General features: G+C 43.2%; 1 protein-coding gene and 1 long non-coding RNA gene across 2 annotated transcripts; both read left to right on the top strand.

The window, feature by feature from the left end:
* Positions 1–23,115: 23,115 nt before the first annotated feature.
* LOC138693466 (uncharacterized) lies at positions 23,116–80,457 on the top strand. The gene is made up of 3 exons (XR_011330326.1): positions 23,116–25,249; positions 29,419–29,588; positions 80,046–80,457. It is a non-coding gene; the product is annotated as an uncharacterized lncRNA (long non-coding RNA).
* Positions 80,458–95,480: 15,023 nt separating this feature from the next.
* Positions 95,481–103,914, top strand: LOC138692731 (nascent polypeptide-associated complex subunit alpha, muscle-specific form-like). The gene has a single exon (XM_069815922.1). The coding sequence runs from the start codon at positions 95,523–95,525 to the stop codon at positions 103,359–103,361; it is 7,839 nt and encodes a 2,612-aa protein (XP_069672023.1). The 5' UTR covers positions 95,481–95,522; the 3' UTR covers positions 103,362–103,914.
* Positions 103,915–140,161: the final 36,247 nt, after the last annotated feature.

Raw genomic sequence — 140,161 nt, 5'->3', positions numbered from 1 at the left:
GAAGCAACTAAGCCAGGAGATAATGGGTAGGTGGCTAATTATATCTTTTAATTGTTGTATTTTTTGTTTTAGAAAATTGTTCATTAGCTGTTTCTTTCCAGAATTCATCAAATTGTTGGAGGATAAATTTTACATAATGGGATCTACACAAGTGGAATCTAATTTATGAGAATTATATCTTGAAATATTGTTCCTCTCCAATGAAGTGTTGCTATGAGACTGTATTGCATCGTACATTATTGGAAACATAACTTTTCGGCTTGGTATCACTGCCTTGTGTTGAATTCTTCTGATTTTTATTTCTATCAGAGCTAGATGAGATTTTGTTTTGAAGTATTTGAGAATATGTTGAGGAAATCGACATTTTCAGACCAATGCTTGACCTCATAAAATGGTATATTATGTTAAATCATTATATTTCAGGAAATCAGAATAGGCCTACATTTTGTCATCAGAATTATGGTTTTTCTTTCTGTTTGCAATTACTTGGTTTTGATTAGTAGACCTACAATAATCATATTCCCTGTCGGACAGCCTGTAAATTAATATTTTTTGCCAATCATTTTTTAACCTTTTACTGAATGTTCCTCAGGGAATAGAGTGTAAAGCAGCAAGACTTAATAAAACAATATACATCTCTCGCTAATATGTTTTCGCGGGATATCAGCCGAGTTAAGATTTTGGAATGCTCCAAGCTTTCGACTGCTATCTCTGCAGCCATCTTCAGGGAAGTGATGTCCGAACAGAAAGTCGAAAGGTTATATAGATGTGGCTGTCTCAGGTGAAACGGGATTGGTTGGCGGATCGGCCAATCCGGGGCCGGGAATTGTCATCGCTCGTAAGCTCCGCCCCTCCCGGGATTCCTGCGTGAAGTTTGGCGGGCGGCGAGCCCTGTTCCGCCGGTTGGAATCGGTTGCCGTCCTCGGTCCGTGATCTTCATGACCTTGATTGTAAGAGGGCCTGAGTTGGTCTAAGGCCGGTGTCCATGCCTGACTGAGCTGGAGTCCACTGTCTCTGTTAAAGTTGTTTTTCTCCAGCTTGATCTCTATGGCCTCCTTGATTGTACGATCCCAGTAGTGGCTTGATTTGTTAATGACCTTGGTGTGGTCAAACAGTATTTTATGCTCCTTTTCTATGCTGTGTTGCGCCACTGCAGATTTTTCCGGGTAATACAGCCTCAGGTTCCTCTTATGTTCTTTGATTCTGTCTTCTACTGTGCGGCCAGTCTGCCCTATGTATACTTCGCCACACTCGCATGGAATCTTGTAAATCCCTGGAGTCCTTAAGCCCTGACTGTCTTTAACCTGACGTAGATGACTCCGGATTTTGCTCTGTGGTTTATGGATGGTTTTGATATTAACCTTCCTACAAGAAACTGACACGTGATCCCACTAACAGGATCATAAGAAGAACCACCACGCTGCTGAAATCTTCCTCGCTGCCTGCCGAGGTTATAAAAGTTCTACTACCACACTCGGCCACACCACCTCGGATTTACGGGCTCCCCAAGATCCACAAACAAGGGCTACCATTACGACCCATTGTTAGCACCATCGGGTCGCCCACATACCACCTGGCCAAGCATCTAACCAACATGCTCCAACCCCTGATTGGAACGTGTGAACATCATGTGAAAAACTCTACAGAATTTGTTAGAATTCTGGAGAACATCACAGTGGTCCCATCAGATCTACTAGTGAGCTTCGATGTAATTTCACTCTTCACAAAGGTTCCGATAAAAGAGGCTCTTGAACTGGTAGCGGAACAATTCCTGGATGATATTCTACAACTCTTCCGACTGGCCTTGACTACTACTTACTTCACGTACAACAGTGAGTTCTATGAACAAACCGACGGCGTGGCAATGGGCTCCCCGCTGTCACCTGCTATTGCTAACTTTTACATGCAGCACTTCGAACACCAGGCCCTAGACTCAGCCACACACAAGCCGAGCCACTTCTTCCGCTACGTAGACGACACCTTTGTGGTCTGGCCGCACGGACAAGACAAGCTACAAGAGTTCCTACAACATCTCAATAGCATCCACGCGAATATCCAGTTCACCATGGAGGTGGAGTCAGAGGGCTCACTGCCGTTCCTGGATATCAACATACACAGGAAAGCAGATGGTACTCTCGGACATGGCGTGTATAGAAAGCCGACGCACACAGATCTGTACCTGAATGCACTCAGCCTCCACCACCCTTCGCAGAAGAAGTCCGTCCTGACTAGTCTACTACATCGCGCCATAGTCATTTCCGATATCAACAACTTGCCTGCATTTTTTTTAGTCACACAAAATAAGCAGAATCCTCCAGAAGGTTAATATCAAAACCATCCATAAACCACAGAGCAAAATCCGGAGTCATCTACGTCAGGTTAAAGACAGTCAGGGCTTAAGGACTCCAGGGATTTACAAGATTCCATGCGAGTGTGGCGAAGTATACATAGGGCAGACTGGCCGCACAGTAGAAGACAGAATCAAAGAACATAAGAGGAACCTGAGGCTGTATTACCCGGAAAAATCTGCAGTGGCGCAACACAGCATAGAAAAGGAGCATAAAATACTGTTTGACCACACCAAGGTCATTAACAAATCAAGCCACTACTGGGATCGTACAATCAAGGAGGCCATAGAGATCAAGCTGGAGAAAAACAACTTTAACAGAGACAGTGGACTCCAGCTCAGTCAGGCATGGACACCGGCCTTAGACCAACTCAGGCCCTCTTACAATCAAGGTCATGAAGATCACGGACCGAGGACGGCAACCGATTCCAACTGGCGGAACAGGGCTCGCCGCCCGCCAAACTTCACGCAGTAATCCCGGGAGGGGCGGAGCTTACGAGCGATGACAATTCCCGGCCCCGGATTGGCCGATCCGCCAACCAATCCCGTTTCACCTGAGACAGCCACATCTATATAACCTTTCGACTTTCTGTTCGGACATCACTTCCCTGAAGATGGCTGCAGAGATAGCAGTCGAAAGCTTGGAGCATTCCAAAATCTTAACTCGGCTGATATCCCGCGAAAACATATTAGCGAACCAACGCCGAGAAAGCCTCAAATCATACAAATATACATCTCTATTTTTCGGCTTTAGTGTTGCCCCCTTTTAGTGTCAAAAGATTCTATTAATACGAAAACTGTAACACCACTGCCACCTAGCGAGTGAAATTCTAACTATTTACTCAGGTGAAAGCTTTTGATAGGTTAGGCTCTACACGCAAGTTGTGCGACATAGTTGCCTAAGCAACAAACAAACATGGCATATGAAGCGTTAGACCTGAAGTCCATTCATAACATGAGGCGCACAGTTCCAAAACCCTCTAAATCCACTTTTTCACCAAAATTATTTTTTATCTCTTTATAGTAAGGATTAATGCACTCTATTGACCTATACTTCGATAATGTTCAAAAGAGCTGTGCATATAGTGAAAAAATTCATTTGAAAAATAGTTACTTTTCCAATATCCTCCAAATACCAAGCGACTTTTCCAATATTCTCTATAGCCAGTATTTATTTTTTACATATTCTAGTAGTGTAGGCCTACTGATTGTGAGATCTGGCATTTGGTATGCCTTATCATGTTTTCCCGCCAGGTAGGGTCTTTGGTAGATTAGAAAAAGAATAAGGAAAATAAATATGATCACTGATTCTTCTGAATACATCAGAATTTATGTAGAAGAAGGAACTGTTAAGAAGCTAGGATATGATGTTCCTGTCAGCAGCTGGAAGGAAAGGAGTGACACAGGTGCTGAAAGAATTTTCAACTTAGCCCCCTCTAAGAGAATTTTCTTCAAAAAAGGGAAATCAGGTGTATTAGTGAGAGGAAAATGCCACTATCGTAACGATTTTGGAGTTTACCGAAGTCTTTTGAAACGAGGAGAAGCAATCCATGACTTGCAGTTGCAAAGAAAACAGTTTAGGGTGACAGTAAAAAAGGAGAAAATTCAAGATATTGATAAACTTTTTTCAAAATATTTCGGTCCTTTGTAGAAAACAAACAACGATCTGGAGTTTTATGCCCATCTCATCAATGAAAATGGAGAGCAAGCAGAGGAAGCAGAAGAAGATGAAGGAAACATTTTGGCCACCTGAAGCTGTAGGAGTAGATGTCAATTTATAAAATGATTGTTCAAAGTAAACCCTGGACTGAGTTCTATTTTTTATTGCTGGAATTCCATTATGATATTTGTGGTTATTGCATACGTCTGGAGATATTTTTGGTCGATGAAAGTGACGATCTGAAGCTGTAGGAGCAAATGTGTATTTATAAGGAGATTGTTCAACGTAAATCCTGGACTGAATTCTATGTTCTTTATTGCTGAGATTCCATTGTGATATATGTGATTGTTGCATAAATTTGAAGATATTTTTCTCTTGGAATTCAGCTCAACAGTGTTCTATTAAGAGTTGAGTAATGATTACTTTCGTATGTATTCGAACACGTAGTCCACCATATCCAAATTTGTAGCATGATTATAGAGTGTTTCTTGAGTAATTCTTTATCCTCACATGTTTGAAGATAACAGTGATGCTGACAAAGATTATCAACCCAATTATGGTGATCTGACTTCATCAAGTAAGTAATTTTTGTAATAAGTATATTTTAATGGATGCTTTCTTATTTTTAATTGTATTTTTTGCAAAGTTTTTATAATGTGATGCTTAGGCAAATTTGTCTCTTACATTTTTTCAAAACCCATAAGAATGGTGGGTATTTTCAGTTAATGTTTTATAATGTAAGCAAGTTTAGCTCTATTTGCATGCATATGAAACATAATTAAAGGTAGTATTTTACGAAATCAAATCTATTAAAATCCCTTGATGAGGTTGGTTTGGCAAGCTTAGTGCTAAGTACGAATAATTGTTGTTGTTTGGCTAAAATTTACAGCTTATGTCACCACATGTACCATTTTATTTTGTCATTTTAGATGACTATGGAGTTCGAAATGGCATGCTTTCTCAATCATATCAACAATTTTCTCCCACAGACAACCAAAGTTCTTACACTCTATAGTGACAGCTGTGGAGGAGAGAATCGTAATATTAAAACAGCTCTCTTCTTATCTTACGTATTGCCAAAACCATCCAACCCTTCAAGTGATCAATCAAAAATTTTTCATTCCTGGCCACAGTTTTGATATCTGTGACATAGACTTTGGAGTCATCGAGAGGTCTAAACACTATCACGAAGAAGTATATGTTCCTGAAAAGTGGGAAAGAGTAATAGCTGATGCGAAGAAAAGAAATCCAAAATTTCAGGTCCATCGTATGACTAGCGAACTATTCTATAGTTCAGATACTTTAGAAAATGAAATAACAAACAGAAAGATATCAGAAAATAAACAAAAAGTGGAATGGCTCAATGATTACAGTTTCGGAAAGATGAACCCAAGAAACTTTTCTACAAAACATACAGTGTGTCTGACCGCATAGATTTTGATGTGGTTGATATAGCACGGAAAGGGCTCTGAGGGCGCCCATCACGAAACTTTTCTCAGAAATTGAACCTCCTCTATCCCAGAGGTCGGCCAATCACGAAAGAGAAGAAGAAAGATTTAATGTCACTACTCAAATATATCCCTCCAATTTACCACTATTATTACCGAAATCTGAAAGTAGAAGGAGAAGGTTTCAACAATCCAGACATGGAAGCAACTGATGGGGATAATGAATAAAGAGTTCCATATTTTTCTTTGTGTTCCAAAGATTTATAGTTCGTAACTTTGTTAATTAGTCCAATAAATCGGTCATCATACCACTGACCTGCAATGATTTTAATGTCTTATACTTTTGAACCTAACTTGCATATCCCACTTATTTGGGTTTCAAACTTTTTTTTATGAGGGCCAAACTTGTCTAACATTGCCTATGCCACATGTTTGGGCTTGAAATATAATTTCTTTTAGGGCTAAACTTGCCTATCATTCGTTTTACAGTTAACACATTCTGGGTTAATGATATTTTTCAACTTACTTTTTTACATGGACTAGATACATACTAGATTACGGTAAAAGAGAAATAATTTTCTTTTGACGTGTGATTATTTAAAAAAATGACGTCCAGATTTAGACTTAAATAACTCTTTTCAGTGTAATTGTGGTTTAGGCAAGTCTGGCACTAAGCCACTCAATTATTGTTAAATTTAACTTGTGTTAGGTGATTAGCATAAGTATTAAATGTTGTATATCTGTAAATATTGGTATCGTTATATCACAGAACAACTTTTTCAATTACTTATTAACATATTTATTACGAGGCTTATAATTTATTGTGTCATTTTCTCGGGAATTTTTGAGACAAACATAAATAACAAAAAGTGTGAAGACTCACCTAGTTAATACTGCTTCATCCATGATTTTAAACATGTGAGTGCATTCACATGCTCCTAATTAAGTGCCGCTCTATGTTTAGTAACAATGTTTCCTGCATCACCAATCACGAAAAAACTTTTTTTCTGTCAAGCACTTCTCCTCGATCGTTTAATTTAAATCCTAACATTTCACCAAGTTTGCCTCTCAAATTCTCATATGGCATAATGGAGTTTACATTTTTCACAAACCACAGAAAACTGATTTTTTTTTTCTTTATTAAACTAAACACACAACCTTCATATACCAACTCAGTACAGAAACTGCAACTGCAAAAGTACAGCGGTCGAAACAGAAGCCTGGCCCCTGTTGTAATTGAATTACCAGATTTTAAAAAGAGAAGAAGGTAGTTATGCTCTCACTTGCACACAGTATAGACATGGCTATTTTGAAATGGATGAGGGAGACGAGCCCAGAAAAGTATGTATTTCATATGCTAGGAAGATGAGCTGACAACAAGGTGGAATTTTTCTTGGAAAACCATAAAACTTAATAAGGGTTTCGCATTGTTTCAGCTTTCAATAGAGGTAGACTAGGTCACTGTCCTCATATTTCCATCTCTTTCTGAAGTGTCTTTCTGAAGTGTTTGTGCAAAGATTTTCCCTATGCTACCTGCTTTGCAATAAAGAAAATAACAGTATTATTGTGCTTTTTAAGTAAGCAATTTCCGAGAGAGGAATATCGATTAAATATTTTTGATCGATTAATCTTACAACAGAAATTGATCAATTAATCAATTAAATCCCACAACACTAGTTTTAAGCCCATATAGCGACCGAACAATGAACAAATGCATTTGCTGACTGAATTCGGAACATGTGGACGGTACAGCGAAGGTAAACCAGTCATTTGGTTTGCTTTGTATGTGATCCATTGCTTGTCAGTACATCAAAGGAAATTGGTATTCGCTGTGGATGGGATTTGTCACTTTTTCGTAGTTTGTTGTTGCAGCAGACCCCAGTGGTTAATGTACCTAATTTCACAAACCAGTACTAGCATATCAAAACTGGAATGGATTGAAGAAAATGTCATCAACAAAGGGCCATATTTACGCATGGACCAACATGAGCCATGGCACTGGATGGCAAATTTTTGGGATTAGTACCATACTCAAGCTGTGAAAATTTGAGAAATTTTATAAACATGTGCATTTATGACAAACATTTTACATTAATTTTTATACATCCGAACAATAGGTATTTTTATACTATATGCGAACAGGATGTAATTAATTAACTAATTAGTAAAAGGTAGTAAGGTTGTCTGATTATAATATACCAGTCAAGCTTTATTTCACATGTGCATCACATAATTAAAGCTTGTAAGTTACCGTACTTAATTTTACATGGCAGCTCATAACATCTCAAAGCAAAATAATACTTGTTCTATGCAAAACTTGGTAACTTATTGGTTAAATACCTGAAATTTTATTTTTATTATTATTATTATTATTATTATTATTATTATCATCATCATTATTATTATCAGTTGAAATGAACTAGTACACAAGTTACAGGTTTAAAATGACTGTCTGCAGTTGTTAAATTATGAAGTTTTAAGTTATTAGTATTATCAAGTTCGGATACGAAAAGAATTGAGGCTGAATATAGAAAACAGTGAAAACTTAAAATAATTAGAAAAGAAACAAAAAGTGCTTATGTAGTTAAGACACACAAAATCGAGTTGTTCAAAATGAAACTGAGGTATTCTTTCAAAAACTGATGTGAGTACATCGTCACTGTTATGTGATACATCTTCTGAACTAACAATAAGTACGATAATGAAAGTGAAATGAATGGCAGTATTGATCAGCACCCATGTAATTAAAATAATGACTGATGAGTATGGAAATGAAATAAGTAAAATTAGATCCAGCATTCTGAGCAATAAATGAAGTAACTAGAGACTATTTCACCAGTCAAAGAGTGAAACAATAGGCCCCTCTAGAAGATTTCAGATCCAACAAAAAGCAGGGCGGTGATCGCTGAATGTACTGTAATACAATACTGACATTTAAAGTTATATTTAATTTTATTTCTTTTGTATTATTTTCTCTTTTTTACTAATTAATTCCATTTGAATATTGATTATTCGATTCTCTGTCTTAATTTTGACTAATTTTCATAATAAGTTATTTATGTCGAGGGGGCAACATTTCTTTAGTTGCCTGAGGTGGCAAAAATTTTAAATACAGTCCCGCATCAACCTTATTGAATTATATCAGGACCAGGAAATTTTTGGAAAAATCATGGAACTTGGCTGTTTGGAAACTTCGAATAAATACATAAAACTTGTATACGAATCCTCTGTTGCCAGATATTGAAGTGTTAGTGCTAATCTTTCATGAACAGGTATTGCTTCTCACCAGTCTGTCTTTCTTGCAAAGTGTTAGCCTATTTTTGCATAGTAACATTTCAAAGTCTGTTGCTGAAATTCGACAGAAGTTTTAAAACTATCCCACTGAATTTAACGTAAGTAATTAAACAAGTCAATGCTTCTATTCTATAGCAATTGCGACTTTTGTATAGTGGAATCTGTCACAATCACCCATTATTTTTCAACTTTATTTTTGTTAGACAGCCCATAATAACTGCTGCACTTACTATAATAAATCGTCTACCATTATTGCGAATAACCAGCAAACACGAATGCTCCCTGACCATTTGCTGATTATTTGTATGTTGCTCCAAACAGTGAAAGTTCACTTCACTATGTTCCCTATTTGTGTACGCACCTTTATTGATGTCACTAATGAGGTCAGACCTGTCTTCGGACAGTTGATAAACAAACAAATGTAAAGTAAAATATTGATGTTTGCATTAAGGAACGCACTCGGGACAATTCTAAAGAGGCAGAAGGCTTCCGTGAACAGTTCAACACTCGCAGTGCAGAATATGTGGAAGAAATCTGGTCACCTCACTTTGGTGGCATATTGCAGTTTGTGAAGGAAGGTGAAGTGCTGGTTGACAAGGGACAAGCAGATGAACTGAAAAATCATGAAAGTGAGTATCTTTGTTGCATATCATTTAATTTGTTGCTGCCACTGTAGATATTAGATACTTCCAACATGTTGTTATGGCTGGTTCTACCGGTCATCAGTTTTGTTATGATCAGTTCTGACACCAAAATTATTGTGGCTCTACTTGTATAATCAGAAAGGTAATGGTCGAGCTATTATCTTAGATTGGTACTGTGTTTACAAGACAGGATCTTATAAAGTACCTGACAGTGGCGCTGTCGTCAACTCTTTTGAAACTCATTCTCGGAAGTCTTATTTAATAACATGCAAAATTATGATAAACAATCATGCGAGTCATACAAACGCTTCATAAGTTGATCTGGAGCTGTCGAGGTTTCCTAGCACGAATCTGTTGACCACTGATGATGGGTCCTTCAACAAATTCCAACTTTTCTTCCTCTAGATGGATAAAATTGCTAGATTACAAAGCCTTGTGCTTGACATGGCTGACCTGGAAGGATGTTGAAAAGGCAATTGAAATACTGTAAGTAAACATTATTTTAATCAACTACAGAAGATGCTCCAAATGGCTGCCACCAACTTCGATACATTTTGTGCTTCGCCTGGTTATGTCATGTCGAACTCTTGGAAATATTCTTGGCATATCTCGGATGACTCCAGCTGCTACCTGAATTCGTGCCACAAGAGCTTGTTGTGTCTCCATGGGAGTCTCGTACACCAGGGTTTCCATGTACAAAGAAATCCAATGGTGTCAGGTCAGGTGAGCGAGGGGGCCAGACTTTTGGGCATGGGTCTCTGGACTTGGGTGCAATTTTAATTTCAATTGTCTTTTTTACTGTACTTCTTTCCTAGTTTTTGTGATCCATACTGCCTATATTCTCCTCCACATTTCAGAGACGCTGGCATGTAAACAAAGTTTTTCCAGACATGAGTTTATTAAGAAAATATGATCACGTAGTATGCACCTACCTACCACCGAGGCTTGTAGCATGTATTTTTTTACATCCAGTATAGTGGAGGGGTATAAGTTCATATCGTCGCCTGAATGCAAGAACTAGGTAACTTGATTTTTCATATTTTGTGACATCGCATATTTATTATTTATTTCACTAAGGAATATGTCTCGTTTTCTTTTACCTATTTGTTATATTGGAAAATAGATGTCGCTGGTATCTTTCGATCAGTTACCTAGATCCTGGATTACATTTTGTGCGATTTTTGCTATGCTATAGAAGAGGTAACTAAAAACCGCAAATTTCGAGTTACCTAGTTCTTGCATTCAGGCGACGATATATCCTAGTCCGTAAGATTTTTAAATGAAGGAATAGCATGACTACTGAGCATGTACAGCTTATGAGTGAGAGGTGTTTTGTCTGAATCTGTGGCAGAAAGCCTGTGTGAAGTCGCCATTTCAAGATATATATGATGTAACAGACACTTATCTCTTTTCTTCTCTGTAACTTGTCTCAGATCGGTTGTACAACAATTGTCCTAATAAACTTTTTTGTTCCTAATAAGATAAAGAATAAAAAAGGGTAAGGGTATATTTTTTATACCTTTCATAATTTCTGCTATATTGCTGAATGTGTGGAAACTAATTTAATTATCATCATCATCCTCGTCGTCATCATAATTTTCAGCGATTAAGCCTTGCAAGGCCAGTTCCAAATTTCATGAATTAGAATTGTTGTACCACCTCTTCTTCATTCTGCCAACATATCTTCTATCCTTATAATTTAATGTTAATTTCATAATGCGGTGTTCCTGTATCTGACCTCCATATTCCTTCCGGCATTTCTGTATTGGTGTATATTTTTTTTTTTTTTTGTTGATTTGCAGATATTGAGTTCTCTCCTGATATCCTTGTTCCTGTTCTTGTCTAGTAGAGTATATCCAGCAACATTTCTTAAAAATCTAATTTCTTCGGCCTCAATTTTTCTTTCCTTATTCTTGCTTAATTCCATAATTCTGAACTTCACTTTAACTGCCATTAGTTCATACAGTTTTAGTCTAGTTTCCTTTCCATTATTCTTAAGTTATCTTTTTATTGTGCCGCACACATAATTAAATGTAATTTCTCGAATACCCCACGCACTTTTCTTTCCAAAATATACAAGTAAAAAATACGGGTACGTGGCTTATTCTAAGTAAAGTTCGCAACATTGCCCAATTTTCCTCCTGCTCAACTCCTAAGGTGATAGTACATACCACTAACTTTCCACGTGAGTATGTCAATATTGTTAACATTGTTAATTGGCATTTGAATTAGCAGTACAGGTGTCAGAATCAAGTTCAAGTGTGATAAATGTATAGTTTGTGTGTCTTATATTTTCAATTCTCAAAATCAGTACCACTTTAACCAAACTCTTCAACCAGATCATAGAGGGTGATACTATTCCACGAGAATGGACCTTATCATATATAAATGCAATATACAAAGAGGAACCCAATGAATTATCGAGGTGTCAATGTCTTGGCATCAGTGAGTAGGATACTCAGTAAAATAATCAAGATACGATTGGAGTCTTTAATACAAAATAAGATATCCAAACAGCAAGCTGGATTTACAACAGACAAATCCTGTGTAGACCATATATTTACAATTAGGCAGATGATGGAAAGAATGTTAACCAAAGGAAAAGAGATACATTTTATCTTCATTGATCTAGAAAAGGCATATGACACAGTACCAGTTAATCGACTTTGGACTGCCCTACAAAAAAACTGGAGTCCCAAATTCTCTCATAGACCTCATAAGGAGAATGTATAAGTGTATAGCATGTGTCAAAATGGGAGAAAATCTATCAGCAGAATTTTGTACTACAAAAGGTTGGAGGCAAGGGTGTGGAATGTTACCAACTTTATTTAAAATCTTCCTAGAGAATGCCTCGAAGAAATGGAATGACTCATGCAGAGGTATGGGCATCAATATTAATAGCCATATGTTGCACACATTGCTATTTGCCGACGACCAGGTAATAGTGGGACAAGACCAGTAAGATATTGAGTATATGTTCTGCAAGCTTGTGAGTATAGACTACACGGATTGAAAGTGAGTTTTATGAAGACAGAATATATGGTTGCGCATTGTATTCTTCACCTGACATAATTAGGAACTTAAAATCCAGACGTTTGAGATGGGCAGGGCATGTAGCACGTATGGGCGAATCCAGAAATGCATATAGAGTGTTGGTTGGGAGACCGGAGGGAAAAAGACCTTTAGGGAAGCCGAGACGTAGATGGGAGGATAATATTAAAATGGATTTGAGGGAGGTGGGGTATGATGATAGAGACTGGATTAATCTTGCACAGAATAGGGACCGATGGCGGGCTTATGTGAGGGCGGCAATGAACCTTTGGGTTCCTTAAAAGCCATTTGTATTTGTATGAATATATGGTTGTTGGGGGGAAAGGAGAGGACTTGGTTGTAAATGGTGTAACAATTAAGAATGTCAGCCAGTTTAAATATTCAGGATCAATTATAGATAGTTCTGGTACTTGTGAAAAGGACAATAACTAGAAAAGAGAAAAATAACTAGATCCTTGAATGGTATCCTTTGGAACAGAGAAATGACAAAAGCAACTAAAAAATGTATCTTGAAAACAGTGGTAGAGAGTGTCCTTATATATGGGTCAGAGTTTTGGACTTTGAATGACAGATGGAGGAAAAAGTTGGAGAGCACTGAGATGGATGGGTTACGTCGAAGTATGAGAGTGTCTCGGTTGCAGCATGTAAGAAATGATTTTATTAGAGCAGAGATGGAAGCAAGAGAAATTGTAGTAAACAGGACTGAAAAACGGATACTGCAGTGGTATGGACATGTACAAAAAATGGACGAGGACAGACGGCCCAGACGGATAATTCATTGGTCCCCCACAAGGACAGAAGGAAAAGAGGAAGGACTCCTTTAAGTTGGTGTGGTGGTGTGAAAAAAGTTATGATTAAATTCGTTCGACTTAGAAGATGGACAGTGGAATGGTAGACCTTATGGTGGACAGGAATTAGAAGTAACCATTGAAAAGTGGATAGCTGAATTAAGAAGAAAATCAGTACCACTAAAGTATGAGATTGTGATCCTTTACTTACAGCAAAAATCTTAAAATGATCAAAGATCCGGAGGAACATGGAAATCGTAATGCATGCTAATAATGTTTCAGGATATCATGTTAAGATTAAGACGACAGCTGACATGTGTGCAATGTGTGTATGCATAAGATCGGTTTGAAATGCGTCCTATTTCAGTACAAAATATACTTGTTTATTAACTGAACTGTATTTGTGTTTTAATTTGTCGTGAATACATTTTTTTGAAGTTCCATTTTTGTAATTTGTGTTTGTTTTATTTTTATTTTTTTGCCTTTCAAAAGTGGGGTGTGCAGCTTATGCGAGGACTTGAAGTATTCGAGAAAATATGATAAATGTATTTATAATGTCTTCCTTGTATGGCTCTTATCATTGTGAACAGGACACCTTTATCTTACAGTACGGTTATTTAGTCCTGGCAGTCGCCGGCAGTGTGTGCCTGGGTCAGGCGAGTCCATTTAGTTATGCCAAGGGATGTTTGGGTTAGTCGCTTGTCATGTGTGCGGTATAGCGGTATGTTTCTAGTACAGTTAAGCTTAACTGCATTCCTTTACTGACCGCTCACTCTTATCTCTACTCCTATTACTTCCCCTCTTTTGCCTCGTTGAGCTGTCAGGACCAAATAATCGGTCTGTACATCTTTTCTTCTTTCTCAATCTTTTTCAATCTGCCATCAATTAAATTTTTGCAAATATATTATTATTATTATTATTATTATTATTATTATTATTATTATTATTATTATTATCATCATCATCATCACTACTATTAAATGTTGCGTTATACCTTTTTGTTTCATTATAGTCCATAATGTGATTTTATTAAAATTATCAAAAGTTTCTTTAAAATCCACAAAAACCGTACATGTTATGTTAAACTCTGATTTTAATTATTTGATTTGATTCTGCATAAACTCTGCATTTTCAGAATCTGTCTTGAACTTCTGAAGTAGTATATTAATATCTATTATTATTTCGAACTAGTTTATTTTATTATTGTCGCATATGTTTTATAATACAACATATTATATACGAAATGCTGATTCCTCTGTAGTTGTTATATTTATTTCTGTGCCTTTTTTTTCAGTTAGGTATATGACCGAATTTTAAAATATGTTTAATAGATTTAATGTGTGGTAGGCCTACTTTAATTAGTTGCAGGCATATTTAATTAGATCATTATTAATATTATCGGCACCAGAGAAGTCTTATAAAGTATAAACTATTTGACGGATTTTGTTCATATTCAGTATTCACAAATCAGTTTATCTTAGAATGATGCACGTGAATTACAATCATTTTAGCAAAGAAATTAATAGATATTTATTTGAAATAAATAATGGAATAAAAAGGCAGTCAACACGAAATTGACTGCATTTTTTATTTTTCTTCTTGTATGAGATGAAATAAATAAAATAGCTGCCATGTTTGTCCCCAGACAATTTTTGGCTTTGAATAGACTAGTTTTACACACAACTGCACTCATGGGCATTCTCACTGACAGCAGTAGGAGATGACTTGCATTATCAAAGGAAAGGGATCTGTACCCCATTTCTAGTAGTCGACAAGTCACAGGTATTTTCAAAATTATGCACTTTTCAGAGGTTACAATCACGGTTCAGTGATGGTGGTGTCCACTTCAGTTACGGAGTCCATGTAGTTTCCTATAACATGGTCGAAATTCTCCTATCTGAGGGTGTTGCAGCCCTCCAAGTCTGATAATGAGCGGCACTTGTACAATTGTGGACATATCTCTTTACCAGTTCTTTTTATTTTTGTTGAAGTTATTGCACCCATGTTGGCTTTCACTTTCACGCCTTCTGTCGAAAATTGTTATTTTTAGGACCAGTAAAATATATTTAGTAACAATTTGTATCACCATGGTACAGTAGATGCCCTTGATTTGGGACAATGCTCAGCTATTATCTATGTGTGTGTATTTGTGTGTGCGAGTGTGCATGCATTTCAAAATTTTAACAGAGTGCTGCTGTTTCAACAAAACTAATATGCAGTACTTAAGGAGTTAGGTACAGCTTACAGGAGTAAAAATGTTTGGAAATATTAATTTTTTTCCTCCATTACTGTATCTTGTTTATTGCATAATAATAATAATAATAATAAAGTAGACCTGGGTAGCGCAGTCCGTATAGCGCTGGCCTTCTGTGCTCGAGGTTGCGGATTCGATCCCGGTCCAGGTCGATGGCATTTAAGTGTTCTTAAATGCGACACGCTCATGTCAGATTTACTGGCATGTAAAAGAAATCCGGCACACCAGTGACGCTGATATAACCTCGGCATTTGCGAGCGTCGTTAAATAAACCATAATTTAATAATAATAATAATAATAATAATAATAATAATAAAGTAGACCTGGGTAGCGCAGTCCGTATAGCGCTGGCCTTCTGTGCTCGAGGTTGCGGATTCGATCCCGGTCCAGGTCGATGGCATTTAAGTGTTCTTAAATGCGACACGCTCATGTCAGATTTACTGGCATGTAAAAGAAATCCGGCACACCAGCGACGCTGATATAACCTCGGCATTTGCGAGCGTCGTTAAATAAACCATAATTTAATAATAATAATAATAATAATAATAATAATAATAATAATAATAATATTAATAATAATAATAATAATAATAATAATAATAATAAAAAGCAAAATAAAAATGAACTAAATCTTCAGAATTCCAAGTTTGTAGAACTGCAATGGAAAATTTTGAGAAACACTAGCATAATGCATTACATTAGGTTTATAGTTATTATTAAGGCACTCCGGTCCACTACATAACGTCATTGCTCCGGACAGCTGAAAATGGTGAAATTTTTTATTTTTTATTTTATTTTATGGATTCATGTTCTTTAAACTTCTCTTTTGAATGATAAATGCTATATGTGTGTTTTCCCATTCTAAATAGTTTTAATAATCGTTTAAACAAAACGTTACATGGACATGCCTGTCTGGGTTTTGACATTTCACAGATTTGAACTATTACATATTTGAATAGCCCGCTTATGCAGGGATTTCTTTAGAATATTTATAGTAATAACGAGGAATGCGCACAAATGTGCAGATTGTATAGTTATTGTGCGGTTATTCTTTGCTGTAGTCTTTCAGAGACCTTGTACTGTTGGGACATACAGTGAAATGGTAGCGGCTACAATGTTTCTCGCACAGATTGCACACACACTGTTCTGTAGCTTGTGGTGGAATCCGTGAACAGCTAGTCTTATCAGGGCGCTGCGCAGCTCGCAGTTTTGTCCTGTCCAATTTCTATCTATCTTGGGATCCTTGCGAAGAACTCCTGCGAGATCTCTTCTCTTTTCTTTCTTCGTTCGAGTAAGAGCTCTTCCGCTTGTTCTGAAGATGGCAGCAGCAGTTGTGTTCGAACATCCTCGATGAAGACGGTTTCCCGGCAAGGTCATAAGCTAGTCGTGATTGTGTATATATTGATATTTCCAGAGCTGTCTTTATAAATCTGGCTTTAATTGCTTCCAAGTTTTGCAGGGCTTTTTTGGATGAATATGGCCAAATTAGATTTATGCTGTATTGAGAATCGGGGATATTTTTGCACTGAAAGGAGTTATTTCAGTATCCAGCGACAGTTTCTGTAGCTGTCTTACCTCGTAAAAAGCTTTCGTTGCTGTTGTTGCCCTTTCCTTTGCATGTATGTTGAAGCATGTTCCGCTTGTCTGGAAAGTTACCCCAAGGTATTTGAAGGTGTTCACGAACTGCAATTTTTTCCCATTGAGTATAATAGATTCACTTCGTGCTATTTGCCCCCCTTTTCTGCACGGTGACTTCCAGGCTGTTGATGTGTGCCCATCCAGTGCCGCTTGTAGTTCATTTTTATCATGTCGTCGGTGTAGGTACATGTACAGTGAGGCTGGCGTGTCTTGCAGTGCTTTGGCGATATCAGATGTGAGTATGTTGAACAGGAGAGGGCTGAGGGGGTCCCCTTGTAGAACACCGTTTATCTGAGTTATTTCTCTTGATGTTGTTAGAGAATCACTTATATGAACTTTGTTTTCTGTCAGAATATTTCTGATTAGGATCATACTGGGTTCGTCATTTCCTGTGAATTTTCCTGTCGACAAAATCGAATGCCTTCTTGTAAGCTACGAACACAGCGTATAGTTTTCGTTTTGGTCTCCTTATGGCACTTGTTATGTCGTCTATAAGGTTCCCGATTGCGTGTAAAGTCGACCTGCCTTTGTGGAAGCCGAGTTGCTGGTCTGGAATTTGATGGTCTATTTGTTCAGTCAGTCTTTCCGTTAGAATCTTTGTGAAGACCTTGAAGATGGTGTTCTCTAGGGCGATGCCTCGATATGAGTCGACACTATCGGTGGATCCTTTTCCCTTGTAAAACAACTTTATTTGCGAGATCTTCCATTGGTCGGGGATGTCTCCCATTTCTAGGTTGAAGATTTTTGACCATAGATTCGTCATTAACATGCTGGTGTCCTGTATGTGCTCATTGAATAATTTGTCAAGGCTGGCAGCCTTGCATTTCTTTAAGGCTGTTATCGTTTTTGTTACTTCCTCTTCCGAGATTCTATTATACTCTTTGCTCGACTTGTTTAAGGCTCTTGTTAAGGGTGGAATTCGTCCAGTTTTGTTGAGGATGCTTTCAAAGTGCTCTTCCCATTTCTCCATTGATATTGTATTCAGTATCTTTTCTTTTGTTTCAATGGGGTCCACCTTTGCCTCCTCGGCTTCTTTTCTTCCTTCTCTCTCTAAGTATTCATTTTTTCTCGGCTTGATCATATTCTTGTATTCCTTTCGAACCTTGGAATATTCCTTCATGTGTTCAGATGTTTGACTTGTCTTCATGGCATGGAGAAGTTCTAGTACTCTCTTGCGCTTCTGGTAGCAGTCGTGGTCGAAACACATATTCCCCTGTTTGATGTGTGCTGGCACAATTACTTCTTTGATGACGTTTATTAATATTTCTACTGCCTCGTTTATGTTACCATCTTGTATTAGAGTTTCTGCTGTTTCCATCCTTTCGGTAGTAAGCTTTTGCGGGTCTATTTTTCTCGAGTTGGTGGTCTTTTGCTCGTCTTTCCTGTTGTATCCCCTGTCTTCATTGAAGGGGAATTCCGTGGTAATGGGTAGGTGTTTTCTGAGTGGGGTTGTTCCAGATTTCCACTTCCCTGTCTGCTTTCCATGACTGATGTTTCCTTGGTAGAAAACGAGGTCGATTGTGCTACATCCACTTGGTGCAAAGTAGATTTTCGTTTTTGCCTCGTTTATAAGTATCAAATCTTCTTCTTCTAGGCATTTCAAGACTTCTTTAAATTGCCCACTATCAGCGCAGGCTTGTCATGGTTATATTGCGGTTAGTAATTTTTCTGTGATGTCTTCTTGGGGCCTGCAGTACATTCCTGCTATGTATAAACTCGTTGTCTCTAGGAAGATCAGGTTTTTTTGTGTATGTAACTTATGTGTGTATTTACTATTCTACCAATGATTGGTTTATAATAACATGATACACCACCTGAGGATCTTCCTGTTTTTTGTGTAGCCAAGGCATGTATACTATAGTAACCTGGTATTTCGGCAGGTTCTGTGGTGAGGGTTTCTGTGAGTATGTTTACGTCAGAGTGCTGCATTGGAGTTAAATCGCTCACTTGCACTCGGTCGAATGTCACACCCTCGAGTGAGATAAGATCAGTCGTGATAAGCTCGTAATAAATAGAAGCACAGTACAAGGTCATCTTACCGACATGTCTTATCTTGTATGGAAGGTGACATAAGATATGCATATGTTTTGCTCACACGGTAAAAATAAGGCTTTATTTTCTGCATTTATGACAAACGTTTAATGGAATGGTCTAATGGAACGTACCAAAACAGTAGCACAAAGTTATAAATAAACTAGTATGAAAAACTTTGATATACAGTTATTATTGCTAATTAAGAATTATTCACTATATGATTTACCACATATATAATATGATAGGTCCATACATAGTGTTCCGCCTATATACTGCGACAATGTAGAAACATTTTACAACATACTATTGATATAGCAGTAGATTAATAATATTATTACAGAGATAACGTCACAGAAAATATAATAAAACGAATAATCATGCTGCACATCTGTTACAGACGCAAAGATTGATATACTATTATTAGAGATTATTATTATTACTAGAAAACTTGATACGGTGCTTGCATTATCATGATTGTGTTCTCCGTTTATAATAATTACATTTACATCCAATAACATCTATCAGATGTGGCAAAAGTAAAATCACTCCTGTGTAGAGAAAAAAAAAACTGTTTACCTACAACATTTATATTACATTTTAAAGGAAGTTTTGTAGTTGTACTATGGAGAGGCTAGTTAAACACTGCAAAGTTTTGAAATGATAACATCATAACATCTATGATGTTACTACACAGTTTATTACTGTAACAAGAACGAATGTCTAATGCTCGGCTTATACCGTTCGAGGATTTATCGCTCGCGACAATTTTACCCATCATGCATGTGCACTACCTATCGGATTATGCTATCAAGTATGAACTACTTGGCGCTCGAGCAAAAACATTCGGTGCAGACTTCTGGTTTATGTCGTGTGTCTCCAGCAGGTTATCCAGTGCTAAGTTCAGTACCTACCTATGCTTTTTAACCCTTCCACATTTCATAAGAGCATAGTCCAGAAGTCCTTTCCTCTTGTTTCTGTGAGGGTCTGTCCGATCGTTTTCTTTCTACTTCTTCTTCTTCTTCTTCTTCTTCTTCCGGTTTCATGACTGCTGATGCCGTCTTCCAGAAACCAAATGCCATCCTCCCTATCCATCCACTGCTCTGGAAATCGCACTGCTCTACCGAAATCGAAATGGTTTCACCATGCAGAAGGATCGAATATAGTGTGTCTCTCTTCAAGGGGTATGCCTACTTTGAATGCTTTACTGGTGCCTCTTGTCTCAAATACAAAATTACTATGGTTTTGGCTATAAGGCAGAACACCCATAGTGTTGAGGCAATGAAAACTGCAGTGTGGTGTATTTTATTTCACATGTCTTCGAGTGACAAAAGTCCAAATCATGAACTATGCCCTAAAGATGGTGACTCTTGGTGCAAATACCAAAAAGCCAAAGAATCTGGCCAACCTTTCAGTCACAAAAACAGTTTACCTTGTACAATAGTAGAAGAAATCAAGTCAATATCCTGTGAAGTGCCGCCCCACCGAAAGGTATATTGCTTAAAGATAAATATATACATACATATACAAGTAACTACCAGATATTTTCACTTGGTAAAAAAGAAAGAGAATTCAATATCCAATACAATGGCCAACACCTTCCTAGGACTTATGAATCCAAATATCTTGGAGTTATTTTCGACAGTAAGTTAACATGGAGCAACCATTTGAAATAAATTTCTGAAAAAGCTCGTAAAAGATTCTCCCTTCTGAAAAGACTAAAATGTTTATACAACCAGTGCTGACATACTGCGAAGAAATTTTAATTACTTCACCTTTCATAAACGAAACAGAATATGTTCAAAACCAAGCACTCAGACTCATTACTGGTGGAATCAAAACAACTCCAGTAGATTCTATGAGATTCCTCACTAATATTAACAGCTTCAAAATGACAATGGAAGAAAAAGCACTGATTCAATATGAAAAACTTATCAGATTACCAGGAAACAATTGGCATTCATACAGTCCTCTATGTAGATTGAAAACTCAAAAAAGTTTCATATCCATTGTTCAAGAATTAAAACAGAAAATCAATATTCCGAATTTAAAAGAAAACTTACAAATTAAACCAAACCCTTTAACTCTATTAAATATAGAATATAATCTAAATTTAACAGAAGAAATACTGAAATCAGAAGTAAACACTGAAATACTGAAACAATTGTCTTTAGAGACAATTAATATTACGTACCCTCCACAAAACTGGCTTCATTTATACACCGACAGATCCTTGATCTTCAGAGAACAAGGTGCCGGTGCAGGTGTTACGTGCTATCTCTTCTCACTTTATAGATCTCTTGGATATGGAACAAGTTTTGATGGTGAAATCATTGCAATAAGTGAAAGTCTCAGGAATTTACTATGCCACATCAATAAATTTAGGAATGCAGTTATATTGTCAGACTCCAAAGCAGCTATTCTATCAATAGTCTCTAAACACACACCTTCATCTCAAACAGCAGAAATAACTAAAATGCTCTCTCAATTAATATCACTCAATAAACGAATTGTATTCCAATGGATACCATCCCATTGTGGAATCCTGTTAAACGAGAATGCGGAGGCTTTAGCAAAGAAGGGCAGCACTGCTACTTACAGACCTGTTACTAAATCTACGTTTTACTGTGTGAAAAGATTTATTAAATCTACATACTTAGACTTTAACAAACAAAATTTGATAACACAATCTCAAGGGAAAAAATGGAACTCTCTGCATCAAAGTCCACAGTTAATTCCTGATTTACCACGCAAATCGTCTGTAGCTGCATTTAGATTGGCAACAAGCCATGATTGTTTGGCCAAACACCTGCATAGAATTGGAATATATCAGTCCCCTAACTGCCCATTGTGCAACTCAAACCAAGAAATGGATTCGGAACACCTCAAAATCTGTGCTTCAGTGGCTGGCCATGATAATATCTTTGAAAAATATTGGAGTGCAAGAGGTCAAATGACTTTATTGTCAAACGCCTGGCATTAGAAAACAACATATACAAGTCAATATTCAAAGATCTTACAAATACTGAGCTTTTGAAAAAATGCCTCTACGATCAGATACAGAATCCAAATGAGTGCGTCAACACTATCATATGGGCACAACTACCAAAGAGACAGTGTTTGTTTCAATCAGTGCACTTCACTTTCGAGTGTATGATACTGTGATTACATTCAATGATGGCAACATGTGTAGATGTAAAGTATTACAGAGCTTGTTGAAAACCATTGGACTCTGCACAGTGAAAGCCATGTACAAGATGGACAAACAAAGACTTGGAGCTGGTGATTAGTATGCAAGGGACATTGAAATGAAGACTAGACAGCACAGAAGATCTGCATAAAGAAAACTAGTGGATGATCTGGAAGAGGAAGCTGACAATCCATCATATGGACCAGGAATGTATTGAGAAACTTCAGCAGCCATTTCTCGTAAGTTGTGTTTTTTTCTATAAATTGTACTTTTTTTCAGGTTGTACTGGTAAAAATTAGTTCAGATTTTGAGGGCTTATTAATCATGAACACGTCAGTAATTTAACACGAGCTTTTTGTGATTTTCAATTTTTTATATGAGTTATAGCTAAAAAATATGATGAAAAATGTTGTTGACAAGATGCCTGAAAAGAGAAAATAATTAATCAGTATACTACAGGGTGATTCGTTTGGGTGTGGTTAAAATAAAACAACCGTAAAACATTTAGTACTGAACTTTATTTGTTGAAACTTTGTGCACACAACACTGAAAGATGGGAGATTCTGCAGAGCTCAACATGACCCCCCATTGCGCACCCTGCACAACTCATAATGGTGATGTAATTCAGCCCATGTCCGTTGTAACATAAGAGGGTGATTTGTTGAAAAGCTTGAGTAATTTTTACTCTCAGATCATCAATGTTCCTGGGTTTCTGTGAATAGACAATGTCTTTAACAAAACCCAATATGAAGAAGTCAAGAGGGGTTAGATCTGGGGAGTTTGGAGACTAAGCCAAGAGATAGCTGGTTCTCTTATTGGGTTTCGCCTGCGATCTCTTGCATGTTTTTTTGTAACACAGAACCTCTTTTTACAAATATTCGATACAACAACATTATGGAATCAAATTTAGGTACATCATGCACACCATACTCACGTCAAAATTCCCTTTGACCTCTTTTAACACACTCAAATTTAGCATATCAAAGAACACATTGTGCCTCCTGTTGATTCTTAGTAGCCATTTTAATCATCTACGATTTTCATTTGTCCTTTCAGATTATGCCTTGTTGATTGTCATATATGGAAACTCCCATCTTTTAATCATAATATAACCAGCAAGAAATTTTTCCTACCATCATAATAGCTTTATAATGATAAATTAATATTATTCATATCCAAATGGATCAGACTGTATATGACATAATTTGAAAAGCCCATGTTAAATTGCTCACAAGTGTCCCAAGAACAAGTCCACAAAATTTCATAGTTCTGCTCCAAGCAAATCCTGAGAAAAAATACACTTCAAATCAGTAATTTAACATTGGTAGGTAAATAGGGCGTGTCAGAGTGCCTTAAATCTAATTCAAATTCAAGTAACTGTTACGAAAATCTTAATATATCTGTAATTTAACAGGAATATATTGTACCAATGAAAAATTGCTTCGAAATGTTTGTATTACGAATTCACAATATCAGAGGTCTTACAGGTAGCCACGAACTGATGACAGGTTCCTCGAATAACGGCCAAATTGACATGAACTCATCTTTCTTTTTTGCTGCTCCTATTATCGAAGCGGTCTCAGTGTTGACAGAAATTTAAATATATTGAATCCCATAATTGCTTGTATCTGACTTGATCTGATTACTTGTTTGGGTCCTGTAGCCCATCATCGATTAAATTTGCCTTAATATCATCACCATTTCACCATTTCATTTGATGCTGAGTGATCTCATTAAATAACAGACTTACAAGTTGCCAGAAAGGAAAAAAAAGTGCATACATTTTATCTTTCCACGTTCGAATGTGGAAAGCTGCATTGTGTGTACTGCATTGTCGACATTGCCTCCAAGAGCATCCAACTTGAAACATCCATGGATTAAACTAGACTCGCTACCAGGTTCAGAAGTACAAGAAAGCCTATTAAGTGACAAATTCCAGAATGTGTTTGGGAAAAAACAGTGGATATAAAAAAATGTGTGAAGTTACTCAAGTATTGGAGGGTGTGCCTGTAGGTGAAATTGATGGTGTACTGTATGTCTTTGTGACATTCCTCCCTATAAATATTCATGTCTGACATCCTGTGTTGTGGAAAGATCGTTTTCACAGTATAAGTCGTTGTTCAGAGATAATCGGCATGCATTTGTGATGGAGAATTTGGAGATGACCTTTGTTGTCCACTGCAATTCTCGGCCAGCTACTAGCAACTGATGCTCAAGTGTGATTGGTGAGTACCTAGTAACAATTTTTTCAAGCTAAGTAAGATATTTTTGTCATATTAAAAGAAATATATTTTTTTAGCAAATATTTTCGTATTTTTTTGCACATAAGAAATAAATATATTAAAAATGTTTAGCAGATAAAAATGTGCTCCCTACTTATCACTAGCTGTGTTAAGAAATTTTAGGCGGTTTTTACAAGTCTTTCAGAACTTTCAAAACAATTCCAGGAATCTACATGTAATTCACTGATTCGATTATCGAAGTTTCTTGCAGTATGGTAGGTTTATAGAGAAATCTACCTGCGACAGAGAAAATTTTCAAAAAAAGTGAATTCTAAATGTTTCATAGAATCCACTCATTCAGGAATAACACTAATTTAATTGCATCGATCTACATCATGGGACGCCCACTTTATTTTTGTTCTAAAGTGAGCTAATTTACGGCATTGTAGACCTTAAAACTTCACCATTGTTGATTAAAATTTTAACACCACATTTCTGAATTTTTTCTAAAAATAAAGGAGCCCATGCAGTGGGAAGGCATCAATGCCGAGAATGACATGCAGCCCATGGAGTGGGACCCTTTAACTAACCCTGTCGAACATCCGGCTACATCAGGATACCAGATAATGAAGTGGATACCCAATGGAATTAATGATGGTGGACTGAACGTTTCGCCAACAAGGTAAGACATTGCACCTTTCATCTTCTTTATTAGGTCAAATAATTATTGAATTAGCATGGACTAATAATCCAGCAATATTCCAGGTCTGCATTGCAGTAGCAGGAAACTAAGGGATTAAGATTATTTACCTCTAGAAATATAAGGCTTTTGCTTTGAGAAATATTCATGGTTAAATTATTATTGCATTTTCATAATATCTTGAATGGGCAATTCTCCTTAATTCTTGAAATTAGTTTGTAGAGATTTTTTGATAGCTTGCATGTTTGAATGTTTGGAAATATGTCGCTTTTAACGACGACAAAATAGTATGTTCTTCCATATAGAGTTTTGTGTCTTTTGGGGTTTAGGCAACACCAGCTGTTACAAACCACGTACAAAAGTATCAACTACAGATCTACGAGTATGTACAGATACGGAAAAAAATTTGGAGCTCCCTTATTGTATGTTTCGCTTACAACACATTGCGCATGAGCAGTAAACAAGAGCCCCTGTATATATGCTACTTGTGGACAGTCGTGTGAAATTTCTTTTTTTATTACGATTTTGTTGATATGAGCTGTTTGCTCTTTGTAGTGCATTTTTGTGTAACTTTAATGGATCAGTCCTGGAAATGAAAACTGCTGTAACTTTAACTACGCTTTTTCTTGTGTGTACAACAAATACAAAAAGGCGAGAGTAAGATTTTTCCAACATTCTGTTAAATAGTGTAAGATACACAAATTTACAATATTAATAATAATGAATACTAACACTGGGCAATTCTGCAAACCATAGTCTGTGGAAAATGTTGTGTGAGCAGTAGTTGTGTGCTGTGCTGTCCATCATACAGACTTGCAATATGTAGGCCTACCTGTCTTTAGTATCAGTCCAAGGATAAGTGCATAGCGCATAAAATCTTCACACGCAATTTTTCGTTCAAGTCAAATGTGAACTCTGGTAGACATATTTTCACTCAGAGACACCAAGACTCAAGGGGCTTTAGTAGCACAATCAAAATTACCTGTGTGCTCTTCACTCCACAAAAATATAAAGATTGAAGTTAAAACTTTTTTTTTTTTTTCAGAATTTTATCAATCATATAATTATTACTTTTATAAATTTTATTCAGTTCACGATTTTTCCTTTGTATTTGTTTTACAACTTCTCTTATCACTGCATAAATTAATAATATTGAAGTGTTAGTTTGTTTAATCTTCATAGAAGTTTAAATTCATCTTGTTCCTGTTTTGCATCTAGGGATTGCACAAACTAAAAATTAATGATTAGTACTTGTGAATTTAAAAATGGTGTCGTTCTAATAATCTTATTATTAATGTAGACAGAACTTCATGTTTATTTCTTAGTAATAATGTTAATTTTACATATCTATATTTCAATGACATAACTTTAATTTTAAATCATCCTGGAAGACCAACTTTCTCGGTGTCATGTTCGATAAGTATCTTAGTTATCTCTTCACATTGATAACCTTTGTAATGCTTTAGACTCCATAAGGGGGGCAAAGACTAATTGGGATTTCCCAGTCTCTGATTGGGTCAAAAACCCTGATGGAACTGATATTTAACTCTAGTGGTAAATTTCGGTGAAGTCCGGAGGGCCTAATTGGTCAAATCCACTCTCCTCACCTCCACGCTGGGGCCCCCTGGGATCTTTCAAGATGCGAAAGAGAGAGTGGTATGCGGATAGGAATGGGAACCTACCGCATTTATAAATCCTAATTTGCAATTTGATATCATGATGAGTTCGTCCCTGGTAAAAAATTCCGGACGTAAACTATCCCCCCAATCGGATGTCCGGGTGGGGGATACTGGGGAAGGAAACATCATGAGGCAATACAATGAAGAGAAGAAAAGATCGACGACTGCAACGAGGGATGAGAAGACACGAGTTCTACCAGGTGAGTTGGAAAACATGAAGGAAGCAATGAGAAGAAACAGAGTGGATGTGATGGGAATGTCAGAAGTGAGGTGGGAAAAAGTGATGAGTTGTTGAGTGATGAATAGGGCTCGGAAGTTGATGACATATCATATTTTTTCTTATACTTCAGAGACAATGCAGGATACAATATAAACTCTTTACACTTCAATAGAGACCAATATAGCCTACTTTTATTTTGCATTTATTTGCACTATTTGGTCTTTTATTGTTTCTAGGAAATCTTCTACTTTTTGTTGCATTATTGCCCTATTGTTTAGAAAGGACCTTTTTTACGGTGTAATCATAGCATAGTCTACATTCCAGAACCTACTGCATATTGCGTCATGCAGGAATTTGCCTTATGGTTGAAACAACCTTAACTTCTGATCACGTGTGTGATGTGAGTGTTCCCCATTCAATGCAACAGAGCAAATACTGCAGCCGCAGTGCTCGCAGTTAGCATATTGTATTGCACAAGTAAAGACAGTATTGATACAGAAAGTGCTGCTTCTATAGCAGTTTCTCAAGGCTTGCTGGCTGATCCTCAAATTAAGGGATGTCAATATTAAGGTTTTCTCCGCAGTTTTCCCTCAACCCATATAGAGCAAATGTTGTGTCCTTATCGCGCTTGTTCTTGCACTTATTTATTTTATTCAGATGCTAGATAATAATAGCATTTGATAAAGAGTCGTAAATTAACGCATGAGAAAAGATTACTAGCACACGGGTTCAAAAAAGTGAAAAATTACTTCATTATTATTGATTTACTGCATTTGTTAAAAGATTTCAGTATTCTATTAGCGTATAGAATGGCCAGTTTCTAATAACATTGTAGGATGAAGATGACTGTTTGTACAACAAAGATACACTTATAATACATCACATAAGTATTTTGGCATTATATTTAATGTATTTGAAATTTGTTCCAATAAACATAACAAGCATCTTTCGAATACTTCCTACAATAAAGCATTGTACTTAAGTAAACATACAAACGTGGCCAACATGCTGTCAGTGTTAACACTAAACATCATTACACCGTAATAATTATTATAATTTACGTACTTCAGAAGAATGCTCTTCAATTGAGACCACATTTCTAATTTCATGTGTGCACTTACCAACTCTGTGATGCAATGAATATCATTTTGATTATTTACACACAATTACACTGATAAATTTTCATATATTTTAATACATCAATATATTTGTGACACACCCTCAAAATTAACCAACAAAAAGTACAGAAACACTGGATTGAGATTAATGATCCACCTGCTAGCTTTTTAAAAGTATCTATGTTACATAGTTCATCAAACGAATTAATTTTGTCCATTTGCAACCACTTAATTTGTTGCTGCTCAAATCTCTGAATGCACTTGTTAGCAGGGTCCATTCTTGTTGAGGAATAAGATTATCTAATTGTTCCCGTAAACCTGGAAATAGTTATAAGAGATCTGCTTTAGGACTATTCTTGCACATTTCCTTCTCTGTCTCTAGAAACATGTACTAGATACAAATCGTTTACTTCAAAGTGTTTAATACACACAACTGAATGCTTTGTTGGCGTGAAAATAAATCATAGTATACGAGTAGCTTCCAGCCACATAACTTATTTTTTCAGTTGGAAATTTGAGAACTGTAATGTAACACACTCACTTAAAGCACTCTATTAATTTTTGGTACACACAGAAACATAACATTTAGGAGCAATCTGTAAATAAAAGAATATGGATGATTTAATTTCATTTTTAATAAAAGTCTAAACTTCTTCATTTCAGTTCTCTGAATTTATTTTTCTTAGAGGTTATGCCTATATTAGAAGTAGCCATTACTACGTGCTTCATCTTTTGATTCCTATTCAGATTTTACTTTTATGATTTACTTACTGTTAATAGTTTAATTTGGTGACGTACATGTTGTCATGCTACTGTCCATCCAAGTGGTTAAGTCACACAGTCGTCAAAACAGGGGAAATCATATGACAGTTACTTACTTAACGAGGCCCTTTTCTTTAAATTATTTTAAACAGTTGTATAATATTACGTAAACTTCCAATTCCGTACAGCAAATATTTGCAGAGAAGAACTTAACAGCTCAGCCACTAGCCCTTACAGAGAGGACAGGAGAAATGAGTGGGATGAACTGGGATGAGACATAACCATTCAGCTGGACAGTACCTATTTATTCTCTTCATAGTTAGCAATCAGTGTATTACGAAGATTTCAGTTCAGAATTACACTGCCTTTTAGCTCGACATGATACAACTGGCAAGCTGATGATGTCACCCAACCGTCGAGCAACGACCACTTCGAGGAATCCAGCAGCCGGTACGCCGAGTGGGAGGAGGAAGTCAGGCTGGAGGAGCTGCGGCATCTGCAGAGAGTGGCGATTCGTCTTTTCGACTTCTCTATGTACTCAGGTACAGTAACTGTTTACATCCTGAAGTAGATGCTCTTTCAGCTATGCACAAGCAGAATCCTAGAGTAGTGCAATCAACTAGTCGGCCACTATTGTTATTCCATTTCAACATGCTGGGGATAGGAACATTTAAAGTAAAAGTCAATTTAGGCCATGGCCCTTAAAATTAAAAATATTTGATTCTGATTTAGGCTACATTCATTCCCTTTACAAATGTGTACGGCAAATAGCAAGCACTGTAATAAAAATGGCTGATTTGTTGGCATTTCCAGCGCAAAGGATTGCGGTACTCTGGATATCCACATACTCTGTGAACAAGTTCAGGAGATTTGGATTCTTACTGGTAGGGAATAGGGCATTTATCCAGTGGATTCACTTGTTCAATTTGCCTTAGTTCATAGAACCTGTTCTTAAATGTTTGTAGTTAAAACAAATTAGGTTCTTGACATAAAAGGAAGAATATTAATTTAACATTTTAACACGAAATTATCTAGTTTTTTAATTTGACATTAAATATAATCATATCATATTATTAAATTATTGTTTCTTATCCAAGTGTGCAGGCAGTCAAAACAGAAATATAAAATCGACGGCCCAGCTTGAAAGGGAAACAACTCAAAATTTAAAGTTTAAAGAAACCTGCATTTTGAAGCTTTCTGTTGCCGTGAAGAATCAAAAGATCGTTTAACATAATCCAAATTCAATTAATCATGTTTTATGTATGGTTGAAGCTTTAAACTTCATTTTTCTCAAAACTTTAAATTTTGAGTTGTTTCTCTTTAGAACTGGCCTGTCGATATTACTATGTTTGCAGGCTTGAGACTGATCTGCAATTACTTTGGCAGTGGTCTACCAATATCCCTTTCTCTTTGAGTGCTAATATCGCATACACAATTACGAACCATAATTCATTATTCAAAAACATAATTTAAATAAATAAATAGATTTTGAACTACAAAATACATTATTAAGCACATTAATAAGATAGGGTAAAAGTTGGTAATATCGTGATATGAGTAATATCGTGATAGTTGGTATGAGAATTTATTACAATTTTACTTATCGAGACAAAAATCTGTTTTTTGTGACAATGTATTAAGGACAAGTTCGTGGACAAGTTGCTGCATAAAATTGGTCCTTCTCTCGCTCTATAAAATCATGATAAGCTATCAAACACAGTATCACGATATTACTCTTATCACAATATTAACAAGATTTACCCTACTTCGTTTTCCTCTCTCCTACAATTTGTCATTCCATTTGAATGAAATATATTATTTCCTTCTTTTAAAGTATTGACAATTCTTAGGGAATGGAATATTTCTCGAATTTTGGAAAAAAATATTTCTCGACATCTAATTACAGTAAATATACATTCTTCAATTCATTTATGCCTGATTTGAATTCGTGAAACATCGCGAAATCCGTATCAAGTCGGGAATGCGATTTTTTAAGCAATTAGCGAATTATGTGCGCGAATTTTCAATTTTTAATTTTTTTACTACAATCGATAATCGATAGCTGTCGCACAGATAAGGTCGATATTTATGGTCGCTAGTATTGCACATTCGATACTGAATCTGTGTTAGTCAACGGTCAACGAGCTAGAAAGTTTTAATTCAAATACCTGGTCTAAACACACTCCTGACATCATATCTGATATATGTAGCAATGTGCAAGAATCGTATTGTAAGCATGGTAAGCGTTGTGAGCCTGCTGAATGCATCCTTAGTTCATATTATTTTGGAGCGTGTTGAGTGTGTTTGTTTTATTTGTTTATAGTGTCACACATAGGCGAAATAACATTATTGTGTTCCCATGCAAGTGAGGCTACAAGAATGCTTAATAATAAAATAGCTCCAATAGAGCTTTCCAGTATATAAGGCATGGGTTTTATTGCACAGACAAAAGTAGTCATGTGTAAATTTTGTAATTGTGAGGTCTCGTGGGAAAGAAGAGATACTGTTGAGAAAGATTTGAAGTCGGTAAAACATGCATCAGCAATTAATTTTCGCAAGGAAGACGAACAATCTCTTGTGCTGACTTCTATTGCCATTTGTTTTTGCAGTGTGCAAAACAAAAAGAAAACTTGCTAATATCTGGGAAAAAGTGTTGTAAAGACTTTATAAAAACGAACATACCAATTTCCAAGCTCGAAAACGAACAATGTGAAAATACTGAAAAATTTAATTGAAAGCACCGATTTTCCCATTTGAAAATCCCACATTTTGCACTTTGAACTCAACAAAAAATTCCAGTCTCTAACGATTCAGAATGCTTTATGGTTGCTGGGTCGTTAGTAGTCAATATCATTTAAGCTGTGCTCATGTTTGAATCTAAATCCACACAGCAATCAAGTCTTCAAAAGGCTTGTTTTTTAAGATCCGATGCATGCGAGGTGAGAGACCACACTACACGAGCAATAGTGAGTGGTTTGTAAAGCTAAGAGATGCGCAGTCAGAAGTGCGTTCCACCTTGATTGTCTCAAATTCGGCAATCCTGAGTATGAGGCTTTTACATGAGGTGGGTCCTTCATCTTTCCATGCAAGAAATGTTTATCATCAGAAAGATTGTCAAGGGGTGACAGTACAAAAGTTCAGTCAGTTCACATCATGTTTCAACCAAGCTGTCACTGGTGAGAGAACAACAGGATGGAGTCTGCAATAGATCGCCTACCAAGAAAATTTTATCTTCTGAGAGAACACTAAGTCTGCCAGAGGTACGTACATGATACCGAATCTCTTACAGTCCAACTAGAAACAGTAAGATTAAACTTGCAAAATACATTCGATACCCTCAGTCAAGTACTTAGTTATGTCAATATTCTAGAATCTGACATAAGAGATCTAAAAGGGAGCTCTTCACTAAAAAATTACATGTGTTTGCTAGTAGCTAACAGAAATTCCTCCAGTGTCTGTGGTCCAAAAAACCGAACTTTCAAAAATTCAAATTCCCACAAGGCTAATATTATGCATTAATGTGTAAAACAAGCACAAAAAATTTCATTAAAATATTACCATTTACAAGTCGCTCCAGAGCTGAGAAGTTTATAATGTGTAACATAGTGAGAGAAAAAAGTCAGAGCAGCTTTTGAAGGAGTAGAAAACTCTTATTGGTGTTTGGATAAAAGTTATAGAAGAAACTGTTTCTATTCATCTTCGTCAATGTCTCATTGTACTTTTGGAACAGGTTGATAGTGCGTTCTGTTGTGTCATTTACTACTTTCGTCTAAGAGGAGCAATCACGAAGTTCCTTGAAAACCACTCTGTAGGAAGTCTGTGCAGGAAAGATTGAGATTTGTCTCTTCCTATTTCAATCTTCAAATAAATAACTGGTTCTTAATGTTACAGGATTCTCCAATTTCAGGTTTTCCAATTTAGCCATGGTCTGTAGTCATTGAGGAGTATCACATTTCTGTGGAGGCTGCAAGTTTGTTACTATATTTTCCTTTTTTGCTGGTTAAACGAATTGAGTCTGGAACAGACCACATTATCTAAAGCCTGTTTAGTAGATGATGATGATGATGATGTTGATTGTGATGATTTTTCTTTTTCTTTGTGGTCACTTGGTCATCAAAAAGCAACTAGATGCTCAGAGAGAAACCAAAGATGTTGGCAAAATGCCATAATAGCCTATAATTGTGCTTTCTTATCTACAGTTTGGTTGGGATATTTCTTGTGGAGAGTAAGAAGCTTGATATCATTATATGGACTTTGAATACCAACAAATACTCTCTAACATTAATACTGGAAAGCTTTCCTGTTTAGCATTGCAAGCGGCGGCGAAAAGTAACAGTGCTGCCATCTAGCAGCTTGAAACGTTCGCACACTCCATGCATCGTGCTAGATTACGTGAGGAAAAGAGGAGAGGTGTGCATTTGATTTCAATAAGAAGCTGCAAAGCAATAAATAGTATACTTTAGAGTCACTTTGTTCATAACATTTTTAATTAATAACAAATTACAAAGTTATTAGAATAGAAATGAATTGATAAGTTCTCATATTTTCAAATTTGATGAAATTTAGTTGTGCATGACTTTAGCAGCTTTCATACATCGCTTGTTTTGTTTTTTAGCTGTATGGTTGTCCATTTTATTTTTGATGTAACAATTTATTAACACACTGAAATATTTATCAATGTAGACATTGGCACAGTCACTGCAAATGGACATGTTAACAGGGAGCACTACCATTTTAACTAGTTCTTTTTTGACACCAATTCTAGTTTTATAAATAACATGATCAATTTCTTTGAAAACATCAGAACACAATTGGCTGAGCATTAGAGAAACATTATTAGGAAAAACAATTTTTGAATCTTTACATTATTTTTTATTTGCGATGTGCGTTGTTACATCATTGTTGGGGTTTTCTTTACAAGATAAATTTCTACGACAAATTTTGTGATTTATTCTGCTACACACCCAACCTGCAACATAAGCCCTTGCATTTTCTTGCAACACGGTTTCTTTATTTGTATGCTGTACATTTTTGTCATCAACAGTTACATCCAAATCGGAGACATCTGTAATGCCTGGACTGCAAAAATTCAATTTAGCTGCCTCGATATCTCCTTTCTTGAGTAAGAAAGAACAAATGTCAGCTTCTCAGTTGCTTGTTTCAGGAGGACTTAGGAATTGATTCGTCATGATTGCCCGAATTATAGCTCTAAACTTCGAGCAGTCTGGAGTTACGTTGTTTCCACCTTTAGATCGAAAAATAGAAAAGAGATTTTCTATGCAGTTTTGTATTAATGTTCTTGTTATTAAAAATTTAAATCCATAATTATAATGCAATTCTTTCCATAGCAGTTTTAAAGATTGTAAATTTTCTAGCCAGCCATTTATACATTTTGGGTTCATTTTCCTATTGTTTATTACCTGAATATTTCTAAATGTTTTTTTCTATTTCATTAAAAAAAATTCCAATGTGTGGAATTTTCACTTAGTGGCCTATTTAAGGCTTTACTACTTTGGAAACTAGGAGAGTTAAAACAATCAAAAGCTTTATCCATGAACAGGATGAAGTCTTTAGTAGGTTGAGCCTCCTCTGGTAACTGTTTGAATTTTATGAGTGTTGCCATAGCTTTTACTACAGAATGACTTAATAACTGTGTAGCAACTGTGGTAGATTCAAGTGATTAAGTTTTACTTTAGGACAAAGTCGGGGATTCATATCTTTATCTGTAAAATAAAGTTTTTCTAGGTATTCCCACTTAATTAATTTATCAAATAGCTTAAAATTATAATGTTTTAAATTATTCCTTATGCTCTTAATCAAATGTGGTGTATCATGAAACAAATAAATTTTTTCACCATCGTGTTCAAAATAAGGCTGTACTTCATTACATCCAAGCAGTCTTCTCAATTTAGTGTTGTTTGATCCTTGGTCTGAAACAATCGCTTTAGGGATAAATCCCGTATCTTTTATTTTATTTATTACATCAAGCAGATGTGATTATAAGATCTCTGCAGGCATGGCATCTTTCGATAGAAAATAACCAATGGTTTGCTTAAAATTTTTACACATTCCTTGAATCATAAAAACCATTGCTTGGTTTGCAAGTGGTACCTCTGAATCTTTTACATTAGTTGGAGATTGTTGGTTAGGGCTGTGTATACCCAATTCAATGAATCCCTCAAAAATGTCCACTTTAGCATTGTACGTTATGTTTTCCTTCAAATACATTTCATCTACAACAATTGTTACTACCTTTTCATTTAGTGGCAGCATTCCAGACTTTACTTTTAATAATTGTAAAATGGTGGGATTTATACCGGGGCTTATACCAAATCCATGAAGTCAATTTCGGAGAGATCTGACTGTTGACAAACACAATTTTCTCCTTAAAAATCTGTAGCCCTGAGGTGAGCAATAATGGAGTGCCAATGCAAAATTTTTATCGTAACTGAAATACCGCCTTCCCAATTTTTTCTTTCTTTTAAGCGCACTTGCGACATAATGAATTCATCATTAGAAACAATTTTGATTAAATCAGTATTTGAACTGGTTGTCTTCAGAGCTCTCACTTCCGCCCGAAGAGATGAAATAATTTGTTTGTGTTTAGATACCAACTTTTGAGCTGCAATCAATTTCTTAGAAAGTGTCTTTATCTGAAGATCTTGAGCCATCTTTGACCTTTTAGGATTTCTTGCATCTTAAAAAATAAACAGGGACTTAATTTAGTGAAATATTAATAACGTCTTGAAAGTCTAGGGCTAGGTAAATAATATTTTGCGAATAACTAACTGAATCAGTTTTTATGAGAAAACATGAGTTCACACACTTTCTTCACAAAATCAATAATTCGTATTTTTATGTTATATATCACAATATGCGTCTATTTAGTTTGAAAAAGTCATGACTTTCGGTATTTTATATGGAGAAACTATAAAGAAATTGTGTTTGGTATGATGGAAGTAAAGTAGTTTTATGCAGTTTAATAACTGATTCACTTAGCACAGAGAACATGTTATTGCTAATGTAATATCTGATTATGAGGTACCTGGTAGAGGACTATCGTCGTTTCTGTCTGGAATCGGAGAACCTGTCGCCTCCTTGATGGAAGGTCTAATGCGTTTCTTTGGGGACCTTCGCGGTTCTTTCATCGTACTTTGACCCATATTTTCGGAAGAAGGAGCTGTTAAATTCAGTGAAGGAATAGCTGTTCTCTTCAGTCTGTTATTAAAAAAATATATTAAAAATTAACAGGTCTATGACTCATTTGAAACTTCGGTACTTTTCCAATTACACCTTATTTTTACTTACTCCTGACTTTTCAAATTAGAGTTATTGAAGTCCGATAATCTAAAGTGATCTGAACATATTCTGTGATTTTTGTACAGATACTCTGTTCCTCTAGTTTTGAACATTTCATCTAGGTCCTGTCTTTTACATTTATTTACCTATATGGCACATCTATAAGACAAAACAAATAACAGTAATAATAATAATAATAATAATAATAATAATAATATGATGATGATGATGATGATGATGATGGTGAGGACACGAGACCTGTCATGTGAATCGTGCGAGTGGGGAAAGAATGAGCTAACAGAAAGAGAGTTTGTTTCATGATTAAAATTATACGAATCTACTGACACGAAAGTTCATCTCAGACTAATTATCTTCCTTCTCCATACCATTGGTGATAGCCACATCACATGATAAGGTCACAGAACAAGTTATCTACTGACTCTACTGTAATAATCATCATCATCCTGTGGCAGAAAAGTAATAGACTACTCGTATTTACATGACTACTCACTTCGGAAATCTGAAGAACGATCTAGCATCTTTTTGCCAAGCATAGTTTTTACAGAAGAACACAGAACAAACAATTCCACTTTTCCCTGACATTTTGTGAAACAGCCATGAGAATAATCCTTACGACTTACACCACGTGTTGAAGTACAAAATTCTTGTTAGATGCAGTTTACTGCACTATGTGTCACGTTATCCTCACTGTCAACATTCCCTGCCGCTAGATAGCACTGATGAGTCATTCGCCTCTCTTATCGTGAACTTTCCAGTATTCATGTTAGAGAGTATTTGATACCAATAGATGCTTTGTTCCACTCTCTAATATTATCTAGTGTCTCAGCAATGGCTCCAGCTACAAATACTGCTGCACAATCTGGAAGACTGACTGTATCCAAGGCACTGACTACTTTAGGTGACTGGAATATGTTTTTAGGGACGCTAGGTGGTGAGGAGGGAACATCTGAAGCAGATAATAATGTTGAAAATCAAGATAATGGTTCAGACAGTCGATATGCATTCTTGCTATCAGATGCACTAGGTGATTAACATGATGAAGAGGGTCGGTTCCTCTTCCTTTCATGGATATAAATTCACTTCTTCATGTCCACCGAGTTAGCGCTGTGGTAATGCGTCTGCCTTCAGACTAGCCGGCTCAGGTTCGATTCTCGGCATGGTCAGAAATTTTCATGTAGGATTTCTACTTCAGGACTAGGAGAGATGGTGGTGCACAACTTTTACTCACTAAATTGTGCACCAGTATGCCTGAATTAAATCCCAAATCTCTCCACGTGCATATGAAAAGAAGGCATATGTCACTGTTGATAGTGATTCATCCATCAGATGGGGACATTAAGCCTGGTGGTCCCCTGGGTGCTATTCAACAGGAGTAGGCTACGTGCCGGCACCGGGTTTCCCCCTTTCTTTCTTCCTCACCTTTGTCATCGTCCTCATCATTTCCTACACTACTCTTACACATATACTCACTCTAATACACGACATAACTCTTAACAGATACACATTATGCATAACGTGGCCTGCCGAGTGGTGTGCAGCTTGAAAATGGGTCACAGTCCTGCCATCTATCCGCGGTATGCAGAATCACGCAAGTGAAGTGGGTAGGCATTAGACACACACAGACTTCACTTTTTCGTACCGAGCTCTCTTCATTCATTCTTGGTTTCTTTTGCAGCTGTTTGAGATCACTACCTTCCATGCTACTTAAAAATACTTTTCTCTTTGCTTTTCAAGAAACGTCTGGTCCTCCTCATTTCTAATCTCTTTCATTGCATGTGTCAAACAACTTGCCCAGATCTCTTTAATGTGTTTTGTTTCATTATATTACTTCCTTGCTGTCTAGCTCTTTTTTTAGATCCAGATATTTATCATAGTTTGGGAAGTTTCTTAACACACAAATCTATTCACAGAGTTGGAATCCTTGCATGCTCCCTTAGGTCAATATGTAAGTATGTTGGAGGGGCTTGTCTTTGTCCAAGAGATGAACCTGTACACTTGGAGCATGTCTAATCCACGTGGTAATCTTGCTGTCGACAGTTTAGAGATTGGCTTCCCAAGGAGCCAGTTCATAGGGGAAGATCTCAAACTATTAGACATATTCATTTACTCATACCCGATAAAATTGACATAAATTACACTAGCCTGCGAATTTGAACTTTGTGTTTGTTGCCTAACTAAGTAATGTGATTTTATAATATAATGTTGATGTGCTGAATCCGAATTTTCAATCCGTTTGCTTCTATCACGTCAGGTGTGTTTGCAAAATCACTTTAAATGTATTTTATAATTACGTGAATTTCATCACAAACTTTTTCATTTCACTTTTTTATTTCAAATTCAAAAGCAATATTTAAAAAACACAACTTGCTGAAATTATGTGTATGGTTGTTCATACATGTCACTAGAGTGTTTTTGCTTTGTTTTGTCTTGTTTACTTCACTATTGGCTATATAAATTAGCACAATGTATCACACAAAAAATTACACCACTTGCTTCTTAGTTGAGAAAGTCCTCCTGTTCCTCTTTCTTTTATGTTTCTCTTCAGGTATTTCACGCTTTAACATCCAACAATAATCACCAAGCATACTGATGCTCCTGTGTCCCTGGTACCTTCTTTCGAACTCCTGCAGATCCTTGTGAAATCGTTCATCTTACTCTTAGCTGAAAAATTCTAGATTTCCGGCAAAATAATCTAGCTGAGAAAACAGAAAATTTTGATACTCATCTTACAACCAAATTCCTTGTATGCTTCAACCATGTTAGCCACAATGTTTCGGTAATTAGGATCCTTGTTGCCAAGAAATTTTAAAACAACATCCATGCTGATTTCTCCTTTTCATCCATACTGTTTTTAAATGCTGCACCAAATATGTTTTCTTATGTCAAGACCATTAAATATATATCTTCTTTCAATTTGCTTCAGATAGTAGTGGAAATTTCTCATATATGTACTTAAAACAGCCTTCTTTCTTATTTAAAGCTTTTACAAGCTGTTTCATTAAGCCAAGCTTGATGTGGAGAGATGGCAGCACAACTTTAGAAGAACTCACAAGGCTTTGGCGCACAACATTCTTACAACCGACTTCCAAATTTTGTCGAGGTGGCCAGTCTTTCATAGTCCAGTGATCAACTCGTACCCTACTATCCTATAGGCAAAGAATGCATGGAAATTTGGTAAAACCAGATTGTTGACCCAGCAACTTAGTAAGAACTTTGAAATCATCACAAACTTGCCAGTTATGTTCCTATAATCTAGTCGCAATAACAGCAGTTGCAAATTTGTGTATGATTTTTTGAGGATCACTGAATAGGCAATGGGCACTGAACCAAAAACGTTTCCGTTATGAAGGAGGAAATCCTTTAAACTTTGCTTGGAAGCATCAGTGAACAGTCTCCATTCACTTAGGTCATAGTTTGGAAGTCCAAGTTTTAGCATACATTCTTTCACATTACTGCAATATACGAGATTATCATCTTTGGAGAAAAAGTATTTAAAACCTATTTCATGTTGTCTGTACCAATAGAATGATGTTTGTTTAAGATTTTCTGGTCGCACAGGGATTAGTATACATTAGGCACAGGTAAAATGGCTGACCGAATAACTGAATACACGATTTGATTTTTATGTTTAGAATCGTACCCCTTCACATCACACGAACAGAAGTAGCAGTCTTTACTATGGTTCGACTGCTCTCTCCAAACCATAGGTACTCCAAAAGATAGCAACGGTCTTCTCCAATTGATCAAATGACGAAGTTCTTCAGTGCATACTCTACATACTTTGTGTGGTGCCCTAGCTTTACTTTGGTCTCCAAGTTTGATTCCAAAATAGGCATGGTATGACTTTTTCACAAAATGTGTAATATTACACCTCTGCTTAGGCAATGTGTATATCCTACGTAAGTTATATAACAAAAGCGGTCTGGATTATTTAGACATCCTCGATGCAACATGGTAAATACTTTCTTACTGAACTAAAAACTTTCAACATTCTACTCCACAATAAAGCTTCAAACTGATTTCGTTTTGTTTCCAGATGAAACGCAGACTAATGAAATGTGAGAGAAACTAGACGAGTTGAGTTGAGTCTCACCAAGGAGTGGCTGACATTTCTATCTTTCATAAATAAAAATAATGACAAGGCTGCACGTTATTTCGCCCTAACTTCCTTATGTGCTTGCACCCCCTATCTGCTAAGAAACATCCAGTGTCCTTGGTTTTCAAAATAAACACCTTAAAAATATGTTGAATAGATTTGGTTTTCATATCCTAACATACTAAACCTACATATGTTAAAGTATTACAGTTTAAATGATTATGCTATAAATTGTCGTAATATATTATACGAAAATAAAAATAACAAAAAAATGGTACGTGATAGGAACTTTTGGGCTTTGAATTTGATTTCAGCATGCTAAAAATACCCTAAAAACATTAAAACTTTGGGGGCAGGAATTTCATCGCTGACTAGTGTTATTAGAATGGAGCGACCTCTGATATCACTTCATTAACTTAAAATTTAACTACAAAACAGCAGTTTGACTGTCAAGAGACAAAAGCGAAGTATGTGGAGCTAAGATTAGAAAAACTTCAGTTTTTGCCATAGTATCATGGACAACCCCAGACCATGCTTATCTTCTTCTTTCATATTGTTGGACAGGGAACTGTAAATGTGTAGAAAAAGTCTTTTGTAACTTGTTTTAGAATCACTGTACCTATTTTTGTCTCAGACTGCCAAAAATGAATTATGTGGAAAGATTTTTTTAATGTTTTATATCGATAGGGATGTAAGTTCGTAATTATGCGAGTCCAAGGAACAAATATGTGATAAAAATTAATAATAAAATAGGAAAATAAAACAATTAGATACTTGGAGTATTGACAGTCTACTGAAGATATCACTCTCTTCTCCACCAAGTGTGCAGGATGATTTCTTCTTCATCCTTAACTTCCTTTCCCAAAAGTGGCAAACAGGCAGAGAGATTCATTGGACACAACATGCGTTCAGCAACTGATCCACTAAATCCTCAGCGTGAGAAACCACAAGCCTCGCACGTCATTGCTAAGATGGCACACAGCACCGGTCTGCACCTCACATGCATTGATTCTTAAAACCAATCCTGTAGTAGTGGTGGTAGAGGTTGCTATCAATGGGCCGGCTCGATTTCTCCATATGTATTGACAATGGGTACACTCTGGTGGCTGTTTAGTGTACTTGGGGTTTGCCAAAGTGTCGCCATATTAGTTGTGAGTTGCTTGACGCAGACACAAAGCAAAAGTGAAATAAGTTAAGATTTTCACGTTTTTATTTTAATTTACTAGTGTAATGAAGGAAGCATTTCTGTCAAATATTAATCCTGTATAAATTTCTACAGACACTGTCTGAAAGTACGATGAATTCTCGTTATTTAGTCATATTTCCATTAAAAATTTAGTTACTGTGGACGGATACAGAGTCATGTTAAACGCATTGCTAGTTGCCTTCAATGAGTCAGTCTGCATTGCTATGAATGGGCTAGTGGCCCAATGATGGAAACCATAACTACTGTTTCGAATTAGTTAACAAAGAGCCGTGCTAGCTGATTTAATACGTGTATAATGTAAACTAATGATTAGTTATACATGCATATATTATAAATATGTATGTTTTCTTTCCTAGATACCGTCAAAAATGAAATATGATTGGTGGCAGGAAGATGGTATGAGTCGTGCTTTAGCTGCAGTACGAAATGGTGACATGGGTGTCAATGAGGCTGCCTAGGGTAGCATTACAAAGACATTTAGCGGGCAAGAATTGTTTTGCCATTGAACATAAAAAAAAGTATAGGTATCATAGCTGATCTTCCCACAGAAGTGGAAAATGAATTTATTGCTAATGTTCTCAAACTTGAGAAAATTAGGCCTATTATGGTTTTATGCCAAGGGAATTGCGCTTGCTAGCTTTTGATATAGCCAAAAGGAACGAAATCCCGCCTATATTCAGTAAAGAAACGAGAATCGTCGGAAAGAAATTGTATTATACATCCCGAACTTAACTTGCGTCAACCAGAGTCGACCTCTTTTGCTCGAGCTAAGGAGTTTAATAAAGAAAACATAAGTCACTTTTTTGATACCTTGCAGAAAATTGTTGACGAAAACCAGCTTGATTCAATGGGAGTATTCAAGGTTGATGAGACTGGTTTATAAACTGTGTAAAACAAACCTAGAAAGATGCTTGCCTTGAAAGGTAAAAGAGCAGTAGGTTTGACAGCCAGTGGCAACAGAGGTTTCTCTACTAATCCAGTTTGCTGCACAAGTGTTGCGTGTCAGTATGTTCCACCACTGATCATCTACAAACGTGCGTGTTCTGCAAAAGGATTAGAAGATGGAGCTTCATTAGGAACAATTTTTGCTTATTATCCTGAAAGTGGATACATTAACAAATATGTATTTGTGAGGTGGTTAAGGCATTTCATCGACACTGTCCGTTCTTCGAAGGAAGGAGAAGTCTTGCTTCTTCTCGATGGACATTCAACTCCAGAAATCTCATCAAGCTGGCACACACTACGCTTAGGATTCAGTCATTGGACGTGTCGTTTGTTAAGCATTTGAGTAAGCAAACCTGAAGTTGTTACCCAATTTCATATACCACGACTGTTTGGTAAAACATGTGGACTGGCGGCAACAATAGGGACTGCAGTAAATGAATTTGCAAAAACTGGAGTTTGGCCAGTCAACAGGGCCATGTTCCAAGATCGCCATTTTGTGGCAACGATGCAGTTTGAAACAGATGATGTTCCCGTTAATGAAGCTTCTACAATTGGACTTTTCAATGAGGAAATTCCAGAACCAAATTGCCTAATACCGTGAATCTAGAAAAAGGAGCAATAGCATCTGGAAGTCAAGATAGTTTAGAATGTCTTCCAGCTGATGCAACAACGTTGGCACGAAAATTGCAAGTTTCCTTGGGTGAAATCTTCTCCTATACCAAACAAAATTTCTTTCGGAGTAAGTGCAAATAAAGCTCAGAAAATGATAGTGATCATGAGCAGTCCGTACAAGCAGAGGCTGGAAGAGGTAAAAAGCGAACAACTAAAAAGAGACGTCTTGAAAATTCTGCACCAGAGAAGTCAGCTCAAACCAAACTCTCGTTTTCTTCAACTAGTTCAACGAGGCGTAATTATAAGAAGGAGTCATGGTATTGTGGCATCTGTTGCAATGGCATAAAAGGAGATATGATTCACTGTCTGTCATGCAATGAGTGGGTTCATGAGAATTGTGCTGCTGTTCCAAAGAAGCCAAAGTGTTCTATTGCGAAAACTGTGACTAAAGTTTGACAACGTTTTATAAAAGTTTCGTTTTTTTCTCATGTTAGCTGCTATAAAGAAAACTGAATTCATGGTTTCCATTGCACGTTCTTTTTTAAGTTTTTCAGTTTTTTATTTGGTCAGACAAAGAGACAAGAAGGATAGAGTTTAATTGGCTTAACAATAAGTAATGGTATTTATAGTCTAATACTTCAATTGTCTTGATATGTTTTGTTTTTAGGTATATAAATTGCTGTTTTGTTTGATTAGCCCTTAAACTTTCATTATTTTTTAAATGTTTTAGTTCTGTTTAATCACGCTATAGAACAAATAGGGCCCAAAGTCTTTTCGTTTTATTTCTTTAAGATCGTAAATAATTTGAGATATAAATGCTGCAGGTCGAAGCCTGATTACAAACTGACAATGATGTATTTCATTTTCTTGTGTTAATGAAATATCTGAAGATTTTTGTAAGTGCCCTAGTGGTCTTGCTTGTGTTCGAATACACATTCTGTGGTTCCAGATGCCAACACACTATCATATTAATGCCGAAGATATTGTGTATAGGCATTTATTTAGATGTGGGTTGTTATTTAACAATATTAATCTGCAGCCCATTCATGGAAACTACCTGGCCCAATGAAGGAAACAAGTTTCTTCCATTGGGCCGATGATGCTTACTTTTATTTTCCAAATATTTCATTAACATCGGATATTTATAACCTCTGTTTGTAGCGTAGTGAAATACAGAAGATAATATTTAAGTTTGCTTGAAAAAGGAAATAAATATTACTTTATCCGAGGATATTATATCAGATTTATTTTAAGTGGCCCATTGATAGCAACCTTACCCTATGTCTGAGAAAAGTAAAATTGGTTCCATTGGATGATGTTTCGGAAAAGTTAAAATGGTATATGCTTAGTACATCACCCTACTTCTTAGGAAAGACATACTGTATTTTTGGTCCAAGGAAAGTACTCATCATTTATGGAAAGACTCAATCCTGCCACTTTTTGCAACAACATATTGTATTTTCCCTGGACCAAAGATACAATATGGCGTTGCTAGAAGTGGCAGTGATATGCTGAACATGTTAAATTAACTTGGTGTAACAGTGTGTGGTATAAGTGTGTATGCAGATGCATCTTGGGATAGTATAGTATTTCCTTATGTGGAGCACAGGGCTACAACAAACAAGCACCACATTATCTTATTCCTGGCTGGTGCATCTTGGCATAATCCAAACAATATGTTGGTGTGAGCAGATATTGAAAGTTAGTTAGTTGGTGTTGTTCTGTGGATTTCTCACACTTTATCTGCTGTTATTGTGTTGGAGATACGAACGTTGGGAGAAAGTAAAAAAAGATTTTGTGGATGCATAGAACAGCACTTGACCCATGCTCCTCATTTCCAGGAAACATTTATTTATTTATTTACTCTGGTGGAATTAAGGCCATCAGGCCTTCTCTTCCACACCACCAGAAATGCAATACAACTACAAGAAAATTATACATCAATGCAATTAATCTACAGTAATGTTTCTGAGTAAAGAACACACAAACACATGTATTTCCTGCTTCTATTGTTTTTATTTAATTTGTGAATATAGTATAATGCTGTATATTATACTGTATTTGTGCATATAATAGTATAGTAGGTAGGACAATGTATGTGATATGATGTGTCTGTAGTGAGGCAACCCTCTGCTGCAGTGCTCACAGATGAAGTGTCAGAAATCTACTCCCCTTCTTTGTGACACAAGACAGCATTTTAAATTATGCACATAATTTTGTTATACAAGAGAATGTTGAATTGCAGTTTTCCTTTATTTGTAGCTGTTTATTATTACGTCATTTAATATTTTTAAATTTGCGATTATTAGCAGAGAGAACCAGTTGTTAAAAAATTAGAATGACATCACTGGATATATCAATGGATTTGCACATACGATTACTGGAATTGCGATGTGTTAACCTTACGACCAGAGATTTCAACGTTGACTATGAAGCTGAACAAGCATGTACATAAGCGAAAATTTTAATATTATAATTTCAAGTTATCATAATACATACTTATTATTAGGAATTTTACACAATACAGGTCATTATGCAATGCAGAAAGAAAGAAGGGCTGACTATTATTTGGAAATAGGCCTATGTAGATAAATTAACGTGGAACGACCTCAAGTGAAGTATTCATATCATGAAATAATGTTAATTATTCTCTCTATTTACAATCCCCTAGTTACTTTCTTCTCACTATGTACAGGAGGTAACTCGGGCATGAAGTTCTACCTTGTTGATCCCAAAACGCCTTCATTGCGTGTAAAGACGACACCTTTACACTTACAACTTTGTTCAAAAACATGACGGCTTTCCCTCACATTCTTCACTACGAGCAAGAAATAAACACTTAGCTCAGTTGCCAATTCTTGAAGTCATTGTCATATTTTATTTCTACCATGCGCCTAAGAGCTGAGGAGAAAATGGGAGTTTATGAGGGTTTACCAATTCTAGGAAAAAAGGCCGTCATGTTTTGGAGCAAGGCATGCCCTCACCATTATTACAATCTAAAAAGCGCCCACATTCCAGTACAGTGTCCTGAAATTTTCGCATGGTTTACATTGTGTGAATACTGGGTGAAGAACTTTTAATTGCACAACTGAACAACACTGCACAACACAGCATGTCTTAGTAGTCTACTGTAGTGTAACGTTTATTGTTATAATTGCAACTAACAAACAATAAAATTACAAAAATTGGATAAGCAATAAAAAAATCGAGCGAGTCGGGTCAAATGGTAGTCTTTGAGCCTCGTATTTGGAAGGTCCTGGGTTCAAACCCCTTGGTCAGCCAATTTGATTGAGGTTTTTTATGGTTTCACTCAATCACAAAGGCACATGCTGGATTGGAAATTTACGTACCAAGATTCATGATCTCCTTAATCACCAATATCATAAACATTAAAACAAAATCTAAATCAGTTACATGAACATAAGCCATCTATAGCACACAATAAAAACAGAGTCAGAACAAAAGTCCACGACCTATTGATATACCCTACACACGTGATATGACCATAGATGTTAAAGTGTGTATAAATAAACTTCATTAAAAAAAATTACCAACTGAGAATAAGTATAACAGAGAAAATGTGATTATGGGATTTTTAGGTTAGGTTGGACAAATTTAATTTCAGGTAAAATTAATAATAGGACCTCAGAATGGCTCGAAATTAACATAGAAGTAAAACAGCAGTCTCTCCCTCCTTCTGTTTATAATGCACATGAATTACATTCTTCAGGAATTGAGATAAATGCGACATGGTCAGTTTCAGGTAAACAAATTTAAAAACAGTTTCATTGATATTTGCAGATAACCTACTTTTAATATCATCTGCAGAAAACTATTTACAATACTCAGTATATAATTTAAACATCATTGCAAAAAAATATAACATGGAAATAAATACAGGAAGGCCTTCTGGTGAAAATAACCTGTCCCTAGTAAAATATGTGTAGATGGCAAAATTTTAGAATGAGTCAATGATTTTACATATCTTGGCTACAAATTAATATTTGATCATTATTTGGATATAATAAGCAAAATTGTAAAGTACTCCAAAATTATGGAAATAATAAACAGGATAATGAAACCTTCCCTGGTACAGAAAAGCACTAGAATATGCCTTTAACAAACGTTGTATTCTGTTATGGTAGTGAGGCATGGACTTTAAGGTGGATGGATGAATGCATGAGATTTATGTGAAGAACAGCATGATATACAAAATGAGATCATAAACGCAAAGACGAAGTAATGGAAGAACTTGGTCTGGAATCAGTATTCTATTTCATACAGAAATATTAGAACTGGATGAGCCATTTGCAATGTGTGAGATCCCACAGAATTCCGAAAGCTATGCTTCATATCAACCCCATGGAAAAAGATCTGTGGGACATCCGAAAAAGAGTTGAGGAGAAAATTCCTGGTTATTATGAGATTGTAATAGTTGACATGGCCTAACATTTGTATAGATGATGATGATGATGATGATGATGATGATGATGATGATGATGTTGAAGTCAGGAAGGTAGAGGTGTTTGGGAATGCTTCTTGTTGTGCAGCAGCATAATGAAACAAAAGCATAGTGTGGTGGTTTTGGTTTTTCCACACCCATACTGCATATGCAAGGAATTTCCCACCATCGATTACAGTTAAGGGAAAATTAATGCGTGCTGAAAATAAATTATAAATATTATTCTTTTTACAAAATATACTAATTTGGGGCTTTATGCCACAAAATACTGGAATATGCTACATTGCATGCTCAATAGTCCATTATAGGGGAATGTCTTGTGGTATCGGACAGCAGCTGGTATCGGACAAACTCAGTTGCCAAACAGGTGCTGCCATAAGCGGGAATAGGAAGTAACTAACAGGTCCGGCTGCATGCTGTTCGCCACATTTAGTCCAGCTTTAGCGTTGTTTGTGTGTGGTTAATCCTTTTGTTGTTGGTGTTGTATGTAGCCCTGCACGGAGTTAAATTTGCCAGCAAGTTTCTGGAGTAAAAGTAAGTCGAGTTAGATTTTAAGCACACTGATTGAAACAACATATTTTACTCTATAAACTATAGTGTTAAAATCCCTTGAACTTCAAAGCTGCTCCTTTCAGACATTTATTTGTTACTGCGCGTCATTCAGGTGGTATCGGACAATAAAGTGGCGGGCAGTATCGGACAGTGAAGGTCGTGATCCATGCATTGATAATAATGGCTCTGCATTTTATTTCAGGAAAAAAAATGGGAAAAATAAGAGGAAAATGGGAAGAAGAAAACATGGTATTGGCTGTACATAAAGTGCGTAACAAAGAAATGACAATAAGAGAAGCAAGTGTTCGTTTTAATGTACCCAGAAGTACTTTAGGATATCGAATTAAAGCTCTTGAAGATGGTAAGGTAATCCCATTGAAATCATGTACGGCCAATAGTGGGACTTTTCAGAGAACTTTTACTGACGAGCAAGATGCCGACTTGTACAATCATATAAAGACAGCCGCTCATGCCACTAAATAAAAATGAGTTTTTAAAACTCGCGTACCAGTTTGCAGAGAAACTAAAAGTTGTTCATCGTTTCAATATGATAAAAATGATGACCGGGAAGGAATTTTATTACGAATTCATGAAGAAACATAAAGATCTGAGCTTAAGGATGGCAGAATCAACCAGTTTACAGAGGGCAGCAGGTTTCAATAGAGAGCAAACAGACAGAATTTTTGATCAGCTAAGTGATCTAATGGGGAATATTCGTACAGAGCATCAATAATATTCAATGCAGATGAGATTGGTGTGTCTTGTGTCCACATCAATCAGCTCAAAGTTTTGTCACTCAAAGGAAAAAAACAAGTGGGAAAACTAACATCTGGAGAGAGAGGTAAGAATGTTACTGTCCTTTCAATAAATGCTTCCGGTGATCAGTACAGTCCACCATTGTTTATCTTTCCACGTGTGAGAGTTGATAATGACTTAACAAAAGATGCACCAGTGGGAAGTGTTTTTGATGGCCAGCCATGTGGGTGGATCACAAAAGAAGGCTTCCTCAAATGGATGAAAAGTTTTGTAGACAAAGTGAATCCATACGAAAAAAGCCCTGTTCTTTTGATTGTGGATGGGCATGCCAGCCATAAGGATCTGGATGTGGTTTTGTACGCAAAAAGCATCATGCTCACATGCTTAGCCTACCACCCCATACTACCTGCAAATTGCAACCGCTTGATAGAGTTGTGATGAAACCTTTCAAGAATGCTTATAAAGAAGCATGCTCTTTATGGATGAGAAAATATCCTAATCTGAAAATTGGTCTCAAGGACATAGCTGGATTGGTAAACCCTGCTCTGCATTTCGATCTTTGGCACCTCCTCTCATCATATTGTACTGGTGTGTTGTAAAATCTGCCTCCAGGAAAAGCGCCAACACTTCTTCTTCATCATAGCATCTTGTAACAGAGCTACTAGTTGATGCCAATGTCCAGCTTTTTCTAATTTTGAAAGCTCTAGTAGATGTTTTATTCATCTCCTCTAAAAGCCTAGCATGGTCTTCACTGCCAGACTCGCAATACTTCATTTTTGCAGCACTTTCTGCAGATTTTCTTACATTTTCAATTTTTCTACGCTTAGACCTACTACTGTTCCCCCCAAACTCTGCCTGTGGTCTTCTTCTTTTCTGTAGAGTAGGTTTCACAACATTTAAACCACATACAAACTCTTAATCTAACCACTGTTCATTGTTTTTAAAAAATCTATCACTCATCCTGTTCGATTTATCGAGTCTGCAAAACAAATTACTGAAAAAACGGGAAAAATGTCTTTCTAACAATTTAATTTGATCGTAGGAGTCTTCTATACCGATTTTTGTAATAAGAAACTGCAATACTACGTCTTTCTGTTTTTCACTACTGCTTATTTCCTTCTATAAATCATCTAACAATTCCTTCCTTTTGCAACGGTACTCCATTCTGAGACCAAAACAAATGACGAAAAATTTGTTAATTTTAACTTTTCTAACTATTTGATAGCCAAATTGAACATAGTTTTGCTTTAGAGAAGAAATTAACTAATACTGAGAATATTCGTATTTTAGACGATTAATTTGAAATACGCCAATAAATATATTTATCTAAATCTTATCAAAAGGGGCAAGTATGGGGAGTTTTACCTTTCGAGATCATTAAGTAAACATGCCAGACTACACATTGCTCAAGGAAATAACAAGAGGCAACGTGAGGCAATTTTTGTTAGTCTGCATGAAGACCGAACTTAAGGAATCACAAAATAAAATTGTACATAATATGGTTGGCGGCCAGGTAGCTCAGTTGGTAGAGCAACTTGCTACGGACTGGAAGGTCCGGGGTTCGATCCCAGGTGGTGACAGGAATTTTTCTCGTTGCCAATCAGAATGGTCCCAATGTTCACTCAACCTCCTATAAAATTGAGTACCGGGTCTTTCCTGGGGGTAAAAGGCGGTCAGAGTGTGGTGCCGACCACACCACCTCATTCTAGTGCCGTGGTCATGGAAAGCATGGGGCTCTACTTCCATGCCCCCAAATTGCCTTCATGGCATGTTACAGGGATACCTTTTTTTTACATAATATGGTTACGTGTCCTTAGCCAAGCATAATATACTTAATCATTATAATAATAACAACGTACTCTTAATTCAAAAACATAACTCTAGCAATCTATAAGACTTACCTGAAATTCAACCATAGAAGCACAAAAAATAATACCGGTAACTGAAATTCTGATTGAAAAACACACAGCCACAACACAGCAAAAACGACACTTGATGCACTAGCTTCAAAGGTTCGAATACAACTGCATAGAATCAGACCTGCTACGAGGTTGGCTGTTTTATGACCGCCAGACCTTGGAGATAGTTGGGGTGTATTGTGAACACCATAAAACTAAAAATGGAAAAATTATTTTTGGCCAGCTTTTGAGTCTCTTGGAAACACTGTGCAATGTGGCGACAATTAAGCATTGTGGTCACATTTTCCATTTATTTTATATCTTTTTAGTAGGTTATTTTGCGATCCTGTATCAACATCTTAGGTTATTTAGTATCTAAATGAGGTGAAGGTGATAATGCCAATGAAATGAGTCTGGAGTCCGGCACCGATAGTTACCCAGCATTTGCTCACTTTCATTCTATTTACTTATCTTTTATTATAAACCATGAAGTCATTACGACATAAATATGGAATTTATTATTAGTGAAGCTACAAGATCTCGTACAATTAGTTAACACAAAATGAACACTTTCAGGAATATCTGGTTTTCTAAAAAATATTCTTTTAAATATACATATAAGCATGGATCAATAAAACAACCACAATGAAAATTTAACTATTGGTTTGTTAAAATGTGTGTTACAAATGTAACATCAATAGGTTATAGAGAATAACCAAAGTCCATATTATAAAATATGATGCCATGGTTAAATGCAAAAACTAATAAAGTATTTTCTTGATAGTAACAGTGTATATGTCATAAGTGCGTAGAACAGTTTTAATGGTTAGGCCTACTCAAAACAGTTAACATAATTTAAAACTAAGGTACACAGTGTATAATATAAATATCCTGAGTATCTTCATCAATATGCAGTCTGGTTGTACATGCTGTGTTATGTAACGTGATTGTGTTGTTTCATTTTGGATGATAAATTTGAGGAGAAATCCTGCAACCACAATAAGGGAAGATTTTTAGAAAAATTTAAGTATGAATACATGAGCCATGAAAGGGAGCGAAACTTGTTGCCCGATGAAACAGGTTAACTGTTCCTTCACTATAGATACAGGTTTGTTTACATGCGCGTAAAAGTAGTCATGTTCAGCTGTGAAGAGGGATAGGCAGAGACAACAGATTTCTGCATAATGACATGAAGCGTGGATTGAATATCGTAATTTATAATAATGTAGGGGAGTCGGTAGACAAATTAATTAACCATTTTAGCTTGGACTTAAAGACTGAAATATAATAATTATTTAAACTTGTGCTTCAGAAAATTGAAAAATATGAGTTACATTATTCATATTTATTGTTTGTAAATTTAAATGACTTATTCAACACAGCAAATATTGTACAGATAAATGCTAATAATGTTAATGCACTCACAGAAAGGGTCAAAACAACGAGTTACTTCAAGGATATAAAAAGTAGTCCTACTGATTGCGGTGTAACATTTCTTACTTTGAAAGAAATAGTTCTGAAACAATCAGAAATAGTTGAAACGTATCTGGGTTCCTTGTGAATCTGTTCAATAAATTGATGTATGAAACCTTTATTATCATTATTTTGACGCCTAATGGGTAATAAAGGGTTATTTTTTCACGTAAGCAATCTCTTACCCTTTATACGAAATTATTGCGATTATATCTTACAACTAATTAGAGATAAAACGCAAAATATAATATTTTTATCACGATTTTTTTTTCTAAATTAATACGGAATTCTATGGTCTCTAGCCTATGTTGTAAGTTACTCGTCGCAATTAATAATGCGTCGTCAAGTAACGAATTTTAAAAAAGTTACTCGTAGACTGCAACACAAAGCAAGTAAATAGCGAACAACTAAGGCACGGTAGTTCAACCGGGCACGACCCACGCTGCTTTCTTTGTACACAGTAGAGGAACTGTAGAACATAGTTAACCTAAAACCACTCGCCTCTTTTCCATCGGGCACTAAGTTTCGCATCCTGATATAATTAGTGGCAATAATGTGTTTGTGGCGCTATCAACACTAAATAACAATATAAAACAGACTGTTAACTTAGAAGTTGGCAACATATTTTATGTCGATTATAACAACAATACATATCGATAGTAGCATTCATACCATTCAACCAATAAGGAGATTGTCCCCTATAATGCATCTGTTAAGATATTTGTAATGAGTTTAATTTGGTATCAGTAATGCTCTAAGCATCCTTTGTTTTCCTGGCGTATGGCGGTGGAATCTTGATGTTGGAGAAGATTACTTCTGAGCACTGCAACAGCGTGACTATTCGAAAATGTATATTTTTTTTACTTTAATTCAAGTGTTGCCATTAATTTTCGAATGACACATGTACGTAGAAATTTTGCGTGTGAATATCAATTTCATTGAAGGTTGTCGGGAATATGTGACTGCAGACGGATACTACAACTCCTATAACACAGGTTATGAAATAAAAGTATAATTAACTGTGCGCATGCTATAATTAATCGAAGTTACAGGTGTATGAATTAAAATGAGCGGAAGGTTACGGATTGATAATGACGCAATCTACGCCAGCCGTGCAAACATGTCTGATGAGCGTATTCTCGGCTGGGAGCCAAGCTGAATTCTTTGTACTTAATTTGCTTGGAGATAGGTTGCAAGCATTTATATTTCAAACTTTTTGTCACACTGAAATTCATGAAAAGATACGCTATACCTGTATCTCTTCCCTTCTTAAAGGAATTTTACGTACATTCTGTAAGTCAGCCGTGGCGAGAACGTGACTCGCGAGACATTGTGGCTCGCAGTGATAGCTGTGCATTTCGCTTCTAACCTCTACGCCAACCCCCACCCTCTCACTCACTGGAGTCAAACTCCGTTCCGTTTGTATTTGTCTCTGACCTGCGAGTGGCATATGTCTCTCTCGAAACCATGTACGAAAGTTCCAAGTAGAATGGGAGGACGCATTTTTTTGCTGTCAGTATGATGAAAATATTAAATGTATGATTTGTTCATAAGTATTACGAGGAAAACGGTTGTATAACATAAAACGGCATTATACTACATGTTACTGATGAAACATTAAAAAGTTAAGTGTTATTGTTGTTGTTATCATCATCATCATCATCATCATCATCTCTGTACGTCGACCCTTTTTCAGCAGATGTATGAATAATGCTGTTAGCTCTTCAATTTGAACTCATTGATTTACTATGTGATGTCAAATGAAAGCTAGATGTAAGGACTTGACAAATTAATGTTGAACTTTCAAATCTTTGCCAAAAAATAAATATCCGAAGCTTCGTTCTTTTGCTTGCTCTGTTGAAGCCATGTTCACTACAACTTACGTTTGTGAAAAATTATTTTCAACAATTAAAATAGTAAAAACCAAATTTAGATCACGACTGACAAATACCTTCGTGATCAACTACGACTGACAGTAAGTGACATAATTCCTGATTTTGAAACTTTGTCGCGGAGACATTTTGAAGACAGTTAATTTTAGTTTGTTATATTGTTCATTTTGGAAATATAAAAATTGGAGATTTATCATTCAAAGAGGTGGAAAAATTCAAATATCTTGGAGCAACAGTAACAAATGTAAATGACACTCAGGAAGAAATTAAACGCAGAATAAATATGGGAAATGCCTGTTATTATTCGGTTGAGAAACTTTTATCATCTAGTCTGCTGTCAAAAAATCTGAAAGTTAGAATTTATAAAACAGTTATATTACTGGTTGTTCTATATGGTTGTGAAGCTTGGACTCTCCTTTTGAGAGAGGAACAGAGATTAAGGGTGTTTGAGAATAAGGTTCTTAGGAAAATATTTGGAGCTAAGAGGGATGAAGTTACAGGAGAATGGAGAAAGTTACACAACGCAGAGCTGCACGCATTGTATTCTTCACCTGACATAATTAGGAACATTAAATCCAGATGCTTGAGATGGGCAGGGTATGTAGCACGAATGGGCGAATCCAGAAATGCATATAGAGTGTTAGTTGGGAGACCGGAGGGGAAAAAGACCTTTGGGAAGGCCGAGACGTAGATGGGAAGATAATATTAAAATGGATTTGAGGGAGGTGGGATATGATGGTAGAGATTGAATTAATCTTGCTCAGGATAGGGATCAATGGCGGGGTTATGTGAGGGCGGAAATGAACCTCCGGGTTCCTTAAAAGCCAATAAGTAAGTAAGTAAGTGATATTGTTCATTTATTGTTCATTTCTTTCTTGTTACACGTACTAAACATTAGTTTGTAGTCTTGTACTGTATAAAATTATATATAAGTGCTTGACGTAAGGAAAATGAAAATCCGTTAATAAGTAAGACAGTTGCTTCACTTCCCCTTCGGGTGTCCGCCCCCTTCCATAGGTGCTATGCACGTTGCAGGTTACAAAGTGGTTCGGCACACGATTACATTTTCGCCACCGCTGCTATAAGTAATGCAAACACAAAATAAGAACAAGGTACTAACTGCACCTTTTACAGAATAAAGAAGAGCTTGAAAAGGGGACGAATACTAGCGCTAACCGAACACGGAATGAAACATAAGATAGGCTGTTGTGGGATGAATGACCAGGCAAGCCATCTCCAGAGATGTAGGTCCGGGTTTTACATGCAGAATACTAATGATGCCGTTAATTCATTTCCTATCTAGGTTAGAGGATAAATAACAGGGGGATTTTTGGTTACTGTGCAGAAAATATACGTCCGGAACGAGACAAGTGACTATTGTATGCTATAGGACAGGTGATAATAGGCCTATAACATATTTGAATGTATTTTCTTGTTTGTCGATCGTTAAAGGTACATTTTATAATGAAATGTGTAAGTTCTGATGGGCTGCTGCGTACTAATATTAACTGCAGTAGCAGTGGAGGGCTCTTATTGTTTTGAATGCAGAGACAGTTGGTGAAAGAATGAAACTTAATGCTTCAGTTTAAATAGAAACTTAAAGATTAATATCACTTACGAGTAGAGTCCGGATTTTTATGTAATATTGATTCTAAAATGATGTATATAAATATATAACTAAAAAGCTCAAAATATTTTCTATATCAAAATTCTCCCTTTTCATTTTCGTATCTCTTGATTCTTCCTTACGCAAGCTGGACATTAAGAATTAATATGCAAGCTTAATAATGAACTGATGGTGTGGCTGTGTTTTCTTTGGGATATGGGATTGAAATTGAAGTAACAATATGTATACTTATTACTAATTTCGGAAGCTTCCTAGTACCCGGTTCTCGTTGCATAAGCCATTAAGTCAGCCATTGTTGTATATTCATAAAAAGATGTATATTTTCCCTGGACCAAAAATATTTTACAAACTGACTAAAATCACATCTAGTAACAAACTATTAAAATTCTTTTCAGGAGAAACATTAAAAAAATTAGGCGTTACATAAACCCTGATATGAATCCGAAAATTAACCTACATTAAAACTGTTTTATGTGGAAAATGAAGATACTATGTGCTACGTTAGACTTTAATCTCTGAGTATTATGATAATAATAAATCTCTTTTATTAAACCCTTTCATACTCGCAATATGACGGTCTTTCCCCAGTAATTGGGAGATCATTTTAGGTGAATTAAAGGCAAAGCTTTCATTTTATTAGAGTGTAATTATTTTATTTTTTCAGAAAGTAAAAGAATTTAATTTGTGACGGTTTTCCACATAAAATTAAAATTATGGGAAAATAAAAAATGATGATTTTTGAGTTGTGACTATTTTATTCCAAGGCAACGATTTGTCACCAACAGATGTTTATAACGGTCATTATGAAAATTGTTTATAATTTACATTATCGTTATTTTAAATGTTATGTATTATTATTATTATTATTATTATTATTATTATTATTATTATTATGTTACAGCATTATTTATTTTTATTATGTAGCACTTCTGGCCGAATTCAGAAATGTATATAGTGTGTTAGTTGGGAAACCGGAAGGAATAAGACCTTTGGGGAGACCGAGATGTAGACGGGATGAATTTGAGGGAGGTGGGATATGATGGTAGAGACTGGATTAATCTTGCTTAGGATAGGGATCGATGGTGGGCTTATGCGAAGGCGGCAATGAACCTCCGGGTTCTTTAAAAGCTATAAGTAAGTAAGGTATTTATTTATTAATATTGTACTGTTTTAATAGAACATATTCTTGAATATCCTTATAAAATCTTTGAATCGTAATTTTTTCCCAGTTATCTCATTTTTAACAAATTTCAACTTCTGTTTAATTTTGTATAATAAAAAATACTTGTATTATTATTATTACACTTACATAAAAAGTTTAAATTAAAGATATGAACTGTCAAATGCACAAAACGTTAAACGAACGTTTCACAATAAAGTCAGAACTCTAACTAACGAACGGGTGAATACCACTCTTAAGATTAATTTAAAATCGGCAATGCACAATATTTAACATCTGCACTGTAAAACTGACAAAACAAGCTTTTCAATATGTTTCACAAGAAGTTAGATTTCATATTGTGTTGGCTTTATTTTATTAGGCTGTAGGTCTCTTTATAATAAAGATAGCATTATTATAATTCTTACGTGCCGCGGCATCAAACACAGGGATTATATTGAACAAGGGTTAGGAGAGCTATATCTTATGTCGATGTAGATTTTGTTACTCTGGCAGTGAAAAATTAGACAAAGGAAAACGATTATGGATACAAAAAATACTCAAATCTAAATATGCCATTTTTTTAAGTTCTAGGGGGGGGGGTTAAAATCCCGTAACCCCCTCTTACGTACGGCCGTGTTAGGACCTGATGATGCCCGACATAAGTGAAGACGTTAGTTCAAATGATATAAAATTGTATTAAACATGAGTTATTGACGGAAATAAAAACTTGTAAGTAAGATTATTTAAGTTATCGGAACCACAATGTGATCAAACTGTGACTCATTCATTGATTCATTCATTGTTCTGTCCAAGGGCAGATCTTTCACTGCAAACCCAGCTTTCTCCAATCGTTCCTATTTTCTGCCTTACTCTTAGTCTCCACATATGATCCACATATCTTAATGTCGTCTATCATCTGATATCTTCTTCTGCCCCGAACTCTTCTCCCGTTCACTATTCCTTCCAGTACATCCTTTAGCAGACAGTTTGTTCTCAGCCAGTAACCCAACCAATTCCTTTTCCTCTTCCTGATCAGTTTCAGTATCATTCTTTCTTCACCCACTCTTTCCAACACAACTTCATTTCTTATTCTGTTTGTCCACTTCACACACTCCATTCTTCTCCATATCCACATTTGAAATGGTTCTATTCACTTCTCTTCACTTCGTCGTAATGTCCATGTTTCTGCCTCGTACAATGCCATCTCCATATAAAGCACTTCACTAGTCTCTTCCTTAGTTATTTTTCCAGGGATCTGCAGAAGATGCTCCTTTTTCTATTAAAAGCTTCCTGAGCCATTATTATCCTTCTTTTGACCTCGTGGCAGCAGTTCATGTTACTGCTTATAGTACACTCCAAGTATTTGAAGCTGTTCACTTACTGTACTGCCTCATTTAGAATTTGAAAGTTTACCTTTTTTATATTTCTTCATCGATATTTTAAATTTTGTGTTTCGTTGTTGTTATTATTTTTATTATTATTATTATTATTATTATTATTATTATTATTATGTTGGGTATTATTTATTAATATTGTACTATTCTAATAGAACATATTCATGAATATCTTTATAAAATCTCTGTAACGTGATTTTTTCATAGTCAATTGTTAACAAATTTTAACTTCTGTTTAATTTTGTATAATAAAAATACTTGTGTCATTATTATACTTACATAAGAAGTTTATACTGTATTAAAGATATGAACTGTCAAATGCACAAAATGTTAACTGAACTTTTCATAATAACTAAGGAACGGATGAATACTGCTCTGAAAATGATTTTAAAATCGACAATGCACACTATTTAACGTCTGCACTGCAGAACTGTCAAAACAACCTTTTCAGTATATTTAACGAGTTTAATTTCATACTGTGTCAGATTCATTTTATTACAAGGTCGGTACTAGGCGGTATAATAAGGATAGCATTGTTATAATTCGAACGTGCCGAAGCATCAAGAATAGGGATTATATTGAAGGAGGGGTAGGAGGACTATACCTTATGTCGATGTAGTTTTTGTTACTCTGACGTGAAAAATTAGAGGGAAAACGATTATGTATTAAAAATACTCAGATCTAAATATGTCTTTTTTTTAGTTTAAAGGGGGTTCGAACCCCCTCCACTCTTTGCGTACGTGTCTGTTAGGACCTGATAATAATCACTTCAGTGAAAACGTTAGTTCAAATATAAATTTGTATTAAATATAAGTTATGAAGGAAATAAAAACTTGTAAGTAAAATTATTTAAGCTATCAGAACCACAAAGTTAATCAAGCTTTGATTAAAGTGTGTTTATTGGCGTAATGGAAGCGAGAGGATTACAGGATGGTGACTGGGAAGGTAAATTGAATGCAGGAAGAAAATTTCAATTGCAGTATAACAATCAGGCACAGGGTCATGATATATCTGTATATATAATTTGAACTGGTAATGGAAATTACGGGAAAGCTGCTGAACGGATTTTAATAAATGACCCCTCATTTTGAAGCTTGGAACCCAAAGTTTATCAGAAAAATAGTAGTTTTCAGTGAAATTTCAATTTTCCTACATCATTTTCCTATTTTCCAAAATCCATCTTTCGTCAGTTTTGAGAACTAATTAATTGCATATCAGAATAAAACAAAACACACACTACAATAAACAATAGACTATTACACAGAGGCCATGACCTACAGGATTGCTGACATAGAGTTCAGATGGCTCAGATTATTTCACATCATAATTCAATATGTCTATCTTTATTTGTGTAATTTTTTGATAACCTATAAAAAATAATTTACAGGTCTGATTCTCTAGTCTGTAATTTTCTGAGTACAGCTGTGTATTGGATATTAAGAACTACAAAACTTAAGAATGTTTTATGACATTATTACCATTAAAATGAAATATTATTATAGTTAATGCAACACATAATGATATACTGATGATATGAAAGTGAATCCTTTTGGGGCTTTAAGTAAGTAGACGCAGAGAGAATATTTTATATTAGATCTTCATTTTCATAATTTACAGAGTAACGGCTATTTATGTTACTGAAAACTATAAAACTTACGTAAGGTAACTATATTGTTATTAAAAATGAAATACTTTTATAGTTATTAATCAAGTAGTGTGGGTCTTTTTCATATGCAGTATTTAATGGCAGTGTGGTATACATATGTATAATTATGATGTTTGATTCTCTAATTTTCCTTGGTAGTAATTGAGTCATGCTTCCTATTTTAGCTGCATCTTTAAACTGCATAAAAATTAATTTAATATTTCTTTGGTTCAATAGATTAGATTTGTGATCGCTGCCAAGCATATTTTGTTGTAGGGAAAATAGAATGCCATTTCACTTCTTGCTACCATGATGAGTAAGTTTATTTCCTGCAACCAGCAACGAATGAAACACTGAAACTGCTAACGATTTACGACGGACAATTTTATTTAGGGCGCATATAAGATTCTACAACTCTGACATATCATTCGCCTCATTTTCCGCATCTCAGCAATAGATTCCTCACAACTGCCTATATTACAGAAAATATACGGGATAACATTCATTGTTACACAAATTAATCCAGCAGTATTTGTTAGATCAGTATTGTCTGGAGGAAGCGCAAAAATTACAATTCCTAAGAAAAGACCAAAAGGTATTACTTACTGGTAAAATAAGAGGCCTACAAGATTTTATAGTCTCTTGATCACCTCAGCAAGATCTCTTAGTGGGAAAAAATGATTCTGCCCTCTACATTTCAGGGTAGTTCACGAAACATGCAGCAGCTATACCAAGATGCTAAGTCTTTTGTTCAAAGCATGACAAACCTTACATTTTCTTAAGTTTCACCTACAATCTGCAATGACCTGAATTAGCTACTTTATTATTCCCACATGAAAAACTCGCTGATCGTCCTGATAGTGTTACTTGCGATTTCGCATTGTAACTCAAGAACTGGAGACGGATAAGTTCAAGAAAAAGTATTTGGTACAAAAAGAAACATTCAGAGGGAGAATGTTTCACTATTATGGAAGCAAATAACTTTCAAAATATCAAGTATTCTTCACTGAAAATAAATCTGAAAAAATTTTATTTGAACATCTCACGAACTTAGTTTGCAGCAGCATTTGCTGCACAAGCCACTAGTTTACATTTAAACCCGTGTAATGCTGTTTTACATTGATGGTAGTGCAATGACGTGCACTCTCGGGTGGAAAATACATTTGTGTCGACATTTCTTACAACTTCGCAATGCGGCGAAGGAAAGAGAGAGGTGGGCGGTCGACGACTGCACAGGACTGGCTTTATTCCGCTGCAGCGCTGCAGTCTCGAGTTATCACGGCACTGCAGCTGCTCGCACCACGAATCGATTATTTGGGGAGGGGGATGCTGTGTAATTGTGCGCCAATGCGATATTAGGATGACAAATATCTATTCAAAAATCTGTTTTCTATTTATCAGCCTCAACGTTAAAATCTTGCGCTATTTTACATGATTTCATGCAGTCAAAATAAAACTGGAGTTTTTGTTCAGAGGTTCTGCAGTAATACGGAGGTTTGAGGGACACTGGGACTGAGTTTTGAAGCTTTTAATGTTTTTGATTAATTTATTTCAAATTCGGCAGGTTTGTTGTGTCTGTACATTTAAATAACAGTACCAAATTTCATCAAGTTTTATTCATTAGTTACTAAGGGTGCTATGCATAGACATTTCGCTAGCCCGCGCTACGAACGTGCTAAACTATCGACTGATTACTTGTACAGGATTCATATCATATCATATATTGCTAACACTGGTTTATGAATACGGAAAACGTTAGTTCGCTGATCATACACTGGAAGTCCGCGCTAAGAATGTCTATGAATATGGCCCATAGACATTAATTTTCATTTATTTGAATAATATTAAATTAATATTAAATATGACTCGGTTAAGAGAGAAGTTTTATATGATATTCCTATTGAATTTGGTATTCCCAAGAAACTAGTTCGATTAATTAAAATGTGCCTCAGTGAAACTTACGGCAGAGTCCGTATAGGCCAGCTTCTGTCCGATGCTTTTCCAATTCACTGTGGGCTAAAGCACTGTCACCTTTACTTTTTAACTTCGCTCTAGAATATGCCATTAGAAAAATTCAGGATAACAGAGAGGGTTTGGAATTGAACGGGATACATCAGCTTCTTGTCTATGCGGATGACGTGAATATGTTAGGATAAAATCCAGAAACTATTAGGGGAAACACGGAAATTTTACTTGAGAAATTAAAGAGATAGGTTTGGAAGTAAATTCAGAAAAAAAAAAAAAAAAAGTATATGATTATGTACGAAATGGAAATATAAAAATTGGAGGTGGAAAAATTCAAATATCTTGGAGCAACAGTAACAAATATAAATGATACTCGGGAGGAAATTAAACGCAGAATAAATATGGGAAATGCCTGTTATTATTCGGTTGAAAAGCTTTTGTCATCTAGTCTGCTGTCAAAAAATCAGAAAGTTAGAATTTATAAAAGTTATATTGCCGGTTGTTCTGTATGGTTGTGAAACTTGGACTCTCACTTTGAGAGAGGAATAGAGATTAAGGGTGTTTGAGAACAAGGTTCTTAGGAAAATATTTGAGGCAAAGAGGAATGAAGTTACAGGAAAATGGAGAAAGTTACACAACACAGAACTGCACGCATTATATTCTTCACCTGACGTATTTAGGAATATTAAATCCAGATGTTTGGGATGGGCAGAGCATTTAGCATGTGTGAGCGAATCCAGAAATGCATATAGAGTGTTATTTAGGAGGCCAGAGGGAATAAGACTTTTGGGGAGGCGGAGACGTAGATGGAAGGATAATATAAAAATGGATTTGGTGGAGGTGGGATATGAAGATAGAGACTGGCTTAATCTTGCACAGAATAAAGACCGATGTCGGGCTTATGTGAGGGCGGCAATGAACCTGCGGGTTCCTTAAAAGCCATTTGTAAATAAGTAAGTAATTTTAAATTATGCGTAAATTCAAAATATAGTCCTAGCTGACGGCTTCAGAATTGTTTTTGCTTTTAAACATTTTCTGTGAGGGAGTTACGTTCCATGATAAAGAAAACTGTGTATGGATTTTTAAATTTGAGAATTGGATCACGAGATAAACATTTTCTTACAAATAATAATTTTTGCATAATAATTTTCTTTAATTTTTTTAAAGTTAAAAATTCATGTCATGAAAAGTTTTCGGTAAAGAACTCATTCCATGCACAGCTTTGTGTATTGGACTAAGCTGAGTATTATTGCAAAGTTTCATGTAAATCGGAGCCAACGGAAGCCTTCAACATAAATGATCACATTAAGTTATGCAACTCCTGAAATAATAGCCATTCTATGTTGACCAAAGCCCTAGTTTTGAGAAAACTTTATTTTTAGTGGGTGTGGTAGGTTTAAGAGAGCTGCGCGTAGCATCTTAAAAATGGTCGCCAGAGCTTTAAAATTTGTAGGTGGGGGTTAAATATAGGACAGAATGTTAAACAAATTATGTTGTTGTTTAGTCAACTGTTCGAAGACAGGTTTGAACCTCACAAGTGACACCAACAAAGCACTGAGGCAACTAGACCAGGAGATAATGGGGTAGGGTGGTCAGTTACTTTTCCCCTCCATTGCATACATCGATGACTAGCTACATATTACATTAGTCAGACTTCAGATGCATACAAACAATTATTTTTCCTCCGACACATATCGTCAAGTGAAAGGTACTGCCTGATAATAGATAGGCTATACATATCAGCCAGAACTTCAATCAGAGGATATAAACAATTGTATAAGATAATTATTTATGGAAAGAAACAAAAATGTTTATTTTTACTATTTTGGCCAAAAATTCAGTCCTAGTGTCCCTCAAGGAAGAGTTTTCATGAAGATCCTAAATAAAAAAATAGTGCAATAAGTAATTAAAATATTTTGTATATTTGTTTCATTTCAGTAAGAAATCTTTACCAATATTCCTCTCATAAAACTAGAAAAATTTGTACGGAAGTGTGTTTAAAAATATCCTAATTTAGACTATTTATATTTTGGTTATAATAAGATTTTCTGTAAGTTATAGAATTGGGAAATTTTGAGAATTGAACTTGGTTCAATTTTTCTATATCTGAGGGATTCTCCTTATATGAACGATATCATGTTTTAATGTGCTAATGTACTTTTTTTTTTACACTGAGCTTTCCGATGCGCAGTATGCTATATTGAATTAACATGATATTAGTGCTATAAAGCAGAATTGACATATCTAAAAGAATATTTGTCTACCTTACACAGCCCTATCGGACAAATAGGCAGAGGTACCTTCAAGCGGCACGTGATGTGTAAGAGATGAATGCTGTGTAACAATATTTGAAGAGAAGAAACAAACCAACTCTTGACTTTCGGTACTTGAAAAGCAATGCTACAAAAAACAATTGCACTTTATCTACGTGGTTGTCACCTGGTTCAAGAATTGTAAATTTGTTTTGTTGGGTTTTTAGCTTTTCAAAGTGTAGGTAAAATGGAAGCGGTTTTGGTTACATTAATCATTTTCAGAAAGAGTGTTGTTTTATTGGAGAGATTATGGATGACTAAAAGGGGAATTTTGAGGAATTTTGAATGAAATTAGAAGAAAATTAGGTGGAAATAATAAAAAACTTCTCATAAAAAGAAAGTGTGGCCGTTTGCAGTAATGACGAAAAAACACACTATCGTGTAAAAACATTTACAGGACATTTCTTTCATAAACAGTGTCAGTGTCCATATAACGATATAAGACCATATGTCCACATCTGTGGAGTAACGGTTAGCGCGTCTGGCCGCAAAACCAGGTGGCCCGGGTTCGATTCCCGGTCGGGGCAAGTTACCTGATTGAGGTTTTATCCGGGATTTTCCCTCAACCCAATATGACCATTTGCTGGGTGACTATTGGTGCTGGACCCCGGACTCAATTCACCGGCATTATCACTTTCATCTCATTCAAAAGCTAAATAACCTAAGCTGTCGGTAAAACGTCGTAAAATAACCTACTAAAAATTAAAAAAATCAATTTAAATATGTAGGTTTGTAGAGCAGGTACATCCAGTGAATATATAAGTGCACTTGTACGAGGTGGAGATAATTATTCTTCTCAGCTAAGAGGTGTAGGGCTCATCAGTAAGGTCTACATTGTGTTACGTTACACAAAGCATTGAAGATTTTACACTATTTTGAAGATGGCAAATGTGATACCTTGGGGACAAGAGATGACTACAACAATATAGCCTATCACAAAATTACGATATTCAAATTGTACTTTCATTCATTCATTCATTCATTCATTCATTCATAGTGTTCTGTCCAAGGACAGGTCTTTCACTGCAGACTCAGCTTTCTCTAACCTTTTCTATTTTCTGCCTTCTCTTTGTTTCCACATATGTCCATATATCTTAATCATCTGATATCTTCTTCTGCCCCGAACTCTTTTTTCGTTTATCATTCATTCCAATGCATCCTCCAGTAGGCAGTTTCTTCTTAGCAAGTGACCCAACCAATTCCTTTTTCTCTTCCTGATCAGTTTCAGCATCATTCTTTCTTCACCCACTCTTTCCAACACAGCTTCATTTCTTATTCTGTCTGGCCACTTCAACCTTCCATTCTTTTCCATATCCACATTTCAAATGCTTCTATTCGCTTCTCTTCACTTCATCGTAACGTCTATGTTTCTGCTGTCAAACAATGCTACACTCCACACAAAGCACTTCACTAGTCTCTTCCTTAGTTCGTTTTCCAGAGGTCCGCAGAAGATGCTCCTTTTTCTATTAAAAGCTTCCTTGGCCATTGCTATCCTCCTTTTGACTTCCTGGCAGCAGCTTTTACTTTAATATGTACAAATGATTTACCGAGTGACAGATTTGTTCCGGTTGGATGCTGCGTGCCGTTCAGTTTTGCGTCCACTCTGATGTTTTATGAATGAATCAAAAACCTATTTCGTTATTTCATTCAGCTGTGCACTCCGCTGAGTTGCTGTACAGGAGAAGCTCGCAGTCGCTCCATTGGCGACTGTAAATTTCCCAAGTTTCCTAGTTTTCACGTTATGAAATATACACGAATGTGATGTTCATGAAACCTAATGCATTTCCTCAAAGTTTCGTGGTACGGACAAGAGACTTTCACACGGATAGTAGCAGTGCTGATGCCTCTATTTGGTGCTCAGAGTTAATTGGCCTGATACGTGGGAAATGCTACAGGCTTTCCTACAAACATTGCTTATGGCAGAAAATTGCGGTTAAATAAATAAGAATGTGTGAAATAGTACGTACTTTCTTTTTAAATATTTGACGAAGTAACTAAAAGTAGCTCTTTAAATAAAATTTTGGTAAATTAATTTTTCACGATAATTTCTACATGCTCTTCTTAGAAGGAGAATAACTGTGTGCTATGTATGAGAAGGAACTAGATACATAGGGAACCTATTACAATATTCACAGAGATAATAAATCAAGTCATGCGAACCAGTTTTGACAGATAATTTTCTTGATAAGTCAATAGTTTTGGGAGTACGAAACATAACGTGTTTCAACGCTCCTTGAGGTCATTGCTCCGCAGTGGGGACGAGTGTAACTCCAAGACTTGCGAGAGGAGAATGTAAACAAAAACGTCTCATCACATATGTTTCGATCAAATTACTGTACTATCGTAACACTTAACACATTATTTAACAATACTGTAAACTTAATTTCTTTTCTAAATTAATTTATTTTTAATTCCTTCAAAGATAATAACTTTAATGAAGATTGAGTTATAGGATGTGTATTCGTAATAATGTTATTTTTTAGTTTACATCTAATGCAAAGGAATCTTTAATGGAAATAGATACAGTGAATGTTAGATTAAGTTTCATGGCACTAAACTTAAAGTTAAAGTGGTTATAGCGTCATAAAGAATATTATTTTGATGTACCGAAGTACGTACTGTTGGTGACTGGTAAATCCGGCCCTGTAACGAATTTCACCCACTCCACTTCTAACAGTCCGCAAGCTGTCAACAAACACGTGACAAACCGAGGTAGAGGGTAGAGAAGAGACTGCCCTGCTACTGCTACTATTGATAAAGAAAAGATATTACTCACCGGTGAATCATAATGCTGTTGCTTCAATTACATTAGCCTCAGAAACCGTTTTAGCTGTATTTGATAACAGCCATACTATTAAACTGAACATATTCACCTGTTCAAATATTTTATTTACTATTACATATTACTTGCTTATTTTCTGTTACAAAAAAGGGCGCTGTTTAAAAAAAACAGCACTATATGAACGATTGGATACACTTAGATAAATCACACGAGAAATGTCGAAATTCAAACATTAACCAAAATGACATATTGCAAGAAAGGGACGAATTCACATTGCATATTTCTGACAACAAAATCAGAAGGAAAATAAGTTTGAAAAGATTTCTGGTAAATTACTACGTGCATTAGTTCGCCGAAATTAACTATTTCATCAAACATTTGTGACCAATGGTAATTAAAACATTATTGGAAACTTAGAACTGCAGTGTCCTAAATGTAATACATCAAATAGCAAATACACATTAAAGCGATCTGAGGGTATTCTGAAAATGACTATAACTACATCTAAATAGTAAATACTAGTTTGCTAATATGTAGTTTAATTAGTAACGGGAAAACGTTTTGCCTATCCAGTCGCAGCCCTTTCAACAGCTGTAAATGAATTAACATACTCCTTTAATAAATTGCGAGTTAATCACACTCTTCAGTATTTTCAAAATTGTTTCGATAAGCTAACTGCAAATTAAGAGAAAGTGCCATCCAGCACTTTGCTGTAAAAATAGAATAAAATAATACTTTTAAGAAGTCGCGTTGTGAAAGTAGCTAGCAATAAATTTTCACAAGAAAGAAGTGTAGGATCCGCAGTTACGACAGCGTGTGCTTCACAACTAGGCAGTCCGTGGTTCCATTCCTGACGTGGGGTGAAATTTATCTCTATGCCACAGGACTCGGTAGGTCTTGCACTTGTCCTGTAACGTATCCTGTGAGAGATATGCCATCCCCTACATCTCGTTGTCTTGTTGAGTTGGTTAAGGCGAAGATAAAACAAGACAAAGACGGAAGTTGTGTACGAAGGCCTGCCAAAGGATAGCGAGACTCCCTCGAATCATTAAGAAATGGACAAAGGGCTAAAGTAACGAAGAAGTTCATTACCCGTCATCATGAGTAATTATCAAATCAGGCTTGGCATTGAAATCAGATTCCTGCTTTCAAACTAGGCAGAGGGAGTCGGATGTTAACACCGAATGAGTAAGTCCAAGGTGACATTTATTATAACTAAAAACTTGAAACAATTATAAAGAAGAACACACTAACTAAACTAAATTGTTATAACAAAAACTAAAGAGCTAGTAATGTATTACAGAACGCGAAAGCGAAAGATCATCAAACCAATGTTTTCAACACGTACAACACACAGGCAGGCAAGACTGAGGATCTGACCACCTGACAACCATAAATTGACTGACAAACTCTCGCTACTGAAGCGTGTGGGGGGTGGGGAGCAATTTTCACCCCTAACTTCTCCAAGTTCTAGGGCCGGATTTACCAGTCACTAACAGTATGATATTTCCGTGCAGAAATTCTGTGATGGATAGAACAGAGAAAAATTCTCTCTGGCACCAGGACTCGAATCTGCGTTTTCAGTTCTACATGCTGACGCTTTATCTACTAAGCCACACCGGATTATAGTTCTGATGCCTGATTGAATCCGTCTCAGTTAAGTTCTACCTCTCAGATTTCCTTTGGTGGCCTACCCTCATGTACTGTGTCACAGAATATGTGACAGTGGCATAATGTCCAACGCACTGTGTACAGAGGTGCACTCATTACGAGTGACAAAGTGGCCGGAATCCGATGGGATGAGCGCCATCTTGAATCACTAAGTGATTACTTACGCATATCATATTATTATGATGTACTGAAGTACATAATGATATTTCCGTGCAGGAATTCTGCGTTACCATGTGATTAAGTATGGATAGAACAGAGAAAAATTCGAGAATTTTTCTCTGTTCTATCCATCCTTCATCATGTAATAAAGAATGCTAAATACCAAACAATTTGCGTAATTAATTGATTCAATACTTTGTTTTCATCTACAGTAATTTTATTGAAATGTATTTGATGAGACGTTTTTGTTTACATTCTCCTCTCGCAAGTCTTGCGGAGTGGATGATTGCAGTTACACTCACCCACCCATACTGAGTAGCAATGACCTCAAGGAGTGTTGCAGCGTTGCAACATCTTACATTTCTTATTCTCAAAACTATTTGACGTATCAAAAACTTATTTGACAAAACTGGTTCGCAATGACTTCATCTGTTACCACTGTGATTTAGTGCAATAGGTTCCCTTCCACCTTGTAGAATGGTATAATTCATTCTATGTATGCGAAATATGTATTTTATTAGTTGGAATTAGATTTAAATACTACAAATATACAAGTATTGCCACTTTTAGGGTAATTCTGTACTACATAGAGTAATTCTAAGGTAAGGTTACTCTTAGGATAATTTTAGGGTAATAATGAAAAAACTAGAAGCTTTTATATGGAAAAAGAAATTGCTTATTAAAGCATTATTTGACTATTAATATTGAACTATATCAGTCTTATTTCCAATTCTGCTGTAACAGTTTTTTGCGGGTTCAAATTTAACACAGTCCTGAACACCATTTTTGGTACACATAATTTCACTCATCGAGTCTGTTTTTAGCTGATTTCTGTGACGAGTTTTTATTAGCTTTAGCTGGCTAAAAACTCTCTACTGATGCATTTGACGATGGCAGACAGAAAATAATCTTCAGATTCGGGAACACCTGATGGTCTGCAGCATTTTTCAAAGAAAAAAAACATTTTCCAATAATCTAAAACACTTATATTAGGGTTTAAACCCAAAGATTTAGGATCAATAAGGCTATGTTGCCTCAATTCATTGAAAGTATTTTGTAATTTGACATCATGCAAATACCGATAAGTGTGAAACTAAGATGAAATTATTCTCTTGTTTTAATATTCATGTATTTCTTTTAATATAGGGTAATTTAGGATAAATCTTTGATAATGTCGGTTTACAAGCAAAACAATTTAAGTAAAAAATATTAATTAATTTTGAGAAACGGCGTTTGTATGTTCTTGGAAAAACTGAATCCTCGAAGTATTATTTTTAGTAAGTTGTTCTCTTTATGTGTATGTGATAATTCAATTCACACATAGAAGTTATATTTTTGACTTAATGTGTTTTGCTTCTAAACCGACGATATAAAGAAAACGAATCAGGAAGGTTGTTCTTTCACACAATGTTAATATGATTTTGTAACCCAGTTATGTCAGATTGCATTACTTTCTTACAATATCGGATTGGCATTGCTCCAACCCCACATAATATGAGATTTGCAATATCTGCATTGAATTGCCCTCCTCCAAGACAATTACTTGATTAAATTATGTTAACGCATCAACCTATAGCCCTAGTACATAGCCTAACACAGCGATCATCAGAACACTGCACTCTCGGGCTAGCGTCTCTTACCCGCGGACAGACACTGCCCTAGCGTGCAATCGTCGCTGCTGGCGGGTATGCTGTCTCTCTATCCCTTGTGCACGATGGAGCAGAGTTCCTTATCCTCCATGCACTCTACCCATTTCAGCGAGTGCTGACGACCACTGGCCTAACAGAATTGGAAAGCCTATACTGTTTGTGCAGCAACATTTAATGGCATCCCTTTGATGAAGCGGTTGTTTGTAAATTTAACTGCATTATTTCTCGATATAAGTACTGAATTTTATGATCTTCGAAAATATTCTCGTGTGTTCCACAGTTGTAGTTTGAGTGTTCTGGTTTGAAAAACTCTCGTTTTTTGATAATTTCAATATTAGTCTATTATTATTATTATTATTATTATTATTATTATTATTACCTATATACTGTATTTTAATTGGCCAACGGGTGTTGACCAGCACATAAATAAATAAATAAATAAGTAAGTAAATAAGTAAATAAAACAGACGAACGAACGAACCAAGGAACCAACGAACGAGCGAGTGAGCAAGCATTGAGAATATTCCTCACTACAGAGGTTCTTCTCCTGCCAGAACAGTATGACATTACAGCCACACAAGCTTCACTCTTTTTTTCCATTTATTAACTGCCTCCATCGATCTCTATCTTTAGCATCATCCTCTGTGATCTCAATATTCCTCATAGGTTGCTGCATATTCTGTTTCCAGTAAGTCTGTAGTCGATTTCCTCTTCCCTCCAACTTCCATTCATACACCATCTTAGGAGTACATGTCTCATCCATTCTGCATAAATGTCCATACCTACCACTTAAATCGTCCTCTTTCAGTTTCCACCATTATATCCTCTTCATTTTCATATTTCTCCTTATCTCGTATTCCTGATGTATTTTTAGCAGTGATTTCCTGCTGATTTTCTCCAGAAGTCCATTTCAACCGTAATTGACTCATCAAAATATTTCTTCAGCATCGTCCAGCTCTCTGCCCTATACAGGGTGAGGCTTATTACAGTAATTTTATTATTATTATTATTATTATTATTATTATTATTATTATTATTATTATTATTATTATTAGAGACGGGTCGGCACCACAGTTTCTCGAAACTCGATATCGATATATATTTTAGAGCTTCCATATACGAAACTCGATAGAACTTTAAAAGTTGGAGGGATTAAAGAACTACAAACAGCATTAGAATTGAATTAAAACCTGTTTTTTTAGGTTACTTGTATTGTGAGATTTTCTCGTCAAAATATTGTTGAATCTACTATCAGCGCGGTTCATATCGTTCAGATCCACTTGAAAAAACTAGAACGTACTGAATAGCTCTGTCACTTAAAAGCGAAAACTGCAGAAGGATTCTTTAAGCCACAAGTACTTGTTTAAGAATTACTTTATTATTGTTTTCTTCAAATCTTCATTAGTCCCGCATTCAAAGCAACGAAAGGACTTTGCTCGGCGTAATAATAATAATACTAATAATAATAATAATAATAGTAATAATAATAATAATAATAATAACAATAATAATTAGGGGCGGAAGTTGATGACCTCAAAATTTACATAAAATGATCATTAAAATGCCCTTCAACTAATGGAAAAATGACATAAAATTAAAAGAAAATTACATTTAAATATTATTCACCGTACTCATACCACAACTTTTTAAAAATTAGTCACCTTGTTTCAATGACTGCCCTGAAAATCTCGGAGAGAGGAGGCAACTTCCTGCAATTTGGCTAAGATAAAGGAAAAGAACATGCAACAAAATGAAGGTTTCAAGGGAAAACTATAGATTTTAATGAGGGTTTACACTGTGTTTCAATCAGGGGTGGTCCATGTCAGTGCCTTCATTCTGTCTCCTCCTCCTTCCACACTTCACTTTTGTTACCAGATCTTCCAGATGAGCGAGTGTAAATGACGAAACAAATTGTGGCGCAGCTGCATTCTTGCAATCTTTGTGTTAAAATGCTGTCTGCTGCAGTAGACATCCCTTCCGAACCATGTTGAGGACACAACGTCCTGTCCAGGACATGGTGAAAGTTTCCTCCGTTCCAAACATAAATTCTAAAGACACCCTCGTACCGACAAAAGAACAGTAGCGGTCAAAGTCCTCACTTAAACTAAGCTGCTATGAAGCATTTGATATTACTTCCGTGGTGTGAGGTGAAGCCTTCAGTGGAATGAGGAATGGACTTTAGAGTCTGTTCCAAACTATAAAACTCAAACTCCATTGTTATTCACTTATTCAGTAGGTAATTGCTACTGATCTATTTGATTAGAAAATGATATAACAGACCTATCGGTAAAGAATAAAGTAAAATGCATTCCAAATTATCTCAAAGTTCTTCAAAGTATTAAAAATGACCAAAAAATGTCGAAAAAATATAAAAATGACCTGTTAGTTAAAAAAGTAAAAAAATGTAAAAAAAATGTAATATAAGAAATTACTTTTTTACGTTGATATTAACATAGTAAGGATTTCTATATTAATAGGCACTGTCCTAATGTGAAAATAAGAAGATGACTTTTCATCAACATCCGCCCGCCTATAATATTAATAATAATAATTTTAAACTTACATTAGACATTCACAAATAGAGCCACTCCCTGATGAGGATTGAACCCGTGTCTGCTAGACTTTAGTGAACATATTGTCAATTGAATCATGGCAGAAGAATTCTAATGTGATAGAAGTTCACACTTGACTAAAGACTTGCATTAAGCAAATGACTGACATCGACTTCCCAGACAGTTCTTTACATAGAAACAATCAGAATCCCATTCCAACAAACTGAACCATCTAAACCGCAGGAACCAAGAAATGATACCCAGTTCGTCAAGTGTGAATCATGTCATCAAACCTCTCGAGTTACAACTTGTCAGAAGCAGAATCTTCTATTCAAAATAAAGGACTGAACTTTGCTCTGTCCAACCCGGTCACCAATCTGGACCTATCATGTGCAGCCGAGGCTGCAGCGTCCAAACTTTCAGATCCACAGGCCTCTGAGTACAGGTGGAGAATTAGATCCATGCTCGAGAAATCGAAACCACCTAAACATAATATATCCCCTGCAGAACGCAAAGCCCTACACGACCTAAAAACTAACCCTAACATCAAAATCCTACCTGCGGACAAAGGAAACTGTACCGTAGTACTCAATACAACTGATTACCAAGAAAAGATCTCCGATTTCCTTCAGAACGAGACCTATACCGAAATACACAAAGACCCCACCACTAAGGTGGAAAACAAAATCAAGAAACTGTTGAACAAACACAAATCTCTTCTCCCACCGAATATCTACAAGAAGATTACCCCACGCCACAGCAAACCACCACACTTATATGGTCTCCCCAAGGTTCATAAACAGGATGTCCCTCTCACACCCATAGTGAGTTCCATAGGCTCTCCTTGTCATGCCTTAGCTAGATTCTTGTGCAAGACCTTAACACATCTCGCCGGGAAGACGTCCTCCTACGTAAAGAACTCCAGACATTTTGTCGACATCATAAGGAACACCTCTGTAGATATGCACGACACTCTTGTGAGCTTTGACGTGGTAAGCCTATTTACAAATGTCCCAGTAGATGAAGCTCTTTCCATTGTAAGAAGGAAATTAGAAGCTGATAATAACATCTCTTCGTCCACTCAACTCTCCATAGAGTCAATAATGGAACTACTGGATATTTGTCTTAAGACGACTTATTTTGTTTTTAACAACAGGCTCTTCCAACAGAACGAAGGCATGGCGATGGGTTCCCCCCTTTCCCCTCTCATCAGAACATCTACATGGAATATTTCGAGGAACTGGCCTTATCTACTGCCAGCCATAAACCTACCCTGTGGCTCCGTTATGTAGATGATACATTCATAATATGGCCTCATAGGCCCCAATTATTAGATGGCTTCTTAACACATCTCAACTCACTCCGCCCCTCTATCCAGTTCACGATGGAATTGGAAAAAGACAATTGTCTGCCATTTCTAGATGTATTAGTCACGAGGGACCAAGACAAACTGGCAACCACAGTCTACCAGAAATCCACACATATGGGGAGGTATCTTCATCTGTAATAAAGAATCCGACCTTCAAAATGAAGTACAATCACTCACTAACACTTTTGTAAATCCCCAAGAATTCATCAAAAAGCCATAAGTCATAACCAAGAAAACAAGAGCGATCCCCCCCCCCCCCTGACCTCCTGAGTACCGTAGTTATCCCATATGTAAGAGGCACCTCCGAAAAAAATTCAAGAAAATCTCCAAGAAATATAACATCAGAGCGGTCTTCAAATCAGAGAGTACACTCAGCCGAATCCTGTCCAACAACAAACCCAAACCTAATTACATGGATACCAGACACTGCTTTTATAACATTCCGTGTGAATGCGGTCGCGTGTATATAGGCGAAACGAGCAGACCTTTGTCCACAAGAATTAAGGAGCACAAGTACAACTTCGAACTATGCCTAATAGACAAATCAAGAATAGCACAACGCAGCTTTGAATCTGGACACAAAATGAAGTGGGAAGATACTTCAATCCTACAAACTGAGCGTTCTCTGACTCAGAGGAAATACAAGGAAGCCGCACATATGAGTTTTTCGGATGGTGCCATTAGTCAACCTAGTCTAATTCTTCTGGATATTTGGTTACCCATAGTTGAACAAGACATCAGAAATATTCAATACAAGAGGAAGAATGTTGTCACCTACACCACGTAGACCACCTGGGGTCATCTCCACCACCATTAGACAACTCAACCTAGTGTTGCAGCTTAGTAATTAGTAGTAGTGTCTGCTACCGCTACGTGGCAGTAGTAGTTTTTTTATCTTGTCCTTTGTTACTAGTTTTTTTCCCTTTTATCTTCATATTATTTTCTATCGCAGTATCATAACACTTGTTCATTATTTCAGTTCCCCACCCCCTTCTTTTGTGTGTCTTTCATCAATTTTTTAGCCACTTCACGCCCATCTTCTTTATTCCGTTTGGTTTTAGTGCCAACATACTGCTAATGACTTCGGGTCTTTCTTAATTATAATCTCCACTGAAGCCAGGACTCGACGATCAGTCATACAGAATAGCTGTACGTAACGATCCCAACAATAGGTTTTTTTCTCTTCTCTCCTTTCCACCTGAAGACGAAGGGAGAACCACCCTTCGAAACGTTGTGTCTTAATTTTTTGATTGTGACAACCAGCAATGGAAAAAGTCCAAACACTTCACCTAAACAAAACGACAATATTTAAATTCCCTTGTGGCCGGTCGACTACATTTAAAATAAAGTCGAAAGTTCTCAACCCGAGTAGTCTACTATCAATTTTCTTTTCTAAAACTTCTACCACTCTCTGCTAGATCTCGTCGTAAGATGTGCCATAAGATGCGTTCCAGCAGGCAGTGCTTCTACTTATTAATGCTAGTTCCATTTTTTCATTCTCTATGGAATTCATTGCTCAACCGAGCCCCTACCACGCCGTAGCGGAGAAGTGAGAAATATGTTCCCAAATTGAAGCAGCCAAAAGCCGCCATTTGTTGGTAGAAAACGCGCGGGATTTCGAAACCGCTATTTAAATACGCGTTGTATTGCGTATCCGAAAGCTAAATGGTTTTATTTACAAGAACAAAACTTCCTTTGCGATTTACCTTTAATACCGCGTTTCTGCTGTCAGCAGAGTTGCTACGTTTTCTGTGAGAGAAATCGGGATATCAGAAGCTGACTTAAGACATTAGACTGATCATCACTTTATAGTTGTTTTCTACAAAGTAGTGTTCGCGTGCTTATAATGTAATACTCGCCTCCTTGAGGAACGCTAAAATACGAAGGACACACAATAGAGTGAATAGGCTACTACAGGCTAATCGTTTTCTCTTTTATTAACCACGAATATGTTTTAACCATTCGCTACTAAATAACTTTTCTTTCTCGGAACCGGTATTGCAACAGTATATCTGACGATTAATCCATGTTTAAACATAGTTCACTGAATTATACAACGCAGGAATTGTATGTATCTGTTATTAGTGTAAAATACCATATCAAAACGCTATCCTTTTTTTTTCACTCAACACAGCTAAAATATACAATGGTGATTAATTGCGAGAGCAGCAACTAAGTACCGAAAAGGATTAATCAACAAAGAGGTAGAATTAGCGGAACTATTATCTTGCGAGTAGAGTTGCCTTACGGCAATTAGCTGGGTTACCTCACAGACTTACTAAATTTCCGCGGGTTATCTCTATGTTTACAATGCTAAATTTGAATAAATAAAAATATGGGATAATAGGAAATGCAGACTAACTTGTTTAAATGACGTTGTAGGCTGTTATCGCTCAAATCGGGATCTTTTATCAATCTCGACTAGCCCTATCGGGATTCAATTAGGCTGTCAGGCTTGCATCATTTTCATAGGAACTCTGAATGTGAATATTCATAACCACGGTTAATACAGGAATTAATGTATACTTTTTGCCGTAGGTTAAACTGCTGTATGAAATTTAAAGAAGCAGCAGCAGCAGTAGTGGTAGTGGTGGTGGTAGTAGTGGCAGTAGTAGTAGTAGTAGCAGCAGCAGCAGCAGCAGTATAAGGAACTGTTTCATTAATCCGTAACTAAGACAAGAGTCACTTTCAATCATTCAAATTAAATAATTAACGTTTTCTGTACCTTCAAATTCAGCGAATAATTATTCATGTATGCACTGAAACATCAACTGTTTGAAGAAAATGAAGGCTATGAAGTGGATGAAGAACAATAGCAATGTATATTGTAATAACGTAGTTTCAAGGTAAAAACTACTGTATCTTCGAAATGAGTTGAACACACTGAGTGACTCATTGTAGGGTAGAAATTCTCTCTTCGGATTGCACCTATCCACTTTCGGTTAAGGGAATCTCTACTCAGAGGAAACCTGAAGCACAAACAGTCATATAAGTATAATAGTTAGTCTTCTGTAACATAATTCGGGGCAAAAATCGTAGTAGAAATTAAAGATTAACTAATAAGTGAAATGTAACATTCCTTCCTTCTTTATCTTTACATCCTTGCTCATTGCTGCAATTAAAAAACAGCACACGAACGAACCTGTACTTATTCAGCTCAACGAACAAATGGCCGGCCGTCGGCTGTTCAATTTGGGAGCATAACACTAGCGCCAGTGAGCGGTCTAGCGGTTATTTAGTAAGTCTATGTGCTCAACGCGTAACAATGCCATCTTCAACAAAGCAAATGACATATTGGACCGCCATTATGATTCTTTATTTCAATTAAAATAAGCAAAGATAGCGTTTTATGTACAGTATGTGTATTAAGGAGCTCGGTTCGAGTCCCATGGGATAACCAGGATGAATCTTTCCCACTGAGGTAAGCTTTATAAGTTTTATTATGTTTCTTGCTTGAAAACTGCAACAATAAGTAGGGAATAGAAACATTTACGTTTCATAGCGTCAATAGCAATTCTAAGAATAAATGTGTATATTGGGGGCTGATAATTAATCCTCGACTGGACAGGCACATTTAAAAACACTACCGATCGTGCGACGCAATTTAAAAAATACTGAGGACAAGGAAGTTTTATGGTTTTAATACATTACATTACTTTATGACCATCCTTTTTTATCAATAAACATAAACAAAATAAATCGTATAATGCAGCGCTTCTGAAAGTTTGGAATTCTGTAATTGTAGACTATTTAAGTAGTATTTCAAATTTGGAGATTACTGCAAAATGTAGGTATATGAAGTCACGAAAATACGAATCAATAAAAACATGATGTCAGACAGTGTACTAGGTTTAGTGTAAAATAATGATAACAAATTTCTGTGCCCGACCCCAAAATATTAATCATTATCATATTTCATAATTATTACTATTGAATATCTAAAAAGAAATATAATATTTATCACTTCATATCTGGATTTTCTGTGTATTTATCCATGAAAACAAATCACAGAAATAGTCTACAGCTTTCCGCCCTAAAACCAGATAATTATGCCTTTAAAAAGTAACATATTCATCCCACTCAACAGAACAATAATTAAGTACTAGATTTTATATAATTACGTGTGTGAATTATTGTTAAATACTATTAAAATATATTAACATTTGTATACTAAGGATTATTTTTTATTAAGTTATTATTTTTTTACTCTTAAAAATCTAATACAAGTTCATAGTAGGCCTACTGATTATAGCGAATGTGCACTTTAAACCAATTGAAAATGCAAGTTTTTGAGAGTGTATGTGCATTATTAACATAGTTTCAATTCTACAGTTACACCCACCTCTTTAAATTAATAATAATAATAATAATAATAATAATAATAATAATAATAAAAATGGACTACAAGAATTCCAAGTTTGTACACTACGTTAAAAGTGATCCGAAATGGAAAAAAGTTTGAGAAAGACTGGCATAATGTATTACAATATGTTCATATTCGTTGTTATTAAATCTAATTCAAATTCAAGTAACTGTTACGAAAATCTTCATTTGTCTCTAATTTAATAGAAATATATTGTACGAATGAACAATTGCTTCGAAATATATATAATTTTTAACCAACGTTACGAACTTACAATATCAGAGGTCTTACAGGTGGCCACGAACTAATCATAGACCCCTCAATTAATAACGGCTGAATTGACACGAACTCATCTTTCCTTTTTGGTGCTTTTATTATCGAAGCGGTCTCAACGTTGACAGAAATTGAAATATATTGAATCTCATAACTACTTCCAGCCTACTTGGTCTGATCAATTGTTTGGGTCACATAATCCCGTAGCTCACCATGGATTCATTTTGCCTTAATATCACCTCCATTCCACCAATTCAGTCGACGCTGAGTGACCTCGTTAAATAACAGACTTACAAGCTGCCGGAAAGAAAAAAAAGTGGATACATTTTATCTTTCCACGTTCGAATGTAGAAAGTTGCACTGTCTCCGAGAGCGTGGAAATAAAATATAGGTTATGCACATAATTATAATCAATCAGTCGGAGTGTAATCAAACTCACATCCCAGCACACGAGTCTCTTTCCCTAGTCCATCTATGCCGATTGTCACTAGCTGTATTAAATTAAATTAAACATTTTAGGCGGCTTTTACAAGTCTTTCAGAACTTTCGAAAACAATTCCAGGAATTTTCAAGTAATTCACTGATTCGATTATTATCGAAGTTACTTGCAGTATTGTAGGTTTACAGAGAGATCTGCTTGCGACAGAGAACATTTTCAGACAAAGTGAACTCTAAATCTTCCATAGAATCCTCTCATTTAGGTAAGACTAGTCTAATGTAATTGTGTCAATCTAAATCATGGGACATATCACTTTACTTTTGTTCTAAAGTGAGGCAAATTACGCCGTTTATAGTCTTTAAAACTTCACCTTCGTCGATTAAAATTTTAACATTTATTATTCCACATTTCTGAAATTTTCTAGGAACAAGAGGAGCCCGTGCAGTGGGAAGGCATCGATGCCGACAGTGACATGCAGCCCATGGAGTGGGACCCTTTAACTAACCCTGTCGAACATCAGGATAACAGACAATGGAATTAATGATGGCGGACTAAACGTTTCGCCAACAAGGTAAGACCTTGCGGCTTTCATCTTCTTTATTAGGTCTAATAATTGAATTAGCATGAACTATTACTCCAGAAATATTCAGTAGCAGGAAACTGAGGGTTTAAGATTATTTACCTCTAGAAATGTAAGGCTTTTGCTTTGAGAAATATACACGTTAAATTATTGCATGTTCATAACGTATTGAACGGGAAATTCTTCTTAATTCTTGAAATTAGTTTGTAGAGTTTTTTGACAGCTTCTGTGTTCAAATGTGTGAAAACATGTCGATTTCAACGACGATAAAACAGTATGTTCTCCCTTATAGCGGTGTCTTTTGGGGTTTAGGCAACACCAAGACTCAAGGGGTTTTAGTAGGACAATCAAAATTATCTCATGCATACCTATGTGTCCCCCACTCCACACGAATATAAAAATTAAAATTAAAACTTTTTTTTTCAGAATTATACCAATTCTATAGTTATTAATTTAATAAACTGTATTCAGTTCATGATTTTTCCTTTGTATTTGTTTCACAACTTCTCTTATCACTGCATAAATAAATAATATTGAAGTGTTAGTTTGCTTAATCTTGATAGACATTTGATTTCATCTTGTTTCTGCTTCGCATCTAGATAATGAGCAAACTAAAAATTAATTAATAGTATTTGTGAACTTAAAAATGGTGTCGTTCTAATAACAAATAAATTATGTTTTATTTAACGACGCTCGCACCTGCAGAGGTTATATCAGCATCGCCAGTGTGCCGGAATTATGCCCCGCAGGAGTTCTTTTACATGCCAGTAAATTTACTGACATGAGCCTGTAGCATTTAAGCACACTTAAATGCCATCGACCTGGGCCAGGATCGAACCCGCAACCTCGGGCACAGAAGGCTAGTGCTATACCGCCTGTGCCACGCAGGTCGACCATTATAGTAATCTTATTTATTAATGTAGACAGAACTTCACGTTTATTTCTTAGTATGTATGTATTTAATGTCTACCCGCTTCACTTTATGTGATTCAGGTTTCGCATATTGCGGATAGATGGCAGAACTGTGCCCCATTTTCTAGTTGCACACCACTTCGGCAGGTCATGCTGTACATGATGTGTATCTGTGGAGAGTTATGTCTTGTACTAGGGTGAGTGTATGTGTAAGTATAGTATATGGAATGAGTGATGATGATGAAGATGAGAAAGAGAGAAGGAGAACCCCGGTGCCGGCACGTAGCCTACTCCTGTCGAATAGCACTAAGAGGGCCGTCAAGCTTAACGCCCCTATCCGACAGACGAATCCCTAACAACAGTGACATATGCCTTCTCTTCATATGCACTGCGGAGAGATTTGAGATTTAATATTTATTTCTTGTAATAATGTTAATTTTACATATCTAGTATTTCAATGACGTAACTTTAATCTTAAATCCTGGAAGACTAACTTTCTTGGTGTTATGTTCGATAAGTATCTTAGTTATTCTTTCGCATGGATGACCTTTATAATGCTTTAAACTCAATATGGGGGGCAAAGGCTAATTGGGATTTCCTGGTCTCTGATCGGGTCAAAAACCCTGATGGAACTGATATTTAACCCTTGTGGAGAATTTCGGTGAAGTCCGGAGGGCCTAATTAGTCAAATCCACTCTCCTCACCTTCACGCTGGGGCCCCCTGGGATCTTTTAAGATGCGAAAGAGAGAGTGGTATGCGGATAGCAATGGGAGGCTACCGCATTTATATATCCCAAGAAGATGATATGATAAAAATGCCATGATGAGTCTTTCCCTGGTAAAAAACTCCGGACGTAAACTATCCCCCCAATCGGATGTCCGGGTGGGGGATACTGGGGAAGGACATGTCATGACGAAATCCAACGGAGAGAAGAAAAGAAGATGGACAAGAAGATGGACAAGATGGACAAGAAGACCGACTTCAACGTGGCATTTGAAGACTCCGCCTGTACCAGGTAAGTTGGAAAACTTGAAGGAAACAATGAGAGGAATCAGAATGGATGTGATGGGAATATCAGAAGTGAGGTGGGAAAATCGTTTAACTTAATCCAAATTCGGATCATGTTTTATATATGCCTGAAGCTTTAAACTTCAGTTTTCTGAAAACTTTAAATTTTGAGTTGTTTCCCTTTTGAACTGGCCCGTCGATATTATGCTTGCAGGCTTGAAATCGATCTGTTATTACTTAGGCAGTCGTTTACCAATACCCCTTTCCCTTTGAGTGCTAATACCGTACACACAACAATGAAACATAGTTTATTATTAAAAAACACAATTTAAATAAATAAATAGATTTTTAACTACAAAATACACTATTACACACGTTAATAAGATACGGTAAACGCTTGTAATATCGTGATAGGAGTAATATCGTGATAGTTTGTTTGAGAATTTATTACAATTTTACGTATCGAGACAAAAATCAGTTTTTTTACGACAACGTATTAAGGATAAGTTCGTGGACAATTGGTCCTTCTCTCGCTCTGTAAAACCATGATAAGCTATCAAACACAGTATCACGATATTACTCGTATTACAGGATTACCAACTTTTACCCTACTTCGTTTTCCTCTTTTAATATTCCTCTTACAATTTTTATTCCATTTCAATGAAATATAGCTATTATTTTTTCTTTGAAAGTATTGACAATAAAATTCGGAATGCTTTATGGTTGCTGGGTCGTTAGTAGTCAGTATCATTTAACTGTGCTTATGTTTGAATCTAAATCCCACACAGCAATCAGTATAGTGCAATGAAACGTGAAGGCATTTCATCAAGTCTTCTAAAGCCTTGTTTTTTAAGATCTTGATTTCAAGTGTTGATGGTTCACCTTGGAAACAAACACCCGCAACGAGAATTTGCGGTATTCATTTTATTGGGAACGAGATCAGGACACCCCCAAAACTAGCATACTGTTCCCAGTATTTTTCTAAAAGATTACAAGAAAAAGACTGCCTCATCTCAACTAGCTCCCCAAAGATACGAAAGAGACGCAAAAAGAAGAAGAAAAAATGAAAATTTAAGTTTTATGGAAGGCGAATGCTCAACAAGTGTTATTTATAAAAATTAAGTAGCCATACAGGCAGAAGTAAATGAAACTATTCTTAGTAATTTTGTTTTTTCTTTCACAACTGAATTATGTGAATTTTCTACTCAAGTGTTTATTCCATTATATGCCGAACTGAAGTCACATAAGAAATGTTATGAGAAGAGTTCAGGAACAGATGATAATATATGTTTAATGAAATGCAAGATTTCCGAGATTATTCTACAATAAAATATGAGCAAGAACTACCAGACTTAATGGGAGTGGCATTTGTGGTTTTGAATATATTGTTAAAATTGCTGCCAATTGAAACACAATCATACCCGTAGAATCATAATAGGAAATATTTCCAATTCTATCATTTAACCAAAAAATAGCTACCATAGATAGTCGAAACGCCCTAAGATGTAGACCATACATATTCTTTTCTTTCCATTTTTATTAGTGGATTTCACATCGAAAGCTTTCGAAAAATTCTGTCCAAGAGTAAGATTAGTAAAGAAAATCGTCTACTCATATTTTTAAATTTAAATGAAAACTGGATTGTCGTATTCTGCTGTGAGGGTGATGTTCGGAGTTAATCGTACAATTATAATTATGATATATTTTTACCGCCACTTTAATGTTGTTGGCATCCACAATGGTTACTGTAATTTTGGGTTTTGGCCTAGCAGAGAAAGTATTCAGGAAACAATGCCTGCAATATTGAAAAATGTAGAGTGACAATTCATTGTTCAAAAGTGGAACAGCCACCCAACGTGGATCAGATGGTGGCCTTCAAATCTAAATGCTAACATGGCAGATCGAGTGACACATTCATGACAACTGATTGTGGATTATTGGCGTTATTAGAAGGTGGTGATGAAATCAGGTTTTCCCGGAATAATAACAAACCTCTCCGATAAAGGGATCATGTTGTTACTCCACCGTATCTGCATGATGGTAAATTAACAGCTGAAGAAGTCGAAACTACTTACAGCGTTGCCAGTGTTCGAATTCATGTTGAAAGGTGCATTCAGCAAATTAAAATATACAGTATAACACTTTACACAAACTATCAATTGAACTACTTCCGCATGTTGATCTTGTTTATTCAACTGTCCAAAGAGAAGTCTGAACCTCACAAGTGATACCAACAAGGCACCACCTATGAGGGAACTAGGCCAGAATATCATGGGGTAAGGTGATCAGTTCCTTTTCCCTTCCATTGCATATATCGCCGACTAGCTACAAATTACACTAGTCAGACTTCATATGCATACAAACAATATTGCTCTTCCTCTGACACATATCGTCAAGTGAGTTGTACAGCCTGATAACAGATGTACATATCAGCCAGAACCTCAACCAGGGGTAGTTTGTTGATGATATTGTTCATATGTGTTGTGTTTTAGAAAATTTGCAGTCGCTCATTATTCAGGAAGTGTAATTAAGACTACTTTTAGAATTAAATCACATTAAAATACGTAATTTATAGAGACATTATACACACATAAATATTACACACGTCATGACATCAAATATAAGTATATCAATGTTTTCGTAATATGACTGTTCACCCTCATTCAATGGTCTGAAATCTGATTTAAATGCCAAACAACTACACTGCTATTTCAGGAACTTTGTAGTTAACATTTTACACTTCTCTAGCAGTACTGAACTTTCCCCTGAGTCTATTAAATAATTAAAGACTGGAGATTTGCTGAGTTTGCAGTGAAAGACCTGCCCTTGGGCAGAACACTATGAATCAATGAACCCATTCTTACTAATACTACAACTTTTTATCGGCAGAAAGCCGCATGTAATTTCTGTATCACACATGACTAGTGAATGACTGCGAGCCTGTAATTAATTAGGAATTGAGACACTGCGCAGCGCCACCAGTACGATTTTGAGACCCATGCACGGTGCCTATACCACAGTCTAGTATATACAGTCACGAAGCTTAAGTTGTGAGGGTGCTAGGAACAATAGACTGTGCCGGTACTATTTCGCATTGTCTGTAATGAGGCAATATTAACGATCCTAGTGATGAGCAACTATCTAATGTTTGCATATTTACTACATATTGAGCTTCGCGACTGTATATACTAGACTGTGCTTCAACGTTGACTATGAAGCTGCTGAACAAGCATGTCCATAAGCAAAAGTTTTAATATTGTAATTTCAAGTTATCATAATACATAAATTACTTATTATTAGGAATTTTATACAACCAAGTCACTATCCAATGCAGAAAGAGAGAAAGGCTAACTTTATTTATAAATAGGCCTATGTAGATAAATTAACGTGGAACAACCTTAAGTGAAATATTCATAATTATCATGAAATAATGTTATTTAATTATTATGTCTATTTACAATCCCCTAGTTACTTTCTTCTCACTAGGTATGGGAGGTAACTTGGACATGGAGTTCTATCTCCTTGGCCCCCAAACACCTTCATTGCATGTAAAGACGACACCTTTACATTCTTTAGGAAACGTAAATTTGATTACTTTGCTCCAAAATATGACGGCCTTCCCTCACACTCTTCACCACATAAGGATCCTTGCACACGAGCGACTTTTAGCTGCCAAGGTCGACTGCAAAAAACAGTTGACCTTAGCGGCTTGTCGCGGGGATGCAGTCGGTAATGTATTTAAATGAAAAACATAGGTTGCTTTACACACGAGCGCTGACCCCGACGGCAGACTCACAGTCGGTCCCCGCGACCGGCGGCAGCGTTTTCTGCTTACACAAGGACGAATTTTAGCCGCCAAGATCGGCGACACGCAGTGGTTCAGAATATAAATTTATCTGGATATAATTAATGTCTTTTTTCCTATTTAACAGATATTCATGAAACTTTGTATAGTAGTTACACGTAGTATATTTGTTTTGTATATAAACTTTGATAACGTTTTTATAAGGGAAACTACCCCTTATAGGGTGCATGTAGGGAAAATTAATAACTTTTCTCCTATGTAACAGATTTTCATAAAAACTTTGTGTAATAGTTTCGAGTAGTATATTTGTTTTGTATACAAACTCTGATTACTTTGGTACAAGGGGAAGTACTCCTTACAGAGGGTGTATTTAGAGAAAAATTAATAACTTTTCTCCTATTTAACAGATTTTCATAAATCTCTGTGCAATAGTTTCGGGTAGTATATTTGTTTTGTATTTGAAAAGAAGAAGGAGAAGACTAACTGTAGTAACTTTCGAGGAATATCACTTTTGTTGCCATCGTACAAAATTGTGTCGAATATTCTTTTGAGAAGATAAACTCCATATGTATGTGAAATTATTGGGGATCATCAGTGTGGTTTTAGGCGTAATAGATCAACTATTGACCAGATATTTTGTATTCGACAGATAATGGAGAAAAAATGGGAGTATAAGGTACAGTGCATCAGTTATTCATAGATTTCAAAAAGGCATATGACTTGGTTAAGAGAGAAGTTTTATATAATATTCTTATTGAATTTGGTATTCCCAAGAAACTTGTTCGATTAATTAAAATGTGTCTCAGTGAAACTTACAGCAGAGTTCGTATAGGTCAGTTTCTGTCAGATGCGTTTCCAATTCACTGTGGGCTAAAGCAAGGAGATGCACTATCACGTTACTTTTTAACTTTTCCAACAACAACTTTTCAACTTTGCTCTAGAGTATGCCATTAGGAAAGTCCAGGATAACAGAGAGGGTTTGGAATTGAACGGGTTATATCAGCTGCTTGTCTATGTGGATGACGTGAATATGTTAGGAGAAAATTCACAAACGATTAGGGAAAACACGGGAATTTTACTTGAAGCAAGAAAAGAGATAGGTTTGGAAGTAAATCCCGAAAAGACAAAGTATATGATTGTGTCTCGTGACGAGAATATTGTACGAAATGGAAACATAAAAATTGGAAATTTATCTTTTGAAGAGGTGGAGAAGTTCAAATATCTTGGCGCAACAGTAACAAATATAAATGATACTCGGGAGGAAATTAAACACAGAATAAATATGGGAAATGGCTGTTATTATTCGGTTGAGAAGCTCTTATCATCCAGTCTGCTGTCAAAAAGTCTGAAAGTTAGAATGTATAAAACAGTTATATTATCGGTTGTTCTTTATGGTTGTGAAACTTGGACTCTCACTTTGAGAGAGGAACATAGGTTAAGAGTATTTGAGAATAAGATGCTTAGGAAAATATTTGGGGCTAAGAGGGATAAAGTTACAGAGAATGGAGAAAGTTACACAACACAGAACTGCACGCATTGTATTCTTCACGTGACATAATTACGAACATTAAATCCAGACGTTTGAGATGGGCAGGGCATGTAGCACGTATGGGCGAATCCAGGAATGCATATAGAGTGTTAGTAGGGAGGCCGGAGGGAAAAAGACCTTTAGGGAGACCGAGACGTAGATGGGAGGATAATATTAAAATGGATTTGAGGGAGGTGGGATATGATGATAGAGAATGGATTAATCTTGCTCATAATAGGGATCAATGGCGGACTTATGTGAGGGCGGCAATGAACCTCCGGATTCCTTAAAAGCCAGTAAGCAGTATATTTGTTTTATATACAAACTGAATACGTTGGTAGATGGGAAACTACAACTTAAGGGGGTGTATTTAGAGAAAAATTAATAACTTTTCTTCTATCTAACAGATTTTCATGAAAAGTTGTACAGTAGTTATAGGTTGTATATTGGTTTTGTATACAAACTCCGATTACGCTTGTATAAAGGAAACTACCCTTTATGGGGGCTGAATTTATAGAAAAATTAACAACTACTCGTATTATTAATTTTTCTCCATTTTAACAGATTTTCATTAAAAACTTTGTACAGTAGTTACAGGTAGTATATTTGTTTTGTACAGCAAATCTTGTTACGTTTGAGGGAAACTACCCCTTATAAGGGGCGCATTTAGAGGAAATTAATAACGTTTCTTCTATCTAACATTTTCGTTAAAATTTACACAGTAGTTATAGGCAGTACATTTGTTTTATATACAAACTCTAACTATACTTATGTAAAAGAAACTGTCTCATTGTAGGGGTGAATTTAGATAAAATTAGTACCTTTTCTCATATGAAACAGATTTTCATCAAAATTGTACGTTAGTTAAGGGTAACATATTTGTTTTGTATACAAGCTTTAATTATATTTGTGTAAAACAAACTACCCCATTATAGGGGTGAAATTAGATAAATTTAATAAGTTCACTTCTATCTATCAGATTATGATCAAACTTTGTACAGTAGTTAGAGGTAAAATATTTATTTTGTAACAAGAGGCAAAAGTTAGTGGAGTAGGCTTTATGGCAGCTGACATGTACGCTCTTTTTATTTTGTGGCACGTTTCGGTGTAGTAATTGTAATTTCCTCGACAAAATTAGCAGTATCTCTCTTTCCCTGATCTGTCAAGCTTATCTGTGTAAGAAAGAGAAGTTACTCCTTTTTTGTGACTGCAATGTGTGTGGTAATTTAACGACGTTGTATCAAATACTAAGTAATTTAGCGTCGATGGGATTGGTTTTAGCGAGATGTTATTTGACGAGATGAGACCGAGATTCGCCATAGATTACCTGACACTCGCCTTACGGTTGAAAAATCTCGGAAAAAATCCAACCAGGTAATCAGTCCAAGCGGAAATCGAATCCACGCCCAACTGCAACTCCAGATCAACAGGCGAGCACCTCAGTCGACTGACGCCGGTGGCCTGCAATATGTTCCTAGCTTTCCTTCTCTCATACCTTTCAGAAGCTTCAGAAAAAGGTTTCCTAGGTCTGCACCGTCTGTCACTTTTTCCAACAGATGATCGAATGATAATCCTGACATTCTGAAATAGTGAAGAAAATTATCTCCATAGGCACGAAGCTCGTGAAAAATACAGTGAAATTGGCCATACTGCGCTCATTGAATGAGAATCCGGTGTATCCGATATTTTCTATGTTTAACACTTATTTTTCTAGGACGGAGAAGAAATAATAAAAGTAGTTCTTCCTCGATGTGCATTATTATAATTCGAGTGAAAATGACACACCTTTTGCAGTTCGACTGCCGCCGGAACCGACGACACACAACGCCCGTATCAACTGTAGAGTCGCTCATGTCAACTGCGTCTGCCGTCGAAGAACCGCTCATGTCGGCAGCAAACCGACTGCTTTTTGCAGTCGACCTTGGCGGCTAAAAGTCGCTCGTGTGGAAGGGCCCTAAGGAACGAGCAAGGGATAAACACTTAGCTCAGTTGCCAATTCTTGAAGTTATTGTCATATTTCATTTCTGCCACGTGCCTAAGACTTGAGGAGAAGATGGGAATTTACCAATTTCTGGAAGAAAGGCCGTCATGTTTTGGAGCAAGATATCCCTCATCATTATTAAAATCTAAAAAGCGTCACATTCCAGTACAATGCCCCGAAATTTTCGCATGTTATGCATCGTGTGAATATTGGATGAAAGAGTTATAAGAGTTATAGTGACAAAATTTTCTCCAAAGAACTTTTAATTGCACAACTGAACAACACTGCACAACACAGCATGTCTTAGTAGTCTACTTTAGTGTAACGTTTATTGTTATAATTGTTAGTGTAACGTTTATTGTTATAATTGCAACTAACAAACAATAAAATTACAAGAAATGGATAAGAAATAAAGAGAACTGAGCGACTTGGCTCAAACGGTAGTGTTCGAAACTAGTATTCGGAAGGCCCCGGGTTCAAATCCCGTGCTCAGTCAAACGTTTTTCATGGTTTCCCTCCGCCACGAAGGCACATGCCAGATTGGAAATTTACATAGGCCTGCCATGATTCATGATCTCCTTAATCACTAATATTATAAACATTAAAACAAAATGTAAATCAGTTACATGAACGTAAGCCATCTATAACACACGACAATAAAAACAGACACAGAACAAAGATCCACGAGCTGCTGATATAGCCAAACATCCTACACACGCGATATGACGAAATTAACACAGGCGTAAAACAGGATTGCGGTCTTTCCCACCTGTTTATAATGCACAAGAATGAAATTCTTCAGGAATGGAGACAAATGCGACATGATCAGTTGCAGATAAACAGAAATTTAAAAATAGGTTCATTGATATTTGCAGTATTTGCAGATGACCTGGTTTCAATAGCACCTACAGAAAATCATTTACTGTATTCAGTACATAATTTAAATATAATTGCAAAACAATATAGCATGGAAATAAATACAGAAGAAAAGCGACGAAGTTATGGCCTTCTGGGAAAAATATTCTCTTCCGCGTAAAATACGTTTAGAATGCAAAATTTTAGAAAGACAAGGATTTTACATATCTTGGCTACAAATTAATATTTGATATTGATTTGAATATGACCAAAATTGTAAAATACTCCAAAACTATGGGAATAATCAACAGGGTAATGAAACCTTCCATGGCACAGGAAATCACTAGAATACGCCTTTAATGAACCTTGTGCTCTGATATAGCAGTGAGGCATGGGTATTAAGGCGGGTGGCTGAAAGCAGAATAACAGTAACTAAATTAGGCTTATGCGAAGAACAGCCTGATATACAAACTGGAACCATGAACGCAACGACGAATTATGGAATAACTCGGTCTGGAATCAGTATTCCATTTCATATAGAAATATCAGAGCTGGATGAGCCATTTGCGATGAATGAGATCCACAGAATGCGAAAAGCTATAGTTCACTGTCAGTCCCATGGGAAGAGATCTCTGAGACGTCCCAAAGAGTTGAAGAGGAAATTCCTCTTTATTATGAGATCTTAATAGGCCACATGGCCTAATAGGCTAAATGTTTGGATGAATATGATGATGAAGTCAGGTAGGTAGTGGTGTTTGGGAATGTTTCTTGTTGTACAGTAACTAAATGGAACAAAAGCATAGTGTGGTTGTTTTGGTTTTTCCACACCCACATTGCATATGCAAGGAATTTCCCGCCATCGGGTACAGTTAAGAGAAAACATATTATGTGATTACAAATAATTTAGAAAATTGTTGTTTTCACAAAATATTCTAATTTGGGGCTTCATGACACAAAAATCTAAGATACGTTACATTGCATGCTCATTAGTGTATTATATACAAGATCGCCTGAAATATGCAAAAATAGTATGTACAATTAATTTGGAATATTCGTCATTACAATCGTTCAAAATGTGTATAAATTGATTTTGTATTACTTCCAAATGAACAGCAAAAGTATGCAGTTGCATACGAATCCTCCTATTAATAACCCATTCACTGAAAGCCAGTTAATACATTGATACATGCTTAACGATCAAGTTTATTTTGCTTCTTGCAGAGGTGAAGGAAGTCAAGGATGACTATCGAAATATCCCCATCCTGAAGGCCATACCATCCATGCCAAATCTCATGGCAGCTCGCATGCCAGCACCATCATTAGAACACCTACCAGCAGAAGAAGAAGCTGAGGAAGGAATAACGAAGATTGTCTGCTGGTCCTTTTTAAGAAACGTATTTCGTAGACCTCGTCTTTTTAGACGTAAGTAAATATAAAATTTTATGTCTCAGAGCCATTTTCAGATTGATCACCCTCGGCGTCTTCCTTTGTTTCTGTTACAGTAATAGTGCTTACATTATGTGCACTCCTTAAAGTTACCAACAATTAAAACTTTCATTTTGTTTGGCGCTCTTTTTCTTTATGTGCTAAAAATATATCTGAATCTCACACTCGGTCCCTTCGTTTCACTCAATGTGGCGACAATTAAGCACGTGTGCTTGTAATTTTCATTTAATTCTTTTGTTTCCGAACAAGTACATCATGCTTAGAAATATTTGGAGCTGTATATTGTGAATTAATCATAGTTTTATTGCTAAGCAACAGGAAAGGGATGTTCTTTCTTCTGTTCTTATTTTTTTCACACTTTCGTCGCAACAAATCTCTCGTAAAATGTTTAGAAGACAAAATTTTAGAAAGTCTTAATGAATTTACATATCTTGGCTAGAAATTAATATTTGATTTGATTATGAGCAAAATTGTAAACTACTCCAAAATTATGGGAATAATCAACAGGATAATGCAACCTTCCATTTTACGAAAGTCCCTATAACACGCCTTTAGTTAATCTTGTACACTGTTATGGTTGTGAGGCATGAACATTAAGGCCGGTGGATGAAAGCAGAATAAAAATAACGAAATTAGATTTATACGAAGAACAGCTTGCTATACAAAATGGAACCACAAACACAACGACGAAGTAGGAAAGAGCTTGATCTGGAATCAGTATTCCATTTCATACAGAAATATCAGAACAATTGGAAGAACCATTTGCGACGTATGAGATCCCACAGAATCCCGAAAGCTATACTTCACTATAAGTCTATGGAAGAGATCTCTGGGACGACCCAAAAAGAGGGGGGGAATTCATCTTCATTGTGAGATCGTAATAGTCCACATGGCCTAATAGGCTATTTGTATAGCTGCTGATGATGATTAATCCAGGTAGGTAGAGGTATTTGGGAATGCTTCTGTTGTGCAGTAACAAAAGCATAGTGTGGTTGTTTTGATTTTTCCACACCCACATTGCATATTCAAAGAATTTCCCGACACCGAGTACAGTTAAGATATAAATATTATGTGATAAACAATTCAGAATATTTTTTACAAAATATGCGAATTTGGGGCTTTGTGCCACAAAATACTAAAAATATTGCATGCTCATTACCAGGGAACGGATTTATATGGACTAAAAATATATGAAATATGTAAATATATATGTAGTTATTTTTACCAAAATATGGAATTAAATATGGATTTTTACCAAAATATGGAATTAAATATGGACTTAAAATTATAAAAAAAATGACTATGTACGTTAAATATTGGTACATTTTAATCAAACTAAACAAAAAATATAATGGACGTACCTTATCTTCCAATGTAGTTTCAACAAAACACAATTTTTATTGTCTGTTACCATAACAATAGGTTACAAACATTTCTTTCAAGTGCTGAAAAGTGAATCTTCTTCTATTGTCTCTGAGGATAGATTTATACTGACTAAAAGAGCGTTCGACGTCACAAGAAGTAACTGGTACATAATTCAATTTCACAATGTCTGCTGGGGATAAGTCCAAGTTAATCTTCACTGTTGATTCACCACTCATCACAGCAACAACCTTTTGTAGTTCTTCATATCCAGGGTTTTTTGAAAGTACAGTGTCCACCTTAGCTCTTACTGCATCTGCAACTTTACCTCTACCACGATTCAGTTGTTCCACAGTACTATTTATAATTTCAAAACTTTCAGATAGTGAAAGGTGCCTATTTTGGAGACTTTTGAGCGTTTTTATGATGCATGAAAATGTATGCTGAATGTGAGCTAAGTCATTCTTCACACTTATGTCACAGGTAACTGTTTTCGCAGTATCAATTGAGACTGCATCTTCAGAGTCCAATGCAAGGAGAACATTGTTAATAGAGTCTATATGTTCGGCATAATATTCAACTGCTTCTAGCCATGTACCCCATCTAGTTAAAATTGGCTTTGGTGGCAATGGAATTTCAGGGTACATTTCTTTCAACACGTTAACTCTACTGGGAGCTTTGAGAAATACTTTTTTCACTGATGAAATCAACAAATCTACTTTAGGGAAATTGTCTCTGACCACTTCTGCCACACGATGAAATGCATGCGCCACACAAGTAAAATGAGTCAATTTAGGATATACAACAGATAATGCTTGTCCAGCTTTGACCATATAAGGGGCAGCATCGCTAATAAAGAATAACACATTATCGTACATAATACCCTTTGGCCACAGGATACCCATAGCTTCGTTGAACAGTTTAACTATAGTTTTGTTATTGCACTTTTCTAGAACATCACAATGTAAAAGAATTCGTTCAGAATATTGTTCACTTAACAAACCGATAACTACATTACCAACAAGTCTACCTTCTTTGTCGGGAGTCTCATCAATGGAAACCCAAATTGAACTATCTTTAATTTCATCTCTTATCTTCTGTATTGTCTCATCGTAGATGGATGGAGCATACGTCTTCCTAAGTGTTGACTCATCCGGGATTGTATGTTGAGTATATTTTTCAAGGAATTCCCTGAAGACCTTATTCTTTAGTTTGTAGAGAGGAATATCAGCAGAGATGAGAGAACGGCACAGGTCGATGTTAAACTCAGATCTTACATTCGATGTTGTTGGTTGTGTTAAAAACAATTGTCTCTGCTTGGAATTTAGTTTGTTGGCCTGATGTTTACTAGTTGTAATGTGTTGTTGCACCAGGAACTTTTGTGTAGATGATACTGCACACTGACACAAATTACAAAATAATATTTTATTGTCAGTTGATAAACCATCTTCTTTAAATTCTGAAATGTAACTTGTTAGTTTTGATTTTAAATTGACAATGACGTACTTTTGGCATATTTACCGTCTTTATAGTATGATTTACAAAACTGAACCTATGTGTACTCTGACTGGCATTTAACTGTTGAGCTGCACAACTGAAGTCTGTTAAAAATTTTAAATTAAATTAATACAGTTTTGTAACTTACTTTCCCATTGTTGATAGGACTGCTAATTTTCAAATAACTCTGATGTTAAAGGGATTACTGAACATGTGTTTAAATCTCTATTGTTGAAATGTATTTTTAAAAGTTAATGGAATTTTGTTTTGTTTTATTGTTAAACCTAATATAATATGGACTGTTTTATATGAAATATGGAAAATATATGGAAATTAACGAAAATATGTACTAAACTCTAAAATATGGAAAATAAAAGTAGGATTTTTCAACCCTACACATTGTGAAACATAAAGATAATGCAAAATATAAATTATATTAGCTTTATAAGTAAATATGTATTTACATATAAATCCTTTCCCTGCTCATTACTCTATTATGTAGAAGAACGCCTGAAATATGCAAAAATATGCACAATTAATTTGGAATATTCGTCATTACAGTAGTTCAAAATGTGTATAAAATGATTTTGTATGACTTCCAAATGGACAGTTAAACTATGCAATTGCATACGAATCGTGGCCCTATTAATGTTATCACTGAAAGACAGTGAATGCAATGACTCATGCTTAACGATCAAGTTTATTTTTATGTTGCAGGGTTCTCGAAAGCCAGGACAGCTCCCATACCACCCTTACCAGCTCCCATCGCCAGTTCCCATGCCTTATCCCATACCAGTGATCCCATGGCAGTTCCCATGCCGGATTCCATGCCATATCCCATTACCAGCTCCCATGTCACATATATTGCGAGGACCCATGCCAGATCCATTGCAAAATCTGATGCGAGCTCTCATACCAGCGATTCCATGTCAGCTACCATAATAGATCTCATGTCAGACCCCATGCCAGCCCCCCTGCCAGGTCCCATGACAGACCCCCTGCCAGCCCCAATGCCAGATCCCATGCCAACCCGCCTGAGGGTTGAAATTGAAATTGCCATGCTTCGTGCCAGTATAAGTGCCTCCATAGTTGCCTTAGATGTCAGGCTAGTTCCCATGCCAGCTCGCATTCCTGCTGACATGCCAGCTCCAATGCCATCTCCCATGCTAGGTTTCATGCCAGCCCCCCTGCAAGTTGACATTCAAATTGTCATGCTATATGCCATGATAAGTCCCTGTACAGGTGCCTTAGATGTAATGCTAGGTCCCATGCCAGCTCCCATTCCAGCTGACATGCCGCCTTTCATACTAGGTATCATGCTAGATAACATACCAACAGCCATGCTGGATGCCATGCCAGCTGACATACTAGCTGCCCTTCTAGTTATGCCAGCCTCGATCCTAGCTGCCGTGGCAGCTCCCATGTTAGCCGCCATACCGGCTATCATGACAGATCCCATGCCAGTTCCCACGCCAGCCCCTATACCAACTATTATGCCAACTCCCATGCCAGCCCCCCTGCCAGGTCCCATGCCAGCTTCCATGCTAGCCCCCATGCCAGCTCCCCTGCCACATCCCTTACCAGCCAATCTGCCACTGGACATTCAATTTGCCACGCTTCGTGCCAGGATAAGTGCCTTAGATGTCATGCGAGCTCCCATGCTAGTCCTTCCAGCTCCCATGCCAGGCCCTATGGCAGCAACCCTGCTAGGTCCAATGCCAGCCCACATGCTAGGTCCCATGCCAGCCACCCTGCCAGTTGACATTCAATTTACCATGCGTCGTGCCAGGATACGTGCCTGTATAGGTGCCTTAGATGTCATGCTAGGTCCCATGTCAGCTCCCATTCCAACTGACATGCAAGCTGACATGCCATCCCCCATGCCAGCTTCAATGCCAGCCCCTATTCCAGCTCCTATGTCAGCTCCCATGCCAGGTAACATACCGCCAGCAATGCTGGATGCCATGCCAGCTGAAATACCAGCTGCCATTCTAGTTAACATGTCCGCCTCGATCCTAGCTGCCGTGCCCACTTCCACGCTAGCTCTCATGCCAGCCCCCCTGCCAGCTCCCACCCCACACACAATATCAGTTCCCATACCAGACCCCATACAGGCTCGCACGCCAGACACCATGTCAGTTCAAATGCGAGACACCATGCCACCTTACATGCCAGCTCCCATGCCCGCCATTCTGCCACTTGACATTCAATTTGCCATGCTACGTGCCAGGATAAGTGCCTTATATGTCATGCGAGGTCCCATGCCACTCCCCTTGCCAGGTCTCATGCCAGCCCCCACAGCAGCTCCCATAGCAGCCCCCCTGCCAGGTACCACACCAGCTCCCATGCCACGTTCCATGCCAGCCAATCTGACACTTGACATTCAATTTGCCTTGCTTCGTGCCGGGATAAGTGCCTGCATAAGTGCCTTATATGTCATGCGAGGACCCTTGCCAGTAACCCTCCCAGCTCCCATGCCAGCCTCCCTTCCAGCTCCCATGCCACCCTCCATGGCAGCACCCCTGCCAGATCCCATGCCAGCCCACCTGTTAGGTCCCATGCCATCCACCCTGCCAATTGACATTCAATTTGCCATTATTCATGCCAGGATACGTGCCTGTATAGGTGCCTTAGATGTCACGCGAGCTCCCTTGTCAGCTCCCATTCCAGCTGACATGCTAGCTGACATGCCAGGCCCCATGCCAGCTCCTATGACAGCTACAATATCAGATAACATACCACCAGTCATGCTGAATGCAATGACAGCTGAAATACCAGCTGCCGTTTTAGTTAACACGCCAGCCTCGATTCTAGCTGCCGTACCAGGTTCCACGCCAAAGCCCATTCCAGCTCCCACGCCAGACTCCATGACAGATCCAATGCCTGCCCCCATGCCAGCACCCACGCCAGCCCCCATGCCAGACTCCATTCCTGCCCCCATGCCAACTCACATGCTAGACCCCATGCCAGGTCCCACGTCAGCCTCCATGCCAGCTCCCACACCAGCCGCCATGCCAGATCCCATGCCATCCCACATGCCAGCTCCCCAGCTATGTCCAATGCCAGCTATTCTGCCAATTGCCATTCAATTTGCCATGATTCGTGCCAGGATAAGTGAATCCATAGGTGCCTTAGATGTCAGGCTAGGTCACATGCCCGATCCCACGCCAGCCTCCATGCCACCTCCCACACAAGCCCCCATGTCAGCCACCATGCCAGATTCCAAGCCATCTCCCATGCCAGCTTCCCTCCCACGTGCCATGCCAGCTATTGTTCAACTTTACATTCAATTAGCCATGAATCGTCCAAGGATAAGTAAATCCATAGGTGCCCTAGATGTCAGGCAAGGTTACATGCCAGCCCTCAAGCCAACTCCCACGTCAGCCTCCATGCCAGCCCCCAAACCAGCTCTCATACCAGCCCCCAAGCCCGCACCTATTCCAGGTCCCAAGCCATCCCCCAAGCCACATCCCAAGCCAGCCCCCCATCCAACTCCCATTCCACCTAATAATCTAGCCCTCAATCCATCACCCATGGGAGCTCAAAATGCAGCCCCCAAGCCAACTCTCATTCCATCATCCAAGGCAGCCCCCAAGCCAGTTCCCATTCCTGCTCCCAAGCCAGCTTCTAAGCCAGCCGGCAATTCAGCTCCCAAGCCAGCCCACAATCCAAGTGCCATTCCACGTCTCAAGCCATTCGACAAGCCAGCATCAATGGCAGCACGCAAGACAGCCACCAAGTCAGCACCCAAGCCAGCTCACATTCGAGCACCCAAGCCAACTCACATTCCAGCTCCCAAGCCAGACGCCAAGTCACCTCCCATTCCTACTCCCAAGCCATCCCCAAAGACAGCCCCCAAGCCAGCCCCCAATTCAAATCCCAAGCCAGACCCCATTCCAGCCCCCAAGCCAGCCCCCAATCCACCTCCCATTCCACCTCCCAGACCAGAACCAAAGCCAGCTCCCATGGCAGCTCCACAGCTACGTCCCATGCCAACTATTCTGCCAATTGCCATTCAATTTGCCATGATTCGTGCCAGGATAAGTGAATCCATAGGTGCTTTAGATTTCAGGCTAGGTCACATGCCCGATCCCACGCCAGCCTCCATTCCACCTCTTACACCATCCCCCATGTCAGCCACCATGTCAGATTCCAAGCCATCTCCCATGCCAGCTTCCCTGCCACGTGCCATGCCAGTTATTGTTGAACTTTACATTCAATTAGCCATGAATCGTCCAAGGATAAGTAAATCCATAGGTGCCCTAGATGTCAGGCAAGGTTACATGCCAGCCCTCAAGCCAGCTCCCACGTCAGCCTCCATGCCAATCCCCAAACCAGCTCTCATACCAGCCCCCAAACCCGCACCTATTCCAGGTCCCAAGCCATCCCCCAAGCCACCTCCCAAGCCAGGACCCCATCCAACTCCCATTCCACCTAATAAGCTAGCCCTCAATCCATCACCCATGGGAGCTCAAAATGCAGCCCCCAAGCCAGCTCCCATTCGAGCCCCCAAGCCAACTCTCATTCCATCATCCAAGGCAGCCCCCAAGCCAGTTCCCATTCCTGCTCCCAAGCCAGCCGGCAATTCAGCTCCCAAGCCAGCCCACAATCCAAGTGCCATTCCACGTATCAAGCCATTCGACAAGCCAGCTTCAATGGCAGCACGCAAGACAGCCACCAAGTCAGCACCCAAGCCAGCTCACATTCGAGCACCCAAGCCAACTCACATTCCAGCTCCCAAGCCAGACGCCAAGCCACCTCCCATTCCTACTCCCAAGCCATCCCCAAAGACAGCCCCCAAGCCAGCTCCCAAGCCAGCCCCCAATCCAAATCCCAAGCCAGACCCCATTCCAGCCCCCAAGCCAGCCCCCAATCCACCTCCCATTCCACCTCCCAGACCAGAACCAAAGCCAGCTCCCATGGCAGCTCCACAGCTACGTCCCATGCCAACTATTCTGCCAATTGCCATTCAATTTGCCATGATTCGTGCCAGGATAAGTGAATCCATAGGTGCCTTAGATTTCAGGCTAGGTCACATGCCCGATCCCACGCTAGCCTCCATGCCACCTCCCACACCAGCCCCCATGTCAGCCACCATGTCAGATTCCAAGCCATCTCCCATGCCAGCTTCCCTGCCACGTGCCATGCCAGCTATTGTTGAACTTTACATTCAATTAGCCATGAATCGTCCAAGGATAAGTAAATCCATAGGTGCCCTAGATGTCAGGCAAGGTTACATGCCAGCCCTCAAGCCAGCTCCCACGTCAGCCTCCATGCCAATCCCCAAACCAGCTCTCATAACAGCCCCCAAACCCGCACCTATTCCAGGTCCCAAGCCGCCTCCCAAGCCAGCCCCCCATCCAAGTCCCATTCCACCTAATAAACTAGCCCTCAACCCATCACCCATGGGAGCTCAAAATGCAGCCCCCAAGCCAGCTCCCATTCGAGCCCCCAAGCCAACTCTCATTCCATCACCCGAGGCAGCCCCCAAGCCAGTTCACATTCCTGCTCCCAAGCCAGCTTCTAAGCCAGCCGCCAATTCCGCTTCCGAGCCAGCCCACAATCCAAGTGCCATTCCACGTCCCAAGCCATTCGACAAGCCAGCTTCAATGGCAGCACCCAAGACAGCCAAGTCAGCACCCAAGCCAGCTCACATTCGAGCACCCAAGCCAACTCACATTCCAGCTCCCAAGCCAGCTCCCATGCCAGACGCCAAGCCACCTCCCATTCCTACTGCCAAGCCATCCTCAAAGACAGACCCCAAGACTGCTCCCAAGCCAGCCCCTAATGCAACTCCCAAGCCACACCCCATTCCAGCCCCCAAGCCAGAACCCAATCCACCTCCCAGGCCAGCACCAAAGACAGCTCCCATGGCAGCTCCCAATCCAGCCCCCAAATCACCCCACAAACCAGCACCCATTCGAGGCCCCAAGCCAACTCGCATTCCAGCACACAAGCAAGCTCCAATGCCAGATCCCAAGCCAGCCGTCAAACCAGCTCCTAAGCCAGGATCCAAGCCATTCCCCAAGCCACATCCCAAGCCAGCCCACAAGCCAATCCCCATGCAAGCCCCCACGCCATCTCCCAAGCCATCCCCCAAGCTAGCTCCCAAGTCAGCCCCCAAGCCAGCTACCATTCGAGCCCCCAAGACAACTCCCATTCCAGCTCCCAAGCCATCCCCCAAGCCAGCTACCAAGCCACCCTCCAAGCCATCCCGCAAGACAGCTCCCAAGCCATCCCCTAAGCCAGATGCCAAGCCTTCCCCCAAGCCAGCCCCCAAGTCAGTCCTCAAGCCAGCTACCATTCGAGCCCCCAAGCCAACTCCCATTCCAGAACCTAAACCAGCTGCCATGCCAGCCCACAAGCCTGATCCCAATCCAGCCTCCAAGCCAGCTCCCAAGCCAGCCGACAAGTCAGCCCCCAAGCCAACTCCCAAGCCAGCCTCCAATTTACGTCCCATGCCAGCTATTCTGCCACTTGATATTCAATTTGCCATGCTTCGTGCCAGGATAAGTGAATCCATAGGTGCCTTAGATGTCAGGCTTGGTCACATGCCAGCTCTCACGTCAGCCTCCATGCCAGTACACACTCCAGCCCCCATGCCATTAACCATGCCAGCTCCAGTGCCACGTTCCACGCCAGTTATTCTGCCACTTGACTTTCAATTTGCCATGCTTCGCGCCAGGATAAGTGAATCCATAGGTGCCCTAGATGTGAGGCTAGCTCACATGCCAGTCTCCATGCCAACTCCCACTTCAGCTTCCATCCCAGCCCCCAAGCCAGCTCCTATTCCAGCTTCCAAATCATCCCTAAAGCGACCTCCCAAGCCAGCCCCCAATCCAACACCCATTACACCTCCAGAGCCATACTCCAAGCCAGCTACTAAGCCAGTCCCCAAGTCAACTCACAAGTCAGTTCCAAATCCAACTGCCATTCCACATCTCAAACCATTCCCCAAGCTAGCTCCCATGGCAGCTCCCAAGCCAGCACCCAAGATAGTCCCCAAGCCAACTCCCATTCCAACACCCAAGCCAGATCCCATGCCAGCCTACAAGCGAGCTCCCAAGAAAGCCCCCAAGCCAGCTCCCAAGCCATCCCCCAAGCCAGCTCCGAAGCCATCCCCGAAGCAAGCTCGCAAGCCAGCACCCAAGCCAACACACAAGTCAGCCCCGAAGCCCATTCGAGCCCGCAAGGCAATTTCCATTCCAGCACACAACCAAGCTCCCATGCCAGCCCCCAAGTCTCCTCCCAATCCAGCTCCCAAGCCATTCACAAAGCCAGACCACAAAACAGCTCCCAAGCCTGCCACCAAGCCATCCCCCAAGCCAGCTTCCAACCCAGCCCCCAAACCAACTCACAAGTTTTCCCGCAAGCCAGCTCGGAAGCCATCCCCCAAGCCAGCTCCCAAGCCAACCCCCAAAACAAGCCCCAAGCCATCCCTCAAGCCAGCTCACAAGCCAACCCCCAAGCCAGTCCCCAAGCCAGCGATCAAGCTAGCTCCCAAACCATCCCCCAAGCCAGCTTACAAGCCAGATCCCAAGCCAGCACCGAAGTCAGCCCTCGAGCCAGCTTACATTCGAGCCCCCAATCCAACTTCCATTCCAACACTCAAGCCAGCTACCATGCCAACCCACAAGTCAATTCCCAAGACAGGCCCAATTGCAGCTCCCAAACCATCACTCAAGCCAGATCCCAAGCCATCACCCAACCCAGTTCGCAAGTCAGCCCCCAAGCCAAGCACCAAAACAGGCCCGAAGCCAGCTCCCATTCGAGCCCGCAAGGCAACTTCCATTCCAGCACCCAAACCAGCTCCCAAGCCAGCCCCCAAGCCTGCTCCCATTCCAGCTCCCAATTCATCCCACAAGCCAGCCCGCAAGACAGCTCCCAAGCCAGCCAACAAGCCATCCCCCAATCTAGCCCCCAAGCCAGCTCCGAAGCCATCAACCAAGCCATACATCAAGCAAGCTCCCAAGCCAGCTCGCAATCCAGCCCCCAAACCAAACCTCAAATCAGCTCCGAAGCCAGCTCCCATTCCAGAACACAAACCATCAACCATGCCTGCCCCCAAGACTGCTCCCATTGCAGCTCCCAAGCCTTTCTCCAAGCCAGCCCTCGAGACAGATCCCAAGCCGGCTACGAAGCCATCCCCCAAGCCACCTCTCAAGACTTCCCCCAAGCCAGCTCCGATGCCATCCCCCAAGAAAGCTCCTATCCCAGCCTCCAAGCCAGCGCTCAAAGTATCACTCAAGCTATCCCCCAAGACAGCTCACAAGCCAGCTCCCAAGCCAGCCCTCAAGCCAGCTCCCATTCGAACCCCCAGGTCAACTTCCATTTCAGTGCGCAAGCTAGCTCCCATGCCAACCCACAAGCCTGCACCCAAGCCAGCTCCCATGCCAGCCCACAAACCAGCTCCCAACCCAGCCCCCAAGAAAGCTCTCAAGCAATCCCCTGACAAGCAATGCTCCAAGCCAGCCCACAAGACATCCCCCATTCCAGCCCCCAAGCTATCACTCAAGCCAGCTACCAACCCCGCCCGAAAGCCAGTACCCAAGCCAGCTCCCAAGCCAGCCCCAAGTCACCCACAAGCCAGCACCCATTCGAGCATCCATGCCAGCTCAGATGCCAGCCCACAAGCCAGCTCTCATTCCAGCTCACAAGTCATCCCCCAAAACAGATTCCAAGCCAGCCCGCAAGCCAACTCCCAAGCCTGCCTCCAAGGCATCCCGCAAGCCAGCCCGAAAGCCAGCTTCCAATCCAGCCCCTAAGCTATCCCCCAATACAGTTCCCAAGACATCCTCCAAGCCAGCACCCACGTCAGCCCTAAAGCCAGTTCCCATTCGAGCCCCCAAGACATCTCCCATTCCACCACCAAAGCCAGCTCTCAAGCCACCCCACAAACCAGCTCCCAAGCCATCCCCGAAGCCTGCCCGCAAGCCAGCGCCGAAGCCAACACACACGTCAGCCCCGAAGCCAGCTCCCATTCGATACGCAAGGCAACTCCCATTCCAAATTCCCAACCCAGCTCCCATGCCAGCCCACAAGCATGCACCTAAGCTAGCTCCCATGCCAACCCACAAACTATCTCCCAACCCTGCCCCCAAGCCAGGTCCCTTTCCACCTACCAAGCCATCCCACTAGCCAGGCCACAAGACAGCTTTCAAGCCAGCCAACATGCCATCCCCCAAGCAAGCTCATAAGCCAGCTTTCAAGCCATTCCCCAAGCCAACTCGGAAGCCATCACCCAAGCCAGCTCGCAAGCCAGCTCCCAAACCAACCCCCAAATAAGCCCCGAAGCCAGTTCCTATATTAGCCCGCAACGAAAGTCAAATTCCAGGACACAAGCCAGCTCCCATTCCAGCCCCCAAGACTGTTCCCATTGCAGCTCCCAAGCCTTTGCCCAAGCCAGCCCCCGAGACAGATCCCAAGCCGGCTACCAAGCCATCCTCCAAGCCAGTTTCCAACCCAGCCCCCAAGCCAGCTCCCAAGATATCCCCAAGCCAACTCCGAAGTAATCCCCAAGCTAGTTTCCAACCCAGCCCCCAAGCCAGATCCCAAGCTTTCCCCCAATCTAGCTCACAAGCCATCCCCAAAGTCAGCTGCCAAGCCAGACCCCAAGCCAGTGCTCAAGCAATCTTCCAAGCCAACACTCAGGCCAGCTCACAAGCCAGCTCCCAAGGCAGCCCTCAAGCCAGCTCCCATTCGAGCCCCCAATTCAACTCCCATTCCTGCACACAAGCCACCTCCCATGCCAGCCTACAAGCCTGCAACCAAGCCAGATTCATTGCCAGCCAACAAACCAGCTCCCAACCCAGCATCCAAGCCAGCTCACAAGCCATCGCCCAAGCCAGCTCAAAAGCAATGCTCCAACAAAGCACCCAAGCCAGGTCCCAAACTAGCTCCGAAGCCAGCTCCCATTCGAGCCCGCAAGGCAACTCCCATTCCAGCACCCAACCCAGCTCCCATGCCAGCCCCCAAGGATCCTCCCATCCCATCTCCCAAGCCAGGCCAGAACTCAGCTCCCAAACCAGCCACCAAGCAATCCCGCAAGCCAGCTTCCAAGCCAGCCCCAAGCCAACTCCCAACCATCCCCCATGCCAGCTCGGAAGCCATCCCCCATTCCAGTTCCCAAGCCAGCCCCCAAGCCAGTTCCCAAGCTACCTCCCAAGACATCCCCCAATCCAGCTCACAAACCAACCCCCAAGCCAGCTACCAAACTAGCTCCCAGACCAACACCCAAGCGACCTCGTAAGCCAGCCCCCAAGACAGGTACCAAACTAGCTCCTAAGCAATCCCCCAAGCCAGCTCACAAGCAATCCCGCAAGCCAGCCCGAAAGTCAGTCCTCGAGCCAGCTCCCATTCGAGCCTCCAATCCACATCCCATTCAAGCACCCGAGCCAGCTCCCATGCCAGCCCACAAGCCAGCGCCCAAGCCATCCCAAAGCCAGTCCCAACCCATCACTCAATGCAGCTCCCAAGCCATTACCCAGGACAGCTCGCAAGCCAGCCTCCAAGCCAAGCTCCAATACAGGCCTGAAGCCAGCTCCCATTGGAGCCCGCATGGCAACTCCCACTCCAGCACCCAACACAGCACCCATGCCAGCCCCATAGCCTGTTCACATTCCAGCTACCAAGCCATCCCACAAGCCAGACCCCAAGACAGCTCCCAAGCCAGCCAACATGCGACCCCCAAGCAAGCCCCCAAGCCAGCTCCAAAGCCATTCCCCAATCCAACTCGGAAGGCATCCTCCAAGCAATTTCCCAAGCCAGCCCCCCAGTCAAACCTCAAGCTAGCTCACATTCGAGCCCCCAAGCCAACTCCCAATTCAGGACCCAACCCAGCTCCGGTGCCAGCTCTCATTCGAGCCCGCAATGCATCTCGAATTCCAGCACACAAGCCAGCTCCCATCTCAGCCCCCAGACTGTTCCCATTGATGCTCCCAAGCTTCTCCCAAGCCAGCCCCCGAGACAGATCCCAAGCTGGCTACTAAGCCATCCCCCAAGCCACCTTCCAAGCCAGCCACCAAGAAAGCTCGAAGGTCATCCCCCAAGCCATCTCCCAACCCAGCCCCCAAGACAGCTCCCAAGTCTTCCCCCAAGCTAGCTCACAAGACATCCCCCAAGCCAGCGCTCAAGCTATCTCCCAAGCAAACCCCAAAGCCAGCTCACAAGGCAGCTCCCATGCCAGCCCACATGCCAGCTCCCATTCCAGCCCTCAAGTCAGCTCACATTCCTGAACATAAGCCAGCTCCCATGCCAGCCCACAAGCCTGCACCCTAGCCAGCTCCCATGCAGCCCAGAAACCAGCTCCCAACCCAGTCCCCAGGCCATCCCCCAAGCCAGGTTCAAGCCATGCTCCAAGCCAGCTCCCAAGCCAGGCCCCAAGACCGCGCTCAAGCTATCTCGCAAGCCATCACCCAAGCCAGCTCACAAGCTAGCTCCCAAGCCAGCCCTCAAGTTAGACCTCAAGCCAGTTCCCATTCGAGCCCCCAAGGCAACTGCCATTCCAGGACCCAAGACACCTCCCATGCCACGCCCCAAGCCTGAAACCATTCCAGCTCCCAAGTCATCCCCCAAGACAGCTCCCAAGCCATCCCCCAAGATAGATCCCAAGCCAGCACCCACGTCAGCCCTAAAGCCAGCTCCCATTCGAGCCCTCAAGAAATCTTCCATTCCAGCACCAAATCTAGCTCTCAAACCATCCCACAAACCAGCTCTCAAGCCATCCCCGAAGCCAGCTCGCAAGCCAGCGCCCTAGCCAACACAAATGTCAGCTCCGAAGCCAGCTCCCATTCCAGCACCCAACCCAGCTCCCATGCCAGCCCCCAAGGATCCTCCCGTCCCATCCCCCAAGCCATGCCTGATCACAGTTCCCAAGCCAGCCAACAAGCAATCCCGCAAGCCAGCTTCCAAGCCAGTCCCAATCCAACTCCCAAGCCATCCCCCATGCACAGCACGGAAGCCATCCCCCAATCCAGTTCCCAAGCCAGCCCCCAAGCCAGTTCCCAAGCCATCCCCCAAACCAGCTCAAGCTATCTCCCAAGCCAGCACCCAAGCCAGCTACCAAACTAGCTCCCAGACCAACACCCAAGCGACCTCGAAAGCCAGCCCCCAAGCCAGGTCCCAAACTAGCTCCTAAGACATCCCCCAAGCCAGCTCACAAGCAATCCCGCAAGCCAGCCCGAAAGTCAGTCCTCGAACCAGCACCCATTCGAGAATCCAATCCACATGCCATTCAAGCACCCGAGCCAGCTCCCATGACAGACCTCAAGCCAGCGCCCAAACCAGCCGAAAGCCAGTCCCAACACATCACTCAATCCAGCTCCCAAGCCATTACCCAGTCCAGCTCCCAAGCTAGCCTCCAAGCCAAGCACCAATACGGGCCTGAAGCCAGCTCCCATTGGAGCCCGCATGGCAACTCCCACTCCAGCACCCAACACAGCACCCATGCCAGCCCCCTAGCCTGTTCCCATTCCAGCTCCCAAGCCATCCCACAAGCCAGACCCAAAGCCAGCTCCAAAGCCATTCCCCAAGCCAACTCGGACGGCATCCCCAAAGCCAGCCCCCAAGTCAACCCTCAAGCTAGCTCATATTCGAGCCCCCAAGCCAACTCCCAATTCAGGACCCAACCCAGCACCGAAGCCAGCTCTCATTCGAGCCCTCAAGGGATCTCGAATTCCAGCACACAAGCCAGCTCCCATCCCAAGACTGCGGTCAAGCTATCTCCCAAGCCATGACCCAAGCCAGCTCACAAGCTAGCTCCCAAGCCAGGCCTCAAGTTAGCCCTCAAGCCAGCTCCCTTTCGAGCCCCCAAGGCAACTGCCATTCCAGGACCAAAGACATCTCCCATGAAACGCCCCAAGCCTGAAACCATTCCAGCTCCCAAGTCATCCCCCAAGACAGCTCCCAAGCCATCCCCCAAGATAGATCCCAAGCCAGCACCCACGTCAGCCCTAAAGCCAGCTCCCATTCGAGCCTTCAAGAAATCTTCCATTCCAGCACCAAAGCTAGCTCTCAAGCCATCCCACAAACCAGCTCCCAAGCCATCCCCGAAGCCAGCTCGCAAGCCAGCGCCCTAGCCAACACAAACGTCAGCTCCGAAGCCAGCTCCCATTCGAGCCCGCAAGGCAACTCCCATTCCATCACACAAACCAGGCCTGAACATAGCTCCCAAGCCAGCCACCAAGCAATCCCGCAAGCCAGTTTCCAAGCCAGCCCCAAGCCAACTCCCAAGCCATCCTTCATGCCAGATCGGAAGCCATCCCCCAATTCAGTTCCCAAGCCAGCCCCCAAGCCAGTTCCCAAGCTAGTTCCCAAGCCATCCCCCAATCCAGCTCACAAGCCAACCCTCAAGCCAGCTACCAAACTAGCTCCCAAACCAACACCCAATCGACCTCGAAAGCCAGCACCCCAAGCCAGGTCCCAAACTAGCTCCGAAGCCAGCTCCCATTCGAGCCCGCAAGGACACTCCGATTCCAGCACCCAACGCAGCTCCCATGCCAGCCCCCAAGGATCCTCCCATCCCATCCCCCAAGCCAGGCCAGAACACAGCTCCCAAGCCAGCCACCAAGCAATCCCCCAATCCAGCTCACAAGCTAACCCCCAAGCCAGCTACCAAACTAGCTCCCAGACCAACACCCAAGCGACCTCGAAAGCCAGCCCCCAAGCCAGATCCCAAACTAGCTCCTAAGCCATCCCCCAAGCCAGCTCAGAAGCAATCCCGCAAGCCAGCCCGAAAGTCAGTCCTCGAGCCAGCTCCCATTCCAGCCTCCAATCCACATCCCATTCAAGCCCCCGAGCCAGCTCCCATGCCATCCCAAAAGCAAGCGCTCAAAGCCAGCCCAAAGCCAGTCCCAACACATCACTCAATCCAGCTCCCAAGCCATTACCCAGGACAGCTCGCAAGCCAGCCTCCAAGCCAAGCACCAATACAGGCATTAAGCCAGCTCCCATTGGAGCCCGCATGGCAACTCCCACTCCAGCACCCAACACAGCACCAATGCCAGCCCCCTAGCCTATTCCCATTCCAGCTCCCAAGCCATCCCACAAGCCAGACCCTAAGACAGCTCCCAAGCCAGCCAACATGCGACCCCCCAAGCAAGCCCCCAAGCCAGCTCCAAAGCCATTCCCAAAGCCAACTCGGAAGGCATCCTCCAAGCAATACCCCAAGCCATCCTCCAAGCCAGCCCCCAAGTCAACCCTCAAGCTAGCTCACATTCGAGCCCCCAAGCCAACTTCCAATTCAGGACCCAACCCAGCTCCGCAGCCAGGTCTCATTCGAGCCCGCAAGGCATCTCGAATTCCAGCACACAAGCTAGCTCACATCCCAGCCCCCAAGACTGTTCCCATTGATGCTCCAAAGCTTTTCCCAAGCCAGCCCCCGAGACAGATCCCAAGCTGGCTACTAAGCCATCCCCCAAGCCACCTTCCAAGCCAGCCACCAAGCCAGCTCGAAGGACATCCCCCAAGCCGGCTCCGAAACCATCCCCCAAGCCATCTTCCAACCCAGCCCCCAAGCCAGCTCCCAAGTCTTCCCCCAAGCCTATTCCCAACTCATCCCCCAAGCCAGGTCACAAGCCATGCTCCAAGCCAGCTCCAAAGCCAGGCCCCAAGACTGCGCTCAAGCTATCTCCCAAGTCATCACCCAATCCAGCTCACAAGCTAGCTCCCAAGCCAGCCCTCCATTTAGCCCTGAAGCCAGCTCCCATTCGAGCCCCCAAGGCAACTGCCATTCCAGGAACCAAGACATTTCCCATGCCACGCCCCACGCCTGAAACCATTTAGCTCCCAAGTCATCCCCCAAGACAGCTCCCAAGCCATCCTCCAAGCTAGATCCCAAGCCAGCACCCACGTCAGCCCTAAAGCCAGCTCCCATTCGAGCCGTCAAGAAATCTTCCATTCCAGCACCAAAGCTAGCTCTCAAGCCATCCCACAAACCAGCTCCCAAGCCATCCCCGAAGCCAGCTCGCAAGCCAGCTCCCTAGCCAAAACAAACGTCAGCTCCGAAGCCAGCTCCCATTCGAGCCCGCAAGGCAACTCCCATTCCAGCACCCATCCCAGCTGCCATGCCAGCCCCCAAGGATTCTCCCATCCCATCCCCCAAGCCAGGCCTGAACACAGCTCCCAAGCCAGCCACCAAGCAATCCCGCAAGCCAGCTTCTAAGCCAGCCCTAGCCAACTCCCAAGCCTTCCCCCATGCCAGCTCGGAAGCCATGCCCCAATCCAGTTACCAAGCCAGCCCCCAAGCCAGTTCCCAAGCTAGCTCCCAAGCCATCCCCCAATCCAGCTCACAAACCAACCCCCAATCCAGCTACCAAACTAGCTCCCAGACCAACACCCAAGCGACCTCGAAAGCCTGCCCCCAAGCCAGGTCCCAAACTAGCTCCTAAGCCAAGCCAGCTCACAAGCAATCCCGCAAACCAGCCCGAAAGTCAGTCCTCGAACGACCACCCATTGGAGCCTCCAATCCACATGCCATTCAAGCACCCGACCCAGCTCCCATGACAGCCCTCAAGCCAGCGCCCAAGCCAGCCCAAAGCCAGTCCCAACACATCACTCAATCCAGCTCCCAAGCCATTACCCAGTCCAGCTCGCAAGCTAGCCTCCAAGCCAAGCACCAATACAGGCCTGAAGCCAGCTCCCATTGGAGCCCGCATGGCAACTCCCACTCCAGCACCCAACACAGCACCCATGCCAGCCCCCTAGCCTGTTCCCATTCCAGCTCCCAAGCCATCCCAAAAACCAGACCCCAAGACAGCTCCCAAGCCAGCCAACATGCGACCACCCAAGCAAGACCCCAAGCCAGCTCCAAAGCCATTCCCCAAGACAACTCGGAAGGCATCCTCCAAGCAATACCCCAAGCCATCCCCCAAGCCAGCCCCCAAGTCAACCCTCAAGCTAGCTCACATTCGAGCCCCCAAGCCAACTCCCAATTCAGGACCCAACCCAGCACCGAAGCCAGCTCTCATTCGAGCCCTCAAGGGATCTCGAATTCCAGCACACAAGCCAGCTCCCATCCCAGCCCCCAGGACTGTTCCCATTGATGCTCCCAAGCTTTTCCCAAGCCAGCCCCAGAGACAGATCCCAACCTGGCTACTAAGCCACCCCCAAGCCACCTTCCAAGCCAGCCACCAAGCCAGCTCGAAGGACATCCCCCAAACCGGCTCCGAAACCATCCCCCAAGCCATCTCCCAACCCAGCCACCAAGCCAGCTCCCAAGTCTTCCCCCAAGCTAGCTCACAAGCCATCCCCCAAGCCAGCGCTCAAGCTATCTCCCAAGCCATTCCCCAAGCCAGCTCCCAAGCCACCCACATGCCAGGTCCCATTCGAGCCCTCAACTCAGCTCACATTAAAGAACATAAGCCAGCTCCAAAGCCAGCCCACAAGCCTGCACCCAAGCCAGCTCCCATGCAGCCCAGAAACCAGCTCCCAACCCAGCCCCCAAGCCAGGTAACAAGCCATGCTCCAAGCCAGCTCCCAAGCCAGGCCCAAAGACTGCGCTCAAGCTATCTCCCAAGCCATCCCCCAAGCCAGCTCACAAGCCAGCTCCCAAGCTAGCCCTCAGGCCAGCTCCCATGCGTGCCCTCAAGTCAGCTCACATTCCAGAACATAAGCCATCTCCCATGCCAGCCCACAAGCCTGCACCCAAGCCAGGTCCCATGCAGCCCAGAAACCAGCTCCCTACCCAGCCCCCAAGCCAGCTCTCAAGCCATCCCCCAAGAAAGGTCGCAAGCCATGCTCCAAGCCAGCTCCCAAGCCAGGCCCCAAGACTGCGGTCAAGCTATCTCCCAAGCCATCACCCAAGCCAGCTCACAAGCTAGCTCCCAAGCCAGCTCCCTTTCGAGCCCCCAAGGCAACTGCCATTCCAGGACCCAACACATCTCCCATGCCACGCCCCAAGCCTGAAACCATTCCAGCTCCCAAGTCATCCCCCAAGACAGCTCCCAAGCCATCCCCCAAGATAGATCCCAAGCCAGCACCCACGTCAGCCCTAAAGCCAGCTCCCATTCGAGCCCTCAAGAAATCTTCCATTCCAGCACCAAAGCTAGCTCTCAAGCCATCCCACAAACCAGCTCCCAAGCCATCCCCGAAGCCAGCTCCCAAGCCAGCACCCTAGCCAACACAAACGTCAGCTTCGAAGCCAGCTCCCATTCGAGCCCGCAAGGCAACTCCCATTCCATCACCCAAACCAGGCCTGAACACAGCTCCCAAGCCAGCCACCAAGCAATCCCGCAATCCATTTCCAAGCCAGCCCCAAGCCAACTCCCAAGCCATCCTTCATGCCAGATCGGAAGCCATCCCCCAATCCAGTTCCCAAGCCAGCCCCCAAGCCAGTTCCCAAGCTAGTTCCCAAGCCATCCCCCAATCCAGCTCACAAGCCAACCCCCAAGCCAGCTACCAAACTAGCTCCCAAACCAACACCCAAGCGACCTCGAAAGCCAGCACCCCAAGCCAGGTCCCAAACTAGCTCCGAAGCCAGCTCCCATTCGAGCCCGCAAGGACACTCCCATTCCAGCACCCAACGCAGCTCCCATGCCAGCCCCCAAGGATCCTCCCATCCCATCCCCCAAGCCAGGCCAGAACACAGCTCCCAAGCCAGCCACCAAGCAATCCCCCAATCCAGCTCACAAGCTAACCCCCAAGCCAGCTACCAAACTAGCTCCCAGATCAACACCCAAGCGACCTCGAAAGCCAGCCCCCAAGCCAGGTCCCAAACTAGCTCATAAGCCATCCCCCAAGCCAGCTCACAAGCAATCCTGCAAGCCAGCCCGAAAGTCAGAACTCGAGCCAGCTCCCATTCCAGCCTCCAATCCACATCCCATTCAAGCACCCGAACCAGCTCCCATGCCAGCCCACAAGCCAGCGCCCGAGCCAGCCCAAATCCAGCCCCAACACATCACTCAATCCAGCTCCCAAGCCATTACCCAGTCCAGCTCGCAAGCCAGCCTGCAAGCCAAGCACCAATACAGGCCTGAAGCCAGCTACCATTGGAGCCCGCATTTCCACTCCCACTCCAGCACCCAACACAGCAACCATGCCAGCCCCCTAGCCTGTTCTCATTCCAGCTCCCAAGCCCTCCCTCAAGCCAGACCCCAAGAGAGCTCCCAAGCCAGCCAACATGCGACCCCCAAGCAAGCCCCCAAGCCAGCTCCAAAGCCATTCCCAAAGCCAACTCGGAAGGCATTCTCCAAGCAATACTTCAAGCCATCCCCCAAGCCAGCCCCCAAGTCAACCCTCAAGCTAGCTCACATTCGAGCCCCCAAGCCAACTCCCAATTCAGGACCCAACCCAGCTCCGAAGCCAGCTCTCATTCGAGCCCGCAAGGCATCTCGAATTCCAGCACACAAGCCAGCTCCCATCTCAGCCCCCAAACTGTTCCCATTGATGCTCCCAAGCTTTTCCCAAGCCAGCCCCGAGACAGATCCCAAGCTGGCTACGAAGCCATCCCCCAAGCCACGTTCCAAGCCAGCCACCAAGCCAGCTCGAAGGACATCCCCCAAGCCGACTCCGAAACCATTCCCCAAGCCATCTCCCAACCCAGCCGCCAAGCCAGCTCTCAAGACTTCCCCCAAGCTAGCTCACAAGCCATACCCCAATCCAGCGCTCAAGCTATCTCCCAAGCCATCCACCAAGCCAGCTCACAAGTCAGCTCCCAAGCCAGCCCTCAGGCCAGCTCCCATTCGAGTTTTCAACTCAGCTCACATTCTTGAACATAAGCCAGCTCCCATGCCAGCCCACAAGCCTGCACCTAAGCCAGCTCCCATGCAGCCCAGAAACCAGCTCCCAACCCAGCCCTAAAGCCAGCTCCCATTCCATCCCTCAAGCCAGGTCACAAGCCATGCTCCAAGCCAGCTCCCAAGCCAGGCCCCAAGACTGCGCTCAAGCTATCTCCCAAGCCATCACCCAAGCCAGCTCACAAGCTAGCCCCCGAGCCAGCCTTTAAGTTAGCCCTCAAGCCAGCTCCCATTCGAGCCCCCAAGGCAACTGCCATTCCAGGACCCAAGACATTTCTCATGCCACGCCCCAATCCTGAAACCATTCCAGCTCCCAAGTCATCCCCCAAGACAGCTCCCAAACCATCCCCCAAGCTAGATCCCAAGCCAGCACCCTCGTCAGCCCTAAAGCCAGCTCCCATTCGAGCCCTGAAGAAATCTTCCATTCCAGCACCAAAGCTAGCTCTCAAACCATCCCACAAACCAGCTCCCAAGCCATCCCCGAAGTCAGCTCGCAAACCAGCGCCCTAGCCAACACAAACGTCAGCTCCGAAGCCAGCTCTCATTCGAGCCCGCAAGGCAACTCCCATTCCAGCACCCAACCCGGCCCCCATGCCAGCCCCCAAGGATCCTCCCTTCCCATCCCCCAAGCCTGGCCAGAACACAGCTCCCTAGCCAGCCACCAAGCAATCCCGCAAGCCAGCTTCCAAGCCAGCCCCAAGCCAACTACCAAGCCATCCCCCGTGCCAGCTCGGAAGCCATCCCCCAATCCAGTTCCCAAGCCAGCCCCCAAGACAGTTCCCAAGCTAGCTCCCAAGCCATCCCCCAATCCAGCTCACAAGCCAACCCCCAAGCCAGATACCAAACTAGCTCCCAAACCAACACCCAAGCGAACTCGAAAGCCAGCCCCCAAGCCAGGTCCCAAACTTGCTCCGAAGCCAGCTCCCATTCGAGCCCGCAAGGCAACTCCCATTCCAGCACCCAACCCAGCTCCCATGCCAACCCCAAGGATCCTCCCATCCCATCCCCCAAGCCAGGCCAGAACACAGCTCCCAAGCCAGCCACCAAGCAATCCCGCAAGCCAGCTTCCAAGCCAGCCCCAAGCCAACTCCCAAGTCATCCCCCATGCCAGCTCTGAAGCCATCCCCCTATCCAGTTCCCAAGCCAGTCCCCAAGCCAGTTCCCAACCTAGCTCCCAAGCAAACCCCCAATCCAGCTCACAAGCCAACCCCCAAAGCCAGCTACCAAACTAGCTCCCAAACCAACACCCAAGCGACCTCGAAAGCCAGCCCCCAAGCTAGGTCCAAACTAGCTCCTAAGCCATCACCCAAGCCAGCTCACAAGCAATCACGCAAGCCAGCCCGAAAGTCAGTCCTCGAGCCAGCTCCCATTCGAGCCTCCAATCCACATTCATTCAAGCACCCGAGCCAGCTCCCATGCCATCCCACAAGCAAGCGCTCAAAGCCAGCCCAAAGCCAGTCCCAACACATCACTCAATCTAGCTCCCAAGCCATTACCCAGGACAGCTCGCAAGCCAGCCTCCAAGCCAAGGACCATTACAGGCCTTAAGCCAGCTCCCATTGGAGCCCGCATGGCAACTCCCACTCCAGCACCCAACACAGCACCCATGCCAGCCCCCTAGCCTATTCCCATTCCAGCTCCCAAGCCATCCCACAAGCCTGACCTTAAGACAGCTCCCAAGCCAGCCAACATGTGACCCCCCAAGCAAGCCCCCAAGCCAGCTCCAAAGCTATTCCCAAAGCCAACTCGGAAGGCATCCTCCAAGCAATACCCCAAGCCATCCTCCAAGCCAGCCCCCAAGTCAACCCTCAAGCTAGCTCACATTCGAGCCCCCAAGCCAACTCCCAATTCAGGACCCAACCCAGCTCCGAAGCCAGCTCTCATTCCAGCCCGCAAGGCATCTCGAATTCCAGCACACAAGCCAGCACACATTCCAGCCCCCACGACTGTTCCCATTGATGCTCCCAAGCTTTTCCCAAGCCAGCCCCCGAGACAGACCCCAAGCTGGCTACTAAGCCATCCCCCAAGCCACCTTCCAAGCCAGCCACCAAGCCAGCTCGAAGAACATCCTCCAAGCCGGCTCCGAAACCATCCCCCAAGCCATCTTCCAACCCAGCCCCCAAGCCAGCTCCCAAGTCTTCCCCCAAGCCAGTTCCCAAGCCATCCCCCAAGCCAGGTCACAAGCCATGCTCCAAGCCAGCTCCAAAGCCAGGCCCTAAGACTGCGCTCAAGCTATCACCCAAGTCATCACTCAATCCAGCTCACAAACCAACCCCCAAGCCAGCTACAAAAACTAGCTCCCAGACCAACACCCAAGCGACCTCGAAAGCCAGCCCCCAAGCCAGGTCCCAAACTAGCTCCTAAGCCAAGCCAGCTCACAAGCAATCCCGCAAAACAGCCCCAAAGTCAGTCCTCGAGCCAGCTCCCATTCGAGCCTCCAATCCACATCCCATTCAAGCACCCGAGCCAGCTCCCATGCCAGCCCACAAGCCAGCGCCCAAGCCAGCCCAAAGCCAGTCCCAACCCATCACTCAATCCAGCTCCCAAGCCATTACCCAGGACAGCTCGCAAGCCAGCCTCCAAGCCAAGCACCAATACAGGCCTGAAGCCAGCTCGCATTGGAGCCCGCATGGCAACTCCCACTCCAGCATCCAACACAGCACCCATGACAGCCCCCTAGCCTGTTCCCATTCCAGCTCCCAAGCCATCCCACAAGCCAGACCCCAAGACAGCTCCCAAGCCAGCCAACATGCTACCCCCCAAGCAAGCCCCCAAGCCAGCTCCAAAGCCATTCCCCAAGCCAGTTCCCAAGCCATCCCCCAAGCCAGCTCGGAAGCCATGCCCCAATCCAGTTACCAAGCCAGCCCCCAAGCCAGTTCCTTGCTAGCTCCCAAGTCATCCCCCAATCCAGCTCACAAACCAACCCCCAAGCCAGCTACCAAACTAGCTCCCAAACCTACACCCAAGCGACCTCGAAAGCCAGCCCCCAAGCCAGGTCCCAAACTAGCTCCTAAGCCAAGCCAGCTCACAAGCAATCCCGCAAACCAGCCCGAAAGTCAGTCCTCGAGCCAGCTCCCATTCGAGCCTCCAATCCACATCCCATTCAAGCACCCGAGCCAGCTCCCATGCCAGCCCACAAGCCAGCGCCCAAGGCAGCCCAAAGCCAGTCCCAACCCATCACTCAATCCAGCTCCCAAGCCATTACCCAGGACAGCTCGCAAGCCAGCCTCCAAGCCAAGCACCAATACAGGCCTGAAGCCAGCTCGCATTGGAGCCCGCATGGCAACTCCCACTCCAGCACCCAACACAGCACCCATGCCAGCCCCCTAGCCTGTTCCCATTCCAGCTCCCAAGCCATCCCACAAGCCAGACCCCAAGACAGCTCCCAAGCCAGCCAACATGCTACCCCCCAAGCAAGCCCCCAAGCCAGCTCCAAAGCCATTCCCCAAGCCAACTCGGAAGGCATCCTCGAAGCAATACCCCAACCAACCCCCAAGCCAGCCCCCAAATCAACTCTTAAGCTAGCTCACATTCGAGCCCCCAAGCCAACTCCCAATTCAGGACCCAACCCAGCTCCGAAGCTAGCTCTCATTCTAGCCCACAAGGAATCTCCAATTCCAGCACACAATCCAGCTCCCATCTCAGCCCCCAGGACAGTTCCCATTGATGCTCCCAAGCTTTTCCCAAGCCAGCCCCCGAGACAGATCCCAAGCTGGCTACTAAGCCATCCCCCAAGCCACCTTCCAAGCCAGCCACCAAGCCAGCTCGAAGGACATCCCCCAAGCCGGCTCCGAAACTATCCCCCAAGCCATCTCCCATCCCAGCCCCCAAGCCAGCTCCCAAGTCTACCCCCAGATAGCTCACAAGCCATCCTCCAAGCCAGCGCTCAAGCTATCTCCCAAGCCATCACCCAAGCCAGCTCACAAGCCAGCTCCCAAGCCAGGTCACATGCCATGCTCCAAGCCAGCTCCCAAGCTAGGCCCCAAGACTGAGCTCAAGCTATCTCCCAAGCCATCACCCAAGCCAGCTCACAAGCTAGCTCCCAAGCCAGCCCTCAAGTTAGCCCTCAAGACAGCTCCCATTCGAGCCCCAAAGGCAACTGCCATTCCAGGATCCAAGACATTTCCCATGCCGCGCCCCAAGCCTGAAACCATTCCAGCTCCGAAGTCATTCCCCATGACAGCTCCCAAGCCATCACCCAAGCTAGATCCCATGCCAGCACCCACGTCAGCCCTAAAGCCATTCCGTTTCGAGCCCTCAAGAAATCTTCCATTCCAGCACCAAAGCTAGCTCTCAATCCATCCCACAAACCAGCTCCCAAGCCATCCCCGAAGCCAGCTCGCAAGCCGGCGCCCTAGCCAACACAAACGTCAGCTCAGATACCAGCTCCCATTCGAGCCCACAAGGCAACTCCCATTCCAGCACCCAACCCAGCTCCCATGCCAGGCCCCCAAGGATCCTCCCATCCCTTCCCCCAAACTAGGCCTGAACACAGATCCCAAGCCAGCCACCAAACAATCCCGCAAGCCAGCTTCCAAGCCAGCCCCAATCCAACTCCCAAGCCAACCCCCAAGCCAGCTCTTAAGCCATCCCCTAATCCAGTTCCCAAGCCAGCCCCCAAGCCAGTTCCCAAGCTAGTTCCCAAGCCATCACCCAATCCAGTTCACAAGCCAACCCCCAAGCCAGCTACCAAACTAGCTCCCAAACCAACACCCAAGCGACCTCGAAAGCCAGACCCCAAGCCAGATCCCAAACTAGCTCCGAAGCCAGCTTCCCTTCGAGCCCGCAAGACAACTCCCATTCCAGCACCCAACACAGCTCCCATGCCAGCCCCCAAGGATCCTCCCATCCCATCCCCCAATCCAGACCAGAACAGAGCTCCCAAGCTAGCCACCAAGCAGTCCCGCAAGCCAGCTTCCGAGCCAGCCCCAAGCCAACTCCCAAGCCATCCCGCATTCCAGCTCGGAAGCCATCCCCCAATCCTGTTCCCAAGCCAGCCCCCATGCCAGTGCCCAAGCTAGCTCTCAAATCATCCCACAATCCAGCTCACAAGCCAACCCCCAAACCAGCTAACAAACTAGCTCCCAAACCAACACCCAAGCGACCTCGAAAGCCAGCCCCCAAGCCAGGTCCCAAACTAGCTCATAAGCCATCCCCCAAGCCAGCTCCCAAGCCATCCCCGAAGCCAGCTCGCAAGCCAGCGCCCTAGCCAACACAAACGTCAGCTCCGAAGCCAGCTCCCATTCGAGCCCGCAAGGCAACTTCCATTCCAGCACCCAACCCAGCTCCCATGCCAGCCCCCAAGGATCCTCCCACCCCTACCTCCAAGCCAGGCCTGAACACAGCTCCCAAGCCAGCCACCAAGCAATCCCGCAAGCCAGCTACCAAACTAGCTCCCAAACCAACACCCAAGCGACCTCGAAAGCCAGCCCCCAAGCCAAGTCCCAAACTAGCTCCTAAGCTATCCCCCAAGCCAGCTCACAAGCAATCCCGCAAGCCAGCCCGAAAGTCAGTCCTCGAGCCAGCTCCCATTCGAGCTACCAATCCACATCCCATTCAAGCACCCGAGCCAGCTCCCAAGCCAGCCCAAAGCCAGTCCCAACACATCACTCAATCCAGCTCCTAAGCCATTACCCAGGACAGCTCGCAAGCCAGCCTCCAAGCCAAGCACCAATACAGGCCTGAAGCCAGCTTCCATTGGAGCCCGCATGGCAGCTCCCACTCCAGCACCCAACACAGCACCCATGCCAGCCCCTAAGCCTGTTCCCATTCCAGCTCCCAAGCCATCCCAAAAGCCAGACACCAAGACAGCTTCCAAGCCAGCCAACATGCGACAATCCAAGCAAGCCCCCAAAGCCAGCTCCAAAGCCATTCCCCAAGCCAAGTCGGTTGGCATCCTCCAAGCAATACCCCAAGCCATCCCCCAAGCCAGCCCCCAAGTCAACCTTCAAGTTAGCTCACATTCGAGCCCCCAAACCAACTCCCAATTCAGGACCCAACCCACCTCCGAAGCCAGCTCTCATTCGAGCCCGCAAGGCATCTCGAATTCCAGCACACAAGCCAGCTCACATCCCAGCCCCCAGAAATGTTCCCATTGATGCTCCCAAGCGTTTCCCAAGCCAGCCCCCGAGACAGATCCCAAGCTGGCTACTAAGCCATCCCCCAAAGCCACCTTCCAAGCCAGCCACCAAGCTAGCTCGAAGGACATCCCCCTAGCCGGCACCGACACCATCCCCCAAGCCAACTCCCAACCCAGCCCCCAAGCCAGCTCTCAAGCCTTCCCCTAAGCTAGCTCACAAGCCATCCCCCAAGCCAGCGCTCAAGCTATCTCCCAAGCCATCCCCCAAGCCAGCTCACAAGCCAGCTCCCAAGCCAGCCCTCAGGCCAGCTCCCATACGACCCCTCAAGTCAGCTCACATTCCAGAACATAAACTAGCACCCATGCCAGCCCACAAGCCTGCACCCAAGCCAGCTCCCATGCAGCCCAGAAACCAGCTCCCAACCCAGCCCCAAGGCAGCTCCCAAGACATCCCCCAAACCAGGTCACAAGCCATGCTTCAAGCCAGCTCCCAAGCCAGGCCCCAAGACTGCGCTCAATCTATCTCCCAAGCCATCACCCAAGCCAGCTCACAAGCTAGCTCCCAAGCCAGCCCTTAAGTTAGCACTCAAGCCAGGTCCCATTCGAGCCCCCAAGGCAACTGCCATTCCAGGACCCAAGACATCTCCCATGCCACGCCCCAAGCCTGAAACCATTCCAGCTCCCTAGTCATCCCCCAAGACAGCTCCCAAGCAATCCCCCAGCTAGATCCCAAGCCTTAACCCACGTCAGCCCTAAAGCCACCTCCCATTCCAGCCCAAAAGAAATCTTCCATTCCAACACCAAAGCTATCTCTCAAGCCATCCCACAAACCAGCTCCCAAGCCATCCCCGTAGCCAGCGCCCTAGCCAACACAAAGGTCAGCTCCGAAGCCAACTCCCATTCGAGCCCGCAAGGCAACTCCCATTCCAGCACCCAACCCAGCTCCCATGCCAGCCCCCATGGAACCTCCCATCCCATCCCCCAAGCCAGGCCTGAAAACAGCTCCCAAGCCAGCCACCAAGCAATCCCGCAAGCCAGCTTCCAAGCCAGCCCCAAGCCAACTCCCAAGCTATCCCCCATGTCAGCTCGGAAGCCATCCCCCAATCAAGTTCCCAAGACAGCCCTCAAGCCAGTTCCCAAACTAGCTCCCAAGCCATCACCCAATCCAGCTACCAAACTAGCTCCCAAACCAACACCCAAGCGAACTCGAAAGACAGCCCCCAAGCCAGGTCCCTACCTAGCTCCGAAGCCAGCTCCCATTCGAGCCCGCAAGGTAACTCCCATTCCAGCACCCAACCCAGCTGCCATGCCAGCCCCAAGGATCCTCCCATCCCATCCCACAAGCCAGGCCAGAACACAGCTCCCAAGCCAGCCACTAAGCAATCCCGCAAGCCAGCTTCCAAGCCAGCCCCAAGTCAACTCCCAAGCCATCCCCCATGCCAGCTCGGAGCCATCCCCCAATCCAGCTCCCAAGCCAGCTCCCAAGCCAGTTCCCAAGCTAGTTGCCAAGGCATGCCCCAATCCAGCTCAAAAGCCAACCCCCAAGCCAGCTACCAAACTAGCTCCCAAACCAACACCCAAGCGACCTCGAAAGCCAGCCTCCAAGCCAGGTCCCAAACTAGCTCCTAAGCCATTCCCCAAGCCAGCTCCCAAGCCATCCCCGAAGCCAGCTCGCAAGCCAGCGCCCTAGCCAACACAAACGTCATCTCCGAAGCCAGCTCCCATTCGAGCCCGCAAGGCAACTCCCATATCAGCACCCAACCCATCTCCCATGCCAGCCCCAAAGGATCCTCCCATCCCATCCCCCAAACTAGGCCTGAGCATAGCTCCCAAGCCAGCCACCAAGCAATCCCGCAAGCCAGCTTCCAAGCCAGCCCGAAGCCAACTCCCAAGCTATCACCCATGCCAGCTCGGAAGCCATCCCCCAATCCCGTTCCCAAGCCAGCCCTCAAGCCAGTTCCCTAACTAGCTCCCAAGCCATCCCCCAATCCAACTCACTAGCCAACACCCAAGCCAGCTACCAAACTAGCTCCCAAACCAACACCCAAGCGACCTCGAAAGCCATCCCCCAAGCCAGGTCCCAAACTAGCTCCGAAGCCAGCTCCCATTCGAGCCCGCAAGACAACTCTCATTCCAGCACCCAACTCAGCTCCCATGCCAGCCCACAAGGATCCTCCCATCACATCCCCCAAGGCAGGCCAGAACACAGCTCCCAAGCCAGCCACCAAGCAATCCCGCAAGCGAGCTTCCAAGCCAGCCTCAAGCCAACTCCCAAGCCATCCCCCATGCCAGCTCGGAAGCCATCCCCCAATTCAGTTCCCAAGCCAGCGCCCAAGCCAGTTCCCAAGCTAGCTGCCAAGCCATCCCCCAATCCAGCTCACAAGCTAACCCCCAAGCCAGCTACCAAACTAGCTCCCAGACCAACACCCAAGCGACCTCGAAAGCCAGCCCCCAAGCCAGGTCCCAAACTAGCTCCTAAGCCATCCCCCAAGCCAGCTCACAAGCAATCCTGCAAGCCAGCCCGAAAGTCAGTCCTCGAGCCAGCTCCCATTGGAGCCTCAAATCCACATCCCTTTGAAGCACCTGAGCCAGCTCCCACGCCAGCCCACAAGCCAGCGCCCAAGCCAGCCCAAAGCCAGTCCCAACCCATCACTCAATCCAGTTCCCAAGCCATTACCCAGGACGGCTCGCAAGCCAGCCTCCAAGCCAAGCTCCGATACAGGCCTGAAGCCAGCTCCAATTGTAGCATGCATGGCTACTCCCACTCCTGCACCCAACACAGCAGCCATGCCAGCCCCCTAGCCTGTTCCCATTCCAGCTCCCAAGACATCCCACATCCAGACCCCAAGACAGCACCCAAGCCAGCCAACATGCGACTCACCAAGCAAGCGCCCAAGCCAGCTTCAAAGCCATTCCCCAAGCCAACTCGGAAGGCATCCTCCAAGCAATACCCCAAGCCATCCCCCAAGCCAGCCCCCAAGTCAACCCTCAAGCTAGCTCACATTCGAGCCCCCAAGCCATCTCCCATTCAGGACCCAACCCAGGTCCAAAGCCAGCTCTAATTCGAGCCCGCAAGGCATCTCGAATTCCAGCACACAAGCCAACTCCCATCTCAGACCCAGGACTGTTCCCATTGATGCTCCCTAGCTTTTCCCAAGCCTGCCCCCGAGACAGATCCCAAGCTGGTTACTAAGACATCCCCCAAGCCACCTTCCAAGCCAGCCACCAAGCCAGCTCGAAGGACATCCCTCAAGCCGGCTCCGAAACCATCCCCCAAGCCATCTCCCAACCCAGCCAGCAAGCCAGCTCCCAAGTCTTCCCCCAAGCTATCTCCCAAGCCATCTACCAAACCAGCTCACAAGCCAGCTCCCAAGCCAGCCCTCAGGCCAGCTCCCATTCGAGCCCCCAAGTCAGCTCACAATCCAGAACATAAACCAGCTCCGAAGCCAGGCCCCAAGACTGCGCTCAAGCTATCTTCCAAGACATCACCCAAGCCAGCTCACAAGCTAGCTATCAAGCAGGCCCTCAAGTTAGCCCTCAAGCCATCTCCCATTCGAGCCCCCAAGGCAACTGCCATTCCAGGACCCAAGACATCTCCCATGCAACGCCCCATGCCTGAATCCATTCCAGCTCCCAAGTCATCCACCAAGACAGCTCCCAAGCCATCCCCCAAGCTAGTTCCCAAGCCAGCACCCACGTCAGCCCTAAAGTCATCTCCCATTCGAGCCCTCAAGAAATCTTCCATTCCAGCACCAAAGCTAGCTCTCAAGCCATCCCACAAACCAGCTCCCAAGTCATCCCCGAAGCCAGCTCGCAAGCCAGCGCCCTAGGCAACACAAATGTCAGCTCCGAAGCCACCTCCCATTCGAGCCCGCAAGGCAACTCCCATTCCAGCACCCAACCCTGCTCCCATGCCAGCCCCCAAGGATCCTCCCATCCCATCCCCCAAGCCAGGCCTGAACACTGCTCCCATGCCAGCCGCCAAGCAATCCCCCAAACCAGCTTCCAAGCCAGCCCCAAGCCAACTCCCAAGCCATCCCCCATGCCAGCTCGAAAGCCATCCCCCAATCCAGTTCCCAAGCCAGCCCCCAAGCCAGTTCCCAAACTAGCTCCCAAGCCATTCCCCAATCCAGCTCACAAGCCAACCCCCAAGCCAGCTACCAAACTAGCTCCCAAACCAATACCCAAGCGACCTCAAAAGCCAGCCCCGAAGCCAGTTCCCAAACTAGCTCCCAAGCCATCACCCAATCCAGCTCACAAGCCAACCCCCAAGCCAGCTACCAAACTAGCTCCCAAACCAACAACCAAGCGACCTCGAAAGCCAGCCCCCAAGCCATATCCCAAACTAGCTCCTAAGCCATTCCCCAAGCCATCTCACAAGCAATCCCGCAAGCCAGCCCGAAAGTCAGTCCTCGAGCCAGCTCCCATTCGAGCCTCCAATCCACATGCCATTCAAGCACCCGAGCCAGCTCCCATGCCAGCCCACAAGCCAGCGCCCAAGCCAGCCCAAAGCCAGTCCCAACACATTACTCAATCCAGCTCTCAAGCCATTACCCAGGACAGCTCGCAAGCCAGCCTCCAAGCCAAGCACCAATACAGGCATGAAGCCAGCTCCCATTGGAGCCCGCATGGCAACTACCTCTCCAGCACTCAACACAGCACCCATGCCAGCCCCCTAGCCTGTTCCCATTCCAGCTCTCAAGCCATCCCACAAGCCAGACCCCAAGACAGCTCCCAAGCCAGCCAACATGCGCCCCCCCAAGCAAGCCCCCAAGCCAGCTCCAAAGCCATTCCCCAAGCCGACTCGTAAGGCATCCTCCAAGCAATACCCCAAGCCATCCCCCATGCCAGCCCCCAAGTCAACCCTCAAGCTAGCTCCCATTCGAGCCCCCAAGGCAACTGCCATTCCAGGACCCAAGACATCACCCATGCCACGCCCCAAGCCTGAAACCATTCCAGCTCCCAAGTCATCCCCCAAGACAGCTCCCAAGCCATCCCCCAAGCTAGATCCCAAGCCAGCACCCACGTCAGCCCTAAAGCCAGCTCCCATTTGAGCCCTCAAGAAATCTTCCATTCCAGCACCAAAGCTAGCTCTCAAACCATCCCTCAAACCAGCTCCCAAGCAATCCCCGAAGCCAGCTCGCAAGCCAGCGCCCTAGCCAACACAAACGTCAGCTCCGAAGCCATCTCCCATTAGAGCCCGCATGGCAACTTCCATTCCAGCACCCAACCCAGCTCCCATTCCAGCCACCAAGGAAAATCCAATCCCATCCCCCAAGCCAGGCCTGAACACAGCTCTTAAGCCAGCCACCAAGCAATCCCGCAAGCCAGCTTCCAAGCCAGCCCCAAGCCAACTCCCAAGCCATCCCCCATGCCAGCTCGGAAGCCATCCCCCAATCCAGTTCCCAAGCCTGCTCCAAGCCAGTTCCCAAGTTAGCTCCCAAGCCATCCCCCAATCCAGCTCACAAGCCAACCCTCAATCCAGCTACCAAACTAGCTCCCAAACCAACACCCAAGCGACCTCGAAAGCCAGCCCCCAAGCCAGGTCCCAAACTAGCTCCTAAGCCATCCCCCAAGCCAGCTCCCAAGCCATTTTCGAAGCCAGCTCGCAAGCCAGCGCCCTAGCCAACACAAACGTCAGCTCCGAAGCCAGCTCCCATTCGAGCTCGCAATGCAACTCCCATATCAGCACCCAACCCAGGTCCCATGCCAGCCCCATAGGATCCTCCCATCCCATCCCCCAAACCAGGCCTGAGCACAGCTCCCAAGCCAGTCACCAAGCAATCCCGCAAGCCAGCTTCCAAGCCAGCACCAAGCCAACTCATAAAGCTATCCCCCATGCCAGCTCGGAAGCCATCCCCCTATCCCGTTCCCAAGCCAGCCCCCAAGCCAGTTCCCAAACTAGCTCCTAAGCCATCCCCCAATCAAGCTCACAAGCCAACCCCCAAGCCAGCTACCAAACTAGCTCCCAAACCAACACCCAAGCGACCTCGAAACCCAGCCGCCAAGCCAGGTCCCAAACTAGCTCCGAAGCCAGTTCCCATTCCAGTCCGCAAGGCAACTCCCATTCCAGCACCCAACCCAGCTCCCATGCCAGCCCCCAAGGATCCTCCCATCCCATCCCCCAAGCCAGGCCAGAACACAGATCCCAAGCCAGCCACCAAGCAATCCCGGAAGCCAGCTTCCAAGCCAGCCCCAAGCCAACTCCCAAGCCATCCCCCATGCCAGCTCGGAAGCCATCCCCCAATTCAGTTCCCAAGCCAGCCCCCAAGCCAGTTCCCAAGCTAGCTCCCAAGCCATCCCACAATCCAGATCACAAGCCAACCCCCAATAGAGCTACCAAACTAGCTCCCAGACCAACACCCAAGCGACCTCGAAAGCCAGCCCCCAAGCCAGGTCCCAAACTAGCTCCTAAGGTATCCCCCAAGCCAGCTCCCAAGCCATCCCCGAAGCCAGCTCGCAAGCCAGCGCCCTAGCCAACACAAACGTCAGCTCCGAAGCCAGCTCCCATTCGAGCCCGCAAGGCAACTCCCATATCACCACCCAACCCAGCTCCCATGCCAGCCCCAAAGGATCCTCCCATCCCCCAAACCAGGCCTGAGCACAGCACCCAAGCCAGCCACCAAGCAATTCCGCAAGCCAGTTTCGAAGCCAGCCCCAAGTCAACTCCCAAGCTATAACCCATACCAGCTCGGAAGCCATCCCCCAATCCCGTTCCCAAGCCAGCTCCCAAGCCAGTTCCCAAACTAGCTCCCAAGCCATCCCCCAATCCAGCTCACAAGCCAACCCCCAAGCCAGCTACCAAACTTGCTCCCAAACCAACACCCAAGCGACCTCGAAACCCAGCCCCCAAGCCAGGTTTCAAACTAGCTCCGAAGCCAGGTCCCATTCGAGCCCGCAAGGCAACTCCCATTCCAGCACCCAACTCAGCTCCCATGCCAGCCTCCAAGGATCCGCCCATCCCATCCCCCAAGCCAGGCCAGAACACAGCTCCCAAGCCAGCCACCAAGCTATTCCGCAAGCCAGCTTCCAAGCCAGCCCCAAGCCAACTCCCAAGCCATCCCCCATGCCAGCTCGGAAGCCATCCCCCAATTCAGTTCCCAAGCCAGCGCCCAAGCCAGTTACCAAGCTAGCTCCCAAGCCATCCCCCAATCCAGCTCACAAGCTAACCCCCAAGCCAGCTACCAAACTAGCTCCCAGACCAACACCCAAGCGACCTCGAAAGCCAGCCCTCAAGACAGGTCCCAAACTAGCTCCTAAGCCATCCCCCAAGCCAGCTCACAAGCAATCCCGCAAGCCAGCCCGAAAGTCAGTCCTCGAGCCAGCTCCCATTCGAGCCTCCAATCCACATCCCATTCAAGCACCTGAGCCAACTCCCATGCCAGACCACAAGGCAGCGACCAAGCCAGCCCATAGCCAGTCCCATCCCATCACTCAAACCAGCTCCCAAGCCATTACCCAGGACAGTTCGCAAGCCAGCCTCCAAGCCAAGCACCAATACAGGCCTGAAGCCAGCTCCCATTGGAGCATGCATGGCAACTCCCACTCCAGCACCCAACACAGCACCCATGCCAGCTCCCTAGCCTGTTCCCATTCCAGCACCCAAGCCATCCCACATCCAGACTCCAAGACAGCTCCCAAGCCAGCCAACATGCGACCCCCCAAGCAAGCCCCCAAGCCAGCTCCAAAGCCATTCCCCAAGCCAACTCGGGAGGCATCCTCCAAGCAATACTCCAAGCCATCCCCCAAGCCAGCCCCCAAGTCAACCTTCAAGTTAGCTCACATTCGAGCCCCCAAGCCAACTCCCAGTTCAGGGCCCAACCCAGGTCCGAAGCCAGCTCTCATTCGAGCCCACAAGGATCTCGAATTCCAGCACACAAGCCAGCTCCCATCTCAGCCCCCAGGACTGTTCCCATTGATGCTCCCAATCTTTTCCCAAGCCAGCCCCCGAGACAGATCCCAAGCTGGTTACTAAGCCATCCCCCAAGCCACCTTCCAAGCCAGCCACCAAGCTAGCTCGAAGGACATCCCCAAGCCGGCTCCGAAACCATCCCTCAAGCCAAATCCCAACCCAGCCAGCAACCCAGCTCCCAAGTCTTACCCCAAGCTATCTCCCAAGCCATCCCCCAACCCAGCTCACAAGCCAGCTCCCAAGCCAGCCCTCTGGCCAACTCCCATTAAAGCCCTCAAGTCAGCTCACATTCCAGAACATAAACCAGCTCCGAAGCCAGGCTCCAAGACTGCGCTCAAGCTATCTTCCAAGCCATCACCAAAGCCAGCTCACAGGCTAACTCCCAAGCAGGCCCTCAAGTTAGTCCTCAAGCCAGCTCCCATTCGAGCCCCCAAGGCAACTGCCTTTCCAGGACTCAAGACACCTCCCATGCCACTCCCCAAGCTTGAAACCATTCCAGCTCCCAAGTAATCCCCCAAGACAGCTCCCAAGCCATCCCCCAAGCTAGATCCCAAGCCAGCACCCACGTCAGCCCTAAAGTCAGCTCCCATTCGAGCCCTCAAGAAATCTTCCATTCCAGCACCAAAGCTAGCTCTCAAGCCATCCCACAAACCAGCTCCCAAGCAATCCCCGAAGCCAGCTCGCAAGCTAGCGCCCTAGCCAAAACAAATGTCAGCTCCGAAGCCAGCTCCCATTCGAGCCCGCAAGGCAACTCCAATTCTAGCACCCAACCCAGCTCCCATGCCAGCCTCCAAGGATCCTCCCATCCCATCCCCCAAGCCAGGCCTGAACACAGCTCCCAAACCATCCACCAAGCAATCCCGCAAGCCAGCTTCCAAGCCACCCCCAAACCAACTCCCAAGCCATCCCCCATGCCAGCTCGGAAGCCATCCCCCAATCCAGTTCCCAAGCCAGCCCCCAAGCCAGTTCCCAAGCTAGCTCCCAAGCCATCCCCCAATCCAGCTCACAAGCCAACCCCCAAGCCAGCTACCAAACTAGCTCCCAAACCAACACCCAAGCGACTTCGAACCCAGCCGCCAAGCCAGGTCCCAAACTAGCTCCGAAGCCAGCTCCCATTCGAGCCCGCAAGGCAACTCCCATTCCAGCACCCAACCCAGCTCCCATGCCAGCCCCAATGATCCTCCCATCCCATCCCCAAGCCAGGCTAGAACACAGCTCCCAAACCAGCCACCAAGCAATACCGCAAGCCAGCCTCCAAGCCAGCCCCAAGCCAACTCCCAAGCCATCCCCCATGCCAGCTCGGAAGCCATCCCCCAATCCAGTTCCCAAGCCAGCCCCCAAGCCAGTAACCAAGCTAGCTCCCAAGCCATCCCCCAATCCAGCTCACAAGCCAACCCTCAAGCCAGCTACCAAACTAGCTCCCAAACCAACAACCAAGCGATCTCGAAAGCCACCCCCAAACCAGGTCCCAAACTAGCTCCTAAGCCATCCCCCAAGCCAGCTCACAAGCAATCCCGCAAGCCAGCCCGAAAGTCAGTCCTCGAGCCAGCTCCCATTCGAGCCTCCAATCCACATCCCATTCAAGCACCCGAGCCAGCTCCCATGCCAGCCCACAAGCCAGCGCCCAAGCTAGCACAAACCCAGTCCCAACACATCACTCAATCCAGCTCCCAAGCCATTACCCAGGACAGCTCGCAAGCCAGCCTCCAAGCCAAGCACCAATACAGGCCTGAAGCCAGCTCCCATTGGAGCCCGGATGGCAACTACCACTCCAGCACCCAACACAGCACCCATGCCAGCTCCCTAGCCTGTTCCCATTCCAGCTCCCAAGCCATCTCACAAGCCAGACCCCAAGACAGCTCCCAAGCCAGCCAACATGCGACCCCCCAAGCAAGCCCCCAAGCCAGCTCCAAAGCCATTACCCGAGCCAACTCGGAAGGCATCCTCCAAGCAATACCCCAAGACATCCCCCAAGCCAGCCCCCAAGTCAACCCTCAAGCTAGCTCACATTCGAGCCCCCAAGCCAACTCCCAATTCAGGACCCAACGCAGCACCGAAGCCAGCTCTCATTCGAGCCCTCAAGGGATCTCGAATTCCAGCACACAAGCCAGCTCCCATCCCAGCCCCCATGACTGTTCCCATTAATGCTCCCAAGCTTTTCCCAAGCCAGCCCCAGAGACAGATCCCAAGCTGGCTACTAAGCCACCCCCAAGCCACCTTCCAAGCCAGCTCAAAGGACATCCCCCAAGCCGGCTCCGAAACCATCCCCCAAGCCATCTCCCAACCCAGCCCCCAAGCCAGCTCCCAAGTCTTCCCCCTAGCTAGCTCACAAGCCATCCCCCAAAGCCAGCGCTCAAGCTATCTCCCAAGCCATTCCCCAAGCCAGCTCCCAAGCCAGCCCACATGCCAGCTCCCATTCGAGCCCTCAACTCAGCTCACATTCCAGAACATAAGCCAGCTCCAAAACCAGCCCACAAGCCTGCACCCAAGCCAGCTCCCATGCAGCCAAGAAACCAGCTCCCAACCCAGCCCCCAAGCCAGCTCGGAAGCCATCCCCCAATCTAGTTCCCAAGCCAGTCCACAAGCCAGTTCCCAAGCTAGCTCTCAAGCCATCCCCCAAACCAGCTCACAAGCGAACAACCCAAGCCAGCTACCAAACTAGCTCCCAGACCAACACCCAAGCGACCTTGAAAGCCAGCCCCCAAGACAGGTCCCAAGCTAGATCCTAAGCCAGCTCCCATTCGAGCCCGCAAGGCAACTCCCATTCCAGCACTCAACCCAGCTCCCACGCCAGCACCCAAGGATCCTCCCATCCCATCCCACAAGCCAGGCCAGAACACAGCTCCCAAGCCAGCCACTAAGCAATCCCGCAAACCAGCTTCCAAGCCAGCCTTAAGCCAACTACCAAGCCATCACCCACGCCAGCTCGGAAGCCATCCCCCAATCCAGTTCCCAAGCCAGCCCCCAAGCCAGTTCCCAATCTAGCTCCCAAGCCATCCCCCAATCCAGCTCACAAGCCAACCCCCTAGCCAGCTACCAAACTAGCTCTCAAACCAACACCCAAGCGACCTCGAAAGCCAGCCCCAAGCCAGGTCCCAAACTAGCTCCTAAGCCATCCCCCAAGCCAGCTCCCAAGCCATCCCCGAAGCCAGCTCGCAAGCCACCGCCCTAGCCAACACAAACGTCAGCGCCGAAGCCAGCTCCATCGAGCCCGCAAAGCAACTCCCATATCAGCACCCAACCCAGCTCCCATGCTAACCCCAAAGGATCCTCCCATCCTATCCCCCAAACCAGGCCTGAGCACAGCTCCAAAGCCAGCCACCAAGGATTCCCGCAAGCCAGCTTCCAAGCCAGCCCCAAGCCAAAACCCAAGCTAATACCAATGCCAGCTCGGAAGCCATCCCCTAATCCCGTCCCCATGCCACCCCTTAAGCCAGTTCCTAAACTAGCTCCCAAGCAATCCCCCAATCCAGCTCACAAGCAAACCCCCAAGCCAGTTACCAAATTTGCTCCCAAACCAACACCCAAGCGACCTCGAAACACAGCCCCCAAGCCAGGTCCGAAACTAGCTCCGAAGCCAGCTCCCATTCGAGCCCGCAAGGCAACTCCCATTCCAGCACCCAACCCAGCTCCCATGCCAGCCCCCAAGGTTCCTCCCATCCCATCCCCCAAGCCAGGCCAGAACACAGCTCCCAAGCCAGCCACCAAGCAATCCCGCAAGCCAGCTTCCAAGCCAGCCCCAAGCCAACTCCCAAGCCATCCCCCATGCCAGCTCGGAAGCCATCCCCCAATCCAGTTCCCAAGCCAGCCCCCAAGCCAGTTCCCAAGCTATCTCCCAAGCCATCCCCCAATCCATCTCACAAGCCAACCCCCAATCCAGCTACCAAACTAGCTCCCAAACCAACACCCAAGCGACCTCGAAAGCCAGCCCCCAAGCCAGGTCCCAAACTAGCTCCTAAGCCATCCCCCAAGCCAGCTCCCAAGCCATCCCCGAAGCCAGCTCGCAAGCCAGCGCCCTAGCCAACACAAACGTCAGCTCCGAAGCCAGCTCCCATTCGACCCCGCAAGACAACTCCCATATCACCACCCAACCCAGCTCCCATGCCAGCCCCAAAGGATCCTCCCATCCCCCAAACCAGGCCTGAGCACAGCTCCCAAGCCAGTCACCAAGCAATCCCTCAAGCCAGCTTCCAAGCCACACCCAAGCCAACTCCCAAGCTATCCCCCATGCCAGCTCGGAAGCCATCCCCCAATCCCGTTCCCAAGCCAGCCCCCAAGACATTTCCCAAACTAGCTCCCAAGCCATCCCCAATCCAGCTCTCAAGCCAACCCCCAAGCCAGCTACCAAACTAGCTCCCAAACCAACACCCAAGCGACCTCGAAAGCCAGCCCCCAAGCCAGGTCCCAAACTAGCTCCGAAGCCAGCTCCCATTCGAGCCCGCAAGGCAACTCCCATTCCAGCACCCAACCCAGCTCCCATGGCAGCCCCAAAGATCCTCCCATCCCATCCCCCAAACCAGGCCTGAACACAGCTCCCAAGCCAGCCACCAAGCAATCCAGCAAGCCAGCTTCCAAGCCAGCACCAAGCCAATTCCCAAGCCATCCCCCATGCCAGCTCGGAAACTATCCCCCAATCCAGTTCCCAAGCCAGCCCCAAAGCCAGTTCCCAAGCTTTATCCCAAGCCATACCCCAATCCAGCTCACAAGCCAACCCCCAAGCCAGCTAAACTAGCTCCCAAACCAACACCCAAGCGAACTCGAAAGCTAGACCCCAAGCCAGGTCCCACACTAGCTCCGAAGCCAGCTCCCATTCGAGCCCGCAAGGCAACTCCTATTCAGCACCCAACCCAGTTCCCATGCCACCCCCAGGGATCCTCCCATCCCATCCCCCAAGCCAGGCCAGAACACAGCTCCCAAGCCAGCCACCAAGCAATCCCGCAAGCCAGCTTCCAAGCCAGCCCCAAGCCAACTCCCATTCATCCCCCATGCCAGCTCGGAAGCCATCCCCCAATCCAGTTCCCAAGCCAGTCCCCAAGCAAGTTCCCAAGCTAGCTCTCAAGCCATCCCCCAATCCAGCTCACAAGCCAACCCCAAGCCAGCTACCAAACTAGCTCCCAGACCAACACCCAAGCGACCTTGAAAGCCATCCCCCAAGACAGCTCCCAAGCTAGATCCTAAGCCATCCCCCAAGCCAGCTCACAAGCAATCCCCCAAGCCAGCCCGAAAGTCAGTCCTCGATCCAGCTCCCATTCGATCCTCCAATCCTCATGCAATTCAAGCACCCGAGCCAGCTCCCATGCCAGCCCACAAGACAGCGCCCAAGCTAGCCCAAAGCCAGTCCCAACCCATCACTCAATCCAGCTCCCAAGCCATTACCCAGGCCATCTCGCAAGCCTGCTTCCAAGCCAAGCACCAATACAGGCCTGAAGCCTGCTCCCATTTGTGCCCGCATGGCAACTCCCAATCCAGCACCCAACACAGCACCCATGCCAGCCCCATAGCCTGTTCCCTTTCCAGCTCCCAAGCCATCCCACAAGCCAGACCCCAAGACAGCTCCCAAGCCAGCCAACATGCGACCCCCCAAGCAAGCCCCCAAGCCAGCTCCAAAGCCATCCCCAAGCCAACTCGGAAGGCATCCTCCAAGCAATACCCCAAGCCATCACCCAAGCCAGCCCCCAAGTCAACCCTCAAGCTAGCTCACATTCGAGCCCCCAAGCCAACTCCCAATTCAGGACCCAACACAGCTCCGAAGCCAGCTCTCATTTGAGCCCGCAAGGCATCTCGAATTCCAGCACACAAGCCAGCTTCCATCCCAGCCCCCAGGACTGTTCCCATTGATGCTCCCAAGCTTTTCCGAAGCCAGCCCCCGAGACAGATCCCAAGCTGGCTACTAAGCCATCCCCTAAGACACCTTCCAAGCCAGCCACCAAGCCAGCTCGAAGGACATCCCCAAGCCGGCTCCGAAACCATCCCCCAAGCCAAATCCCAACCCAGCCAGAAAGCCAGCTCCCAAGTTTTACCTCAAGCTATCTCCAATGCCATCCCCCAAAGCAGCTCACAAGCCAGCTCCCAAGCCGGCCCTCAGGCCAACTCCCATTCGAGCCCTCAAGTCAGCTCACATTCCAGAACATAAACCAGCTCCGAAGCCAGGCTCCAAGACTGCGCTCAAGCTATCTTCCAAGCCATCACCAAAGCCAGCTCACAAGCTAGCTCCCAAGCAGGCCCTCAAGTTAGCCCTCAAGCCAGCTCCCATTCGAGCCCCCAAGGCAACTGCCATTCCAGGACCCAAGACATGTCCCATGCCACGCCCCAAGGTTGAAACCATTCCAGCTCCCAAGTAATCCCCCAAGACAGCTCCCAAGCCATCCCCCAAGCTAGATCCCTAGCCAGCACCCACGTCAGCCCTAAAGTCAGCTCCCATTCGAGCCCGCAAGAAATCTTCCATTCCAGCACCAAAGCTAGCTCTCAAGCCATCCCACAAACCAGCTCCCAAGCCATCCCCGAAGCCAGCTCGCAAGCTAGCTCCCTAGCCAAAACAAACGTCAGATCCGAAGCCAGCTCCCATTCGAGCCCGCAAGGTAACTCCCATTCCAGCACCCATCCCAGCTGCCATGCCTGCCCCCAAGGATCCTCCCATCCCATCCCCCAAGCCAGACCTGAACACAGCTCCCAAGCCAGCCACCAAGCAATCCCGCAAGGCAGCTTCCAAGCCAGCCCTAGCCAACTCCTAAGCCATCCCCCATGCCAGCTCGGAAGCCATCCCCCAATCCACTTCCCAAGCCAGCCCCCAAGCCAGTTCCCAAGCTAGCTCCCAAGCCATCCCCCAATCCAGCTCACAAACCAACCCCCAAGCCAGCTACCAAACTAGCTCCCAGACCAACACCCAAGCGACCTCGAAAGCCAGCCCCCAAACCTGGTCCCAAACTAGCTCCTAAGCCAATCCAGCTCACAAGCAATCCCGCAAGCCAGCCCGATAGTCAGTCCTCGAGCCAGCTCCCATTCGAGCCTCCAATCCACATCCCATTCAAGCACCCGAGCCAGCTCCCATGCCAGCCCACAAGCCAGCGCCCAAGCCAGCCCAAAGCCAGTCCCAACCCATCACTCAATCCAGCTCCCAAACCATTACCCAGGACAGCTCGCAAGCCAGCCTCCAAGCCAAGCACCAATACAGGCCTGAAGCCAGCTCGCATTGGAGCCCGCATGGCAACTCCCACTCCAGCACCCAACACAGCACCCATGCCAGGCCCCTGGCCTGTTCCCATCCCATCTCCCAAGCCATCCCACAAGCCAGACCCCAAGACAGCTCCCAAGCCAGCCAACATGCGACCCCCCAAGCAAGCCTCCAAGCCAGCTCCAAAGCCATTCCCCAAGCCAATTCGGAAGGCATCCTCGAAGCAATACCCCAACCAACCCCGAAGCCAGCCCCCAAGTCAACCCTCAAGCTAGCTCACATTCGAGCCCCCAAGCTAACTCCCAATTCAGGACCCAACCCTGCTCCGAAGCTAGCTCTCATTCCAGCCCACAAGGCATCTCCAATTCCAGCACACAAGCCAGCTCCCATCTCAGCCCCCAGGACAGTTCCCATTGATGATCCCAAGCTTTTCCCAAGCCAGCCCCCGAGACAGATCCCAAGCTGGCTACTAAGCCATCCCCCAAGCCACCTTCCAAGCCAGCCACCAAGCCAGCTCGAAGGACATCCCCCAAGCCGACTCCGAAACCATCCCCCAAGCCATCTCCCATCCCAGCCCCCAAGCCAGCTCCCAAGTCTTCCCACAGATAGCTTACAAGTCATCCTCCAAGCCAGCGCTCAAGCTATCTCCCAATCCATCCCCCAAGCCAGCTCACAAGCCAGCTCCTAAGCCAGGCCTCAGGCCAGCTCCCATTCGAGCCCTCAAGTCAGCTCACATTACAGAACATAAGCCAGCTCTCATGCCAGCCCACAACCCTGCACCCAAGGCAGTTCCCATGCAGCCCAGAAACCAGCTCCCAACCCAGCCCCAATCCAGCTCCCAAGCCATCCCCCAAGCCAGGTCACAAGCCATGCTCCAAGCCAGCTCCGAAGCCAGGCCCCAAGACTGCGCTCAAGCTATCTCCCAAGTCAGCACCCAAGCCAGCTCACGAGCTAGCTCCCAAGCCAGCCCTCAAGTTATCCCTCAAGCCAGCTCCCATTCGAGCCCCCAAGGCAACTGCCATTCCAGGATCCAAGACATGTCTCATGCCACGCCCCAAGCCTGAAACCATTCCAGCTCCCAAGTCATCCCCCAAGACAGATCCCAAGCCATCCCCCAAGCTAGACCCCAAGCCAGCACACACGTCAGCCCTAAAGTCAGCTCCCATTCCAGCCCTCAACAAATCTTCCAATCCAGCACCAAAGCTAGCTCTCAAACCATCCCACAAACCAGCTCCCAAGCCATCCCCGAAGCCAGCTCGCAAGCCAGCGCCCCAGCCAACACAAACGTCAGCTCCGAAGCCAGCTCCCATTCGAGCTCGCAAGGCAACTCCCATTCCAGCACCCAACGCAGCTCCCATGCCAGCCCCCAATGATCCTCCCATCCCATACCTCAAGCCAGGCCTGAACACAGCTCCCAAGCCAGCCACCAAGCAATCCCGCAAGCCAGCTTCCAAGCCAGCACCAAGCCAACTCCCAAGAAATCCCCCATGCCAGCTCGGAAGCCATCCCCCAATCCAGTTCCCAAGCCAGCCTTCAAGCCAGTTCCCAAGCTAGCTACCAAGGCATCCCCCAATCCAGCTCACAAGCCAACCCCCAAGCCTGCTACCAAACTAGCTCCCAAAACAAACACCCAAGCGACCTCGAAAGCCAGCCCCCAAGCCAGGTCCCAAACTTGCTCCGAAGCCAGCTCCCATTCGAGCCCGCAAGGCAACTCCCATTCCAGGACCCAACACAGCTCCCATGCCAGCCCCCAAGGATCCTCCCATCCCATTCCTCAAGCTAGGCCATAACATAGCTCCCAAGCCAGCCACCAAGCAATCCCGCAAGCCAGCTTCCAAGCCAGACCCAAGCCAACTCCCAAGCCATCCCCCATGCCAGCCCGAAAGCCATCCCCCAATACACTTCCCAAGCCAGCCCCCAAGCCAGTTCCCAAGCTAGCTCCCAAGCCATCCCCCAATCTAGCTCACAAGCTAATTCCCAAGCCACCTACCAAACTAGCTCCCAGACCAACACCCAAGCGACCTCGAAAGCCAGCCCCCAAGCCAGGTCCCAAACTAGCTCCAAAGCCATCCCCCAAGCCAGCTCACAAGCAATCCCGCAAGCCAGCCCGAAAGTCAGTCCTCGAACCAGCACCCATTCGAGCCTCCAATCCACATGCCATTCAAGCACCCGAGCCAGCTCCCATGACAGCCCTCAAGTCAGCGCCCAAGCCAGCCCAAAGCCAGTCCCAACACATCACTCAATCCAGCTCCCAAGCCATTACCCAGTCCAGCTCGCAAGCTAGCCTCCAAGCCAAGCACCAATACAGGCCTGAAGCCAGCTCCCATTGGAGCCCGCATGGCAACTCCCACTCCAGCACTCAACACAGCACCCACGCCATCCCCCTAGCCTGTTCCCATTCCAGCTCCCAAGCCATCCCACAAGCCAGACCCCAAGACAGCTCCCAAGCCAGCCAACATGCGACCCCCCAAGCAAGACACCAAGCCAGCTCCAAAGCCATTCCCCAAGCCAACTCGGAAGGCATCCTCCAAGCAATAACCCAAGCCATCCCCCAAGCCAGCCCCCAAGTCAACCCTCAAGCTAGCTCACATTCGAGCCCCCAAGCCAACTCCCAATTCAGGACCCAACCCAGCACCGAAGCCAGCTCTCATTCGAGCCCTCAAGGGATCTCGAATTCCAGCACACAAGCCTGCTCCCATCCCAGACCCCAGGACTGTTCCCATTGATGCTCCCCAGCTTTTCCCAAGCCAGCCCCCGACACAGATCCCAAGCTGGCTACTAAGCCATCCTCCAAGCCACCTCCCAAGCCAGCCACCAAGCCAGCTCGAAGGACATCCCCCAAGCCGACTCCGAAACCATCCCCCAAGCCATCTCCCAACCCAGCCGCCAAGCCAGCTCCCAAGACTTAACCCAAGCTAGCTCACAAGCCATACCCCAATCCAGCGCTCAAGCTATCTCCCAAGCCATCCACCAAGTCAGCTCAAAAGTCAGCTCCCAAGCCAGCCCTCAGGCCAGCTCCCATTCGAGCTTTCAAGGCAGCTCACATTCCTGAACATAAGCCAGCTCCCATGCCAGCCCACGAGCCTGCACCCAAGCCAGCTCTCATGCAGCCCAGAAACCAACTCCCAACCCAGCCCCAAAGCCAGCTCCCAAGCCATCCCTCAAGCCAGGTCACAAGCCATGCTCCAAGCAGCTCCCAAGCCAGGCCCCAAGACTGCGCTCAAGCTATCTCCCAAGCCATCACCCAAGCCAGCTCACAAGCTAGCTCCCAAGCCAGCCTTTAAGTTAGCCCTCAAGCCAGCTCCCATTCGAGCCCCCAAGGCAACTGCCATTCCAGGACCCAAGACATTTCTCATGCCACGCCCCAAGCCTGAAACCATTCCAGCTCCCAAGTCATCCCCCAAGACAGCTCCCAAACCATCCCCCAAGCTAGATCCCAAGCCAGCACCCACGTCAGCCCTAAAGCCAGCTCCCATTCGAGCCCTGAAGAAATCTTCCATTCCAGCACCAAAGCTAGCTCTCAAACCATCCCACAAACCAGGTCCCAAGCCATCCCCGAAGCCAGCTCGCAAGCCAGCGCCCTAGCCAACACAAACGTCAGCTCCGAAGCCAGCTCCCATTCGAGCCCGCAAGGCAACTCCCATTCCAGCACCCAACCCAGCCCCCATGCCAGCCCCCAAGGATCCTCCCTTCCTATCCCCCAAGCCAGGCCAGAACACAGCTCCCAAGCCAGCCACCAAGCAATCCCGCAAGCCAGCTTCCAAGCCAGCCCCAAGCCAACTCCCAAGCCATCCCCCGTGCCAGCTCGGAAGCCATCCCCCAATCCAGTTCCCAAGCCAGCCCCCAAGACAGTTCCCAAGCTAGCTCCCAAGCCATCCCCCAATCCAGCTCACAAGCCAACCCCCAAGCCAGCTACCAAACTAGCTCCCAAACCAACACCCAAGCGACCTCGAAAGCCAGCCCCCAAGCCAGGTCCCAAACTTGCTCCGAAGCCAGCTCCCATTCGAGCTCGCAAGGCAACTCCCATTCCAGCAACCAACCCAGCTCCCATGCCAACCCCAAGGATCCTCCCATCCCATCCCCCAAGCCAGGCCAGAACACAGCTCCCAAGCCAGCCACCAAGCAATCCCGCAAGCCAGCTTCCAAGCCAGCCCCAAGCCAACTCCCAAGTCATCCCCCATGCCAGCTCTGAAGCCATCCCCCTATCCAGTTCCGAAGCCAGTCCCCAAGCCATTTCCCAAGGTAGCTCCCAAGCAAACCCCCAATCCAGCTCACAAGCCAACACCCAAAGCCAGCTACCAAACTAGCTCCCATACCAACACCCAAGCGACCTCGAATGCCAGCCCCCAAGCCAGGTCCCAAACTAGCACCTAAGCCATCACCCAAGCCAGCTCACAAGCAATCCCGCAAGTCAGCCCGAAAGTCAGTCCTCGAGCCAGCTCCCATCCGAGCCTCCAATCCACATTCATTCAAGCACCCGAGCCAGCTCCCATGCCATACCACAAGCAAGCGCTCAAAGCCAGCCCAAAGCCAGTCCCAACACATCACTCAATCCAGCTCCCAAGCCATTACCCAGGACAGCTCGCAAGCCAGCCTCCAATCCAAGCACCAATACAGGCCTTAAGCCAGCTCCCATTGGAGCCCGCATGGCAGCTCCCACTCCAGCACCCAACACAGCACCCATGCCAGCCCCCTAGCCTATTCCCATTCCAGCTCCCAAGACATCCCACAAGCCAGACCCTAAGACAGCTCCCAAGCCAGCCAAAATGCGACCCCCCAAGCAAGCCCACAAGCCAGCTCCAAAGCCATTCCCAAAGCCAACTCGGAAGGCATCCTCGAAGCAATACCCCAAGCCATCCTCCAAGCCAGCCCCCAAGTCAACCCTCAAGCTAGCTCACATTCGACCCCCAAGCCAACTCCCAATTCAGGACACAACACAGCTCCGAAGCCAGCTCTCATTCGAGCCCGCAAGGCATCTCCAATTCCAGCACACAAGCCAGCTCACATCCCAGCCCCCACGACTGTTCCCATTGATGCTCCCAAGCTTTTCTCAAGCCAGCCCCCGAGACAGATCCCAAGCTGGCTACTAAGCCATCCCCCAAGCCACCTTCCAAGCCAGCCACGAAGCCAGCTCGAAGGGCATCCCCCAAGCCGGCTCCGAAACCATCCCCCAAGCCATCTTCCAACCCAGCCCCCAAGCCAGCTCCCAAGTCTTCCCCCATGCCAGTTCCCAAGCCATCCCCCAAGCCAGGTCACAAGCCATGCTCCAAGCCAGCTCCAAAGCCAGGACCCAAGACTGCGCTCAAGCTATCTCCCAAGTCATCACCCAATCCAGCTCACAAGCTAGCTCCCAAGCCAGCCCTCAATTTAGCCCTGAAGCCTGCTCCCATTCGAGCCTCCAAGGCAACTGCCATTCCAGGACACAAGACATTTCCCATGCCACGCCCCACGCCTGAAACCATTTAGCTCCCAAGTCATCCCCCAAGACAGCTCCCAAGCCATCCACCAAGCTAGATCCCAAGCCTGCACCCACGTCAGCCCTAAAGCCAGCTCCCATTCGAGCCCTCAAGAAATCTTCCTTTCCAGCACCAAAGCTAGCTCTCAAGCCATCCCACAAACCAGCTCCCAAGCCATCCCCGAAGCCAGCTCGCAAGCCAGCTCCCTAGCCAAAA

Source organism: Periplaneta americana, chromosome 17, assembly GCF_040183065.1.
Source record: "Periplaneta americana isolate PAMFEO1 chromosome 17, P.americana_PAMFEO1_priV1, whole genome shotgun sequence".
Classification (NCBI taxonomy): domain Eukaryota; kingdom Metazoa; phylum Arthropoda; class Insecta; order Blattodea; family Blattidae; genus Periplaneta; species Periplaneta americana.
This window is presented reverse-complemented; position numbering and strand designations above follow the sequence as displayed.

Coding starts and splice junctions, on each gene's coding strand:
- LOC138692731 (XM_069815922.1), top strand. CDS start 95,523: ATGTCAGCTACCATAATAGATCTCATGTCAGACCCCATGCCAGCCCCC.